We start from the raw sequence: 144179 nt of genomic DNA on the forward strand, positions 1-144179 counted from the left end.
CGATTCTGTACTACGCTCAAAAGCCAGGCTGCCACTTCCGCCGAATTCGTCGTTTGGAATGTTCTTCTCGTCCGCCTTCATCGTTGTGGTCTTGATCTGTAACCCTAGATAAGGGGCTCTTACATGGAGCTATCAGCCAGGCCAGCTAAACACTGGTTTTTGTAGAGGAGTTACTCCTCTTGCGTTCCAATATTTTATAGGAAATATAAAACTTCAAGACAAAATTAAGGGTAAGAACGGACCTGGAAGAAAACAACATTCATGCAGACTACGATATAGAAGATATCGAATATATCAGCCACAGAATCCTGGAAACGACGTTAATATACACAGCAGAAAACTCGATATAAATTTAGTAGTCTTAAAGATGCCATTTCTATTGCAGCTGGGCAAATTTCTATTAAAACTATCATTAATAAAGAACAACCCAAATACTCTTAAAACTAATCATAGACTCTAGAAGACCAGGAAAATTAAAAAGAATTCAAATAAGTAGGTACTTGAATAGTTTTTTCTGATCGGATTATTATGTTAAGTGTGTAATAGTTATTACTTATAGTGGATGGATTAATAATAACATTAATTCACTTAAACGGGATTAAATATAGTTTACAGTAATAAGATAAATTATTAAGGTGGCTTTAAAATTGTTAGTAGGTACTTGAACAAAACTTCAAGGTAATTTCTTCACAAAATAATTCAATCACCTTAATAATAATCACTACACTAAATATATTGTAATGAAAGCAATTATAGAAATTGTGCATGTGGATTTGTGTACATAGGTACAGGTAATACTTGTAGGGCAGTCAATGAGGGTATTTGGCTCCGAATTCCATCCTACTCCATCGATTTACTTGATATTTTCACAGTAAGTAGAGAATAACTCAAGAAACAAAGTCTACCCTATGCCGATGTGCGCTTTTATCTTGGGGATGGTTCCCACCCCTTCTCGGGGGTGAAAAATGTTTTGGTTAAAATAGCCACGAAAGAGGCTAGAGAACCTAATTTTAAGCAAAAACTGTTCTATAATTATTTTTTGAAAACTCTTTTTTTGAGTTATTCGTGGTTGAAAATTGGCCATTTTTATTGAAAAATTACACCTTTTCGGACGGATTTTTGCGAATACCTTAAAAACAATGCATCTAACAAAAAAACTGTATAAAATATTTCTGTAGGTTATAAAAAAAACAAATAGACTTGTTCCTTCATAAATTTTCTAGTTAAAATACAAAGAGGGGTATGGTAGGTAAGAAAAGTTTGTTTTTTTGCTGCATGCTCAAATCGGTTTATTCAACTTGAAATAACAGAGAAACTGTTGATTTTAGGTGTATAATGATCCCAATAACTTTTGTAGGGCTTGAAAAGACCTTTAAAATGAGCAATACTAAATGTAGATCACATTCAATCTAAGTGAAATATTCTGCAAAAAAGTTGATGACTAATGTATTTTAAGAAGAAATGAGTAATATATAGTATTGCAAGTATATGTATTTAACCCCTCATCCATCAGAACTTAAATACATCCTTTTCCTTCTACAATACTTTTTATTATGGTGTTATTTCTATGTTCAAAATGTAAATGCTTGGTTTTCCTTCTGCAATACCTTTTATTATAGTGTTATTCATATAGTGTATGTTCAAAAAGTTGGACTGGTTTAAAATGAATGGTTTTTGAAAAAAAAAAAGGTCAAATTATAGAGCGCATTTTTAAATTTTCTTAAAAATCTTCCTTTTCCTCCATGTAACTCGAAAAAGATAAGAGATACGAACAAAAGATACCACACAAAAATGTAGGGCTTTTTCAGATATAAATTTCCTTTTTATTTTTCATTACTGTATCTCTTATCATTTTCAAGTTACATGGAGAAAAAGGACAGTTTTTAAGAAAATTTAAAAATGAGCTCGATAATTTGATCTTTTTTTTCAAAAACCATTAATTTTAAACCCGTCCAACTTTTTGAACATAGAAATAACACTATAATAAAGGGTATTGTAGAAGATAACGATGCATTTACATTTTGGTGGATGGGGGTTAAAATTACTTCTCATTTCTTCTTAAAATGCATTAGTTATCAATTTTGTTTGTAGCATATCTCGCTTAGTTTTAATGTAATGGACCTCTAATATAGCTCATTTTAAAGGTCTTTTCAACCACTACAAAAGGTATTAGTAGCATTATACACCTAAAGTTGACCGTTTCTCTGTTATTTCAAGTTGAATACACCAATTTGAGAATGTACCAAAAAACAAACTATTTTCACCTACCATATCTCTTTTTGTATTATAACTAGAAGATTCATAAAGGCAAATGTCTCTTTGTTTTTTTATAACCTACAAAAATGTTTTTGAAGTTGTACTTCTTTAGGCGCGATTGAGAGTAAAATTTCATAATACTGCGCTCATGCGCACACAGACAGTATGGCGTTTAGGTGCTAAATCTTTCAAGCTATGTATGTATAAATATATCAGTGCAAGAAAAGTTGTGAAAAGAATATATTAGTGTTTTTAGTAAATATATTTATTATAATTTTTGTGTCTTTGGATTTGTCTTCCTCAGGAGTAAGATGAGTATTATTAAAACATTTTATTGTATATTTATTATACTTCACCTTGTCCGTTTGTTACCGTGAATTGTCATTAGGTACTAGTGATGTAACGAATGTCATTTTTTGAACATTCGCGAATACGAATGCGAATGCGAATATCAGCTACCGACATTCGCGAATGCGAATGCGAATATTCAGTTTTTTTTAATTTGTTTCTATTTTTGTAATGTTTCCTAAATTTTTAATGAAAAGGTAATTGATATTAAGTGTAAATCAATCTGAATCTTAAGCTTTATTACATAATACCAAATAATAAAAAAAGTGAAGGCTGATAATGTGATTAGGATACAAGGTTAAGTTCTATCTATCTATTGCCCTTCATTTGTCCAAAGTTGAACGTAGGCCTCCCCCTTATTTTTCCACTCTTCTTGGTTCAGTGCTAATGCTATCGATCTGGTCCCTGCGTATCTTTTTAGGTCATTCGACCATCTCGTCTGTGGTCTGCCCCTTCCTCTTTTGTAGTCTCAAGGTCTCCAGTGAGTTATCGCTTCATTCCACCTTCCGTCTCTTTGTCTGCTGTTGTGTCCTGCATATTTCCATTTGAGAGTAGCTGCATGTTTGAGGTTAAGTTACCTTTTCTTAATAAAAAAAGATGAGAAGTGAATAGATTTTGATTTTATTAACCTAATATTATCTTAAAAATTTTTTTCTTTCTGGTTTTTATATTCGCAAAACATTCGCACAAATTTCGCGAATGCGGAAGCGAATTCGAATATGCAAAAACGTGCGAATATTCGCGAATGCGAATGCGAATACGAATATTCGTTACATCACTATTAGGTACGTCCTAACCGATACAAGACATAGTCCTCGTAGCGTATTTGGTATAGCATTCGGCCAGAGATCGAGAGGTCTTAAGTTCGAATCCGGAGCAATCCTGTACTTTTTTTTTATTTTTTTGAAAGCGGTAAGCACAAAATTAGTTTGGTGTTTAAAAAAAATTAAAACAAACTGTTTAAAGTATATTTATTTTTAAGAAATCATATAATAGAAGTATAACTTCTTACGTGCGCACAAAGTACATACACATTCTTTTTTTAAATACAGTAGAACCCCGCTAATCCGAACGTTCGGCAAAACCGAACCAACGGAAAGTGAAAAAAATTTAAAAATTCAAGACAAAAACTTAAAAACATGTTTATTATACAGAGTAAAACCAGAAAAATTGAACAATGTAGGATTAATAGAACTTTGGCATTTAAAATTTGTTAAAAATGAAGACGTACTTTAATATGTAGTGCTTATAAAGGTCTTTTATTATTTAGAATTGGCTTTGGCATAAACCAATTAGCCAGACTTACTTATAAAGGTTAAACATAAACTTACTTCGATTCTCTCGTAGTCAACTTGAGTCCAAAAATATTGTCCAGTCTTACGAGAACGTTTTGCGAATCAACGACAATGAAAGCTTTAAATTGCTAGTTAGGCTAACTTTCGGATAATCCGAACTTTTCGGAATGCAAACAGGCTGTCCCCCCAATTAGTTTCTGATTTTCGGGGTTCTACTGTAGATGCATAGTTTTTAAGGTATTCGCAAAAACCGTTCGAAAAGGTACCTATTGTTTCAATGAAAATGGCCAATTTTCAACCACGAATATCTCAAAAAGTATTGAGTTTTCAAAAAAAATTACAGAACAGTTTTTGCTTGGAATTAGGTTCTCTGGCGAATTCCGTGGTAATTTTAACCAAAAATTTTTCTACTCCTAAGAAGGGGTGGGAACCACCCCCAAGATAAAAGCACACATCGGCATAGGGTAGACTTTGAATTAGGAGATAAGTAGAGGCTAGGCCCATAATTTCATTAAAATCCATGCAGTAGGATAGAATTCGGAGGTGATATCCTATTCCTGCTCCCATTGACTGGCGTATTGATCAGATAGACAAAATAGAAAGGAGATTTAAGCCGGAGATACACATGCCTATGTTACTAGCACACTGGCATACCAGTACCTAGCAAGCACACATAGGCGCCCATGCCCATGGGCAGGGGGGCCTTGCCCCCCTAGCTTTTCGGGTGCTTTAAACTATATATTGTTATCCATAGTGTACAAAATGTAATGTGCAAAATCTTCACGTCTGCCCCCCCTGAAAATGTTTATATGGGCGCCCATGAGCACAAGCTACTGTCCCCAAACTGGCAATGGCAATGGACAGCCTAAGTCTGATGTCACAAAATTGGGAGGAGCTTATATTGGCTCCAAACAATTTTGATTGTAACGTTAAATGGTCATAAGGAATTTTTCATTTATGTGCTTCGTGTGGCAAAATAAGACTTCATTTACGTATTTCGTTAAAGAAACGTGTTAATTAAGAGATTTTTATTCGTTTTTGCTCAGGTGGTTTTTATTCCTTAGTGATTGAAAATAAACATAACCTCAACACTGTTTACGTTCTAATCATTGCATTAAATTAACTCACCTGGGCCAAAACGAATAAAAATCTCTTAATTGGCACGTTTCTTTACCTAAATACCTAAATGAAAAGTCTTATTTTGTCACACAAACCACGTAAACAATAAATTAAAAATGCCTTATGAGTGTTTAACATTATAAACAAAGTTGTTTGGAGCCAAATATAAGCTCCTCCCAATTTTGTGACGTCAAGACTTAGGATGTCCATTGTGTACGTTAACGTGACGTTAACTGGCATGCTAGATACTCGCCCCACCCCCTTATCTATGGATACTCGCAAAGAATTTGATCTTTCTTGATTTCCACAGCACACCCCCACATAGCAATGCAAGTTCCGTATAAGGATCCCCCAAACCGACGCGAAAGTTTTGCGACGCGAATTTTCCGTAGCGGAACATTCGCAGGCGGAGCGGTAGCGGACAACGGCCCCCATATTGACGCGAAAGCCGACGCGACTATTCGCCATACAAATGTAAACAAATTATATTTTTAAACCGGCCAACAGGTTTAGGAAATACAAGACATCAAAAATGACCAAATTTTTAAGTGGGCGTAATCTCTATGCAAGCAAATTAATAATAATATATATTATATATATGTATAATGAAAACTTATCATTTTCTCCTAATTCTGACCCTATACTATTCCAGACTTTACCTTTTTTCTTATATTTTTATAATCTTCGTCCGTTAAATCATATATTATAGGATATTGTTTAACAATTTCAATGAATTTTTCTGTAACAACCATTTTAAAACACGCGAAACTACAACGGTAGCGGAAAAAACCGTGCATGCAGCGTTTCATGAAAGGAACGCTGTTCTGCCGCGACCGTTGCGGATTCCGCGCTAAGTGGTGTGAACACGTTCATAATCCGCCGTGTCTATCGATTCGCCGCGATTCCGCGTAGGTTGCGGTTGCGAAAGTTTCGCGTTGGTTTGGGGGATCCTTTAACGTGAGGGGTTCTGCTGTGTTGCTTTAGTAGCGTGCTGTGAGATGCAAGAGGGCGTATGCGTCGGGAGTGTCACTGGCATGTTGAACGCGCGCTACCGCTACGGGCATGCCAGCAGCTAGCAGAGATTTTTAAACTTGTTAATTTAAAAATGTTTCGTTGGGTTGATGAAAAAACTATCAGATTCATTTTTATTTACAGAAAATTAGAGTGTCTTTGGAATTAATATAAAAATAAAATAGCCGTTGGCAATGCTGACACCAAAATTCAAGAGGAATAAATGGGTCGGATTCATTATTATTAAATTTCTAACAATAATTATCCGTGACCATAAGCAAAAGTTGCTTGTTTAATTCACACCGAATACCTTCCATGGATCGAGTTTTGTTGGAAACTCAAAAACTTTTAATACGAAACAAATACTTAACGCATGAAAGTGAAAACCACTCGATTGGTTACTTAATATGTGTAAAAATCTACCATATTTACTATTTTTTCGCCTTGTCAATAAAGGCATGGGAGCTACTGGCATGCTAATTACTCGCAAATGTGTTTTGTGCATGCCAGTCACTGGCTTATGCCAGCTACTGGCATGCTAGCTACTTTCCTCGTTTACAGGCAAGTGTGTAGCCGGCTTAAGGGCCGGTACTTTATCGGGGGTTTAATCGGGACAGAAATAAGTATCGGCCCTAAGAATAACACTAATAACAGATTTGATAAATTCAATTATAAGTCAAAAATGAATAACCATTTTCAATTTCGTTGCAACACGAAACTACAGCCCCATCATTATTCCAGTTCAATCAGAGAGTGCAGCAAGCACCTCCACCGGTTTCGAAACTTATTAGTCTCTCATCAGGAGGCACATATGCTGCTCTCTCTGACCCAACTAGGATAAACCTCGGCGTGCAGTCACGGATTGCAACGAACGAAATGGCAGGGATGCCCTAGCGGCAACTGCTATCAAAAAACTAAGTTTTCAATCTAATAGAACATAAAAACAACATCCAAAAAAGTTATTCTACACCCTACCAGACCGAAAACAATAGCAACCTTCTCTGGTAACACTTCCGAGGCTTCTACAATTTGCAAGCCATAACGGATGCTGAGACTAAGGAAGATATGAGGGAATTTTACAATATATAATTCACGTCCCATCTGCTCAGCGCGGTAAAGTTCCAACGAGAATGGTTCCCTTCGTACTCCAATCGGAGTAAACATGTAAATAAAAAATGAATAACCATTTTCAATTTCGTTGCAACACGAAACTACAGCCGCATCATTATTCCAGTTCAATCAGAGAGTGCAGCAAGCACCTCCACCGGTTTCGAAACTTATTATAGTCTCTCATCAGGAGGCACATATGCTGCTCTCTCTGACCCAACTAGGACAAACCCCGACGTGCAGTCACAGATTGCAACGAACGAAATGGCAGGGACGCCCTAGCGGCAACTGCTATCAAAAAACTAAGTTTTCAATCTAATAGCACATAAAACAACATCCAAAAATGTTATTCTACACCCTACCAGACCGAAAACAATGGGAACCTTCTCTGGTAACACTTCCGAGGTTTCTACAATTTGCAAGCCATAACGGATGCTGAGACTAAGAAAGATGAGGGAATTTTACAATATATATTTCACGTCCCATCTGCTCAGCGCGGTAAAGTTCCAACGAGAATGGTTCCCTTCGTACTCCAATCGGAGTAAACATATAAATCAAAAACGAATAACCATTTTCAATTTCAAAAATGAATAACCATTTCAATGAATAAATTTTTTTTTCAATTATAAATATTACCTATAATTATAATAATAATTCTAATTGCATTTTTAGTGATAGTGATATCTTAAGTTTTTAGAAAATTCGAAATTAAATTATGTATTAATTTTCAATTAGTTATTTTTAATGGAATTCCCCTCGTATCGATGCTTATTTTATGAATTATAAGATAATGAATTTAAAAAATAAAGTTCAGAGTAACTGAATGGTTTTATGGTACAAGTCCGCAATATATTGATGACGTAAACAGCTGTAACAGGAAAACGTCAATACACTGTCAGTTGTCAACAATTATCTGTTATCTTGGGGTGATGAAAGAACCCGTGAACCAGAAAATATTTCGACATTGATAAGCAAGTCTTCGTGCGAGATCATTTTTTGATTTTTTAATTATGTTTATTAGTGCCTCTGAGGCTTTTAGTTTTGATTCAAGTACTGAAAGTAGTGGTAATAGTGACGAAGCAATGCCTGCTATAATGAGTAGTACATCGTAAGTGAAAAGTTTTCCGACATTTTTTTTTACCGAATTTCTAAAATTAACCTTGGGTTTTTGTAAACACTATCGTCACGTTTTTAAGGTGTAGAAAATAGATTATTTTGGAATATATTAACGCGTAGAATAGCTTTATCTTTTTATAGAATTGTTGGCTTTTTTCATATCTAGGGATTTAATAGTCAGGACCAACGGATGTGCAGTTACATTACAACTTTCGTATGTTCATAAAGTATTTGGTCGACTGGATATGCCAATACAAGACGTGGTATTTTTCCATTCACTTTATTAGTTAATATTTGTTTATTCATTATTGAATGGAATAGAACAATGAATAAACTTATCTTTAATTATTCTAGAATATCCTGTTCCTATTACCCACTGTCTCAGTTGATTTCTTTAGGCCTTCTTTTTGATTATAGATAAACCCTTTCAAACATTACATTGCAAAAAAGAGGCTGTGGAAACCCAGCTGTTATTGTACCTAAATATAATTAATAATTGAGCAATTTTTTGTAATAATAGAGGATTCAACCTTCCTACTATATTATCAGGGGTGGCCAAGCTCCATAATAATCAAGCCATTTTTCAAAATCTGAAATTTTTCGCGAGCCGCAATTAAACAATTATTTAAAGTGTAAAAAAGGTATTTAATTTGTCTCATACTGTTTGGACTACAGGAACTTTAAAATGAAATAAAATGGTTCACATCCTTGTTTCAAATCTGCAAATAATTCTACAAGCAGCCTTTACTAATTCAGAATACTTCAATCCTTCATCATCTTTCCATCCTTTTCTGGGACAAACTACTGATCTTCTACTGTCTCTCAAAAAGCACTGTCTTTAAGGGCTCTATTAGTCTAGGTAACTGGTGGCGCAACTAGTGGGCCCACCAAATTGTCAGCACAGGCAACTGGTGGCCGAGAATAGCCACCAGCAAAAATAATAAAATGAATTGGAATTGGAAAGATAATCAAATGCAATTGGAAACTTGTTTGTTATAAATTTTACGAAAAAAAGTTATTCTTCATAAAATGCTCTTAATAGTATAAAATATAAGATGCAACCATCAGATTCAAATTTTGTGAATTTTATACAAGGTATGTCAAAAAAGATGAATTTCGCTCAAGAGTAAAGTATCCTTATATTAAACAATATCGAAAAATGTTTTATAAAAAGTTGTTCGGAATTAAAAGCTATGTTTGAATATGCAATTACATTCTTCTAATTGAAATATTGTGAACTGTAAAGGTACTTTACTCTTGGACGAAATTCATATTTTTTAACATATCTCGTATAGAATTGATAAAAGTTTATATATTATTATGATTGAATCTTAGATTTTAGACCATATAAAGCTTTTTGTAAAAAATAACTTTTTTCGTAAAATTAATAATATACTTTGTTATATAGATAGGGTAAACCATACAGTTATTGGACACTTAAGAAAATTTCAACTTTAAAAATTCGTAATTCACATTGTTCTCTGCAGATTGAATTGAAATTTATACAAAACGTAGTCTAAACAGTTTATTACAATATGGCTAAAAGGATTTAAAGAAAGGGTTAAATCTTTTCTGTCAATATATATTTATTAAAAATAGTTACAAAAATTATAGTTATTGGACAGTTTATTTAGTTACAGGACACTCAAAATTAGTTATTGGACAACTGCTTTAACACAATACAAACCTAAAAATAAATGAAAATTACAAGAAAAACCAAAATTTCTGTGCGGTACCTATTATGTACAGTTGTTGACACAATTAAATTTTATAATTGCTTCTGTGCTTCTTTGTATTGAGTGAAAAGTTCGTCAATATCTTCATCCTCACTGTCTTGGTTACTGTTATTAGCATCGGAATCACTATCCTGCAGATTGAAGCAGTTGTGACATATAAATAGATCACCATCGTTAGGTATATGCTGTCTATGCTTAACAGGAATACAACATTCGTGATAATAAACTTTTTTTGAATTCTTTTTGTTGCTACACTGGTTTTTGGTTAATTTTTCTTCTCTTTTCCGTTTCCTTTCTTGTTTTTGTTTTTCCTGCTCTTCTTTTAACTCCTCCTTTTTTCGTAACATTTCTTGATATCGTGCAGATGTAATAGCAAAAGGAAGTCTTTCCGTGTTACGTTTATTTTTTCTTTCCGGTACAGTAGGAGAAGTTAAAAAATTGCCCAACAATTCGTGTTTAACAATAATTTTACTTGTAGAGGGTAAGTCATAAACATTAGTTTTATATTGTTGAATATGGATATCATTGGTACTATTACTCTCAGAAATATTTACATTTTCAATACCACTTTTTTCTGATGTTTTTATTTCAGTATTTTTAACCGGAGATGTGATAGCTATATTTTGAATAATATTAATGTTTGTGTCTCTATTTTTTAGAACCATTTGGTTATCAGAATGTTTTGGATCATGTTCAAAAAAATTCCAGATTTTGAACAACAAATTCAAATTATCGTCGCTAGGTAGATTATTCTTTGGATTTTCTTTTAAATTCTCTAAGCTATGAACCTTTTCAGGACCTAAGATATTTACGAAAGTATTATAGTCCATCTTGGGTTTCTTTTGATGATCCGAAATGATTAAATTTTTTACTACTTCTTTACCTAAACATTTTGTGTAGTCAATAGCATCTGCTTTAAATGGAAACAATCCGCAAACCTTGAAACCATTTACTACTGTTTCAGTTTTACAACTTTTTTTTGTAGCTTGCTCCAATATAGAAGCAAATACAACCTTATTGACTACCCCTCCTGGATGCTGTTCTTCCCATTCTCTTACTGACTGCCGCCAAGCTTCTTTTAGTGGACGGAAAATAGAGACGTCACATGGTTGTAAAATCCTTGTGGCGTTAGGATAAAGTGCAATTACTTCAATTTGCAGTTCATTACACAATAGACTTAATTGGTAACTTAAGTGACTCTTGTGCCCATCCACAAAAAGAATAACTGGAAGCTTAATATTATTTTCAATTAGGTGGGGGTAAAAAACATTCGCAATATACTGATAGAATGTCTCTGTCGTCATCCAACCATTATCGCTTCTGCCCACACCCCATTTAGGATTAATGCCTTTAGCAACTTTTTCTGGAATACGTTGATAAGGATAAATAACCATAGGCAGGCAAATTTTACCTTCTGCTGAAAACGTAAACATCACAGTGACGTTTTCTTTTGAACAGCTTTTTTCAACATTATAAACATTTTTTGAACCTTTCATAGCAAATACTTTACCAGTAGATGGACATATTTGAAATCCTGACTCATCTCCATTAAAAATTCTTGATGGATCAGTTAGAACTTCTTCTAGATGTTTTTCTTTGACATAGGTTTCAATATTTTTAAACCAGTTTTTGATGTCTCGTTCAGATACACAAGCGCTAGCTGCCGTTACACCTTCACTTGTCCTTTTAGAAACCTCTGGATGTCGCTTCAAAAATCCCTAAAAAAATCAAACGATAAATACCGATTAAAATACATTTTTTTGGCGACTGACTTTTAACCATCCATCTCCAGGTCGATTATCTTTAAAGTTATTGGGGCGAGGATTTTTGGTTAAAAATTTTTGCACGCTGCTTTTTTAATCGTTAGCCTTTTTGGGGAAACCTTTTGAAGCGGTTTCTTGTATCCATCTGGAATATTGAATGTAAAATCAAATAATGCTATGGATTAAGATAAATTTAATGAACGTACCTAACCAGAGTATTCTCCTCCTCGCAAGTTAAAATAGGAGACGGTCCAAGTGTATCTTTATGTTCCGGATGTTTTAATTTAAATTCTATAGTGGACTTCGGAATTCCATATTTTTTTTCAGCTGTTCTATACGATTCAGTGCCATTTTGGACATCCTTAACAGCTTCTATAAGTTTATTCTTATCGTATTTTCTAAGTTTAGGCATTTTACTACAATCCTAAAAAATCAATTTAGTAATTGGACGGTCAAATTTAGTTATTGGACAGCTGTCCAATAACTGTCAAATCGATTACTAAATTAATTTTACTGCTATCTCCAGTTAATTATACATAAACACGTTGAAAATTGTAGAAATATGTGGTAAGTATAGTTATCTAGTGATTGGACAGGTGTCCCATAATAGAATTCAGCAAGTTTTCTAGTTTAGTTATTGGACAGGCGTAATTAAATCCAAATTAAAATCCCTATTACTGTACGCGATCTACCTTAGGGACTATAAGTGTCCTAACTACACGCTTTTAAATAAAAATACAATCTTACCTTAAAAATAACACGTAGTTTTGAAAAAAAAGTCAGAGCAGATGCTTAACACAATGCTTAAATGTCACTTCACTCACATAACCTAAAAATATTTACCGCCAAAATCACAGAACCCGTTAAAGGCAGAACATAGACATAAGAATGTACGTAATATAGAAGCGAGTAGTGCCACCTAGTGAAATATACTCTTGTTAGCACTTGCAGAAATCTTATAATCGTAAGTTAACACTGTAATGTCCAATAACTGTCTCGTGTCCAATAACTGGCGTTTTACCCTATTTGTAATAAAATGATGTTGGGTATTCGAAATTAAAAAAAAAATTGCATTTTTTTTCAATTAGAATGATGTAATAAAATTAATTCGTATCAAAACATAGTTTTTTTAATTCTTAACAACTTTTCATAATAACAATTTTCGATGTTGTGAAATCTAAAGGTACTTTACATATAATTTTTTTGACATGCCTCGTATAACATAGACTGTCATAGACTATGCAGAGCATTTTATAAAGAATATTTTTTTTTTCGTAAAATTGATAAGAAAAAAGTTTCCAAAGAAAAAAATGTGGTTCCAAGTTACGCAGACATACTGTACCTATATATAAAAGCTCAATTTTTTGGAAAAAAGTTTCCAAAGAAAAAATGTGGTTCTAAGTTACGCAGACATACTGTACCTATATATAAAAGCTCAATTTTTTTTAAAATTTTCCAATTAACGTCACATTCGGATTTAGCATAATCAAAAACAAAATAGAAACATTTTTGATCATGGTAAAGTGATGAATTCACCGATATTTCTAAAATATAAAAAGAGCTTTTATTGTTTAAGCAATGAATAAACAATTAACGGCTAAATCTGCGAGAAGAACTTTTTAATATAGCATATTTATAACTCAACAAAAAAGGTTTTAGAAAAATATACGCTTGTTAATAGAAAATATAGAAGTTAATAGAAAAGAAATACGAAGCACTCAATTACAATACAAATGAACTAGTGGTGGCAGACACCAGTTGCTCAGTCTAATAGGGTTCATATAACATAATGCCCCGGCTAGTGGACTGGTTCGGCCACCAGATCGACAACAATTTCCTAATAGGTCTCATTTACTTAAATACCCCGTGACGTCATGAGTCACTGGTGGAGCAACTTGGTGGCGTCACCAGTTGCCTAATATAATAGGGGCCTAACACACTGTCTTCCTCTGATCTTGCCACATGCTCATCTTATCTTAGCTTTTATATCTCTTATGGTGTTTTCAGTATGGTTTCAAGTGGAAATCAGTGGGACTGTGCATTTTATCAATGAAATAAGATATTATGTGTCAGACACTCCAGAAGATAAAATGTTTTAATCATGGCATTAATCATTGTAAATGAGTTGAGGGATATTAGTACAGTGAAAATAATAAGAGGAGAACTGGATGATAATTATTATAAAGAATAAATTTTCTACTTTAATGACAAAAAAAGCAAGCAACCAGAAACCAATTCAAAATTATTTTGCACATCATATGTGAAACATTATTTGGTTGAAAAGTCTCATTTTTGTTGGCACAAAAATATATTAATTTGTCTGGACTAAATTACAGTTCTGTTTATCTTGTTACTATCAACATTCACACAGTGTTGCCAAACTGAATTTTGTTATTTTGGGTGTAAATTTTTTCCAGGGATCTCGGAGGGTACAATACCATACAGAGTCACCAATTCAGCATTGTGTCTCATTCTCCACTCTCCTGTCAACGCATTTCTTCGAAGGCCAAATATCATTCTGAGAACTTTCCTTTCAAACACCAGCAGCTTATTTTTTCCCGCTGATGTAGAGTCTATGTTTCACTCCCATATGTAACAATTGGACAAATAATTGACATACAGTCTTAAGGTACTAGTACACTTAAAAGATCAAAAATAATAATTTTTTTCAAGAATTTTTTTCTCAGAACCTTCACTAAAAATGAACCTAAAACTTTTTACATATCTAACTCTTAGAGAGTACAAAAAATATATCTTTTTTCATTTATGCACGTACACTAATATTGTAGAGGGCGCAAAAGTCGAGGCCTCGAAAAATGATGGCGGACAGTTAATCTCAGGATTGGGATATCTGAAACAAAAAAATCATACTGCGTTTGAAAAAGGAAGGTTTCTTACGTTACAATTTACCTCAATTTGACCAAAAAACAAAAATAAAATATTTTTTAACTATGAAAAACTAAAGTAAAACCGGTGATTTTTTCACAAAAATTTTTCAAATTTCCGTAAAATCTATTTTTTGCAGAATTTTTCACTAACGGTGGTAAATTGTCACGTAAGAAATCTTTCTTTTTCAAATGCCGTATGATTTTTTTGTTTCATAGATCCCAATCCTGAGATTAACTGTCCGCCATCAGAACTACTTTTTTTCGAGGCCTCGACTTTGGCGCCCTCTATAATATTAGTGTACGTGCATAAATAAAAAGATATATTTTTTGTATTCTCTAAGAATTAGATACATTTGAAATACATAGGGGGTTAAGGCAGGGAGATGCGCTGGCGTGTCAACTTTTTAATCTAGCATTAGAAAAAGTCGTACGAGACGCTAATATAGATAGCAGGGGAACAATATTCAATAGATCTGTCCAAATTCTAGCATATGCAGACGACGTGGACGTTATAACAAGAACCAGAGCGAGAACTGCGGAAATCCTAATTGAGCTAGTAGCAACAGCAGAACGAATGGGGTTACATATAAATCAAAATAAAACAAAATTCATGGCGACTAACTCAAACACAAGAGCTGGAAATGTTGACGAAGATCTAATCATCAATGACCAAAACTTCGAAGCCGTCAAAGAGTTCATATATCTAGGGACATCGGTTAACCCCAATAATAACATGTCAGAGGAAATAAAAAGACGAATAATAATTGCAAACAGGTGTTATCATAGTCTATCAAAGTACTTAGCAAACTCGTATACGGCTGTATAGAACATTGATAGTCCCCGTTCTCACATATGGATCAGAGGCATGGACGCTAACTAAAACAGATGAATCCACTCTGTCGATTTTTGAAAGAAAGGTGCTACATAAGATATTCGGAGCGGTCTGTGAGAACGGAATATGGAGGCGTAGATATAACTTTGAACTGCAGAATATCTACAAGCATACGTTTGGTGGAAAAGATATTATCACTATAGTTAAGCGAAACTGCCTGCAGTGGGCAGGACATGTAGCCCGGGCCCCTGAATCGAACATGATAAAAAAGATTCTAACAGCGCAACCCGTGGGAATGAGAAGACAGGGTAGACCAAAGCTGAGGTGGATGGATGGAGTAACACAGGATGCCGAGAAGATCGGAATCGGCAACTGGAAAATGCAAGCAAGGAACAGAACAGAATGGCGTAGAAAACTTGAGAAGGTCGAGGCCCTCTAAGGGCTGTAGCACCAAGATGATGATGATGAAGAATTAGATATTAACATGTAAAAAGTTTTTTGTTCATTTTTAATAAAGGTTCTGAGAAAAAAAATCTTGAAAAAATGCTTATTTTTGGCCTTCTAAAGTGTACTAGTACCTTAATTTAGATGGCCTTTTTAGCATCTTAGATCTTAATAATGATGATCGGGAGATCATTTATTCTTTCTGAGATCTCTTTTTATAATATGTGGTTGTCATCTGTGAAAACTGCCCCTAGATATTTAAACTCTTTTACTACTTCGAAGTTGTGGTCATTAATAGTAATAGTTATGTTCCGCCTAACTCTTGGTCTTGGATTTTTGGTTACTTTCATGTTTTTCGTCTTTTCTTCGTTTATTCAAAGGCCCAGACTACCTGTTCCTTCCACTAGTTGGGAAAACACCTCTCTCACCTCTCTATTGTAGAATGAGCGACTGCACCTAGATCATCAGCAAAGGCCAACAATAGTTTTGATCCTTGATTTGCAAATCCCCCTGTCAGCTTAGATGATATTTTACTTATTACCTTTTCTAAGACCAAATTAAATAGCAACGAAGATAAGGGGTCTCCTAAGTCCAATATTACAGTCTTTTATATTTTTTGTTGTCAATAATTTAAGTCATTTTAAAACACAAAAATTAAAAGTAATTCAGGTACATTTATTGAGAGCCACAAATAATCCTTCAAAGAGCCACAAGTGGCTCGCGAGCCACAGTTTGGCCACCCCTGTACTATATACTAAAGATAAAGATAAGTACTAAACATAAATTTAAATTTCAATAACAGGAGAATTGATTTTTTTGCCTTGCACTGTTATAATAATTTATAGTATCATTGGCGGCAGACAATATTAACTTTCCAGCGGACGGGCGAAATAAAATTACAAGAACACACAAGTGAGGTCTGCGAGGACCAAAATAAAAAAAGTCGAAAAAAAATATTATAAAATTTCTTAAATTGTATGTCCATTGTGTATTTCTATAATAATAGCATTTACTGATTCAATATAATCGCAATATTCAAGATTTGTTAGAAATATAAAATAAAAATTCTCAACATTTTTGGCACTTTGCTTTTATTTTTAGTTTACAATAAAATAAGAAAAGGTAACCAAAAGTAAAAATGCCATTTTAAAGGAAAAATAACATTATGATAATTAACAAACAACAGTATTTAAAAAAAAAGTCCATATTACATATATAGAAAATATTGGTAATCAAATTCCGTCAGCATATTCCCTACAGCATGCTGTTATAATATGTACAATATGCAGCCAAGAATTTACAAAAATATCTAGTTTTCTGCAATATTTGCAATAGCCTCTTTTGTTTGGAGCAGGTGTTAGATCATCTTCCAAAATGATTTTGGCACATTTTGTAGGTGTTTACACACTCGTATACTAACCCACTCAGGAATCTTATGCTCCCTTGGAGCTGGAATTTATTTTGTTGTATGTTTATTACAGTAGCGCCTCATTAATCTGATCGTCCACTAATCAGAAAGCCTGTATAGCAGAGGTTTCCAACCGTTTTTAGCTCGAGGCACACTAACTTAAGAACTGGTTCAACCACGGCACACTGGGGTAAATAATCTCAATAATGATAGTGAGTGTAATCAAATTTCGTGGCACATATACAGGTACTTCAGGACACACCAGTGTGCCGCAGCACACTGGTTGGGAACCTCTGCTCTATAGTCTGAACGACCATTCCCAATGCGATAGTCTGCCAATACTATTACCTGTCATTAGAATATTATGTACTATTGAGTTTATGTCCTCATTCATTTTAGTATAATGGCTTCACAGTCAAGAAAACGAAAGCACATTATGTTATCAATTGGAAAGAAGTGTGCTTGCGCAGCAGTATAATGTTAAAAAGTCCACGATTTTTGAGATTAAAAGCAAAGAAGAGAAAATATGTTTGTTCGTAATTAAAGCAGATAAGGGTCCAGCCAATAGAAAAAATTAAAAGATCCGGAGAATGTCCAACTTGAACAAGCTGTATTTACGTGGTTTCTAGAACCAAGACGAAAAAATGTACTATTTTCAGGTGAGATACTTATTGAAAAGGCCAAATTTTTTCACAAACAACTTGGAGGAGGAGAATTAGTCGCTAGTAGAGGATGGTTAGAAAAATTAAAAAAATACATGTCATATGTTGACTAAAAATCACTGGAAAGAAGATGTCAAATAACTTGAAAGCTGTGGTGTCATTTCAAAATAAATTCATGGATGTTAAACTTTAGATCAAATCTACAATGCTGATGAATCTGGATTATATTGGAAAACCATTCCACACAAAATGTTGGCTTCTGGATCAGAAATGACGGCAGTGGTTTTCAAAGTGTCAAAAGAGAGAATCACCTTTATGCCGTGTGCGAACGCTTGTGGGACACACAAATTGCCTTTGCTGGTTATTGGTAAAGCACAAAAGCCTCGTGCATTTGCATCAGTGGAAAAGTTACCGATCCATTAAGCGGGTCAAAGAAGTGCTTTTGCTCCAAGACAAATTTTATAGAGTTGCTGAGGAGACATTTCGTTTCCGAAGTGAAAAAATTTGTGTTGAGTAAGGATCTACCAGTAAAAGCACTTTTACTTCTTGACAATACACCTGCACATCCAGAAGACCTGTAGTGTATTGACGAGAATTTTACTATTACATGCCGCCCAACTACACAGCTCTTATTCAGCCCATGGACCAAAATGTAATCCAAAACATTAAAGTCAATTACAAGAAAAAACTTCTGTTACAAGTCTTTGGACAACAAGAAGTTGATCCAGAATGTACATTAACAGAAATACTTAAAAGAAACACAATGAAAGATGCAGTGCTCACCCTAGCCCACAGTTGCGATCCCAAGAACCCCTAACAGATGAGGACAGCATACAACATGTAACACATTGTAGCATTAATGATGACGATGAAGGAGAAGTTGTATCTTAACCTGCTACAATATCCCACAATCAAGCTGTGTCTGCTCTAAATATCTGCTTGGAATGGGTAGACGAGGTTGACATCCCAATAGCAGAACATATGTTACTACTAAGAAAACTCAGGAATAAGGCATGTCTTTAGTCTTTGAATACGTCGAAGGCAGAAAACGATTTTGGAATTTTTTAAAATGTAATGAAATACGACAGAGTATGTATATGTGTAAAATATGTACATACATACTATACTTTTGGTTGAGCTAAAAAATTAAAGAGAAACATCCTGTTACATCGGTTTGTAGGGGTCGGTAAGGCAGAAATATTTCAGTCACCCCTAGAGGGCAACGAACTTTAAATAATTTGGCTGTAAAACACAGAATACTTACCCATAGCGATATAACCAATAAATTAGAAGAATCAGAGTGTTCAGTATCAGAGTCCACTGTACGCCGAAATTTGTACAGTATGGGATTCAAATGTCATAGGCCAGTTAAAGAACCAAAACCATCCCCACAAATGCCCAACAAACGTTTAGTTTCGGCCAATTTGCACAAATATTATATGGCAATAGAGTCTTTATGCAAATTGGCCCATACTAAACGTGTTTTGAGCATTTGTGGTGATAGTGTGTTGTTTGCTTGGTTCCTTAACTAACCTATGAGATTTCAATCCCATACTATACAAATTTTGGCGTACAGTGGACTCCGATACTGGAGACTATGATTCTTCCAATTTATTCCGTATATCGCTATGGGTGACTCTTCTGTGTTTTACAGCCAAATTCTTTAAAATTCGTTGCCCTCTGAGGGTGACTGCAACATTTCTGCCTCGTTGCCCTCTGAGGGTGACTGCAACATTTCTGCCGTACCGACCCCTCCTAACCGATGTAACAGGATGTTTCTCTTTAAGTTTTTGACTCAACCTTCGACCTGACGATTAAGATATACCATATTTTTTTGCTATAACATATTTTTATTAATATCAAAATAAATTAAAACAAATTAAAAACAAACATTAATAAAGACTAATATTAAAACTTACTACTGCAAATTTTACGAAAATTTGAACATCAACCACTAATTTAACTAAAAAACTAAAGTTAAAAAAGTCGAGTCATTACACTCTTTTAGCCCATTATATTACCATCTGTCAAGTTTTCACAATTCAATCAAAAAGTCTCACCATCTTTAACTTAATTATGCAGCATGATTATTAAGTAATTGTTGTTTAACCCATTCAGCATTTCCATATGACTTTGAATATACTTTTAAGGTGTTTCAAAGAAAAAAAACTGATACTTCTAGGGTGAGTCTAATAAATTGAGCAGGGACTGTACATACATATATAATTGAAGGGGTCCGCCGAATAACATTGTAAGCGCCACATCACTCGTTTTTAAGAAATTGAAAAAGAAAGTTTTAAAATTATAACAACTGCAAACTTAATTAAACATTTTAAGGGTTAGTAATAAAGTTTGTAAATACAAATTATACGCACCTTTATCTGTAAAGGAGCGCATGTCATATCGATTGGAGCAGTTGCAGAGAGCGCGGAGCAGCGAACCTAATGGATACGCACCTCAAGAGTTAATATCCACAAAAAAGGAATAAAACAATATTTTTTCAAATATATTCATAATCATGAGAGAAATAACTTCATATAGTAAATTTTTCCTTGCTTGGCCTAATAATTTGGCCAGGTACTGTAATAAATAATTTGTTTTATTTCGAAAAATATGTGTTTCAAAATTTACATACTATAATCTGAACGCTCCACTCATCCGAACAGGGGAAACATTTTTGGTGTTCGGATTATCAAGGCTCTACTGTACTATGCTTATGCTTATTATTATGTTTCTAGTTCTTTGTTATTGCATGGTCCTAAAGGGCCTTGTTCTTCTTATCTGTTATTTTTTTGCATTCTTGGTTAAATCAGTTGTTTCTCTCTTGGGTTCAAGATATTGATATCCCCATGCGCTTTCGCTTGCTAATTTCGAAGCCTCCTTGCAGTTGTTCCACATTTCTGTGGTTGACTGGTCGACTCTCCAGGTTTGTTTTAGGGTTTCTTTTATGTGTGATTAAAACTGAGTCTGAGTCAATATTTGTGCTCACTAACTTCTGACATCCATTAGGTTTGTAAAGTGCCTCGTGTCAATTATAACATCATTAATTTGGTTTGTAGTGTTTCCATTAATTTGGTGTCTTTCTATATTCATCCAAGCTTTTCCTTCACCCTTTGTGATCAAATCCTAGATGTTTATAGATTTCTTTGTCCCTTGCATCTGTTGTGAGGGCATACTTATATATCTGAATGATGTTAACTTCAATACAAACATCCATAAAATTCTTCATCTTGGTTCATACAATACGACAATGTAACTTGCTTTGCTATAATCTAAAGTTTTAGTAACTAAAAAACCTTATAATCAATGTTGTTCTGAAGCTATTTCCTTGTGGCATTTTTATGATTAATTATTTATATGGGAAATAAACCACAATTAAAACGAAAAAATAATTTTATTAACGTTTCGACGCCCAAATCGGGTGCCGTTGTCAAAATACAAAATATTACTAAAATAAATAAAAGTGTTGTTGCTAAGCAAAAAAATTCTTCTAATAATTTATTTAATCTCACTCATTTATATTGGCAATTCAGACATATATTATACATTTTAAAGTAGAAGACTTTAAAATGATATTGCCAATATTTAAAATGTATAATATATGTCTGAATTGCCAATATAAATGAGTGAGATTAAATAAATTATTAGAAGAATTTTTTTGCTTAGCAACAACACTTTTATTTATTTTAGTAATATTTTGTATTTTGACAACGGCACCCGATTTGGGCGTCGAAACGTTAATAAAATTATTTTTTCGTTTTAATTGTGGCTTATTTCCCATATAAATAATTAATCTTATAATCAAGTTATATGCCCTTTTTTAACATAAAATATCTGTTTGTATTAATTGTTACAACTTTGTTATTTGTTATAAATAATATTTCGATTATACTTAAGGTTTAATTTTAAAGCTGATAGTTTTTCTTTTATTTTGAGCTATTACGTATAAAGTTATTTTACTCAAAATGTAGCCAAGTTAAAAGTGAAAAATCGCCTAGATGCCGTAATTTTTCATTGTTTTTGCATTAATTTTGCAATATCTCCGGTTCTAATTATTATTGGATCAAGGTTCACCAAACATAGTTTTGTACGATTTTTTTAAAGGAACAAATTTCATTTTGTTAAACTTACTTTTATTATAACTTAACGTGAAGTATAAACTCCCTGGTGTATTTGGTATAAAATTTAATTAAAAATTAAAATTCTAAAAATCCAAAAGGATTACATTCATTGTTCAGAACGAACGTTTTCGGACTTATCAGTCCATCATCAGTGAACTCCGTGTCCTTGCAAAATAGCCACAATGCCAAACACTGGTTGGATTAAATGTTCAAACTGTGTACATTATAAATACAAGAAAATGAAGCGACCTATAGTCGATGACAATGGGTTGTCTCCAGGAACATGTAAATACTCTACTTTAACATAGTTTTTATGTCTGCTTTGGACCACATTAGTCTGCCAATTAGTGGTCCAAAGCAGAAGTAAATAACTATGTAAAATTAGAGTATTCATATGTTCCTGAAGACAATCCATTGTCATCGACTATAAGTCGCTTCGTTTTCTTATATTTATAATGTAGTTTGAACATTTAATCCAACCAGTGTTTGGCATTATGGCTATTTTGCAAGGACAGAGAGTTCACTGATGATGGACTGATAAGTCCAAAAACGTTCGTGGAATGTAATCCTATTGGATGTTGAGAATTTTAATTTTTTAATAAATTTTATACCAACTACACCAGGGAGTTTTTACTTCACGTTATTTAACTAGATTGTATAGAAGTATAGAGCCAACTTTCGGGAACTATCCCGTTTTATTTATTTTTATTAGTTTACGAATTGCAATCATTTGAACAATTAAATCTATTATAACAAATGCCCATCACGTCTGACGTAAAAGCAAGTTTGAAATTGAATCCGACGATACAAAAATCAAACGTGGGGTCCGACAGGGATGCTGTTCATTCAACATATACTCTGAGGAAATCTTTCAAGAAGCACTAGATGATGTTGAAGCCGGAATTCGACTTAACGAGAATGTATCAAAAACGTAAGATATGCTTGATGATGATGAAGCCGGAATTCGACTTAACAGAATGTGTTAAAAACGTAAGATATGCTAGATGGTGATGAAGCTGGAATTCGACTTAACAGAGAATGTATCAAAAACGCAAGAGATGCAGACGATACAGTGGTATTTGCTAGCAGTTCTGAAGCCCTCCCGGAGTTAATGATTAGAATCAGAAGTAAGTCAGTGATATGAACTTTCACTACACATTAAGAAAACAAAATGTATGATGATCTCTAAGAAGGAACAACAATTTGGACGAATCAGTGTGAATCATCAACAAATAGAAAGAATAAAAACATACACCTACCTTGGTACGAACGTCAATAAAAATTGGGACCATTCCCTAGAAATCAAAATGTAGGATACAGAAAGCAAGATCTGCATTTCAAAAAATGGCTGAGCTGTTCAAATGCCATGATTTAATACCTATAAAAATAAGGTTACTACGATGTTTTAATCTTTCCTATACTGTTGTACGAAGTTGAGTCGTAGACTCTCACAGAAGTCACCTACAAGAAAATTGAGGATTTCGTTGATTTAACGTCGAATTCTGAACGTATCATATACTGACCACGTTAATAAAATCAGGGTGTTTTATTAACAATACAAAAAGAACAAGAGCCGTTAACCACAATAAAATCAGCCAAAATCGAATACCTCGGTCACATCATGAGGAACAGCGATAGATGTGGAATTCTGCAACTAATTGTAGAGGGAAAAGTAGGACAAGTACCAGGAAGGCGAAGGATTTCCTGGCTGAAAAATCTGCGTACGTGGTTCAACACAACAACCACAAATCTTTTAGAGCAGCAGTGTGCAAAGTACAGATGCCATGATGGTCGCCAACATCCGAAACGAATAGGCACTACAAAAAGAAGAAATTATCAAACTTTACTATTTGGTAAAGAGTTCTCGCATTTTTTCGTCACGAGGATCTCGCATATTGACGACCTGAAGGCACATATACACTACGTTCGCGCTCCACGCTCCTGCAACTGCTTCACATATGGTCCAAGAGCTGTGAGACATTTTTGAGTAGGTATTTTAGGCAAGCTGAAAATTTTTCAGGTGACTCTTCCATAATAGCCTAATACAAAAATGCCGGTCTGGCTGGAGGGTAGCGGTTATTTTCCCCAAAAATCCCCCCCAAAGTTAAAAAAGGGTAAAAATTGTTATTACAAAAAATATCATTGACGTGACTTTAAAGTAAATTTAAATATTCAAATATTAGGAAAATAAACAAGCCAGGCGATTTGAGGGCGATTTTAGCTCTGCAAGATACTTGCATGGGCGTCCCAGGATTATTTTCAGGGGATGCATATTAACTTCAGAAGATTTTATCTGAATCTGTACATACTATTAACAAGTATAAAATATACAACTATACATGCATAGCTATGTATATTCCTTCTGGACAGGGAGGTACAATTGTTATTTTGACAGGGTATTTTTTAATATTAAAAATAAATATTCTAAAAAAGGCAGCTTTTTGGTGAAATGTTCCAACTGCCATGTGATCAAACAAATTACGGGTTCATATAAATGAAAAGCGCTATAGGTAAGCAGCAGTGTGAGAAAGAGCGTATACCGATAGCTGTTTGCGTCCTCTGTTCTAGCGAAGTGAGTCCGTTCGCTCGAGAAAAATCACGTGACCTGGTGATACCCATGTTGTTGTGCCTCGAAACGTTAGAGTAATTGTTATATATTATAGTTTTTTAAGTAACTTTTCCTTAATTAAAGGAAAATAATACGTACTATACAATAGATTTTGCAAATATGATAGGAAATGACAAATTTATTATTATAAATATATAGGTAGAAAATTATAAAACTATAAACTAAATAAATTCTGTGTCCGAATCTTGTACTTCTTCTTCAAACTCCTCATCTGAGCTTAAATATTCATTCTTTTCTTCTTCGTCAGACTCCCCTCGAGACTCAGATTCTTCTTCTACATGAACTGTAGATAGTTGTAATATGCATTTAGAATTTATTAAAAATTAATTACTGATTAATTAATTGATTTGCTACGTATTCTCTGTCATTTTGTACGGAGTCGAAGCCTGCACAACCACGGGCGCATCTGAAGAAAGACTTGCCATTGTTGAGATGTGGTGTTATCGAATAATGTAAAAAAATAATGTACACAACACGTAACAAACGCGGAAACATTAAGAAAGATGAAAATTAGACAAGAAATACTCAACACTATGAAGGAAAAAAATGAGCTACTTTGGTCATATACTAAGAAATAAAAAACCTGATGTGATTGGTTATATAAGGAAAAGTATTAAGTATTGGTTTTAAAAGAAAGAATACGTAGCAACTCAATTAATTAATCACTAATAATCTTTTAATTAACTCTAAATACATATTATAACTATTTACAGATTAGGTAGAAGACGAATCTGAGTCTTGAGGGGAGTCTAACAAAGAAGAAGAGAATGAATAGTTAAGCTCAGATGAGGAGTTTGAAGAAGAAGTACAAGACACAGAATTAATTTAGTCTATAGTTTAATACTTTTCTACCTATATATTTATAATAATACATTTGTTTTTTTTTCTATCATATTTGCAAAATCTACAGTGATGAGCGCGCTAATAACCGGCAAAACAGCTCAAAAGATGGAAAACATAATACATCTCGAAACAAAAAGAGATGAAACTCTTTTTGTTTCGCAATGTGTTATGTTTTCAACCTTTTGAGCTATTTTGCCGGTTATTAGCTTGCTCATCACTGTATTGTATAGTACGTATTATTTTCCTTTAATTAAGAAAAAGTTACAACAACATGGTTATCGCTAGGTCACGTGATTTTTCTCGAGCGAACGGACTCGCTCAGTTAGAACAGAGGACGCAAACAGCTATCGGTATACGCTCTTTCTCACACTGGTGCTTACCTATAGCGCTTTTCATTTATATGCACCCGTAATTTGTTTGATCACATGGCAGTTGGAAAATTTCACCAAAAAAAACCTGTCTTTTTTAGAATATTTATTTTTAATATTAAAAAATACCCTGTCAAAATAACAATTGCACCTCCCTGCCCGGAAGGAGTGTACATAGCTATGCATGTATAGTTGTATATTTTATACTCGTTAATAGTATGTACAGATTCAGATGAAATCTTGTGAAGTTCAGATGCATCCCCTGAAAATAATCCTGGGACGCCCATGCAAGTATCTTGCAGAGTTAAAATCGCCCTCAAATCGCCTGGTCTGTTTATTTTCTTTATATTTGAATATTTAAATTTACTTTAAAGTCACGTCAATGGTATTTTTTGTAATATCAATTTTTGCCCTTTTTTTAACTTTGGGGGGGATTTTTGGGGAAAATAACCGCTACCCTCCAGCCAGACCGGCATTTTTGTATTAGGCTATCATAGAAAAGTCACCTGAAAAATTTTCAGGTTGCCTAAAATACCTACTCAAAAATGTCTCACAGCTCTTATACTAATAGTAGATACGTTGGCTCTCCCGGACCTTGCAACAGTACGCGCTCCGCCTCAGCGTTCCAATCGGTGCCGGTAGCGGTTTATAAGATGAGCCGTATCCATTGGAGCAGTTGCAGAGAGCGCGAAGCGCAAGAAGTTTGCGAACATAGTGGATACGTGCCTTTAGAGTTCCCGTCTGTGCGATTAGTAAGGTTATTTAATTGCAATTCCAGTACTATGTGGTTTTACCAGGGAATCCAGAGGATATTTAATTATAGTAATTGTTTATCAGAACGATGACGGTAGTTATATGGTATTTAAGCTATATTTCTTAAATACTTATCTATAGTAAATATTGTTTTGAATTCAACAAAAGAATAATAAGATACTTATTACGAGTAAAGGCGCAAATATTTTACGGCTATCCGTACCTTTTCTGCCTTTACACGACAAATTACGTGTAGTAAAATTCTCACTGGTATGGATATGTAAACATTACTTGACAATGTCATGATTAACTTTAAAAAGATTGCTTTTGAATGTTCTTGGATAACTGTTACTTTCTTAAATTATTAATTCAGTTAATTAATATGATAATTTTTTCACTATGTATTCAGTGATTGTAATAATTTATATACTGTACAACAAAAACTAATACTCAACCGAGAAAAGAAGAAAAGTGATAAAGTGATTTTTTAATAATATATTGTTACTGTTGAACGCTTCTAAATTTGAACATATTTAACAACAAATACTTGGATCACAGAATATATCCTGGTGTATTCACGTCTGTTCACGTCTTAAATCAATTATTTATCAAATGCACTATCATTATTATTTAATCAACAACTCAAAATATTCCCGATGCCATGTCAAATATTTAAAATTGTCACTGTCTTGTCACCATATTCTGTTCGCCTCAGTGTGTTGTATGACAAAGATAACGAATGTTCGATTTGGAAAATATCACCACGGACATGGTGTCCACTTTTTTTCGAATCCTGAAAAAAATATTTTTTTCTACAACCGTGTTAAAATAGTTATTTATGAAACAGTTCGTGAAGTATGCTTTTTGCGAACGCACGCGCTGTTTAGAGCACTCGCTCCGTTGTCGCTCGTGCTATACATCGCGTAAGTTCGCAAAAAGTACTTCACGCACAGTTTCATACAATATTTTATCTATGATGAACAAATCAAAAAACTGTAACTCTTCGTCACTGGAATTTATTTCGATTCTACAATTTTTAGAACTTTGACATTTAAAAATTCTAACTTCTTTCAAACCACAAAACTGTCAAAACTTTTGTCGTAATTTATTGCTCATTATGGCATCACCATGACAACGCGAAAGTTAAAGAAAATTGATTATATGAAAGTGTGTTAAAAACAATGTGCGAAAAAGTAAGTCCCATTTAAAATACATTTTTACTTCACGCACACTTTAAACACTTCACGCACTGCTATCTATAATGACAGTTTTCAAAAAATAAAAATGTCATTATGTGTAAGTTTTTAGTTTGTGAAAACTGTCATTATAGATAGCAGTGCGTGATGTGTTTAAAGTGTGCGTGAAGTAACAATGTATTTTAAATGTGACTTACTTTTTCGCACTGTTTGTAACACACTTTCATATAATCAAATATTCTTAACTTTCGCGTTGTCATGGTGATGACATAATGAGCAATAAATTACGACAAAAGTTTTGACAGTTTTGTGGCTTGAAAGAAGTTAGAATTTTTAAACGTCAAAGTTCTAAAAATTGTAAAATAGAAATAAATTCCAGTGACGAAGAGTTACAGTTTTTTTATTTGTTTGTGGTAGAGTAGATAAAATATTGTATGAAACTGTGCGTGAAGTACTTTTTGCGAACTTACGCGATGTATAGCACTTGCTCCGCTGTCGCTCGTGCTCTAAATATCGCGTGCGTTCGCAAAAAGCATACTTCACGAACTGTTTCGTAAATAACTATTTTTGCACTCCATAGGAGCGTTAAAAATGCTACTTTAAGGCACTAGTGCTTTAAAAATTTTAAGGCACTGCAGTTAAAAGTGAATTGTCAAATTGTGAAACGTCAAAATATTTATCTTTCATTTATTAACATTAATATTAATAGTACAACTTTCGCAATTTGAAAAAGGTGGTTTAAAAGGTTTTTTAAAATTTAATTTAAACTGTATTATTGCATTTTTAACAAGTTTGTAGAAAAAAACTATTAAAATTTGTTAGAATATACAACAATAAAAGTAGATGTTATTCTATAGTTGTTATGATTTACAAATTGACAGTATAGGCAGTTTTGATGTAATGTCAAGAAAAATATAAAAATGGAATGTCAGTCAAGTTCAAGTAAAAGTTTTTGTAGGTATTGTCCTGTAATTGAGAATGAATAAATTATAATTGTTGATATACAGGGTGTTTCATTAATAATTGTCCATATAGTAACTGGACAACCTTAAACCTTACCACAAAATACGAAGATTTAACTTAAAACACCTAAATAAAATGTTGTTCCTTATTGAGTTACAGGGTGTTTTATCTAAAATTAAAAAACTATTTTTGCTCAGCATTTTAAAACTATTCGACGTATCCTTTTCATAATTGGCAGGAAGTATAGGTACTGTAGAAACTACTAAATTGTGTTAAACAAACGTTTCTGGCTATTACCAGAGGCGTACGACGGGGGAAAGTAAATGGTTGACCCTTTCCAAATTCTACGCCACTGGCGAAATTGCTATTTTAGTTCAATTTTTGGATTCTCTAACACTTTCTATGAAAATAATATACTCTTCATTCGTAAAGATAAAGTCATTAGTTTTCGAGATCTTTGAAGTTAAAAATGAAAAGACAAGGTTATTTTGATTAATGTATTGTGTCGCTTAATTTTTAATTTCAAATATCTCGAAAACTAATCATTTTATCGTTACGAATGAAGAGTATATTATTTACATAAAAAGTATTGCAAAATCAAAAAATTACACTAAAATAGCAATTTCGTCAGTGGCGTAGAATTTGGGAAGGGTCAACCAGCCACTATCCCCTATCGTACGCCTCTGGTAGTAGCTAGAAACGTTTATTTATCTTAATTTGGTAGAGTGTACAGTACCTACACTTTCTGCCAAGTATGATAAGGATACGCCAAATAGTTTTAAAGTACTGGGTACAAATAAATTTTAAATTTTAATCATATGAATCATATTATAAATTAATCAAAATAATTGTGCCATTTCATATTTAACTTCAAATATCTCGAAAACTAATGACTTTATCGTTACCAATGAAGAGCATATTATTTACGTAGAAAGTATTGGAGAATCAAAAAATGGCCCTAAAATAGTAATTCCTCCAGTGACGTAGAATTTGAGAAGGGTCAACCATTCACCATCCCCTGTCGTACGCCTCTGGTAGTAGCTAGAAACGTTTGTTTATCATAATTTAGTAGGGTGTCTAGTATTCGCACTTTCTGGCAAATATGAAACGGACACCTCGAATAGTTTTAAAATGCTGAGCAAAAATAATTTTTAATATTTTAGATAAAACACCCTGTAACTCAGTAAGGAACCACATTTTATTTAAGTGTTTTAGGTTAAATCTTCGTATTTTGTGCTAAAGTTTCTCCAGTTACTATATGGACAATTATTAATGAAACACCCTGTATAAGACGTTTGTAGAAAAATATTGTATGATATACGTGTTAAAAAGTACATTTTAAGGCACTCATGTGAATTGCAGAATTCGCTTTGCTCATTCTGCAAACTTTCACATGCGTGCCTTAAAATTGTACTTTTAACACTTATATCATAAATAACTATTAAACAATTTGAACGCAGAATGAAAGACTAAATTATTATCGAGGGCCGAAAGTCCCTTAGAGTAGGTAAATAAAAAGTTTCTTTTGAATGAGATATTTGAAATTTAAAATCACACTACATTTTCCCTTAGTTTTTCACCTCTGTAACTTATTAAAATAAACATTATAGAAGTTTTCAGGGACTTTCGGCCCTCGGTAAGAATGTAATCTTTCATTCTGCGTTTAAATTTTTCAAAAATACTTATTAGTTTTCTCAGGATTCGAAAAAATGAATCACATTTAAATAGCCTTGGAGCCGAAACTATGTACCGATCCCCTTAAGGTTTTATACAACAAATTTGCAGTCGCAGAAAAAAAATTGATTATAAACTATTTTCAATGGAAAATAAGCCACAATTTTACCAAAAAAATGATTGTATTAACGTTTCGAAGCCCAAATCGGGTTTCGTTGTCAAAATACAAAATACTACTAAAATAAATAAAAATGTTGTTGCTAAGTAAAAAAATTCTTCTAATAATTTATTTAATCTGACTCATTTATATTGGCAATTCAGACGTATATTATACATTTTAAAGTAGAAGACTTTAAAATGATATCGCCAATATTTATGAGTTGCGTTCCTGGGACGACTTTACTAAAAGATAGTTCATTCATAGAATTTGGTATTAGTTTTTTGAAAGTAAATTAAATGTAAGACCAAATACTTACGATGTCGGGATAGTACCACGAGGTTTTTTCCTGGTTTTCCCTCGTGATTTACTATGGAATCTCTAACGCGAGAATTTTACTGTCATCGTTGCATTTGGTTGTCTTTTTAAAGACAGAAGGGGAGCACGGAAGGAGCCTCCACGCAAGTGATATTATAAGAACAAAATGTCACTGGCGCTCCCTGGAAACGCCCCTCGGGCGGCCAATCCGCTGCGGCCACTGGATCCGCACAAACAAACGAGAATCAACGGCTCTTCTCAGAGCCTACATTGACAATGATGACCATAAACATTGAGGTTATTACTTGTAATAAACAGGAAATTTTGTCTGAACTGTGTCAAATCCACAGATGTGATATATTATGCATACAAGAGACTCACCGTGACATATCAGCACATAGACCTAGCGTTGAGGGAATGCAGCTTATCATTGAACATCCAAGTGCAAAGCACGGAAGCGCCATCTTCGTGAAAAGAGATATTGATGTAACATCAGCTCAAAAAACATGCTACAATGATATTGAAATTCTGACCGTCGAAATAGGAGCCTGCACAGTTACATCTGTGTATAAACCACCCTGGAGAGACTTTGTTTTCTCCCCTCCAAAAAATTTCGCTTCTCAAAAAACCAGATTCATTCTCGGGGATTTTAATAGTCATAATGTTCATTGGGGCTACGCTTCAACTGATAAAAATGGAGATCTTGTGGAATCGTGGGCTGAACAAAACAACCTGGCACTGCTGCATGACCCAAAACTGCCATATTCATTCCAAAGCAAAATATGGAAGAAAGGTTACAACCCTGATATCACCTTCATCAGCATGTCTTTAGAGGACCGTTGCGTCAGAAAGATATATAAGCCTATACCAAAGACACAACATAGGCCCGTGGGAATATCCGTATACAGCGCTATAAAAGCTCCCAAAATCCCTGTTAAACGAAGGTTTAATTTCAAAAAAGCTAACTGGGAAAAATATACTGATGAATTGGAAACACACGTGAAAAATATAGTCCCGATCCCCCAAAACTATGATGCGTTCATCAAACTTGTAAAACGAACCTCATGTAAACACATACCCAGAGGATGTCAACAACATTACATATCTGGTCTGAACGATGAAGCAAAAGACATTATGACAAAGTACACCGAAGAATATAGTAAAGACCCATTTAGCGAAGTTACGGCAGAGATAGGGGAGAGACTGCAGCAAATACTAAGCGCGGTGGAGCGAGACTTTAAGTAAAATGGATATGACGCACAGTAGTAAGCAGGCTTGGAATATGATCAAAAAACTTAATGGTGATCTCACAGAGGTGAAAGAGCCATGTGCAATAACGCCAAATCAGATAGCCCACCAACTGCCTCTGAATGGCAAAACAAACAATCGTTGCAAAACGCCAAAGATTATAAGAACTCAAGACCAGGAAAGAATTCTCTTGCGAAACCCATTTACCATCGAAGAGCTTAAAAATGGTATTGACTGTATGAAAAATGAAAAATCCCCTGGGGTGGACGAAATCCTAACAGAGCAGATAAAACACTTCGGGCAAAAAGCGAGACAATGGGTGCTCGATCTATTTAACATCTGTCGCTCTACCTACCAGATTCCACAAATATGGCGTAAATCAAAAGTAGTAGCCCTTCTGAAACCTGGTAAAGACCCTGAACTACCGAGTAGCTACCGCCCGATATCTCTTCTATGTCATTTATATAAATTGTATGAACGCCTCATTTTGAACCGCATCCAGGAAACATTAGATGCAAAACTAATCCCACAACAAGCAGGCTTCAGACCAGGTAAATCATGCACATACCAAGTGCTGAACCTAACAGAGCACATAGAGGAGGGATTTGAGCAGAGGGAGATAGTGGGAGTAGCCTTGATAGACCTCACAGCGGCATATGATACGATAAACCACAGAACCTTGCTAACTAAGATCTATAACACTGTGCTTGACTATGACCTGGTAAATATCATTAGATCACTGTTGTGTAATAGACGCTTCTACGTTGTGCTAAATGGAAAGAAGAGCAGATTGAGAACCCAAAAAAATGGCCTACCGCAAGGAAGCGTTCTGGCGCCGTCCCTATTTAACATCTACACCAATGACCAACCAATGCACCCTCGGTGTGAGGGTTTTGTGTACGCTGACGACCTTGGTATCGCCGTAAAGGGGAAAACACTCGCACAAGTAGAGTCGTCAATGGAAGAGGCTTTAAACATGATGTCAACTTACTACAAACAAAACTCATTAAAGCCAAACCCTACTAAAACCCAAGTATGTGCATTCCACCTCAACAACCATCTGGCGCATGTAAAACTGAATGTTTCTTGGGAGGGACAACGCTTGGAACATACTGATAGGCCCAAATATCTTGGAGTGATACTAGACCGGTCACTAACGTATAAATTCCACTGTCAGAGCACAAGACAAAAGGTTTCTACGAGAAACAACCTTCTCCGGAAACTTGTAGGGAGCAAGTGGGGTACAAACCCCCAGGTCTTAAAGTCAACAGCTGAGGCCTTATGTTTCTCAACAGGGAAATATGCTTGTCCCGTCTGGGGTAGATCTAGACACGCCCAACAAGTCACCACGGCGTTAAATGAAACATGTAGATAATTACCGGTTGTATGAAGCCTACCCCTCTACCATTACTGTACCGGGCAGCTGGATTCACATCACCAGACGACCGTAGATGCACTTCACAATATGTGGAGAAGTTCAGGCAAACTTTCGATGAAAGGCACCAATTATACGGGTTTGACGAACCGCCAGGAATCAGCCGACTTAAATCAAGGAAAAGGTTTATGAGAAATGTCAGCGTCGAACCACCCGAACTGTTCCCCCCTACATCCAGAACGACCTAATGGAATGAACCTGGACTGGAGAACCTGGCGGACACTCAACCGAATACGCACAGGTGTTGCCCCTGTAAAACAGAACCTTATTAAATGGGGCATCAAGACAGATAACGACGCACTTTGTGAATGTGGGGAAATACAGAGCGTGGAGCATCTGAGAGTATGCAGACTTTGCCCATCACAGTGCACCCTCGATGATTTATGGCTCGCAAATACAAAGCGTGTAGACGTAGCCCGATATTGGGCAAAAAAACTGTAGTCGGATCCAGACACGAAAAAGTAAAGTAAGTTTAAAGACAGATTACATGCTATGATTTTTTTGTGACGGATATTCTTGAGTTGGGATTGATTTCATGTAATCGAATGAACTATCTTTTAGTAAAGTCGTCACAGGAACGCAACTCATAAATATTGGCGATATCATTTTAAAGTCTTCTACTTTAAAATGTATAATATACATCTGAATTGCCAATATAAATGAGTCAGATTAAATAAATTATTAGAAGAATTTTTTTACTTAGCAACAACATTTTTATTTATTTTAGTAGTATTTTGTATTTTGACAACGAAACCCGATTTGGGCTTCGAAACGTTAATAAAATAATTTTTTTTTGGTAAAATTGTGGCTTATTTCCCATTAAAAATAGTTTATTATAAAAATGCCACAAGGAAATAGCTTCAGAACAACATTAAACATTGATTAAACGTGTCAGTTATTCATTCAGGTAACACAGACATCCGGTGTTGATCACGTTTTTGCCCTAAACAATTCAATTATTAGTCAAACAATATCTTTTATTTTTGTTTTCAGATTCATTTACAGACTTTGAAGTTTATCGATTATCACGGAGTTTTTTTTATTTGTATGAATTGTTCTGCTTTCTAATGACAGTTTAGTAAGTTGTTGTAGAACTCCTTTAGCGAATTTACGCTGGTAATACACTTAACAGCAAAAGTTTTGCAGCAACAACAATAATTATTATGCTCATTTTCATAGTTGATTTTCTCGTTAACGGATTAACGGTTTCCGCTATTTTCTTATTTTAGATTTTTTTCTTTGGTATTTACATTGTTGGGCAAAGGTTTTCTGAAAGGGCTATATACCGGCTGGAAGAAAGGAAATGTCTTTCTTATGTTAAGTTTGAGATACCTATAGGGGGAACAAGGTACAAGCAAAGAATATAGACGTGAGTAGAAGGGCACTGCCCTGTAGCGTTTTAGCATAGGATTTTGTGTTCCCACTGAGTAGGTGCATAGACTCATAGACCTGACAACGACTTCGGAGCTTACGGGATCTCACCACCGCCTGCACCGCGGCCGCAACATCCCTCGTCAACAAGCCTGCTTGGAAGTGACGAATAAACGTGACCATCTTTTCCATATAAAATCTTCTTCTAGGAGAGTATATATTCTTTGGTACAAGGGTGGGTATACATCAAAATCGTGTTGTAGTTTCATATTTTGTGAACATTTAGTTTTTTTTTAATTTCTCTATCTTTAGAAACAAACAAACGACTTTGTTCTTTAACATGTTCCTCATTGCAATTAAATGAAATGCCTATTTCCGATGAAATGAAAACTAAAGTAGAGATGGGCAAATCAGAACTGACCCGAGAGAAAGACGCCGAAGAGTCGAATCTCTAGAAAGATCAAACTGATCCGAATTTCAAAATTAAATTTAACGGGTAACGGGTCAGTAACAACGAAACAAAGAAGTTTTTCAGGCATTTTGTGGTCTTGTTCCTTTGAAGGGAATGTGAATCGTGAACTTACTAATAATTATACGCCTCAAATTATAAGTGTAGCTTGCATATTGCATATGCTCTCTGTTGATCCGACTGACTCGTGACTACAAAGTTATACGGTTATCTTAATATTTACGTGAGGTAAACATTCAGACATTAAATTGACCCCCTCGCAGTCCCGATATGAATTATATTGAACATTGATGGGATATTGATGGTAGACAATTAAGACTTCAGCAGCGCATTCCTGCTTCTCTGCAATATATAGAAACTATGGTTATTTATATCTGGAACTGCATAGACCAAAAGCAAGAACCCCCTTAATATCCATCTTGTCTAGGCGATTACCGGGTGTCCCAATGAGAATGGCTCTCGGCTATATCTCAGGAACCGTTTATAGTACAGTTTTGGGAAAAAAATTATAACAAAAGTTGCCTCAGGAAAAGCCTGGAAATTATTTCCATAATTGCAAGTCCACCGCTAGAGGGCGTAATTGAATATCAACAATTAAAAAATCTAAATTTTACAAAATTTATCTAATGAAAGGGCATTTGTAAATCCGATCATCGTATTCGTCATAAAATGCTGCGCATATTTGATTTCACAAGTTTAAAGCCGGATTTATGTTAAGACAAGGACGTGGACGGCACGGAGCACGTTGAAGAATCGTCTGATATGAAAAGCATTGGCTGGTTTATCTTACAACGCAACGGGGCGACACCGGGAAGTGCCGAGGATGTGCGATTTCTATTGTTCTACGCGCCGTGCCGTCCACGTCCCTGTGTAAGATAAATCAGCCTTTAGTCTACCTTTGCAAATAAGAGGAGAGGGTGAGTGGAAACCTTGTTATGAAAAAATGGCTGTAAGTCCGGTTCTGTTGTTTTTTTTTAATATTTTTTAGTGTTATCTTTTATTATTAATTTAGTATTTTTTTCAGTTTAAACACATGCTAAAAAATAATACCGTGTATTTTTTGTGTTTTTAAAGATATCAGGGAAATTAAAGTTTTTAAAGATATGATATATGATATTACAACATGATTTCGATAATGTTGTTCTGAAGCTATTTTCTTGTGGCATTTTTATAATCAAGTATATTCAAATGGGAAATAAGCCACAATTTTACCTAAAAATGATTTTATTAACGTTTCGACGCCCAAGTCGGGTGTCGTTGTCAAAATACAAACTAATACTAAATAAACAAAAATGTTGTTGCTTAGTAAAAAATTCTTCTAATAATTTATTTAATCTGACTCATTTATATCGGCAATTCAGACACGTATTATACATTTTAAAGTAGACGACTTTAAAATGATATTGCCAATATTGATGAGTTGCGTTCCTGGGACGACTTTACTAAAAGATAGTTCATTCGATTACATGAAATCAATCCCAACTCAAGAATTCGGTATTAGTTTTGAGAGTAAACTAAATGTAAACCCAAATACTTACGATGTCGGGATAGTATCACGAGGTTTTTCCTGGTTTTCCCTCGTGATTTACTATGGAATCTCTAACGCGAGAATTTCAATGCCACCGTTGCATTTGGTTGTCTTTTTAAAGACAGATCACATGCTATGATTTTTTGTGGCGGATATTCTTGAGTTGGGATTGATTTCATGTAATCGAATGAACTATCTTTTAGTAAAGTCGTCCCAGGAACGCAACTCATCAATATTGGCAATATCATTTTAAAGTCGTCTACTTTAAAATGTATAATACGTGTCTGAATTGCCGATATAAATGAGTCAGATTAAATAAATTATTAGAAGAATTTTTTACTAAGCAACAACATTTTTGTTTATTTAGTATTATTTTGTATTTTGACAACGACAGCCGACTTGGGCGTCGAAACGTTAATAAAATCATTTTTAGGTAAAATTGTGGCTTATTTCCCATTTGAATATACTTGATGATTTCGATATATCGCCGCCGCCTACGAAAAGTATAACTCCGAAAAATGCCGTTAAGAGTAGAACTTTCAATGAACGCCGCGAAAAATATTACATATTTTCGATTATATGATTGTGAAAATTATAATCCCTAATAAAGTGTTAGCGAAAAAATTTATTTTTTGTGGAGTATCGGCAAAAAAACATCATTTCTGTTTGTGGGTCCACAAAAATTATAATTAGTATAACGTGCTCAGAAATAATTGTTTTCGTCGGCAGAAACAGAAACAGAAAGAGAAATAATTGTTTTCGTCGGCATCTGTTATGAACTAAATCTTTTCAATATAAATATTTTGTGAGTTATAATCTTCGCGGACACGCATATAAAAAAATTGTAATAGCCAATACTTATCAAAGAGTTATTATTTTCACTGGAAATGTATTAGGAATCACATTAATCATAGGTACCAACGATATATCCACCCTTTACCTGGTCCTCCTACAGGGTGTCTCAAACTTATCATAAGAAAAATATTTGATTTCTTCCACCCGGTACAAGCCCCAAAGAGAACCATCTTTGTCCAACAGTGTAAATACCAAAGAAAAAAATATAAAATAAAAAAATGGCGGAATCCGTTAATCCATTCACCAGAAAATCAATTCTAAAAATAAGCATAATTTTTGGTAGCGATAGCAAAACTTTTTAAATATCCGATATACAGGTTACAACTTTATATTGCTGTGATGAAGAAATGAAATAGATTTCAATTTTAAAATAAATACAGGTTTTCCTTTTAAAAACATATGACTTTGACCTGGCACGCCGTTATGGAACGTCCTGGAAAATTGTAGCTAATCCACCCTCTATGTCCAGTTCTGTGTTTTATCTCACTTAAAATAAACGCCGGCTTAAATTAATTTTATCCAAGTGTAAAAGGTCTGATTATAAAAGAATTTTGTTTATTTAAACGTATTGTTTGCAAAATTATTTTATCTAAAGAATCTTAAGCGCACTTGAGATGGAATGAGAATGGGATTTGCATTTTTTTAAAATACCGATAAATAAGTGATAGGATCAAATGAGTTGTGATAGTTTTTTTGTAATTTTTCGGATTGTCTATGAGAAAGAAGGGGGGGGGGTTAGAAAATTAATGGTTTCTTTTAATTCTGACTCTAGATTCAGCGAATCCCAAAGAAAAATTACAGGCCTAGACACACTGAGCTATACAAAAAACCTCATGGGTACCTATGAGCCCTATATGGGTATGGGATGGATGCGCCGATTTTACCTGGTATAATCCAGTCTCGATAAATGGTAGGCAGAAGTGCGCCGGTGACAGTTTTAATCCCCGGGTGTGGGACGAAAGCGCGGTAATAATTATTTACTTACTGGAATTTCTCCTCATCTAGGAAAATATGTAAATTTCGCAAAGAAGGAAGTCTGATTATTGTTATAGGTACTAAGAAGAAAGGTTGGGTAAAAGGTAGGGTGTTTATTAGTACCTAACAGAAATTTAATTTTTCAAAAACATGCCGGTTGTTTAGATTTAGTCATTATTAGCACGATCATTATTAGGTACTGAGATTTGGCTCATCTAGAAAAATATGTAAATTACGTAAAGAAGGAAGTGTGTTTATTAGGGTCCCGGTGAATTCGTAACTATTTTAATCCCCCATCCTAATTACAGGCCAATTGGTAACTCTGGCCTCAGGTAATTTTTCGGTAACCAATCAACTACCGGTGAATTCGTAACTAAATAAAAGTATAATCTTTTAGACTTGAAATAAACATATGGAAAATCTCTTCGCTTTTAAATTATCAGATGGATTTAAATAATTTATCATTGCTGAACATCTAAATATTGAATTTACAATTACTTGATAAAAACCAAGCTCGTGTAGAGCTATACTTGATGGAAATAATATTTATAACACGTGTTAATGAAACACTATAAAATTATTTCAATTATTTTATTAAGATGTTTCCATTTTTTCTATTTTTTATAGGTACATATAATACAAATATAATGTTTTTAAGCAAACCAAGAAACATTCGGTTTAGAATTAGGGTATTAGATTTACTCAATGGTTTCGAATTCACCTGAAGAAAGTTTCGAGTTGGCAGGTGAGGTAATAGAAAAGTTACGAATTGGCCGGTGTACATTTTGATTTGAAAATGTTTGCCATTAAAAGTTACGAGTTGGCGCGTGTCCGTTTATTATTATAGGTAGTAAGAAGAAAGGTTGGGTGAGGAGTAGGGTGTGAATTTGAAATTAAATTTATTTGACGTTTCAATTTCCACTTTAAAAATCGTTATTAAACTACAAAACTTTAATAAATTAAACAAAATTTGTTTTTGTTGCTTGGTAAAAGAATTCTTCCAATAATTTAATTTTATCACAGACATAGGCATATGTCTGCCTAAATTATGCATTTTAAAGTAGATGACTGTAAAATGATATTGCCAATATTTATGAGTTGCGTTCTTGGAACGACTTTATCGGTATTTAGATATGTAGTTCATTCGTTTCTTTGAAATCAACTTTAACTTAAAAATATCCGTTAGAAAAATCATGGCATGTGATCTGTCTTTAACAAGGCAACCACATGCAATGATGACAGTAAAATTATCTTGTTATTGATCAGTTTAACGTACGTCAGGTAAAATAAATGTCTCATCATTCAGCCTCAAAAGTCCACTGCTGAACATAGGCCTCCTCCCCTCGTTTCCAACCCCGTTTATCCTGCGCCGCTCTCATTCAGTTTTTATTTAGCTTTCTTAAGTCGTCAATCCATCTTGTAGGCGGTCGACCGACGCTTCTCTTGTCTTCTCTTGGCCTTCATTCCAATAACCTCTTTGTCCATCGCCCATATGTCATTCTGGCTATATGTCCTGCCCATCTCCACTTCAACCTGACTATCCTTTCGATGACGTCAGTCACCTTTGTTCTTCTCCTGATTTCTTCGTTTTTGATCTTGTCTCGCAGTTATTCCTGACATTGACCGCTCCATTCTTCTCTGCGTGACTCTTAGTTTGGTAGTCGAGGCTTAAGTTAAGGTAAGTGTTTCTGATCCGTACGTCAAGACTGGGAGGACGCACTGGCCAAATACCTTTATCTTTAGGTATGTTTCTCACTTTTAAAAGTTTCTCTCAGTTTTCCAAATACTGCCCATCCAAGACCCAAGACAAAAATAAATGTAGATACATAAGACCAAATATTTACCGTGTCGGTGTAGTATCTTAAGTTTTTTCCTGGTTTTTTCCTCGTGATTTGCTATGGGATCACTAACACGAGAATTTTACTGTCATCATTGAGGAATATTCTTAATGCACGAGGTTTTTTCCTGGTGATTTACTATGGAATCTCTAACACGAGAATTTTACCGTTGCATGTGGTTGTTTTTTAAAGACAGATCACATGCTATGATTTTTTTGTGACGGATATTCTTGAGTTGGGGTTGATTTCATGTAATCGAATGAACTATCTTTAAATAAAGTCGTCCCAGGAACGCAACGTATTGGCAATATCAATAAAGTCATCTACTTTAAAATGTTACTATATGTCTGAATTCTTAATATGAATGAATCAGATAAAATTAAATTTTAGAAGAATTTTTTTACCAAGCAACAAAAACAAAATTTGTTTAATTTAATATTTTTTTTATTGTGATAACGTCAAATAAATTTAGTTTTAAACTTAAATTGTAGCTTATTCCCACCTAAAATAGTAAATAAAAAACAGTTATATAAAAAATAAAAGGTAGACATTAAGATATTACAACATGACGGGTGGCGGCGCAGTCATGCCCAAGGATTAGCGACCCTCTGAGTTTGTTCGGCGCATTCAGGCCCCCAGCTTAACGTAGCTCAGGTAAAATCGGCGTATTGCTCCCCTGCCCAGATATATTTAGAAGGCAACAAATGCAGAACTAAATACACAAATAAAAAACCTAAAGTAGATGAGATTAAAGTAGACACATCAATGTCATCTGCGCTGAAATATAAGAACACGTGGATCGTCTGGAATCTAAAGACAGTTCAATTAAGTAAACTATCTATCTAGAGATAGATACTTTATTGCTGTATTGTTTGATGTTGCCTGAAAAAGGCAACATTATAATTAATCTGAAAAGAATGGGGGAAACAGAAAAATTACTGTAAACGTCTATACTCGGAATATTAAACCTAAGGACAAAATTGAAGAAATCGCAGGATGGGAGAAATAACCAAATATACTCAGAAGCGAAGTAGTATAGCTGCCAGAAAAAACTGAAACTAGAAAAATCAGGCGGTGAAGATCAAATAACAGCTAAAACAATAAAAGGCATGGGGGAAACGGAATCAACGCTGTGCTTCGAAGTATTCTATTCTATGCGCATCTCCCTGACACAGTCCTGTGTTAGTTTTGAATAGTTCAGGGGTCGTATTTTCGAATTCAATAGAATATTTTCGCATACGTGTTAACTCGAATGAAAAATTTCGTATACGAACGTGAATGTGTATTTTTGAACGTCCTTCGAAATGTTATACGTATACGAGCAGAACTTGCACCGACAACACTGCAAATTCGAATAACATTGAACTTATTTGTCATCTGAAGAGTCACAATGTTGCCATATTTGTTTCGTCTATTTCTTGTATAACAATACTGTCTTAACTGGAGTATAATGTATAAGAATAAGATTGTATAAGAACGTTTAATGTATAAATATAACGACTTATAGTCTGAACAAATTATAAAAAAGGGCTATTTTTGGGAGAAAAGTTGTTTAGAAGTTATTTTAAGTGTAATCGAATATTAATATTGCATAGGTATTGTTATGATCTGCTTCTTATTAATTTTATATTAATTATTATTTATTTGATTAATTATTTAATTGTCGCAAATCATACATAAAAAATGAATAAAATTGAAAACACAATAGTATATTAGTAATATCAATTTGCAAAGTCCGCAGAAAGTGTGCCATTTTGTTTAATATTATTTTTATATCCAGTATTTACACTGATACTTTACTATTTACTTTTCAAAACTTTACTTCAAAGCGATTTTTTAAATGCACCTTTATGTAATGTGATAGTATGAAAAAATTGAGGATATGGCAACGGTGTCATATGTCAAGTTTGGAGCTAAGATCCAATGCTAAAATGCGTACATAAAGTTAGGTTAGGTTATATTTTCAAGGCATAATCGTACAACATGTCCTTTCTTTCTATTAAAGAATTATTTAAACCAGCCATTGAAAATAAATTTCAATGTAAAAATATTGTAGACAAAAACACAATTAACACTATCAGCTAAAACTATCATGACAGCTGAAATGACCTTGAAATGAAACAATAATTCGTATACGAGCATCACGATTCGAATGGTTCATACCCATTCGAGTCGCCGTATACGAAAAAATTCGTACACGAAGTATTCGAAAATACAAGACACTTGATTTCAAGCGAAATTCTTCTAATTTCGTATGCGAAATATGCTCAAATGAATTCGAAAATAGGACCCCTGATGGTTTCCCTCATGTTCGCACTGTAAATTCAACTATTGTCATTGTTATTCATTGTTAGTCATTGTCTTCTTCTTTTTCATGTGCCATCTCCTCTAAGAAAGTTGGCAACCATCACGGAAATTCGCACTTTCGATACCGCTGCTCTAAAGAGATCAGCAGAAGTGCAATTAAACCAGGGGTGGGCAAAAGCCGGCCCGCGGGCCGGATGCGGCCCTTTTGCTTACTTTACCCGGCCCGTTGAGAAATCCCGCAAGCAATTTTTTAAGAGCATAGGCGCAATGCTTTTTAAAAGCATTCATTTTTTTCGAATCCTGAGATAAGTATTTTTGAAAAATTTAAACGCTGAATGAAATATTACATTATTGCCGAGGGCCGAAAGTCCCTGAAAACATCTATGTATATTTTAATAAGTCACAGGGGTGAAAAAAAGAGGAAATTTTATGTGTTTTTTAATTTCAAATATTTCATTCAAAAGAAACTGTTTGATTATTCTAAGGGATTTTCGGCCCTCGGCAATAATGTAATCTTTCATTCTGTGTTTAAATTTTTCAAAAATATTTTTTAGTTTTCTCAGGATTTGAAAAAAGGAATGCATTGGTCCGAAATTTTGCGCCTACGCTCTTCATCTCTTTTATGCGATTTTGTTGAAATAAACAGTATTAGTATTCGTAGTGTTCAATGAAATGAATCTCTATCTTCTGCTTTTCTTAAAAGCATCTATGTTGAACCCGGTGCAGGCACGAATATTTTTCGGCCAGGGTGTTTGTCGTCTACCAGGACCGTTTTCTTTTGATTTTACCCTTCATAATCAGCTGCTGCAACAACTTACAACAACGTACTTATCATTTCTAAGTATGTGTCCTTTCTCCTTGCTGTCTTTCTCCTTTTAATGATTTCTCACCATTTCGTTCGTAATATGATCGGTCCATGGTATTTTCAAAATTTTCCTAAAAAGACACATCTCAAAAGCTTCCAGCTTTCTCATTAAGTCAGCAGTAACAATCCAATAAACGAGAATAGAGTGGACATACCCTTTTTATTATTATCCCGGTTTTTTATAGGGTTCTCTGGCTTCCGGTTCCCAGTTTCCAGCTTCGTTCGTCCGTCGTTGCGTTCGCCAGGGTGAAGGTTTCTTTTTGACATTACCTTTTGAATGCCACAGAGCTAGGATTGTTTCGGCCATCGGCCCTCCTCTCTTCTTTCCCTTGGCGTCAATTTTAAAATTTGTTTTGGCAGCTTGTCGTCGTCCATTCTTTCTGCATGACCATACCAGATCAGTTGTCTCCTTTGAATGTCGTCAATGATGCTTGACTTGACATAACGTTTTACCATTCGATATCAGATTTGCAGATTGAATCTTTGGTTACTCAGAAATTTCCTTATCTTCATTAAGGCTGTTCTTGAATTTCTAAATTTCATTTTTTATCTGGATCCTTGCTATGGCTTAATATAATGGACCACGTTAAAAATTTCGTAATTTTACTGGGAACAAATGGTTCGCATGTACACCCACACCCAACTATGACAATTTATTTTCAGTATTATATATTATTAACAGTCAAATGTCTTTGTCCAAATTCTTTAAAATGATTCTTACAGTATTGTTGTCAAAAAAATTTCTTGGGCAGAGAAAAACATCCACCAAAAACATTAGCGTGTGCGCAGCGTACATACTGGGTATGGTATAGGTCTCCGGCCCGGGAGACATTTTGAAAATTCCATTTTGGCCCGCGCTTAAAAGTATTTGCCCACCCCTGAATTAAACCAAGCTCTCAAATTGTTTAACCAGGAGATGCGTCTTCTTCCGCGACTCCTTTTACCCTGTATTCTTCCTTGTATTATTAATTGTTATAACGCTTGCCCCTCATAACATGTCCCAGATATTGCAGTTTTCTGACTTTAATTGTATTTAAAATCTCTTTATCTTTTCCCATTCTTCTCAACACCTCGATATTCGTGACTCTACCCACCCAACTTATTCTTTTTATTTATTTTTTTATTTATTTATATATATTTACGAGCAAAGCTCATTACAATAAAACATTACAGAAGATATGAAGAACTAACAAAATATTACAAATATACGTGAAATACAATAAGATACAATAAACACTACGACAATAAAGCAAGTCAAAAAGTAAAAATAACAGGTAAAGATATATAATCTCAAGTTTAAAATATTCAAGAACATAACACTAGAGGGTGCAACCCTTTAGCGTTTTTAAAAATCGCGAACTATCCGCAAAGAAATCCACACAATTGGAGCAAGCATTTGCCTGTCTAGAAACCCTCGAGATGAAAGAATTTGCAGTGAAGTTCTTATTATTCTTAATATTCTTCTGTAGGCCCATAACTCGAAGGCTTCTAATCTGTCCGAAACATCCTTCTTTAATGTCCAAGCCTCCAACCCATAGAATAATACGGAGAACACGTAGCATCTCAGAAGTCGTATCTTTAAAGAAATTGTAATGTCCCTGCTACAGAGTACTTTTTTCAGTTTGTTAAAAGCATTTCTTGCCTGTCCTATTCTTGCTTTAATCTCTTCTGTGTACTCATTAGTTTCATTAATTATTGTACCCAAATATTTATATTTTTCAACCTCTTTAAGTTGTTCTCCATGTATTGTTATGCTTTCTTGGCGCTGTTGAGCTTTTGCGATTACCATAAATTGTGTCTTTTTTGTGTTTAGGGACAGTCCGTTTTCTTGGCTGACTTCTACCACTCTGTCAACCATTTGTTGTAAATCCTCAAGACATTCGGCTAATAAAATAGTGTCGTCGGCAAACCGTATATTATTGATTGGTCGGTCATTTACTTTTATTCCCGTGGTTAGGTCTTCAGGTGCTTCCTGGATTATTTCGTCTGAATACAAATTGAACAAAGTAGGAGACAGGGCATAGCCCTGTCTGACGCCCCTCTCAATCTGTATTTCATTTGAAAAGGCGTTGTTCTCTTTTACCACAGCGATCTGATTATAATAGATAGCACTAATGATCCTGATGTACCTCATATCCAAGTTTTTCTTTTCAAGTAATTCGATAAGGCGGTTATGTCTGACCTTATCGAAGGCTTTGTTGTAATCCAAGAAACACATATATACTGGCTGATTAACATCCATGCACCTTTGCACAAGTACCTTTACAGCGAACAGGGCTTCCCTCGTTCCCATTGCATTTCTAAATCCAAATTGCGTGTCGCTTATGTCCTGCTCAAGTTTGTTATGTATTCTCCGGTGTATAATTTTTAAAAATATTTTAAGTGTATGACTCATTAAACTTATTATCCGGTGGTCTTGGTATTCTTTTGCATTTGGTTTTTTTGGCAGTGTTATGAACGTTGACAGCAGCCAATATCTGGGAATGATTCCTGTACTGTATATTGTATTAAATAAGTCGACCAATATTCCAATTTGCTGTTCTTCTATTGACCGTATTATGTCTACAGGTATTTGCTCAGGACCTGTTGCCTTGTTGTTCTTTGTTCGCTTTATCGCCTCTAATACCTAATCTTCTGTTATGTCTGGGCCGTTGTCGAACTTTTTCTGCTCTAGTACTATCTCAGTCCGTTCGTCTTTAAATAGCTCTTGAATATATTCCTGCCATCTTTTAAGCCTTTCACCGACGTCTATAACCATTTTGCCGTTTTTATCCAGCAGTATGTTTGATTTTTTCTTAATATTAGTGCCTGTTATTTCTCTAATTTTCTTATGAAGGTTTAAGTTTTCATGTTTCTCTACCAACTGTTCAATCCCTGCGCATCTGTCACTATACCATCTTTCCTTTGCCTCTCTGATCTTTCTCCTGCAAGTCTAGAAAAATGTTAAATTCAGACCTTTTCTGATATTCATTTCTCGTCATTTTTGGATAATGTTGGGTACTACAAATTTTTTTTATTTTTGTTTCAGGAATTCGTTGTTAAGTAGTAAACGTTCCGCCAGTAGCGCGTCCGAGGCCGATTGCTACAACATGTCTCTGGGAGCCGGGCCTCTGTGGTGGTCCTGATGCCCCTGGGGAAACCAGGGGCAATTCGCCGCCCCCGCTGCGGCTGACTTTCCGCACCGCCCGCCATCCCTGGGAGGCAGTACTTAAGGGACGCACGCTCTACGTCGCCCTTCCCCCGCAAGTACTTCCCGAGGGATCTCGCGAGGCGTTCGTCGCGCTGCTCGAGGCCGCCGAGGAGCAACTTAAATGCGAGCATGTCGTTGTGGTAAGTTCAAAAGTTTTTTTTTAAAGAATATACTATACTCTGACAAGAAATTTAGGGGGAGTTTGGTTTAAAAATTTTGACATTTTCGATTTTTTTATTATTTGAAAAGAAGGTGCATAACTTCAAAAATATTCTCTGAAATTTTCAGATTGATCGAAGCAAAATTAGCGGAGATAATTACTGCATGTTAAATAATCCTAACTTGACTCGCTGTGCAGCGGCTTAGCGCCAGCGCGTTTGAGCGTAGTGAGAAACGTTCAACAGCTGTTCCCCTTCTCTGATTTATGTAGATTACTCCGCGATTCAAAAACATATTCCGGTGTGCATCACTTTTAAAAGTGAGTTTCCAGATCCCTTTCAGGGTTAGATTAATTTTGGATCTTTGTTTTTTTTTCGAGTTTCTATTTTTGTGTTTTATCATCTCATTAGCGTCCAAATTTATCCCATAAAGAATCCAGGTTTTCAGAGGCAATTATTATCCCGTTGTGAGTCCAAATTTTTTCCCGTTAGAGGTCCAAGTTTATTCCATCGTAATCTCAGTTCCTCATCATTTCAAGGTGGTATTTATCTTTATATGAAGGTCACTCGTAATCGTAGTATAGAGCCCCCTTTTGTGTCCCATTTCGAACAGAGGCATCCTTTTATTCGTCTGGTGCATGGTGATGTATCGGTATCGGTCCGAAATGGCCAAAACCCGTTTTTGTTACCCCTGTCCCCCACTTTCAAAAATTTAAAAACAAATAGCGTTGATTTATGAGCTTTCATATTCCGCAAATTAAAAATTTTGAGCTCGTTACACTGAGCAGGAATTTAATATTTTAGTGGGATATAAAAACTACCCACTATGTACTTAAAAATAGGGATATTGAATCGATTTTTGGGCCAGAATTACGAGCTATTTATGAGCTCTTGAAATGATATAGTTTCGATTTTTGAGCTCATCCCCTTCACCCCCAAACAACCCTTTAATTGATTTAACTAAATAGAAACGTACTGAGAAAAATTAAAATATATCGTATCGCGGATATAATTCCTATAGCTTATATATTCTAATAATAAACTCTTAAATCACGCGCATTTCGATTTATTGAGCTACAACCCCTTCGCAAGAAAACCGCTCCATCTTCCCGGCTTAAGAGAGAGTTGTACTTAAAATGCATTAAATTAATTATTTGGCAACTATGTACATATCGTTTAATAATTTATGAGCTCCAAAATGCGCGCATTTAGATCATTAAATTGCAATTTCTTTTATATAGTGCAGTCACTGTAGGTAAAAATCAACTATTACCTTCAATTTTGGTGAACCTTCATCGATTTTCACGAACATTGATGAGTGATTAGAGGATACCTCAAGAAACAAACGAGATATGGTGTCACCTTGCGCCTTTACCCTGAGGGTGAATACCGCCCCTTCTCTGGAGTGAAAATTATTTTATTAAAAATAACTCCACAAATTGATAGAAGGACAACTTATAAGCAAAATTTGTTATATAAAGTTATTAAAATAAATCAATACTTTTTGAGTTAGTAAAGATCAAAGATTTTATTTATTCGTGAAAATAATAAATGTTTTAAAGCGGTTTTTCATAAATCACTTAAAAATTGTAAGTTTTTACATAAAATATATCATTACCAAAAATGAAGCTTTAAAAAACCTTTTATTATTAATTCAAACTGAGTTATAGTTAATTAAATGTATTTTTTTTTCGGCGGGTACTTAAATCTAATTATTCAAGCCTAATTAACAGGAAAACGATGCATTTTATAAAATATGCTTAATATAGTTAATATACATTTGTCAAAGTACTCAGAAATACCTATTAAATGAGGACCGAAAGAAGTTGATATCATCAAAATTAAGCAAGTGAACATGAAAATAATAGGCTTCTTTCGAATTTTTTAGTAAAAAGTGAAAAGTAAAACGAACATTTCCACAAAAATTAAAATCTTTAGTAATCCCTATAAGACTTACTTTACTCTAGCATAAGTAATGACCTTAAACATTTTGAGCGATTTAGAATATATATTTTATAAAAATATATATTTTATATGATTTAAAAAAATCAAATTTTTCAAATTCTCGTAAATTATTTGCTTTTGATAATAATTCAAACAATACTCGATACACGTAAAAAATGATAGATAACGAAATTTGAGTTTTTTTATTAGCAAATATTTTACTTGTCTTTTGATTTCTGTATGAATCAAAATATCCAAGATAGAAACGTTTAATGTAACTGGAGCCCTTTAACCTATTGTCCTAAAAAAATAAAGTATTTGACAGATTAAGGGCCGGTACTTTATGTCCCGGTTAAACCTCGGTTAGCTAACCGGGGTTTAATCGGGACAGAAAAGTACCTCATAGGGCCTCTTGCGTTGTAATAAAAGCAATTATAATTATTATTATAATTATTTATTAATATAATAATAAGTATAATTGCGTTTATGTCTATGTTATGCATATATTTCTGTCCCGATTAAACCCCGGTTAACTAACCGGCTGTTAACGGAGACATAAAGTACCGGGCCTAAATGTAATACAGTTTTATAGCTCTTGAAATTACCTTTTAAATAGTTGGATGTGCCTGATATCATAAAAATGAACAAAGTTATTAAAAAAAATATATAATTTTTTTGGAAAAATTTTGTAGTATAAATTTTAATGCTCTCAACTTCTGGAGCTCATTTGATAGGTATTTTCTAAGAACGTTGACAAGTATTTAGTAAGTGTTATAAAATGCATCATTTTTCCGTTATTTAAGCTTGGATCCTTAGATTTGAATACTCACAGAAAAAAAAATATACATTCAATTACCTATAACTTACTTTAAATTAACATTAAATGATATTTCAAGTAAGGAGTTTATTATATTTTTTATTAGCTTCAATTTTAGGGATGAAAACTTTTTTGTAACAACTTACATTTTTGAGTTATTTATGAAAAATGCTTTAAAGCATGCATTCCTTTTTTTTCCCAAAAATAAAATATTTGATCTTTAATATCTCAAAAAGTATTGATTTGTTTTAATAACATTATATAACAAATTTTGCTTAGAATTTGTCCCTCTATCGATTTGTGGGGTAATTTTTAATAAAGTAATTTTCTCCCCCGAGAAGGGGTGACATCTACCCCAGGCTAAAACCGCAAGTTGGTACCATGTTACTTTTGTTTCTTGAGGTGTCCTCTATCCACTCGCCAATTTTCGTGAAAATGAATGGAGGTTCACCGAAATCGAAGGTCATAGCTGATTTTTACCTTCAGTGACTGCACTATAGAAAGAAAATTGCAATTCAATAATTGAATTGCGTATATTTTGCGAGCTCATAAATTATTAAACGCTATGTAGTCGCCAAATAATTAATTTAATTCATTTTAAGTAAGTACAACTCTTTCTTAAGCCAGAAAGATGGGGTGGTTTTCTTGCGAAGGGGTTGTAGCTCAATAATCGAAATGCGTGCGAATTATATAGCTCAATAATTCGTATAAGCTATACGAATTAAACTACTATTAACTTTTTTGTAAAAACTTACAGTTTTGCAGTGATTTACGAAAAACCGCTTTAAAACATTCATTATTTTCATGAATAAATAAAATTTTTGATCTTTAATAACTCAAAAAGTATTGACTTATTTTAACAACTTTATATAACAAATTTTGCTTATAATTTGTCCTTCATCTATCGATTTGTTGAGTTATTTTTAATAAAATAATTTTCACCCCCGAGAAGGGGCGGTATGCACCCTCAGGGTAAAGGCGCAAGATGGCACCATGTCTCCTTTGTTTCTTGAGGTATCCTCTAACCACCCATCAATTTTCGTGAAAATCGATGAAGGTTCACCGAAATTGAAGGTAATAGTTGATTTTTACCTTCAGTGACTGCACTATATAAAAGAAATTGCAATTTAATGATCTAAATGCGCGTATTTTGGAGCTCATAAATTATTAAATGATATGTATTCGACAAATAATTAATTTAATGCATTTTAAGTACAACTCTCTCTTAAGCCAGGTTTTCTTGCGAAGGGGTTGTAGCTCAATAATCGAAATGCGCGTGATTTAAGAGTTTATTCTTAGAATATATAAGGTATAGGAATTATATCCGCGATACGATTTTAATTTTTTTCAGCACGTTTCTCTTAAGGTAGATCCATTTGGGGGTGAAGGGGATGAGCTCAAAAATCGAAACTATATAATTTCAAGAGCTCATAAATAGCTCGTAATTCTGGCGTAAAAATCGATTCAATATCCCTATTTTTAAGTAGTGGGGGGACTGGCTCAGCCCCCCACTAAAATATTAAATTCCTGCTCAGTGTAACGAGCTCAAAATTTTTAATTTGCGGAATGTGAAAGCTCATAAATCAGCGCTATTTGTTTTTTAATTTTTGCAAGAGGGCGGGGGGGGGGGGGGGCAGCTCAACACGGGTGTTTTTGTTTATTATGAAAACAAAATAAGTAAGTAAATAGTACCTACATACAATTTTGAATAAATCACAATATTTATCTTGTTCGTTTTATTTAGAAATCCAGAAACTTCCAAAATATCACATTGTGTAAATACTTGAATTTCTATCAATATTAGATAGTCTTTTAAGATTAAAAATTATTATCTACGCATTTATAATGTTAAATTTATATCTCGTTTACTAAATACGCGAAATGATTTTAATTTTATAACATCAATCATAATTTTAAATTGATTATATACAATATACAGGATTGCATGCTTTTATAAAAGCCTCATTTATTTGAATAAGGCTACATGCTACATGAACAAACACGAACTGGGTTATTGATTTAAATTTTGTTTTTTTATGTAAAATAATGGAAGTCCGCATGCCTGATACTTATGTAGTTTGTCTTATATATTATTATAATATTAAAATAATTACGTTATAAAATAATCCCCACACGATGCTAAAATAGTTTAAATCTTTTGTTTTAGATATTTTTAAGCTTTACCTTCAGCTTTTTAACCCTTAAGTACTAATACTTAAATCAATGACGTTAACACTAACTAACCGCCTGACAGACAGGTTTAACATTTTAGTGGTAATTTTTGTTTTTGTTAATATTTTAATGCAAAAAAATATCTCGATGACTTACTGAAAGTATTGATTATCTAAAAAACACAGTAATTAATCTAGTTTATCTGTATTTATTAAAATAAAAAACATTATAACAAGAATGGAAGGACTGTTTGTGTACCTTTTTACTCTTGAAAAAAAGTGTGATAAAAATGAAACAAATTAAAGAATCTTATTAAAAATTTATAATCGAGTTAAACAAAGAGTAAGAAAAAAGAAAATAAAAAGGTTTTTAAAAAATATTAAAACAAAAAAAAACTGACAGGTACTATAATTAGTACAGTGTAGCAATGGTAGTCAGTGGCAACATTTTCATCACAAATTGATTCCACTTCGCTTATGTCGTCTTCTATCATCTTCTACCTCATCAAACCATTTCAAAAGAGTTTCGTCAGGGTCTTTATTCCCTTATTTGATGTTTTTTGACGAACTGGGGCACATTATTGTGTAATGACGAACTGGACACAAACACTAACACCCCGTCTATTATACGGAAATCACACTTTGAGCCTAAATATCTTTCGAATAACAACCTGCCGCATATTGCCGAATTCAATACATACTATTAAAGAACAACCCAACTTGAAAAGTCATAAACGGGTGATCTTCAAAATTTTTTAATATCCCACTGTCGACAAGCGATGCCGTCTGAGAGACGGCAGTACTTAAGGGTTAAGTAAGTTAGTACTTAAGGGTTAAGAATATTAATTGAGGCTCTCAGCGCAAAAGTGGCCTAAGCCACAATTTGGGCATTTTAGATTAATATATCAATAAAAGCAGCAACATTAAATCTTCGGATTAACAGGGGTCTACACAACCTACCTCTATATTTGTCTAAATGGCGCTACAGAATTTGTAGTGTCATCCCAGGAACATAATGGAAATACGAATGCAAAGATTGCATTTATCTCAAAACTTAGTTTTTAGGCTTAGGCCACTGTTGCTCTGATAGCCTCAATTTATCCGTCTACAAAGACATATTCAAGATGTACACATCATATTTCTAGTTTAATTGTAAAGGAAACAATCTTTAGTCAGGAATAGTGTCTAATATTATTTATTTGCAACTGATTATATCATAAAAATACCGGAAGTGACAGCTGATAATTTTTTTAATTTATCAGTGTCACTAGGTCAGTCACATTCAATAGACTAAAATTTGATATCAAAACAATAATAAAAGAGCCACACAAACACACAACAATAATGCAGTCAAAGACCCTCAGCAAAAATAACACCATGATTGTAGTGATATACTAATCACCTGCTATTAATAAAAATGTAATAAAAGCTGTCCAGCGTGGCGTTTATTTCTGCTTGATTATTTTATAATTAGCAAATGACGATGTTCATTAGGTTCTGTAAATTAGTCCAGAGAAATAAGATTTCTGTCGGGACACTTGGCAAGCCAGGTTGCAAATAGGTTTTTTGGGTACTATATACCTACCTAATACGTTATAAATACAAAAATGCCCGTCACAGTTCGGACGGCGGAGTTCCGTTCGGATAAAAATGGCAGTTTTTTCGTTTAAATCGCTACAAGTAAAAATAGGGTAACTAAATATCTTATTTAGAGGATTCATCTCTTAGTAGATGAGCGAAGGTTTAAAATGGTAGTTTTTGAATTTCGGTGCGATCATTTGTTGCTTCGGAAATTGCAAAATAAAACTAATATTTTGAAAATCAAGAATTTGCTATACCTTTTGCGAAAATGAACTAAGACTTTGATATTGTATGAAAAGTAGAGCCAAACAGTTCATATAATAGACAAAAAATTTTAAGACGATTCATCAATTAGTTTAAATTTTATTCAATTTTTTTCCCACATAGTTTTTTTTGCGATGATATTGCTCTGAAAATAATAATGATACAGTAATTCTGTGGAAACCACATAAAAGAAGAATACTTATATTTTCAACGTATTTAAAAATTCAATAAAAAGTAATTTTTACCATTCCGAAAACATTTTACTAGTGTGATCTTTGCTTTATAAATAATAATTTGAATACCTTTGTTAATAATGACTGTAGACTAAATCTACTTTGGGATTTAAAAAGCTGGTATTTTTACACGAATTTTCAAAAAAAATTGCCTAAGCTAATTACAGCCAAAGTTAGTCACTTTTTTTTATTTAGTTCTCAGGTACTTCCTTATTATAAAATTTTCCTGTAACAGTGTTAGTTACCATACTCCTCTGAAACGGCTGTACCTATTTTTATGAAATTTTACACGTATATCCTGTAGGACTGAGAATAGATTGTAATCTATTTTTCATACCTATAAATTATGAGAGGGGTTGCACCCCTAGCATTTTTTTGGACAAAATTTTCTACCTTAATTTTTATATGATGTGGTATTAAAAAATACATACCACCCTTAATTTTCACTCTTCTATCACCAACCCCTAGTTTTTAATAGCCATCTATATATTTACATCTATGCAATTCTCCTGTCACAGTGTTAGTTGCCATACTCCTCCGAGACGACTTGACCGATTTTTATGAAAATTTATATATATGTATGTATATTTGGTAGGTCTGAGAATCGGTCGTAGCCTATTTTTCATATCCCCGAATGATAATGGGGCTTCCCCCTTAACATTTTGTAATTTTAGGTGGGGATGTGTGTATATAACGTACTCCACAAGACTACAAGTACATACAAATTAAAAAAATAATGATCAAAATCCATCAACAAGCTCCCGAGATATTAATCGCAGCATATGTTTGAAGAATCACTTTAATTTTTTGAGTGTACGGATTTAAATAATAATTACTCTCCACCGATCCCGAGCCGATTTCGTTAGGACGACATTTTTAAAGCTTTATGAACCGCTCTGTTGAAGTTCAAAGTTTGCTCAAACTTTAAACTATATACTTTGAACTTCAAAATGGCGCTAGTTAGGTTGCTTAATTGTTATGAACAATTATATCATTCTTTATTTCAATAAGCATGGTTGTGAAGATGAGCGTTTTCAATAAATTTTCGTTTGTTCTAACATTTAGTTGTTAGGGGTCGTACAGCCTACTTACAGTAAGTACTATTAGTTTCTCGTTTCCCGTCGTATTTATTGAACTGTTTAGAAAAAGAATACAAGATGAACGTCAGAAATAAATAGTACAATGAACTGTTGGACTAGATAATAGTATAAATTAAATTAACACATTGACAACAACAATTTAACAAGATGAAATATTCCATTCAACGATCAACTTATCTTATTCCTCGAACACTCTCGTGACTTTCTACAACGCTGCACAAAATTTTGTTTGTGTTTTTATGACCTCTACTACCTTATCAAGGATACTTGAGACATAAACATCGAATATAAAATTTATATAATGAAAAATATACGTAAAATAGCAGTTATCTTATAATAACTACAAATATACCTAAAATAACTAAAAGTGTTTAGCAGTATTCGACAAATAGATTCCAGGTACCTATTTGAATGTTCTATGATAGCACTGCAGAGTAACCTGTATGCTATGGTATACTATTATAGCTTAAGAGAGTCTATGCCCTATGCAATAGCGGAGTAAAATTTGTGCCACTTTGTCTGGGCTTAAGATAATACACTTGTCTGCAACCAAATCCTCCTTCCAAATTCTATTATTCAGAAATATGAAGGGTCCATGTTTTCAGCGAGATAAAAAATACTTGTTAAAATATTCCTACTTGTAAAAGATTATAAAGCTTTTTGTAGAATTCTAAGCTCTAAACATTGTAAAACATTCAAAAATGCATAACGTTTTCAATGTAAAAAGACTGATATTAATTTTATTAAGAATAATAATAATATTTACTGGTAATTAATATTCACAAAAAATTATTAATTTTATTTATCATAATTGAGGAGGTAGGTGCAATAAGGGCTTATATGCATACATAATCCGTATCCCGAATAAAGTACGTGCCTCCTAGTGGCGGGATACGGGTAACAATACATTGGCTTATAGGGCAGTCCTTACAGTAGGGATCCTGGTCTATACAGAAAAATGCAGGCGGGTGTGGGGTAATACTGCACTTTGGTTGCATTGGTGGTGTATTGGCTAAACGGGCAGGGCAGGGTATGGTGCTGATAGAAAAGGCATTCAGGCATCAAATATCCAAAAATCTTTTCAGGCCATAATAATGAAAGACCTTCTCCAAACGCAATAAAAACTTATACTGAAATGATGGCATCTCCTGAGGTAAAATGTTCCGGAAGTAAAATGAGCCTTCGTTCGGATCTCCGGGTGAGGACTATCTCAGGGGGAACACCATTGCAGGTTAGAAAAATCAGGATAGGGTCTTGGAATCTTGGTAGTCTTACAGGTAAGAGTCTGTAGTTAGTGGATGCGCTCAAACGAAGAAGAGTTCAAATTGCTTGTATTCAAGAAACTAGGTGGAAAGGACAAAGGGGGAAAGAACTAGGTGATGGATATAAATTGTGGTATGTAGGGAGTAGTAATACTAGAAATGGAGTTGGTATAATTGCTGATAGTGAAATGAAAGATAACGTAGTAGAAGTTGTAAGAACGAGTGATAAAATGATGTCAGTGAAATTTGTAATTGATAAAGAGGTATTGAATGTTGTGTGTGTGTATGCTCCTCAAACAGGTCTGGGTGAGAATGAAAGAAGAGCTTTCTATGACCAATTAGGAGACGTACTGAGTGATATTCCAGCAGAGAAGAAAGTTATAATAGGAGGTGATTTCAATGCACATGTGGGCCAAGCCAAGACAGGATATGAAACAATACATGGGGGATTAGGCTTTGGAACTAGAAATGAAGCTGGAGATGATATGCTAGAATTAGCAACAGCATTGAATATGGCGATTGTTAACACATTCTTTAAAAAGAGAGAAACTCAACTTATTACCTACAAAAGTGGACAACATCAATCCCAAATAGACTGCTTCATGATAAGGAAAGAAGACATACGTGAATGCAAGGACTGCAAGGTAATAGTTAGTGAGACAGTAAGCCAACCAACGTCAATCCCAAATAGACTGCTTCATGATAAGGAAAGAAGACATACGTGAATGCAAGGACTGCAAGGTAATAGTTAGTGAGACAGTAAGCCAACAACATAAGCTGCTTGTTCTGGACATCGAAGTAAAAAGCGAAACTAAACAAAAATATCGGAGAGGACCACAAAAAATCAAGTGGTGGATGCTAAAAGATGAGAAGGAAAGTCTATTCAGGGAAAGAATAGTAGAAAAAACATGTTGGAACATGAAAAGAAGCCCTAACACAATTTGGAGAAAAATGGCCAATATTATTAGAGAGACGGCTATTGAAATACTTGGGAAAACGTCAGGAAAGAAGTTTGAGGATAAAGAGACTTGCTGGTGGTCAAATGAAGTACAAGGAAAAATAAAAGAGAAGAGAAAATTATATAAAAAGTGGCAAGAAACCAGATCGGACATAGATCTTCAAAACTATATGGTCGCCAAAAAGGAAGCGAAAGTAGCAGTAGCAAAAGCTAAAGCAGAAGCGTATTCAAACCTATACGATCAACTTGATACCAGGGAAGGCGAAGCAAAGATATATAAAATAGCCAAACAGAGAGCAAAGGCAAGAGATTTTAATCAGATTAGATGTATCCGAGATGAAAATAATAAAATACTAATTCACGAAAAGGATGTCAAAAAGAGATGGAGAAATTATTTTGACAGTTTATTAAATGAAGAATTTGACAGACAGCCTGTGGAGTTAACGGAGACAGTAACAGCAATGGTTACCAGAATAACAAACGAGGAAGTGGCTCAAGCGCTTCAAAAAATAAAGAAAGGAAAAGCAGTCGGACCAGATGATATTCCTGGGGAAGTATGGAGAGCATTGGGAGAGACAGGAATAAGTTGGCTAGCAGGTCTATTTAATAGAATTATGGAAGTTGGACAAATGCCAGACGAATGGAGAAGCAGTATATTAGTACCTGTCTACAAAAACAAGAGAGACATACAACAATGCACAAACTACAGGGCTATAAAACTACTAAGCCACACCATGAAAATATGAGAGAGAGTAATTGATAGACGGATACGTGAAGAAACCGATATATCCGATAATCAATTTGGCTTTATGCAGGGCAGATCAACAACAGATGCAATTTTCATTGTAAGGCAACTAATGGAAAAATACAGGAATAAAGAGACCAACGCTCATATGGTATTCATTGATCTTGAGAAAGCATATGATAGAGTTCCTCGAGAGATTCTGTGGTGGGCACTCAATAAGAAAGGAGTCCCTAAAGAAAAGATTGTGGGAGAGACTGATAAATTTCAGGTGAAAATAGGATTGCACCAATGCTCGGTGCTTAGTCCTTATTTATTCTCATTAGTTTTGGACCAGATAACAGCGAAACTGCAGGGTAATATTCCATGGTGCCTAATGTATGCTGATGATGTAATGTTAATGGGAAATAGTTAAAGAGACTTAGAACAAAAACTGGAACAGTGGAGACAAGCTCTGGAGGAAAAAGGTTTAAAACTTAGTAGGACAAAAACAGTATTTGGAATGTTCATTTAAAGATGGAGTTACTACAAATAAAATGGTATCTTTGGATGGCGAAATGATTGTGAAAAGCAATAGTTTTAAGTACCTAGCATCGGTATTACAGAGTAATGGAGAAATAGATGGAGATGCATGCAGTAGAATTAGGGCTGGATGGATGAAGTGGAAAGAAGCGAGTGGTGTGTTGTGTGACAGAAAAATTCCAATGAAGCTGAAGGGAAAATTCTATAAAACAGCCATAAGACCGGCTATGATGCACGGAACTGAATGTTGGGCAGTGAAAAAGAAAGAGGAACAACGAATGCATGTGGCGGAAATGAGAATGCTTAGATGGATGAGTGGAGTGACAAAGAAGGATAAAATTAGAAATGAGTATATTAGGGGAAGTCTAGGTGTGGCACCAATTGATGCCAAAATGAGAGAGCATAGGTTAAGATGGTTTGGTCATGTTCAACGTCGAGACGTTAATCACCCAATACGAAGAATAGCTGAAGTACAGATTCCTGGAAGGAGTAGGAGAGGAAGACTAAAGAAGACCTGGGGGGAGACGATAAGGCAGGACATGTTGGTAAAGGGATTAACATTGATATGACCCAAGATAGAATTGTGTGTTGAAATGCAATTAGGGAAGCCGGCTCCGCATAGGGATAAGGCAAAGAGAATGATGATGATGCATACATAATCCATGGTTTGAGAAATAGCCCTCTCAAGTTTTCTTCCTATTACACTTTCTTATTTACTCAGTAAACATAACTTAATACCCTACGATACATAAAATTATACTCCAGGGAAGCAAGAAATAGACCATGTTTGGGACACTGAAATATCCAGGTAATGACAACTTTTTTAGTTATAGTCGGAGAGATAGAAGCGGATTTTGCTCGTGATAAGTAATATGGACAAACTATACGGGATATGTTGAATTAGTTGTGTACACGACTTTACCCAACGGGCGGAAACCAGAGTGGGGGACTAGGGTGTTATAAGGGGTCAAAGTCGCGGTTTTTATTATTTTTTTTTTGTGACGCTCATGATCGAGATCGTGCACCAAAATTTGGGAATAAGTAGGTCATGACGCAACTAAGTAACATCTCCAGGGGCGGAACGCTGCGTGGCCGAACGCTGCGTGGCCGACAAAGGGGTGGGGTCAGGCAGGGCCGCCGTTACCATGTGTGCAAAGTGTGCATCGCACACGGGCGACCGATTATAGGGGCGGCCAAAAGCAGTCCACTGATGATAATTTTTTTTAAAAGAAAATAAATTCAAAAAACAAATAGTAATGATTCAGATATTTCTATAATCTCTAATATTCCAAACAATCTAAACAAAAATGCCAGAAAATAGTATGTATTATATGAACTGCCCTTTTGCAGTTGTAGTCATAAAGTAGTTCCGGGAATGCTTTTTAATTCAAAGTGGCTGGCGGTTTTCGGACTTTAAGGATATTTTTATCTACTTGGTCCATATGCGAATTTTTCAAATTCTGAACATTTATGATTTGTTAAGAGAGTACGACACCACAATAGGACACTTTCCGAGAATTTAGATAAGTACTTGTTAAGTTGCTCTCATTGAGTAATAGAAAAAGTCTTTTTTATTACCCGATGGTGTAAAAAATCTTTTTTATTACTCGATGGTTGCTCTGTATAATATTGTTCCTTTATGCTTATGTATGGTTATAGATGGGTTATAGTTCAGTCTAAGTTGAGAATTTGATGATTTTAGTCACGCTTTTAAATAGGCCTTGATCCCGCGTGCCAAAAAAAATTTGGTTAATAGCAAGCTGAAAATTTGTTAATAGCTTAACGGTGTCTAGTCGTGCAAACTTTGATGTACGGGAACACTGGAACAGGGGAAGTTTTAATTGTGGAACAGTTTAAAAATTTGGAACGTCAGGACAGAACATCCAATTGATTTGTTACCCTTTCATTAAACTCTCATGCAAAAATCAGACTGATATTACTAACCAACATGATCCCTGTCATTTGACATGTTCTTCGTGTTTCACTCATTAAAATGCCCAGTTGGTCATAGACACCAGTCTGATTTTTGCATGAGAGTTTAATGAAATGGTAACAAATCAATGGAAGTTATGTCCGACAAAATACATGGAACGTTTTTGTAGTCTGACGTTCCAAATTTTTAACCTGTTCCACAATTAAAACTTCCCCTGTTCCAGTGTTCCCATACATCAAAGTTTGTCCGACTAGACACCGTTAAGCTATTAACAAATTTTCAGCTTGCTATTAATCAACTTTTTTTTTGGTACGCGGGATCCAGGTCTAAAAGTAACGTCGGGATCAGAGCAATTATTTTTCATATACCCGTTACGGTTACGATGTATCTCCTGCACATTTCTTTAAATACGAGTACCTATGTTGAAACGACTAAAGTGTTAAAAGGGGGGCGGCCAATATTAAGTTGCACACGGGCGGCCAACACTTTAGCGGCGGCCCTGGGGTCAGGGGTGAATATAAAAATTATAAGGGGTTTTTGTGACGTTCGGGATCGAGATAGTGCACCAAAATTTGGGAATAAGTAGGCCATGACATAACTAAGTAAAATCTCCAGAGGCGGAAACGAGAGCGGCGGACGAGGGTAGTTATAAGGGGTCAAAGTCGCGGTTTTTATTTATTTATTTTTTTTTTTGACGCTGATGATCGAGATAGTGTACCAAAATTTGAGAATAGGCAAGTCATGATGTAGCCAAGCAAAATCTCCATGGGCGGAACGCTGCGTAGGGAACAAAGGGGTGTGGCCAGGGGTGAATATATAAATTATAAGGGGTTTTTGTGACGTTCGTGATCGAGATAGTGCAGCAAACTTTGGGAACAAGTAGAACATGACATAAGTAAGTGAAATCTCCAGGGGCGGAAACCAGAGCGAGGGACGAGGGTAGTTATAAGGGGTCAAAGTCGCGGTTTTTATTATTTCTTTTGTGACGCCCATGATCGAGATAATGATGCACCAAAATTTGGGAATAGGTAGGTCATGACGTAACTAAGCAAAATCTCTAGGGGCGGAACGCTGCTTGGGGGACAAATGGTTGGGGGCAGGGGTGAATATAAAATTTATAAGGTATTTTTTGTGACCTTAGCGATCGAGATAGTGCAGCAAAATTTGGGAACAAGTAGAACATGACATAATTAAGTAAAATCTCCAGGGGCGGAAACCAGATCGAGGGACGAGGGTAGTTATAAGGGGTCAAAGTCGCGGTTTTTTATTATTTCTTTTGTGACGCTCATGATCGAGATAATGATGCACCAAAATTTGGGAATAAGAAGATCATGACGTAACTGAGCAAAATCTCCAGCAAAATCTAATGGTATATTAAGTTTTATATATTTTAAAAGAGGATAAATTTCTCTATAATTTAATGAAAAGAATTATTTATTATCTACCTTTTTTTGAACCGTTGATATTGACCAAAATATAATTTTATTACATTAAAAAATGGCACGCCACTGTTTTTTATCAAAATAAAAATCAGTTTTGTAATCTCTTATTAGTTGCTAACAAAAAGAACCTCTTGACTTTTTTTCGTTAGACAAACGGTTTTGGATCGCGTTTTTTGCACTAAATTTTTAATAATTAAAAAACGGCTCCGAACTCGAGACAGGAAACAGGTACCTAGGTTTTCTTCCTATAGGTCTACAATAACTAAAAAAGTTTTCAGCTACTTGGATATTTCAGTGTCCTGAGAAAAAACTTATTTCCCTGGACTACTATGTCCTTCCAAGAATACAATTAAAAATATTATGTCTTATGAATATTAGTTTTTTTATTTAATGACTTATTTATTAAAAAGTATTATATCCCCTTCTTGGAAAGAATTGTTAACATAATATGGTTTAATTCTTTTTTAAAATTAGCCCTGTTGTATTGTGCTGTATATTTTTGCCAATTCTCCATGCCACCTTTTTTGTCTCTTCTTGAACTCCTTTCAACTCTTATGTATACATATATCGCTTCATATTCTAGTTTTTTATCCACTATTTCTTCCACATTTTCGGCATACAAGATATCTTTTTTAGCTCTTTCCTTGATAAGATTTCAAGTTCATCTGATATCCATTATTTTCTTACTTTTTCTTCCAATTTTTTCTTGGATATCTGATATCTCTGTCAAAACATCTGCCAAAACCTCCCAGCTAATTATGTTGCGTTATGTTGTAAGTTAAAGTTCCTCCATAAAAAGTATCTTGCTGTGGGCGTTTTTAAGTTTTTATGGGAAAGAGCAGTTACACAGTGGTTTATATGTTACCGGCCAAACCTGATTTCAGGACAAACTAGTTTGTCCTGAACGCGTTAGGATAAACTAGTTTGGCCTAGGCCAAACTAGTTTGTCCTAGGATAAACTAGTACGGAGTAGTATAAACATTATAATATACCTAAAAAGTAAAAATAAATAGATAAACTGAATAAAATATGTAAGTAGAAAATAATAATTTTTATTAAAACGGTAATGATTCGTCGTAGAAACTAATTGACAAACAACCATAGTATAAAAAATGTTTTTTTTATAAAAGAAATAATTAGACCTCAATTATAAAAATTAATATTTATTTTTCCATGGAGTGCTTTGGTGACGCTTAGAATTGCGGTGTATCATTGCCTTCTTGCACTTGTATCTGTTTGTGGAACAATTTTTGTTACAGCTACATTGGGCAAAACGTTGTCCTGATCCAACTGACTCTCGCGTAGCTGCAACCCTTAACGGTATATTAGAGCCTTAGTTTATATCTGCTACCTCTAAAAAAGTTTAATCAATCGACATTTGCCATTCAATTTTTTAGGTAGCAGATGTAAACCAAGGCTCTTAAATATCGTTAAGAGTTGCAGCAATGACAGATTCAGTTGGATCAGGACAAGGTTTTGTCAAATGCAGCTGCAACAAAAACTGTTCCACAAGCAGATCCAAGTGTGAGAAGGCAATGATACTTAGCAATAATTCCAAGTGTCACCAAAGCATTCAATGGAAAAAAAATAATATTTTTTATAATATGATTGTTTGTATTACCAATTGTCTATTAGTTTTAACGAAGAATCATTATCGTTTTAATAAAAATTATTATTTTCAAATTACGAGTATTTTATTCAATTTATTTATTTTGACTTATTAGGTATATTATAATTGTTATACTAGGCTGTACTAGTTTATCCTGCAGTGTCCGTATTAATATCAGGATAAACTAGTTCGGCCTAGGCTAAACTAGTTTATCCTATCGCTTTTAGGACAAACTAGTTTGGCCTAGGCAGTTTGTCCTGAAATCGGATTTAGCCGGTAACATAAACAACATGTGGTGACTGCTCAAAAACTTATATCGGTCAAACTGGTAGAACCTTTAACAAACGTATACCAGAACATAAACGGGGTTTTAATAATAGGAAAACATATTTTACGTACGCACTTCACCTTCTAGATCAGCGTTTCTCAAACTTATTTTTCCGTGGCCCGGTTATTTTTGTGTTTATCCTCCGTGACCCACTAATTTTTTTTGCATACCCTGGTGTGTGTGTACAAGAAAACATATTTAAATATTTATTGCAGTTATATTTTAATAAAGAATCATTAGCTCAAACAATGTGTGTTTTGTATTTTATTGGCACTGGTTTTTCACAACCAACTGGCCAGTTTAGCTCAAACAAAAATATAATAAAAAAAAAAATAAAATCAAATACTTTATTAATGAGAAATATCGTTTTTGGTTAAAAACTTCATTTTTGGAGGAAAAAATGATAATTTTATTCTCAGCTCTGCTCCGGTTCGACTTCCCAACGATTCCTATACTTATTTTTGAGGAAAGCCAGTGTTGAAAACCCTTCTTCTTCTACGGCACTACAGCCCAAATTGAGCCTTAGCCTGCTCTTCTCCACACACGGACTCCTAAACGGGCTTGTCCGTCGCTGTTTACTGTGTCTTCCCAGCGCTTTCTTGGCTTTCCAACCGGCCTCTTTCCCTGTATTCTAGCATTTAGTGCTCTTTTTGGTAGCCTATCCTCTCCCATTCTTATCACATGTCCGGCCCATTGCAATCTTTGCATTCTAATGAAGTCTGACAGGGGTGCTTACTTATACAGATGATAAATTTCGTTGTTGTATCGACTTCTGAAGATTCCGTTTTCCCTCACACTCACAGGTCCTAGTATTCTCCTCAGTACTTTCCTTTCGAATGTGTCGAGTTTGTTTTTGGATGTTTCTTTCAGGACCCAGGCTTCCCTGTCATAGCATGTTATTGGTCGAATTATAGTTTTATAGATTCTCATCTTTGTATTTCGGTGAACACTTTTAGACCGTAATATATGGGAGAGGGCAAAATAAGCTCTGTGTGCCAGCGTTATTCTCTTCCGTATTTCTCCATCTTCTGATCCGTCGGCATATATTTCTACTCCCAGGTATGTAAACTTTCCAACCGGTTCAATGGCATCTTCGTTGAAAACCCTGCCTAACACTTATAGGTCGTAACAAAAGAAATTAGAAACTATCGCTTTTTCTGCTAAAACTTGGTACTCCTGGTGGCAAGACAGCCAAAAATCTATCAGTGGTATTTTGTCAAGTATGTCTTTAAGTGCCCTGTCACACGATAGTTCAGTTATACTGACTCAATATCTATATCCAGAAGTCTTGTCTCGGATTCTACGTCCATTGTAAATGATTCCCTATCCATGCTTTGTTGCTGTGGATGGGGGGAAAATATTCCTTCAGATTTGCCCCAGTCCTAGCAGGTGTTCCTTGAAATCTCATCCGGCAATGATTCACATTATACTCTTTTTGTAGTTCTTTTAGCTTTGTAATTTCCTGCTTCCGCGCGACGTGTCCACAAATTAAGTTTTTGTTGCAGCTTCCACCTTCTCTGGTACTACATTGCTACCTTGTAATGGCATATTTAAATTGTTCAAGAAGTCAAAAATATACCAAACAGAGGCTACCTTGATTAACCAATTGACATCATGAAAACTGTCTTTAAATTTAAATATTGCATCCCTAGCCGTTGGTGGATGTTGTAAGAATATTGAAATTTCTTCCTTCGATTCAATTAAAGTTTTTTAAAGCATTCCATTTGGATAGCCAACGCACTTCGCAGTGTAAAAGAAGATGTTCATGTGAAACGGCGAGGCGAGGCGACCCGGCGCTTTGCTTTCATGGCCCGGTACCGGGTCGCAACCCACCATTTGGGAAACGCTGTTCTAGATCATAATCATTCTTTTAATGACCAATTTCAAATTCTCCATATTCAAAATTATTAGAATATATGGAAATTGATGAATTAAAAAATACTCAAACGTAAATAACGCCATGTAACATAGTTCTATGTAAAAAGGGCACATTAGACCACATAGAAAAATCAACTGTACCAACGTAACAAATCAGTATATCGTAATATTTGGTATAATACATGTAGACACCAAAAATTATTCTCCCCAAGAAGGCACAATGGTCTATAGTCTATAGTCTATAGCCCCTTATTGCACCTACCTACCTACCTCCTCAATTTCAACGCAATTTAAGAAGTTTTCAGTTTTGTCGGCACCCCTCGAGTGCAATTTTTTTTCCATTACTGGCGTATATTATGTGGACCAAAAGCGTTTAATATCGTTATTTTACTTTCAGGTATTCGCCGCCGATCGACCGGACAGAGCCGTATTAGTCCGAACTTTTATGTTCTTGGGCTTTGCGGTATTGTCTCCCACGTCTCCGTTGGTGCCGCCATCTATGGCCAACGGCAACGTATGCATGCTCTACAACATCGAATGAAAAGCTCCAAAACGAAAGCCTCGGACGTCGCAAGTTTTGTTCACGTTTTTAACCTATTTCGAGTAGAAATTCGCAAGTTAGATGGCGCTGTACAATAATTCCAATATTTATTTTAAAGTCTAGCAAGCTATCTAAAGACGGGATCCCATGGAGTATGGCGTGGCACACTTCACCGGTTTGCGTCGGCAAAGAGAAATAGAAAATACATAATAGTGAAAAGAAAAGAGACCACGTTACTGTGAAATTAATAAATATTTACTTTTTGAAAAAATCGATTGCACCATCTTGTCCCCTAGAGTCTAGAGTATCAAGGTACACCACCAGTGTTGGCGGTAGATATTTTAGTAGGTTGGTTAATTCAAACAATGAGAAAAATTACAACACACCATCGTTAGACCACAAAATTATCAACTTTGAACTGTGCTCATTTACCGACAAACGACCGGACAAGTCACCCCCCTCCGCTCAGGCCATAAATAAAGAATTTGGTCTTTGTTCAAGTTCAAGGATAGTAAATCACACGTTCTGAGAGAAATAACGCTATTTCACGTTGCGCTGTTACCGTATTTAGTTTTATCTTTTTCTATTACATATTTTTTGTTTCGCAAGGCGTGCCACGGCACGTTCTGTTGGATCCCAGCTTAAGCGACTCGTTAATATTTCATAAAACAAGACCATTTCATAAAACAGGTAAATCCCTTGTTTATGGAATTTCACACCTAGAACAACAGCATCCCACTCAGCTGAATATGAATGAGTCTCTTAGATAGCGTGTTAGACTATACAACGACTAAAGAATACGCTGCATTCGTTTTTAAACTTAAACTTCAAATTTGTTTTTCTCTAGCTGTAGATTTTAAGTATTTCTGTAACAGTAAAATTTGAGTAATTTCAAATGATACATTAAACGATCTAAATATTTACCTATATAATCTGTAATGAAATTGTACACCACCATTGCTTCTCCTTTTATGCTACATTTTTTGAAGGAGTTATAGTGCTTCAACTACATATTTTGAAGAGATTCATTTGGGTTTACTTTGTTTTAACCCGTTTCGTCATAATTTTTATATTTTTTTGCATTTCCCTTATGCTTCCTTCAGAAATTCGCTCTTTTAACGTTATTGTAGTTGCAGTAGAACAAAATAATTTAAAAATGTTTAACAACATCAAAAGGACGGTCGGTACTGAAGAACTATTTTAGGTTAGAGAAGATTACCCTTGAAGAAAATGTAGCAGACAATGGTTTTAACTTGTTTTGTAGCTTTTGTGATGTTTCTCTTTAAATTTAAAACGTAAACACAGTATCTAGATTCGACATAAATCAAAACTTTTATACTTTGTGTTGTGAAAATTTAAAATTGTTCAATTTAATGTTTGTGTTCCACTGGGTTGTTTTATTTTATTACTTATTTTTGTAAATTTTTAACCGAATCGGTACTGTGTGGTACATTCAAAGCTTAGGTTAAGTGTTAAGTATAGTATATGCTTATGTAGATATCCAACGAATGTGAACAAAACAAGACGAAAAATACTAGATTTAGTGCGGAAAGTTTATTAAGCCCCTTCAACAAAAATGCGTAAAATAAAAAAAAATGTCTAAAATGTCGAAAATAACAAAAAAAAATATGTATTACGGTTAATTATTATTTTTAAGTATATGATATCACTTTGTTTATAAATATTCATACCAATATCTGTATCGTTAAGAGTGGAGATTAGAATTAGGTAGTTCTTGTGAGTTATACTTTATTTTCAGTGTAATACTATTTCTTACGTAATAAATTAGTTAATATTAACTTAGATTGTGGTTTTATTAAGCTGTGTTAATTGAAAAGGTTATTCTGATAAAGTTAGATAAATATGTTCCATTAAAATTTTGGATTCATTTTACAATATGGAAGAAGCATGTAAGGAAAACGTGACCTCAAGTCACGTTAAATAGATATCACAGATAAGCAAGAATTAATCAATTAGGATTATAACGCTGGCGCACAGTGGTTCCAAATGCCGAAAACGTGGTCATGAACCTTTAAAAGCGTATATTGTTTATGGGTCATTCCATTTCAAATCACTCAATTGGGGAGCAAAAAAAAATTTTGGACCTCCGATTTGTCTGAAAATTAGTATATAGCTTCTGCGGGACGTAAAAATAAGATATTTAAGGTCAAAAAATCTTCTTCTTCTTTTTTCTCAAAATGTTATTTTATGCGATTTTACAGTGATTTGGTGTTTATTTATAAAAATTTGCATTTTCTATCGTAAATTATTAATAGAAAACATAATATTTTAATAGAAGGGACTCAAAAATGTCATTATATGGCATTATAACAAGTTACTTTGATTCAAAACAAGCTTTTGATCAAATTTTATAGTGTAGAAAACGTTAAAATACTGTTTTTTACATTTTTCTCCATTCTCAAAATACATCATAATCGATTTGGCTGAAAATTTGCCCACAGATAGACAAAACATAGGACTTTAAGTGGTGAGAAGGATTTGAATTATATTACAATACCAAAAAAGTTACATGCAATATTATAGTCAAAAATATAGGAGTCTACTGTAAGTAAAATTAACTCGAAAATATCGACCTCACGACGAAAATTGTTAAAAAGAAATTGTAATAATTGTAAATACGATTTATTTGGAACAATTTCAGTTCCTACCATTTTTGTCGAAAAGTTAAAAATGGCGGAGATATTGAGCAAAACAGGTTCTCCTTTAAAATCAAGATGGCGGCTAACGTAACGGAGGAATTCATTCGTGATTTTAACTTTAGGCTACTGTTGACTTCCCTAAAGATCAGAAAAATAAAATTTTGGGCAGCTCGGCATTCAAGGTCAAATGCTATCCCGACTGGACTAATATATACTTTTGAGTCTGATATTACTGCATGTAACTTTTTTGGTATTATAATATAATTGAAATCCTTCTATCCACTTAAAGTCCTATCTTTTGGTTATCTGTGGGCAAATTTTCAGCCAAATTGATGATGATGTATTTTGGGAATGGAGGAAAATGTAAAAAACGGTATTTTAACGTTTTTTACACTATAAAATTTGATCAAAAACTTGTTTTGATTCAAAATAATTTGTTATAATGCCATATGATGACATTTTTGAGTCCTCTCTATTAAAATATTATGTTTTTCATTGATACTTTACGACAGAAAATGCATATTTGTTTAAATACACCAAATCACTGTAAAATCGCATAAAATAACATTTTGAGAAAAAAAGAAGAAGATTTTTTGACCTTAAATATCTTATTTTTACGTCCCGCAGAAGCTATATACCAATTTTCAGACAAATCGGAGATCCAAAATTTTTTGCCTGAGTGATTTGACATGGAATGTACCTTATACATTTTGGAATTACTTTCGTTCTTAAGAGTTTTTGGCATCGCTGATTACGAATCTGGCATTATTTTTTCTGAAAAACAAAATGGCGGATCCAACATGGCGGAAATAAATTGAAAATATCACTCAAAAAGGAAAATTTTTTGTAAAATTTGGTAGGTTAAGGTAGCTGATTACAAATCTGATTACTTTTTTTTTTAAACAAAATGGCGGATCCAATATGGACGAAAGAAGTTCGAAAATTTTATTTGAGCCGCATTTTTGTTTAAAATGTTATACTATAAGGGACTTTTGAAGCTGCTGATTACCAATACATTTTCTTTATGAAGTACAATATTCAGAACCTATTACTTATGTACAAGCCCATACATACTCAACAATCGCCAGAATCATGTAATATGCGTCATTTCCCACTTTTGTATTCAAACAACTGCCAGCAATGCATAGGCAGCTAAACCAAAGTGATTCTGTACCTCCTTACTATATATTTTAAGATTAATAAACATTAGTCGCAGAATTTTGTACTTTTGGAATGCATCTTTACAAATTTTTAATTATTTCAAGTATATTTTTACTATTTATGCATTAACAAATTTAAGGCATTTATTATTAATAAATGTTGATTTAAGTTACATCTTACATTACTACATGCTTAAAAAGAAGAATCTGCTTTACAGCGATAAAATTGATAAACTACAAAACGTTTTACAGCGTTTTCAATATACGAGTTCTTTTTCACTTTCCCTGCCGGCCAAAATAACGCCGGACATGGCCCACTTGTTCCTGAGTTGTGAACTAGAATACATCCAGTCTGATCCTCATACCTGCATATTAGGACTCTACGATAGTATGAAAAAACAACTGTAAACATGAAAATCCCTAAATAGGGACTCCTTTTTTCGCCTCATGACCACGTTTTCAGCATTTGGAACCACTGTGTGGTGTAGAAAAGTAAAATGCAACATCGAGATTGTTAAGTTTGCATACGATTGCAGTTCGCTTTGTTTATATTGAATAATTTATGTCGGCCATAAATATTTATGGAAGTCAATGGTGCAACAATTTTTTTAAAACAATCAGACTGCTTCATTTTTTGATAAAGTGCCACTGCAGTTCCCCGTGTTTTGCTTATTTTTTAAATGTAATCTTTGATCTTTGTAATAGCTTGATCAAGGGCGAAGATCATGAGTGTTTTTTTAAATACATGTTTTGCCTGAGAAAACGTCGATAATGAGCTTGAAACTACTATTAGTACGGGATCCGAATAGGAGGTCAAAATGTACCCATCTGCTTGCCGGATGAAACATTTTTTTATTAAATTTGTTGTACCTAATGAATTGCAGTATATAAAATTATACATAGTCTGTAACTTATTCCACCTTCCGAAAATATTTGGATCAGAATATAAAATTGTTAATCCATTTTCTTATTTGATTAAAAAATGATGGATAATTTTTAATGAACTTGTCTAATAGATATTTTGAAAATTCTTTGGCGTAACTTTTAAATTTTGAATAGTCAAAGAGGTCAATGACTTATAACAGTTAGTAAATAATAGTTTGGCCTGGTGCAATTGTTTTAACTTTTGTCCGGAGACCATACAATTCACTGGACATCAAGACAGCCCCGTCATAAATTTGCCTTACCAATTTATTTTTGATATCAAAAAATTTTAATCTGACCTTTAAATTAAAACACCAAAAATATATTCTGTCTTATGGCTTCTACTCACGTCTGAAAACCTAACAACCTCTCATAAATATTAGACGTAACGCGTATCGAAGAACAATTATTGATACTTGTGAATGACATGTTACCTCTATCAGTAGTTTCGTCAACTTCTACCGAAAAGGATCAAAATGTAACTACTAATTGATTCTTTCATTATGTGCTGTTTTAGGTACGCAGCTATATTCTTCGAGTCAGAAAATAAATTAGAAAATTCCAGATCGTATTTGTTAAACAATTTTATTTGTTCTCTATAATTAACTTGATTTAACGAATGCTCAATGCTCCGATACATCCTGTCCCCTAAATGGTAATTCCGAACAACTTAAAAGAATTACAATATCAATAATAATTAAACGACGTAAAACTACTTACCTATTTCATAATTTTATCCCCGGCGCGCTAGCAAGGCAATACGTGGCTACGTACGTGCCTTTCTGCCGTTTGCAGATCACCGCTCGTCAGAGGTACCCGCTGCCGTACTTGCCATTCAAATAAATACGGGGAATGTATAATTGGTTGCCTATCGGCTAATATTCCATAGCTTCTTATTATAAGCAAATCTTCGATCTGGGGACGGCATGCCGAGCCGGGCTTTATAATAAGAATTCACGCAATCGGGTGCGGGTGCATGGCTATAGGATCATTAATTTGAAAAGTCTCTTACGCACAGAGCATAGGGATCACTTAACTAACGTATCGGGATCGAATTCTTTTAAAAACAATGAATAAAATTTAGTCTGTATTATCTCACAGATATATTAATTATTTCACAGAAACGAATATCATCAACTCCGATTAAATTAAATATTTAAAAAATCTATAATGTATCCATAAATGTGTGGGTCGGCACTGCCGACCCTGCTGACCCTGACGAGCCGCCACTGATGGATAAAATAGTACAGGCACAAAGAGCGATGGAAAGATTAATGCTCAGAGTGAGGCTTATAGACAAAGAAACAAATAAATGTATTAGAAGCAAAACCAAATTAAAAGATGCAGGGGAACATGCTGTCAAATTAAAATGGAGCTTCGCAGAACACAATCCCCGAATGAAGGGTAAAATATGGAATCGCGAAATACCAACAATGGAGTCCATGGTGGGGAAGGAGAAGCAGAGGAAGGCCACAAATGAGATGGGCTGACATTAAGAAGATTGGAGGACACAACTGGAAACAAGTGACGCAGAATAGAAAACACTGGATTGAATTGGGGGAGGCCTTTGTCCAAAGTTGGATTACTTTGGGATTTACAAAGTTTGGATTTCTGAGTGATACCAAAAAGTCAAAAATCGTTATAACTAAAAAAAACTCCACAGAGGTATCTCGATAAACATAATATGTTATAAGCTAATAAAATCTTTTCGAATTTTTTGTTTATCCAATGATAAGTTCGGATGTCCACCGCAAAATCCATTTTTTTAGGATGTCTTTAAAAATTTGCCACCGTTGGGTTATTTTTCAATAGTGTTCCTTGAATTTTTCTTGAGTATTCTTTGAATTTTCTCCTTGAATCTCATAGAGAGAGTGTCATTCAGAGCGAAGTGACGACACCATCTTTTTTATTTGGCTTAGTGCTGTTTCACTCTTACGCATAGTAAAGCTGCGACAGTAGTCCCTCTTCAGTGCCTATACTCACACTTCATGTCATATTAGTTTCTCGATACAATGTGTTAGAAAGAGATGCCGCAAACCAGCCAATGAGATCTTGTCGTCAGGAAGCGCGGAAGGTAGGCTCACTCTATGTTAATATATGTTATTTAATATAAAAATAAAATAATTTTATCACCAACTGTCACTAAAGTCATTCATTATTGTACTTGTTTGCCCTTATTTGCGACAGTAAAGTAACACTTTATTGTACTGAAAGAAGAATTTTACTTTACCTGCCGCGATTAATCGAGATTGAATGTAAGTGGTCGATGGCAGTAATCGATTATTTATTTGAGTTAACTTACAATTTATGTACTTTAATTATTAAAAATATTGTACAAAATTTACGACATTGTTAATTAAATTTAAGCAAAAAAGTGAAATTCTGTAGTATTTTGAATTTATATTCATATAAAATAAATCGAAACTTGACCGATTTAGTAATTATTCAATATTGATATCTATCGATTGAAAATCGAAAGCGGCCATCATGCAAAAGTCATCTGTCATCACTCTCATAAAATTTTTATTACGTCTAAAATTTAAAAAATTCTTAAATTTTAAATTGTAAGTAAGTGTTAACCGATATCAAATTGTTGGCGATAAAATTTTGTATGCACCACGTCAGTAAAGACTGTTTATCGGACTCGTCTGTTATTCGCCTCGCTCGCTCGGCTCATAATATCAGACTCGTTCGATAAAGAGTAACTTTACTGACTTTGTACATAAATATGTAACTATTATCATACTTTAAAAAAAAATTCACAAAAATGTGCTTGAAATGTTGACTTCAACCCCTACGGTCCCCCCTTATAAGGATAACTATGACACGATTTTGATAGGCAACCCATGCTGGTCGTGTTTGTCTATGTATGAAATTTAATAAAAAAAAGAATGTGTGTGTACTTTGTACGCACGTAAGAAGATATTCTTCTATTATATAATAGGTAATTTAAACGAAGTAAATATACTTAAAAGGTTATTTGTACTTATTTTATTTAAATATCAAACTAACTTTCTTATCTACCACTTTCAAAAAAGAAGAATATCTTCAAAAATTATATAATAATATACTTACAATCATAAAATCTATAAAAAAATAAAATAATAACTTGCTTGGGGCTTGAACCCACTTCACGTCTACCGCGCCGTACGAAAGTTGACGCCATTTCAAACTGCACCAAACTCTCGTATACGTCATGTGGGAATATACACAAACTAAACGTTTACACCATAAATTTATATGAATTTAATAAAATTATTAGTTTGATTTTTGTCGAAATAAAATACAACAAAATATAGAGTAAGAAAACGATATATGAGATGAAGATTTGTAGAAAGTTTGTTCGTAATCAGATTATGTAAATTAAAGCATTGCCTACTAATAGGTAACTACATTATTTTGTTTACATTTTCCAAATAGATAGGTATTGAAACTATTAGGTATTTCCAACTGAAACATTTAGAATTACGTACCTGCGGCTTTTCAAAACTATTTAAAAAGTCACTATAATTATAAATATGATTTTATTTCTGTCCACACATCAATAAAAACTAATATTATACAATATTTTTGTTTACCGATAACCTCCATATTGAACAATTATTGACAGATCATTTCAAAATTTCAACACCCAATCAGAGCCCGTATAACAACTAATACCATACTGTCGGTGTGCGCATGCGCGCGGATCAATCAAATTTTACCCTCAGTCGATTCGCCGCTAAAGAAGAATATCTTCAAAAAATGTTTCATCCGGCAAGCAGATGGGTACATTTCGACCTCCTATTCGGATCTTAGAGTATATTGAATATGCGTCTTAAAACGAAGTCGGCTAAGGGAATAAACGCTGACAGAAAATTCTGCTCCTCGAGGTTGTGGGTTAGCACCCTCTTCCCGTAGAAAACCTTCTGTTACGAAAACTTGAGCAGTCATCCGGACGGTCTTTTTGCCCTTCTATATATTTGTGAACTATATTTGCTTAAAATGTTCGTACGCTTTATAGCCCAGGAATGCTAAGTATTTCTAAAACACTAGATAAAAATACTCGGCAGACATAATACTTCAAGAAACCAGGTGGATAGGTCAATCAAGACACGTTGTTTTATCCCCATTTAGGCCTAGGCCTCTTCAGGGTAGGTGGATAAAGTCCTTTTCATGAGCATTTTTCTGTGCGTCACAAATGATAGAGAAAAAGGTAAGTCCGTGATAATACACATTTATGACATTTATTCTAACATGACATTTTAGTTAAATCTGACAGTTGTCATATTTTATTTGCAATTTGGCATAAAAACAAATCAATTGTGTTTATTGCATTTATAAAATGGTATTTTCCTTATAAATTGTACAGATTAGATTCGTACATATATTATATAATTCGTAAATAATTTTTTTCGATTATAGCGCCATCTATCGACAACTAGAATAAATGTCTGTAATCACAGACGTGCCTTTTTTCTGTGACATACAATTTAATGCGTTAGAAAGAAATCGAAAAACTGTGACGCACTGAAAAATGCTCACGAAAAGGACTCTAGGTAGTGGCAGCCTGGAAAAAAGGACTACACTTTATGCTATAGCAGAGATAAAAGCAATCATATTTTTGGTGTGGGATTCATACTGAAAATCAATTGCCATAGCAAGTCAAAGGATATGTAGAATCTGAACAAGGGACAGATTCTTTAACTACGCAGTATCATCAATATCCATGCTCCCACTAAAGATAGATTCAATGAGGTGGCTTTTGGTATATTCCACTGCCAGCTTTTCAGATCTATTGTGGTCCAGTGCCCACTGAAGTTACTTATAGGCAATATCAGAACAACGAGACAAAAATTATTATTGGCGATCCTAACGCTAAAATCAAAAGGCTACCGGCCAACTATCAAAGAGCATAGTCTTTACTTGTTTCCCCCATAAAAATATCCAACAAGTCACGTAGCAATTGGCAATCACCAGACGGTCAGACAAAAAACCCAATTGACACATGTTCTTCTTCAACCTTAAGTAATCCAACTTTGGACAAAGGCCTCCCCCAATTCAATCCAGTGTTTTCTATTCTGCGTCACTTGTTTCCAGTTATGTCCTCCAATCTTCTTAATGTCAGCCCATCTCATTTGTGGCCTTCCTCTGCTTCTCCTTCCCCACCATGGACTCCATTGTTGTATTTCGTGATTCCATATTTTATCCTTCATTCGGGGATTGTGTTCTGCGAAGCTCCATTTTAATTTGACAGCATGTTCCCCTGCATCTTTTAATTTGGTTTTGCTTATAATCCATTTATTTGTTTCTTTGTCTATAAGCCTCACTCTGAGCATTAATCTTTCCATCGCTCTTTGTGCCTGTACTATTTTATCCATCAGTGGCGGCTCGTCAGGGTCAGCAGGGTCGGCAGTGCCGACCCACACATTTATGGACACATTATAGATTTTTTAAATATTTAATTTAATCGGAGTTGATGATATTCGTTTCTGTGAAATAATTAATATATCTGTGAGATAATAGACTAAATTTTATTCATTGTTCTTAAAAGAATTCGATCCCGATACGTTAGTTAAGTGATTCCTATGCTCTGTGCGTAAGAGACTTTTCAAATTAATGATCCTATAGCCATGCACCCGCACCCGATTGCGTGAATTCTTATTATAAAGCCCGGCTCGGCATGCCGTCCCCAGATCGAAGATTTGCTTATAATAAGAAGCTATGGAATATTAGCCGATAGGCAACCAATCATACATTCCCCTTTATTTGAATGGCAAGTACGGCAGCGGGTACCTCTGCCGAGCGGTGATCTGCAAACGGCAGAAAGGCACGTATGTATTTACGTAGCCACGTATTGCCTTGCTAGCGCGCCCGGGATAAAATTATGAAATAGGTAAGAAGTTTTACGTCGTTTAATTATTATTGATATTGTAATTCTTTTAAGTTGTTAGGAATTACCATTTAGGGGACAGGATGTATCGGAGCATTGAGCATTCGTAAATCAAGTTAATTATAGAGAACAAATAAAATTGTTTAACAAATACGATCTGTAATTTTCTAATTTATTTTCTGACTCGAAGAATATAGCTGCGTACCTAAAACAGCACAGAATGAAGGAATCAATTAGTAGTTACATTTTGATCCTTTTCGGTAGAAGTAGACGAAACTACTGATAGAGGTAACATGTCATTCACAAGTATCAATAATTGTTCTTCGATACGCGTTACGTCTAATATTTATGAGAGGTTGTTAGGTTTTCAGACGTGAGTAGAAGCCATAAGACAGAATATATTTTTGGTGTTTTAATTTAAAGGACAGATTAAAATTTTTTGATATCAAAAATAAATTGGTAAGGCAAATTTATGACGGGGCTGTCTTGATGTCCAGTGAATTGTATGGTCTCCGGACAAAAGTTAAAACAATTGCACCAGGCAAAACTATTATTTACTCACTGTTATAAGTCATTGACCTCTTTGACTATTCAAAATTTAAAAGTTACGCCAAAGAATTTTCAAAATATCTATTAGACAAGTTCATTAAAAATTATCCATCATTTTTTAATCAAATAAAATAAGAAAATGGATTAACAATTTTATATTCTGATCCAAATATTTTCGGAAGGTGGGATAAGTTACAGACTATGTACAGTAGGAAAAATGAAAGAATACCCATGAACGAACATATAAAACACGCTGTATTTTCCTGTCACCGTGTCACACAAAAAATTGGCCAGCTAATAATAATTATTACATGTACTTGCGCTGGGCAATTTTCTTTGTGACACGGTGACAGGTAAATACAGCGTGTTTTATATGTTCGTTCATGGGTATTCTTTCATTTTTCCGACTGTATAATTTTATATACTGCAATTCATTAGGTACAACAAACTGTTCCCGAACTTAATAAATTATTGTGCTCAAATGTGGGCAAATTCTGTCTCAAATGAACGGGATTTCTCTTTTCTCAAAAGAGTCAAAACGTATTGTCGAAACACCATGAAACAGGAGAGAATGTCAAACTTGTCTCAAATGTCGATAGAAAAAAACTTTTAAAATCCCTCCAAAACAATAATAAATTTTACAATTACGTTTTTCTATGGATGCTATACAATGTGCAACTTCTCTCATTACTTACATATATTCAAAACGAACAATTTCTCAGGCAGCGAGAAAAGTCAGCCATTGCAGTGAGAAATATTTTTTCTCACGGGTTCACTGTCACAACAGTTGTTCTCACAACACAATTATTTTTGTCAAACAAAATGTGTTCAAACTTGTCAAAACTTATAAAAAATTACCTTTTAAGACTGTCCAACTGTGAATTATAATTTTAAATAAATAAAGTATATAAATATTAAGAATATTAAATACCTATGTGTATATATGTATTTTATTTAAATTTAGGCATATAATATACCTAAAAGCACCTAAATTATTTAATTTTGAAGTTTGAACTCTTGACAAAAACGCATCCATAGAAAAAGTTCAGTGTACAACACGAGAGAACATGACATATTTCTCTCTCGCTTGATTTGCGGCACTCGCCTCGTGCCAAACTTCTGCGCTCGTGAGAAATATGTCTTTTTTCTCTCTTGTACAATATAATATACTATATAACCCATTTTGCTACTTCGAAACAACATAGACTAGAGTTAATTTATAAACAGGTATAGTTTCAAAAATTATAGGAAAAAAACAAAAAAAAATAAAAAAAAACAAAAACCAAAGGTCTCCTATGAAATTGAAGCCTTTGGAGACAAAACCTTACCGACCCTGTCCCTAAAGCCACGAGCCGCCACTGGTGGCATTAAACTTTTACAATTAGACTATTTTTAAAATAGTATGATATTCCATCTATGTATTTGTAAATAGATACCTCGCATATCAAAATAAATACAGATTTGAAGTTTTGCAGTCCATACATAATGAAGCTTCAAATTTTTTAAGATACTCAACTGAATTTTTTTAATTCTAAATGCGGCCTACTGCGAATTCAAAAACACCATAAATTACCGATATTTTGCTTTGAGTTAGAGATATCGGAAAAGTTATTTGAGCAAGTTGTTCCAAATATTATTATAACCCCACATACCAAATTTCATAACAAAATTCGCACTTTTAGATTTTTCATTATTTTTAGTCAGGACCCTAAAATTCGTTGTCCCGAGACGCACGCAAAAACGCAACGGAGCCGAGAAGCTATTCTGCCTCCCTTGGTATATCTCCGGGCAGCGTGTGATGGCACCGTAGATGCCACTGTTAGACCGGGTCTCCTTAATCGCCTGCTGCGCTGCACGGAGCATTAGCAACGGAGACTGCTGGGCTTCTCGGCTCCGTGCTCCGTTCATGCATCTCGGGATAACCCAGGGTCCTGCCTACAATAATATGTAATAAAACTGAGACGCGATCATGCGTTCTAATGCTAATGCTCCGTACGTATGGATAATTAGTGATAATATGGAATTTACACGTTGTATAATAGTGAGAGTGATTGTTGTTTTCGCGATTCATGATAAACAAAACACTGTAGAGTGTGTAAAAAATTTATGGGGAGGCTGTGCCTCCTCTGACGAGCCGCCACTGAAATAGAACAATATTTGAAAACCAGAGTTTACGATCAGTGTATCCTCCCTATACTTACCTATGGCTATGGTTCACAGACGTGGACACTCACCAAGGCCAATAGGCCAGGGTAATAAGACAAAAATATACCCTGTTCGTGACACTCGAGCAGCCAGGGTAATGAAGCGTTTTTTCGACAAGTAATACCTACAGGAACAAATTGTAACTATTTCCTGCGTAGGATCTGGCGGCCATTTTTATTTATAAACAATTAACTGTCAAAAAATGGTATTTCTCCCTTTTTTTTCAAATCAATGGAAAACAGTGAAACTTATGATTTTTTTAGTACAAATATCTTTAAGATTATGGAAAAAGCTTTAAAATGATATATCACAAAGTTTGATATACTCATTTATTGTTAATATAATTGCGAAAAAAGGTCGGAATTGCAAAAAAATATATTTTCGCAATAACTGTTGTAAAAATTAGTGTACAAGTTTGAAGTTTTTGTCAAATGAGGGTTCTTTGTGCTTAATATGTGATAAAAATTTCAAAGCGATTCACTGAATTGTTTAAATGTTATTCGAATTGTTTATCTCAGAGAGCATTTTTTTTGCAATAACATAAGTCAGAAAACAATGACGTTAGAACCATTCCACAGGTGTCAAATGGAAGAGCGTGAGCTATGTTTTCAACTTGGTTTAAAAAAACCGAATAAAAAATGCATTTATTAGTAATAAATAATTATGCAAAAGTATCGTAAATCTTTCCTTATAAACTTTTTGGATAACTTTTTCCAAAAAAATTAACTTTTTTACCCTGTTTTAAGTGCACAACTACCAAGTAATGTTATTTATATCATAATTGATAAAAAATTGTAATAAATATATATAATTTCTTATATAACAAAATAAAAAGTTTATAAGGAAAGCTTTACGGTACTTTTGCATAATTATTTATTACTAATAAATGCATTTTTTATTCACTTTTTTTAAACCAAGTTGAAAATATAGTTCATGCTCTTTCATGTGACACCTGTGGAATGATTCTAGCGTTATTTTTTTCTGACTTATGTTATTGCAAAATAAATGCTCTCTGGGATAAACAATTTGAATAAAATTTAAACAATTGAATGAATCGCTTTGAAATTTTTATCACATATTAAGCACTAAAGAACCCTTATGTGAAAAAAATTTCAAAGCTGTACACTAATTTTTACAATAGATATTGCAAAATTAATTTTTTTTGCAATTCCGACCTTTTTTCGCAATTATATTAACAATAAATGAGTATATCAAACTTTGTAATACGTCATTTTAAAGCTTTTTCCATAATCTCAAAGATATTTGTACTGAAAAAACCATAAGTTTCACTGTTTTCCATTGATTTGAAAAAAAAGGGAAAAATGCCATTTTTTGACCCTTAATTGTTTATAAATAAAAATGGCCGCCAGATCCTACGCAGGAAATAGTTACAATTTGCTCTTATAGGTATTACCTGTCGAAAAAACGCTTCAGTATCCTGGCTGCTCGAGTGTCATGGGAAAAACCTTATTACCCTGGACTACAATATGGATATCTATTTTAGTGTTTTTCAAGATTCAAATCCTGCCCACGCTAACCTTATTCATCTGGTAATTTCGGCAGTTCGATTTTCTTTGTTAACTTTCATTTTATCTGTCCCTGGGCTCTGATTCTAATTCAAATTTCGACTTAAAGCAAGTCGCAATCAATATGGCGACGTTGAAATGCGACTGTGCGAGCCTTGGGGATTTTAGTTGAACTAACGAAATGATGTCACAAAATAGCGACTCCAAAAAAGTGGTTGATATAAGGTTTGTTCTAGCATCAGTTTCAAACGGTTTGAAACCATCAGCGAATAGTGGACCAGCGCGAGTAGAGGGGATAGCACTGGTGACTGTATTTTGTTCTCTCACTGACCAACTGTTTGCTGACGGTTTCTGACTAGTTTGACTGTTTGCTAGAACAAACCTATTATAATGTCGAGTCGAAATTATTGTGACACGGACATGAATGAATATGAATGGCCGAAAGCGAGGTTAGGTTTAGTTTAGGAGATGCGTTTTGTTTGTTTCTTGCCAAGGAAAACTAAAGCAAAAAGTATTAATATGGCTGAGTTTTATGGAAATTTGCTGGTTTTGGAGGAATTAGATAGAATAGTAATAAATTAGAAATATAATAATTGAGAATTTCCACAACGTGAATTATCAACACAATGAAAGATGTAAGATAATAATCTGGGAAAATTAGTGTAAAACAAGGAAAATTATGTACCAGCTATTTTATTGCTGGACATGCTGGAATCAAATCTTAAGATTTCATATATGTATTAGTAATATAGCTACGCAAAGTCCTCAGAAAGTGTGCTATTTGGTCTATAAACAAATTAGCGCTCCGAAATCTTTTTTTCAATTATTGCTCTATAACTCAGAAGATTTTAACGTTAAACCAAAAACACTCACATAAAATTTCACTGTAATTTAATTCTGCACATAGATATTTTTTTCCGATTTTCCTTCGGCAGAAATTTTCCTCTACAAATTCGGGTTTTCCAAACAAAATCTACTTATAATTTTCAACTCAAATTTTAGGGAAGTAAATTTATCAATAATTAAATAACTTGGTGACATAAATCTTTTTTGTTATGAGTGTCTTGAAGGTATGAAAATTTGTATGTACTAAGAGGACCGGAATAAAAAGGTAATGGTCCAAAGATTGAAATCCTGTTGTTTATATCTCTGTCGCAAATGCTGGTCAAATTCGACCGGTTATACCTGTAATCAATCTTCGCAATTCAATTTTTTTTTCTTCGAAAAGGGCACAGAAGCTGTGCCCTTATCAACAGCGTTAACTTAATTTAATTTAATCTAATATTTTCTGAGGCGTTCTATTTGTTTATAAGCCAAAAAATTATTTCTTTGTAACATTCCTGAGACCGCTCAAATAGTCCAATTTCAATTCTGCTAAGTACGTTGAAAAGGTATAGTGATTTTTTATACGAAAACCATAGTTATTCTGGTGTATCATAATCTTTCTGGTTATTATTTCGACCGAAATTTTTTAATTAACATTTTAATTATTGCTAAACTATTGGTTAGATTGTTGCCGGCCTCCTGATATATAATCTACTATAAAAAATCTTTCATGTCATCAATTTATTTAATTATTGATAAATAATTACTTCCGTAAAATTTTAATTGAGAATTGCAGATTTTTTGGGAAAACTCGGATTTTCGAGTAAAATTTTTGTTGAAGGAAATCGGAAAAAAAAATAACTTTGTGCAGAACAGAATCTTAGGAGTTACAGAGCACTAATTAAAAAAATAAAGAAGATTTAGGAGTGCTAATTTGTTTATAAATAAAATAACACACTTTCTGTGGACTTATCATACCCCATATGACTAATATATGCAATCTTAAGATTCGATTTTAGCAATATATTTCTTTCTTTGTAATTACAGCTTCAATTTACCGTACACTTATCTCGTAGACTCTGCCGATAAGGTAGAGTCGTGTTGGGGAAAAGTCTCGGGCCTAAATCCAATAAACCGGAGCGCCAACCAGAGACATGTAAAATAGACTTGGCTAGGGATATGCCACTCAATGCATCGAGGTGTAACGCCGACATAGGATTGAGTGGTCTAGCCATCTTTGTCAGTCACATGTCAAAAGTCGCTTGGTTAAAAGAGATAGATAGACCACCGATCGACTGTTTACATGCTGTTTCCGTCAATGGCGCCAACCCAAATTTTGAGCAGTGTCAAAATGATAACGTTAATATCCCCCGTTGTAACTAATATCGAAGGCGATGATAATAATGGCGGTACAGAAGCCCAATTTGAAAAATATATTAATATGTGGAAATTACTCTGTAATTAAATACAATATTAAAAAAACTAGCCTGTACCGCCATTAAGAAAAACAAAAAAATACTGTAGCGTGATTAGTGTAATTACTTCTAATTACAATAAAACTAGCGGTTCGTAATTTATTTACGACTTTATTATTTATTTATACAAGTTTACTTTACAAACTTTAGCTTAAGACTAACTCTATTTACAATTATGTCCTATTTATATATGCGATACAGATATTCCAGAAATATCTATATATCTCCAGCTATGTCCATGTGACTCGACCGCTTGGACGTCATCGGCGCTGCATCGGCGTATCTCGAAACATCGATAGTGTTCTGTCTGTGCGGAGACGGGAGCTGGTATACGAGGGTAGGTCAATAATTATTTTGTTACACTGCTCCCCTCTTAAGATCTGAGCGTCCCGATCAGCAACTCTACATGAAGGCCCAGGATGGCGGAATCTACACGACTCTCCAGCTCTGCATACACCCTTCAAGAAGAAATAACAGTCTACTGTCTTTGAAGGGTATGACATCTTTGGGTTCATGCAACACACAGTAATCCGTACGCCAGTTTCTCTGAAGATCACTTCCAGCATGCTTCTCACAATCTTCCAATCCAGATTTTCTACTGCATGGCCAATTTTTGGTAAAGCCAAATCTTTGATGTCATAATTACAGACCATTTTCTTCAAATTAGTTAGAGCACGCCATATGTTCTCGTAGCTTGGCGTGTCCGTATAAGACTTCCTGGTCACTATATACAGCAAAGATCGAGGACCATCTTCCAATCGCAATACTCTTCCAATTTTAGGTTGTTGATTTCTTAACTCGTCCAGGCGGCCGAACTTTCTATTGAATACGGACGAGATTCCTTTAGTCATCTCGAGGTCTTGGGCAACACAGTGGGCTAGAGAGACGTTTTCTGGAACACCAAACAGATCTTGCTGAACTTCTGTGGTCACGCCGAATCTAGCACTCTTTCTTTCTGCGTAATTTGACATAAATTCCTTAAAACTTGGCTGTGGTGCATCTTTCATCTCCTGTTGGAGGACTCGGGCTTCCTCTGTTTCATTTGAGCCAGCATATGGTGCAAGACGATTTATGTGAATAACTTTTGGTTTACCGTTTGGCAACTTCTTAATTCTATATATTACGTCATTTATTTTCTTCTTAACTTCATATGGACCTTCCCATTGTCTTTGCAGTTTAGGACATAAGCCTCGACGACGTTGCGGATTATAAAGCCAGACAAGATCACCTACTTCGAAGCTTTCATTCTTGCATCGAGAATCATATTGATCTTTCATTCTGTCACTGGCTATCTGGATGTGTTGTCGGGCAAGTTCATGAATGTTGTTCATTCGTAATTTCAGGCGGTCAACGTAGTCTTCGCCTGCAACATGTTCCTCGGAAGGTCCGCAGCCAAACTCTAGGTCGCAGGGCAACCGAACTTCACGACCCAACATCAGGCAGGTTGGTGTTTGACCTGTAGTTTCATTTACGGCCGAGCGGTAGGCCATCAGGAATAAATGAATGTGTTGGTCCCAATCTCGCTGATGTTCAGATACAACTTTGGACAAGTGTTTACCCATCGTTCGGTTCATCCTCTCAACCATCCCATCTGATTGAGGATGCAGGGGTGTTGTTCTGGTCTTATTGGCACCAATCAATTTACAAACGTTTTGGAAAAGAGCTGACTCAAAGTTTCGCCCTTGGTCGGAGTGGATCTCCAAGGGAACACCAAATCGGCTGAAGAATTCTTTAACAAGTACCTCTGCAACGGTAACAGCTTCTTGATTTGGTAAAGCATAGGCCTCGGTCCATTTCGTAAAATAATCCATGGCTACCAGGATGTATTTATTTCCAGCAGCAGTTTCTGGAAATGGACCTGCAATGTCGATTGCTACTCTTTCCATAGGACTGCCAACATTATACTGTCTCATGGGTGCTCTCTTTTTACCAACTGGACCATTACCGGATGCACACAGTTCACATTTCTGGCACCATCTTCTTACATCATCTTTACAGTTCACCCAATAGAACCGTTCTCGAACCTTTTGCAGAGTCTTCGTAATACCAAAGTGTCCACCTGATGTACCGTCATGCAACTGACGCAATACTTCTGACACTTTACTTTTAGGTACAATCAACTGAAGCTTAGATTCTGTACCATCATCGTTCTCAAAGGTTCTGTACAGAAGATCATCTTTTAGTATCAGGCAATTCCATTGGCTCCAGTAGGCCTTGACTTCCGGACTACATGCACTAATGTTTTGCCAACTAGGTCTCTCACCTCGACGCATCCAATCCAATACTCTTTTTATACATGGATCGTCTTCTTGGGCTTCTTGTAACTGTTGTGGCTGCCATTGCTCATTAACGACGGTAGTTCGTCTCACAGGGCAAAGCTGTTCATCTACTTTAAGCCGGTGATTACAACTTTCACTGCATGGCCGTATCGAGGAAGCATCTGTATTTGAACCAACTCTTCCAGCCCTCTTCATGCGTCTCTTCGGCATCGTGTCACGAATCACCCTCCGTACCATTTCCACCAAACGTTCATCTTTTCTCTTATCGCCTTTTTCCACGGTTATTACTCGATTGTTTCGTGAAGCTTGGCTAGCTGCTTCGTGTTCCAAGGCAATAGCAAGTGCTTCATCTAAAACTTTCGGCCTTGCTAGTCGTAAAGCTTTCTGTAGTTCATTATCTTTCAGCCCATTGACGAAGGTATCTACTGCAATTTCTTCTAAAACGCTGTCTGGCACCTCTGGATAAGCCAACCGCACCACACGAGCCACATCTGCTTCAAATTCTTGCAGATTCTCACTTGCTCGTTGACTTCTACTTCGCAGTTGTGCTTTGTATACTTGTTGTAGATGGGCATCTCCATAGCGTTTTTCTAGACGAGTGAACAAGGTCTGGTAACAATTTTCTTGACCCTTAGGAATTGATCTTAATATATCTGCAGCATCACCTCGCAAAGCAGCAGTCAAGGAAACAGCCTTTTCCTGTTCGGTCCAATGATTGGCGGTCGCAATAGCTTCAAATTGTCTAAGATATATGGACCAAGAGGACTTTCCATCGAATGGTGGTAATTTGAATCTCATATTATGCGACGTTTCGTCTCTCGGTAGTTCATCTTTCACTACCGGATCTAACGCTGCTGCATTAACTGATGGTTGTACTTTTGTATCGGTTATCATGCTCTCTAGTTGTTTGATCTTTTCTTCTACGGTCTCTACACTTTTCTGCATCTTATCGAATGTTCTAGAAACTTCTTCAAATTTGTCATTGTTCTGTTTACAAACTTCTTCTAGTTTTTCGTTGTTTTGCCTACAGACCTCTTTAATTATTTGAGAAGTCTCATCGAATCTTTTAGCAACATTTTCAAATTTCTCGTCGCTTTTTCTACTAACTTCTTCAAGTTTCTCGTCGCTTCTTCTACTAACTTCTTCAAGTTTCTCGTCGCTTTTTCTACTAACTTCTTCAAGTTTCTCGTCGCTTCTTCTACTAACTTCTTCAAGTTTCTCGTCGCTTCTTCTAGAAGTTTCATCGATCGTTTCAGAAACAGTTTTTAATTTCGATAAGATTACTTGTTCTGCTGACTGGAAGTGGAACGTCTTTGGGTCTTCTCCGTTCTTCGTGAGGACATCCTCGAGTCGTGCTTGTAGGACTATCTTGAGCCCACTGCTGTCCAGATCCCGTTCCTCGAGCTGTTCACGGAGCTGTTTTACTGTAAGTTCTTGTAGCAACATCTTTGGTCGGCACACACGTACTTTCCAAAATGTCTTTTAACAGTCTTTCCGAATACCGAACAATCAACGCACTTTAACTATTCCCGACGAATAAAGTCCAAAAGTATTTTAAAGTCTTTCCGAATACCGAACAATTAACGCACTCCGGTTATTCCCGACGAATAAAGTTCAAAAGTCTTTTAAAGTCTCTCTGTAATTCACTTATTTATATCGCACTAAGTTAACCGAACACCGACACCAACTGTAGCGTGATTAGTGTAATTACTTCTAATTACAATAAAACTAGCGGTTCGTAATTTATTTACGACTTTATTATTTATTTATACAAGTTTACTTTACAAACTTTAGCTTAAGACTAACTCTATTTACAAATATGTCCTATTTATATATGCGATACAGATATTCCAGAAATATCTATATATCTCCAGCTATGTCCATGTGACTCGACCGCTTGGACGTCATCGGCGCTGCATCGGCGTATCTCGAAACATCGATAGTGTTCTGTCTGTGCGGAGACGGGAGCTGGTATACGAGGGTAGGTCAATAATTATTTTGTTACAATACACTTTCTTCAAATAAACTTTTTTATCCGATGCCTAGATTTTGTGTCATTTTGGAACTACTAATGAAATAAAAAATTTTAGTAGTTCCAAAATGACACAAAATCTAGACATCGGATAAAAAAGTTTATTTGAAGAAAGTGTATTTTTTTGTTCTTCTTAATGGCGGTACAGGCTCGTTTTTTTAATATTGTATTTAATTACAGAGTAATTTCCACATATTAATATATTTTCAAAATTGGGCTCTGTACCGCTATTCTTTATTATATTACGAATACGTGTGCCAAATATCTGTGAAATGTGAAAAAATCTTCAAAATTACAGCCGCAATCTTGGAACGCGTTTTCGCTACCTGTTGATCGCTACTGTTTCCTCTTAACAATAATTAACTATTTATATGAGAAATAAGCCACAATTAAATTGAAAAAATAATTGTGGCTTATTTTTATATTTTATTATAATATTATAAAAATTAATTTATTAACAATAAATGAGCATATCAAACTTTGTAATACGCCATTTTAAAGCTTTTTCCATGCTCTCGAAGATGTTTATATGCATTAGAAAAACCATATTTTCTATTGATTTGAAAAAAAGGAAAACGTTTCTTCCAACGTCCAAACGAAAAAATCATATTTTTTTCAAAAATATTCATTCTAAACCCGTCAAAATATTTGAGGTTCTTACTAATGCTAAAGTAAAAAAAGTCTTATAGGAATAACTATAAATTTAAATTTTTGTGGAAATAACGATGTTTTATTTTTCACTTGTTTCTAAAAAATTTGAATGTGTCCTCTTATTTTCACTATAACTTGCTTAATTTTGATGTTATTATTAAATCTATTAACTCATTCATTTCATAGGTATACCTGATTACTTTGACAAGTGTTTAATAAGTATATTTTTTATAAAATACATCCTGTTGCCGATATTTAAGCTTGAATATGTACCTATAATCCGTTTGAAAATTATTGATTGTGCAGTTTTTACGACGCTGGTCATTTGTACCTATTTATGGACAATAGATTTAAGTACCTACTTGCAAGAAAAAAATAGACTTTCAATTAACTATAACTTACTTTGAATTAATATTATTATTTAAAAGGTTTTTAATTAAGAAATTTATATTGTATTTGTTATTAGCTTCAATTTTGATAATAATAACTTTAAAACCGATTTAAAATATGTATTTTTTTCACAAAAAATTAAAATCTGTGATCTTTTTCCAAATAACTTTAAAAAAATGCTTTTTTTTAAATAACTTAAACAATTATTAGAGATACCAAAAATCTCAAACTATAAAAAAAGTAACTTTTTCTTAAGGGGCCTCATAGCTTGGTTGCCTAGGGGCCTCAAGATTCTTAATCCGGCACTGCATATTACCGACGATTTGTCAAAGGATTTGCCAATACATATCTCCAAGCCCATAACAAAGTTGACGGAGGAGAGCAAAGAATATACATGGAGTGAAGAGTGCCAAAAAGCTTTCGAGCAACTACAAATGGCTCTGATCAGTGCACCGATATTAAGCTACCCGGGACAGGCAGGAAAATTTGTTTTGGATACCAATGCTAGCAACAGTGCCATAGGAGCTGTTCTCCCACAAATCCAGGATGGACACGAAAAAGTCATCGCTTATTTCAGCAAAGTCCTGTCGAAACCAGAAAGAAACTATTGCGTTACCAGAAGAGAACTAACTGCTGGGCGTAGTGAAGGCTTGCGAACATTTCCATAAATACTTGTATGGCAAAAAGCAGAAAGTTCCTTCTTCGAACATATCACGCTGCTCTAAAATGGCTAAAGTAGCTACATACACATAACAGCTAAAATGGCATAGTAGGTTTTGTAGTAAGTTTTTAAGTAGAACATTGTTTTTGTTGCAAAAAATACAACACAATACTGTTTGCGTTTATAAACACTTCTCAACCCTTTTATAAAAAATCATTACAGGCTTTGATCCAAACCACTTAAGTAGGTAATTACTTATTTATTTTTACCTGACTGAACAACAGGTAAATAACAGGTAGAACAAAAAGGTATCAAATATTTAATCAAAGAAAACGGAAAGTGTAAGAAAAAAGGGAGGCCGACCGGATGTCGGAGCAGGCTAGTCGTGTGACATATGTCTAATATACATACAGCGTTTGCAGTGTTGTCAAGAGAATATAAATAGACTAACATATCCTAAATATTTATTAAAAAATTACTGTAAAAACTAAAGTTAAAAAAAGAAAAGCTAGAAAAACTAAAATAGCTAAAACAAACCCTTTCGGACTACATTATAGAACGTTTTCGGAATAACAGTTCCATCTACAGTAGGCACTTTAAGATATCTTTAGGATTAGATGATGAAGCCATAAAGCCTCATTTCGAAAGACTCAATTTTCTTGCATGTAATACCTAGCGTCTGTGAGACTCCGTACAACAGCAATGGGAAGATATAACATTGTTTTTTTTTTATGGACATTGATAAATCATGGCATTTGAATAGGTTAGCCATTTTTTAAAATGCAAATTTTGCTTCCTCTATCCTACTTTTGATGTTCGTACGGTAGGTGTATTTTTACTCTTTATATTCGTTGACCGTTCACATTGATTCGTCCAAATTGCTTTTTCTTCTTAGACATCATCATACGGTTTGTTTTCTTAATGTTTAGTGAAAGTTCATACTTACTTTTGTGATCCTATTCTCCTATTAATTAACTCCTGGAGGTTTTTATAAATGTCAGCGTCAGCCGTGTATCGTTCGCGTATCTGATGCTATTAATACATTCTCCGTTGATTCAAATTCCGACCCGTGTTGAGCTGCCCCCCCCCCACTTGCAAAAATTAAAAAACAAATAGCCCTGATTTATGAGCTATTTATGAGCTTTCATATTCCGCAAACTAAAAATTTTGAGCTCGTTCCACTGAGCAGGAATTTAATACTTTAGTGGGGGGGGCTGAGTCAGCCCCCCCACTACTTAAAAATAGGAATATTGAATCGGTTTTTGCGGCAGAATTACGAGCTATTTATGAGCTCTTGAAATTATATAGTTTCGATTTTTGAGCTCATCCCCTTCACCCCCAAACAACCCTTTAATTGATTTAACTTAAGAGAAAAATGCTGAGAAAACTTCAAATATATCGTATTGCGGATATAATTCCTATAGCGTATATACTCTAAGAATAAACTATTAAATCACGTGCATTTCGATTTTTGAGCTACAACCCCTTCGCAAGAAAACCACCCTATCTTCCCGGCTTAAGAGAAAGTTGTACTTAAAATGCATTAAATTAATTATTTGGCGACTAGATATCATTTAATAATTTATAAGGTTCCAAATTACGCTCATTTAAATCAGTAAATTGCAATTTATTTTGTATAGTGCAGTCACTGAAAGTAAAAATCAACGATTACCTTCAATTTCGGTGAACCTTCATCGATTTTCACGAAAATTGGTCAGTGGTTAGAGGATACGTCAAGAAACAAAGGTGACATGGTACCACCTGGCGCCTTTACCCTGAGGGTGGATACCGCCCCTTCTCGGGGGTGGAAATTATTTTATAAAAAATAACTGCACAAGTCTATAAAAGAACAAATTATTAGCAAAATTTATTATATAAAGTTATTAAGATAAGTCAATACTTTTTAAGTTATTAAAGATCAAAAATTTTAATTATTCGTGAAAAAATGCATGTTTTGAAGCGGTTTTTCGTAAATCACTGAAAAACTGTAAGTTTTTACAAAAAAGTTAATAGTACTTTTATTCGTATAGCTTATATTCTAAGAATAAACTCTTAAATCACGCGTCTTTCGATTATTGAGCTACAACCCCTTTGCAAGAAAACCATCCCATATTCCCGGTTTAAGAGAGAGTTGTACTTAAAATAATTTAAATAAATTATTTGGCGACTAGATATCGTTTAATAATTTATGATCTCGCAAAATATACGCATCTAAATTATTGAATTGCCATTTTATTTCTATAGTGCAGTCACTGAAGGTAAAAATCAACGATGACCTTCGATTTCGGTAAATCTCCATTCATTTTCACGAAAATTGGTGAGCGGATTTTGATGCTATCAACTATTTCCGGAGCTCATTTTTGATAGTTATTTCTAAGTACTTTGACAAGTATTTAGTACCTAAGTGTTATAAAACGCATCTCTTTCCCGTTATTTAAGCTTGAATCCTTAGATTTGAATAGTCGCAGAAAAAATATACATTTAATTACCAATACCTTACTTTAAATTAACATTAAAGGGTTTTTCAAGTAAGCAATTTATTATATTTTTTATTAGCTTCAATTTTAGTAATGAACACTTTTTTGTAAAAACTTACAGTTTTTGAGTTGTTTATGAAAAATCGCTTTAAAGCATGCATTTTCTTTCACAAAAATTAAAATATTTGATCTTTAATAACTCAAAAAGTGTTGATTTATTTTAATCACATTATATAACAAATTTTGCTTACAATTTGTCCCTCTCTCGATTTGTGGGGTTATTTTTAATAAAGTAATTTTCACCCCCGAGAAGGAGTGACATGTACCCCATGTTAAAATCCCAAGTTGTTATTGTTAATTCTTGAAAATGAATGGAGATTTACCGAAATCGAAGGTCATAGTTGATTTTTACCTTCAGTGACTGCACTATAGAAAGAAAATGGCAATTAAATAATTGAGATGCGTATATTTTGCAAGCTCATAAATTATTAAACGATATGTAGTCGCCAAATAATTAATTTAAATTATTTTAAGTACAACTCTCTCTTAAGCCGGTAATATGGGATGGTTTTCTTACGAAGGGGTTGTAGCTCTATAATCGAAAGGCGCGTGATTTAAGAGTTTATTCTTAGAATATAAGCTATACGAATTAAACTACTATTAACTTTTTTGTAAAAACATACAGTTTTTCAGTGATTTACGAAAAACCGCTTCATAACATGCATTTTTTTTCACGAATAATTAAAATCTTTGATCTTTAATAACTTAAAAAGTATTGAGTTATTTTATTAACTTTATATAATAAATTTTGCTTTTAATTTGTTCTTTTATTGATTTGTGCAGTTATTTTTAATAAAATAATTTTCACCCCCGAGAAGGGGCGGTATCCACCTCAGGGTAAAGGCGCAAGGTGGTACCATGTCACCTTTGTTTCTTGACGTATCCTCTAACCACTGACCAATTTTCGTGAAAATCGATGAAGGTTCACCGAAATTGAAGGTAATCGTTGATTTTTACCTTCAGTGACTGCACTATACAAAATAAATTGCAATTTACTGATCTAAATGCGCGTAATTTGGAAGCTTATAAATTATTAAATGATATGTAGTCGCCAAATAATTAGTTTAATGCATTTTAAGTACAACTTTCTCTTAAGCCGGGAAGATAGGGTGGTTTTCTTGCGAAGGGGTTGTAGCTCAATAATCGAAATGCACGTGATTTAATAGTTTATTCTTAGAGTATATAAGCTATAGGAATTATATCCGCAATACGATATATTTTAAGTTTTCTCAGCATTTTTCTCTTAAGTTAAATCAATTAATGTTGTTTGGGGGTGAAGGGATGAGCTCAAAAATCGAAACTATTTAATATCAAGAGCTCATAAATAGCTCGTAAATCTGCCGCAAAAACCGATTCAATATTCCTATTTTTAAGTAGTGGGGGGGGGGGCTGACTCACTAAGGTATCAAATTCCTGCTCAGTGGAACGAGCTCAAAATTTTTAGTTTGCGGAATATGAGAGCTCATAAATAGCTCATAAATCAGGGCTATTTGTTTTTTGATTTTTGCAAGTGGGGGGGGGGCAGCTCAACACGGGTCAAATTCCGGCTTCAACATCCTCTACTGGTTCTTGAAAGATTTCCTCAGAATATACGTTGAGCAGCACAAGTGAGAGTATACATCCCTGTCGGACCCCACATTTGATTTTGATATCATCTGATTCCCATGCCTCTGTACGGATAGACGATGCTTGATTCCAGTAAAGACTGCTAATAACTCTTAGATCACAGGAAATTTGGTAAAGCAATAAACGTCGACTTCAGCCATGTTCTTGGTTTTGCTACGCTTTTCCATCTTTTAGGTGTTGTAATATTGCTTTTTCTATTTCATCTGATGTGATTGGTAAGTGGTCATTAGGTTACATGTAGGATGGAGGTTATTCGGGCCTATTATCATCAAAGAGTTCTTGTATTGTATGTATTTGGTCCATATGCAAATTTCTTGATTTTTATCTGTGATGATGTTCCCCTTTTGATCTTGCAGTTTACTAGCTGTGTTGGATTTCTGAAGACCAGTTGTTTGTCTATCTTTTTCCCTTCTCTTTCTTTCCTCTCCTCTTTCTTTTCTATTAGATGTTCTTCTCTGATCTTGATAAAGGTTTCTTCTGCATTATATGTTTGCTCCATGTTAGCTTCACTGAAATAATTCGTACGACTGTCTTTTTGTTTCCTTTATCTTTTAGTCATCTCATATCGCAGTTTTGTTACTAGGTATTCTTTTTTGTAACCTTCTTAAATCTAAACCTGTTTACCAACAACAACAGGAACATGATCTGACGAATATGTTAGCACCAGGGTAACTTTTAACTGATAGGCATCCATTACGATATCTCTTGTTCACCATTATGTAATCAATTTGATTCGGTATTATGTTTTCTGGTTGATCTTGCACGGAGACCCATGTATACAAGCGTTCTCTTCCCTATACCAAAATCACCAATGAATTCACCGCTTTTCCCTTTACCAATTTTCTCATTTAAGTCCCCCATACTAATAGTTACACCTTAACTAATATAACTTATGTTATGTTATTAAGAATAAGTAGTATATCAAAAACATCAAAAATATTTTCTCCTCAAAATTTATATTTACATATTCTTTTCTCCGCTATTGGCAACGTCGGCACACACACATTGCGATAGTTCCGATTGGACTTCCGATACGTATCTAGACTAGGGGTAGAGTACCGTTGGTTTCATCGTTTCTCACTGGCCACTTTTTATTTTGTGAGAACTTGTCAGTATTTTTGTTCTCATGGTGAGGGGTTTAGGGTGGAACCCATGCTGGATAAACGGCAATTTTTCCTTCTGACATGTATTTGTGCAATATAATTTTGTGGAATTGCAGTTTTAACTAGGGAAATTGAAATTTAAAAATGAAGCATTCGCTAAAATAAATAGAACTGCAAATAAAATAATCATTTAAACAACAAGTATATTCCAATAGTATTGTTAGAAATTGTAGAAAATTACAAAGGAAAATCAATCAAAGTAAACGATGAAGTTCGATTCTTTTAAAGCAGGGGCGTCATTTGATAGGGTCAGGGGGCACTTGCCCCCCACTGACCCTGAAAATGACTGAAATTTACAAAAAATACATCAATTTTTATCATTACATCATACATAATGTATTGTACATATATACAGTGATGAGCGCGCTAATAACCGGCAAAATAGCGCAAAAGATGGAAAACCAGTGGCGTAACAAACTCCGTCGCCCCTCCCCCGCAGAATTGTAAATGCGAAGGGAAAAAATTACTAAATGCGACATGTGTAACAAATACCTATATGTGTTACAGCTCATGGTCCAAGAGCTGTGAGACATTTTTGAGTAGGTATTTTAGGCAAGCTGAAAATTTTTCAGGTGACTCTTCCATAATAGCCTAATACAAAAATGCCGGTCTGGCTGGAGGGTAGCGGTTATTTTCCCCAAAAATCCCCCCCAAAGTTAAAAAAAGGGTAAAAATTGTTATTACAAAAAATATCATTGACGTGACTTTAAAGTAAATTTAAATATTCAAATATTAGGAAAATAAACAAGCCAGGCGATTTGAGGGCGATTTTAGCTCTGCAAGATACTTGCATGGGCGTCCCAGGATTATTTTCAGGGGATGCATATTAACTTCAGAAGATTTTATCTGAATCTGTACATACTATTAACAAGTATAAAATATACAACTATACATGCATAGCTATGTATATTCCTTCTGGACAGGGAGGTACAATTGTTATTTTGACAGGGTATTTTTTAATATTAAAAATAAATATTCTAAAAAAGGCAGCTTTTTGGTGAAATTTTCCAACTGCCATGTGATCAAACAAATTACGGGTTCATATAAATGAAAAGCGCTATAGGTAAGCAGCAGTGTGAGAAAGAGCGTATACCGATAGCTGTTTGCGTCCTCTGTTCTAGCGAAGTGAGTCCGTTCGCTCGAGAAAAATCACGTGACCTGGTGATACCCATGTTGTTGTGCCTCGAAACGTTAGAGTAATTGTTATATATTATAGTTTTTTAAGTAACTTTTCCTTAATTAAAGGAAAATAATACGTACTATACAATAGATTTTGCAAATATGATAGGAAATGACAAATTTATTATTATAAATATATAGGTAGAAAATTATAAAACTATAAACTAAATAAATTCTGTGTCCGAATCTTGTACTTCTTCTTCAAACTCCTCATCTGAGCTTAAATATTCATTCTTTTCTTCTTCGTCAGACTCCCCTCGAGACTCAGATTCTTCTTCTACATGAACTGTAGATAGTTGTAATATGCATTTAGAATTTATTAAAAATTAATTACTGATTAATTAATTGATTTGCTACGTATTCTCTGTCATTTTGTACGGAGTCGAAGCCTGCACAACCACGGGCGTATCTGAAGAAAGACTTGCCATTGTTGAGATGTGGTGTTATCGAATAATGTAAAAAAATAATGTACACAACACGTAACAAACGCGGAAACATTAAGAAAGATGAAAATTAGACAAGAAATACTCAACACTATGAAGGAAAAAAATGAGCTACTTTGGTCATATACTAAGAAATAAAAAACCTGATGTGATTGGTTATATAAGGAAAAGTATTAAGTATTGGTTTTAAAAGAAAGAATACGTAGCAACTCAATTAATTAATCACTAATAATCTTTTAATTAACTCTAAATACATATTATAACTATTTACAGATTAGGTAGAAGACGAATCTGAGTCTTGAGGGGAGTCTAACAAAGAAAAAGAGAATGAATATTTAAGCTCAGATGAGGAGTTTGAAGAAGAAGTACAAGACACAGAATTAATTTAGTCTATAGTTTAATACTTTTCTACCTATATATTTATAATAATACATTTGTTTTTTTTTCTATCATATTTGCAAAATCTACAGTGATGAGCGCGCTAATAACCGGCAAAACAGCTCAAAAGATGGAAAACATAATACATCTCGAAACAAAAAGAGATGAAACTCTTTTTGTTTCGCAATGTGTTATGTTTTCAACCTTTTAAGCTATTTTGCCGGTTATTAGCTTGCTCATCACTGTATTGTATAGTACGTATTATTTTCCTTTAATTAAGAAAAAGTTACAACAACATGGTTATCGCTAGGTCACGTGATTTTTCTCGAGCGAACGGACTCGCTCAGTTAGAACAGAGGACGCAAACAGCTATCGGTATACGCTCTTTCTCACACTGGTGCTTACCTATAGCGCTTTTCATTTATATGCACCCGTAATTTGTTTGATCACATGGCAGTTGGAAAATTTCACCAAAAAAAAACCTGTCTTTTTTAGAATATTTATTTTTAATATTAAAAAATACCCTGTCAAAATAACAATTGCACCTCCCTGCCCGGAAGGAGTGTACATAGCTATGCATGTATAGTTGTATATTTTATACTCGTTAATAGTATGTACAGATTCAGATGAAATCTTGTGAAGTTCAGATGCATCCCCTGAAAATAATCCTGGGACGCCCATGCAAGTATCTTGCAGAGTTAAAATCGCCCTCAAATCGCCTGGTCTGTTTATTTTCTTTATATTTGAATATTTAAATTTACTTTAAAGTCACGTCAATGGTATTTTTTGTAATATCAATTTTTGCCCTTTTTTTAACTTTGGGGGGGATTTTTGGGGAAAATAACCGCTACCCTCCAGCCAGACCGGCATTTTTGTATTAGGCTATCATAGAAAAGTCACCTGAAAAATTTTCAGGTTGCCTAAAATACCTACTCAAAAATGTCTCACAGCTCTTATACTATCAGTAAATGAACGTAAACTCAACTCAACTCAAGACTTTTCGAGTGATTTATGAGTAAAAATGTTTATTGCTCAACAAAAAAAAAATACGTTTTTCGGCGATATTTCTCAAATAGTTCAAAGAGTAAGTATTTGATCGAAAAGAAAATTGTTAGCAAAAATGTAATATAAAAAAATTAAACAAAAATAAAGTCTATCGACCCAGTAAAAGAAATATTGTAGCTCATGAAAAGTTTTTCTTATGCGTCGAATTCCAAATCGAATATTTCAACGTGAAATAACTAAAAAATTAAATATTTCTCGAGGAAAACTCATTTGAGCTTTTTAAAGTGTTTAAAAAAAGCTTTATTTTTATTTTTTACAAAAGTTTCTAGCATCAAAACTAAGCCAGTTACGCTCAAAATACAGTTAATCCCATTTTTTGGCAAAATGTGAAAATCTCCCCTTATTTAGCACCCCAAATGAAACTAACATTATCGCTTTACAAATTACTTAAGTTTTTTATATGACCTGTAAGTTTCACCGGTTCAAAGTGCTTATTTTTGAAAGGGTTCTAGTTGAAAGGGCTTGAACGAGTCACTAATCACGAGTAGGTATATGCAAATTTTAAACAGCCATAATTTAACCAATTTTTGTCTTACATAAAAACAAAATAAAGCCAAATTAACAGCAAAACCTACATTTCTTTACTCTTTGAGATTTTTGGTATCACTAATACTTTTTAAGTTATTTTGAAAAAAGGCATTTTTCCAAAATAAAAAAACCTTTTTTACTATGAAACCAAATTATTTCAAAAATAAGAACTTCGAACCGGTCAAACTTATAAATCATATAAACAATAAATATTTAAAGTAAATGGTAAAGCGCTAACGATAAATTATATTTGGGGTGGGAATTAGGGGGAGATTTTCAGGATTTTTTCTTACCAAATAAGGGGCCAACTTTATTTTGAGCGTAACTTGTATAGTTTTGGTGCTAGAAACTTTTATAAAAAATAAAAATAAAGCTTTTTTTTGAAACATCTAAAAAAAGTTTTATTGAGTTTTTCCCAAAAAGTGCTTTATTTTTTGGTTATTTCAGGTTGAGATATTGGAATTGGACAAATCTGCTTTTACTGTGTCGATAAACTTCATGAATAAGTACATCATTTTTTTTTGTATTTTATAAGCTACATTTTTGCTACAAATAATAATTCGATAAAATACTTATTTTTGAGTTATTTGCGAAAAACCCTTCTGAAAACGTGGTTTTTTTGTTGACAAATAAACATTTTCACTCGCAAGTGACTTGAAAAGTATTAACATAAACTTACGTGCATAGAAATCGGCCCACTTAAAAATTTGGTGATTTTTGATGTCTCATATTTCCTAAACCTGGACCTGGTTGGCCGATTTAAGTGATTTTTTGAATATGTTATAGCCTGATTTTCTAACAATACCATTGTAATAATATTGTTGCTAAACAGGTAAATTTTCATTGTGTACCGGGTGTACCAATCAGACTGTGTTTTTTTCTCAAAGTTCGCATCACCCTGTGGAATATTCTAGCATTTATAAAATACTGAAATTAAAACCCAACTATAGAATCAGGTTTTGTTAATATCCTGTTTTTTGATTAATGCATTTATGTTGAATAATAAAAAAGTTAGGTACTTTAACAACTAGACATGTTCTTCATCAATACATGGTGTTTCTAAATAAATGCGACAAACTTTAAGGGGCAATTCTGCATGAAAAAATAAGGACATCTGGCTTGATAAATGTATATCCGCAAATGTTTCGTTTCCGAGATACGGGATGTTGAATTTTTTCTTACAAACGGACGATTTATTTATTGCTTTAAAACCAGTTGAGATATGCAAATGAAATTTGGTGGGTTTTAAGAGATAGTTATTGCGGATGTTTTGACATAAAATTAAGAATTTTATATTCACCATTAGCGTACATACGGGTAATATGATCGGTCTTATTACACGTATGCGCGCTAATTGTGAATATTAAATTCTTAATTGTATGTCAAAAAATATGCAATAACTACGTCTTAAAACCCACCAAATTTCATTGGCATATCGAAACATTTGCGGACATACATTTATAAAGCCAACTGTCATTATTTTTTCATGCAGAATTACCCCTTAAAGTTTGTCTCACTTATTTAGAAACACCGTTCTTGATAAAAAACATGTCTAGTTGTTAAAGTACCTAACTTTGTTATTATTAAACATAAACGAATGAATAAAAAAAGGAATGTTTAGAAAACCTGAGGCTATAGTTAGGTTTTAATTTCAGTATTTTTTAAATGCTAGAATATTCCACAAGTGATGCGAACTTTGAGAAAAAAACACAGTTTGATTGGTACACCCGGTATACAATGAAAATCTACCTGTTTAGCAACAATATTATTACAGTGGTATTGTTAAAGAATCAGGCTATAACATGTTCAAAAAATCATTTAAATCGGCCAACAACTTAGGAAATATGAGACATCAAAAATGACAAAATTTTTAAGTGGGCCGATTTCTATGCACGTAAGTTTAGATAAAGAAACTCTATAGAACAAAAGTTCCTATTATTAGTCAATTTATACATTTCTGAACTTATTTTAAACGTATGTTTTTCACCCCAAGATGAGGTGTCACCCCCCGAAGTAAAAGCAACCAACGGCATAAGTCCAACTTTGAAGTTGACTGTAACTAGAACCTAAATCCAAATTGTCAAGCAAATATGTCCGTCGTGACGCTGATAATTTCACTCCAAAACTGTCATTTACTGAGCTATTAGTGTATTCAGGCATTGTTTATGACGACTTACATTTTTCATCTTTATTTGTATAGAATAAAATAGAACAAAAATTACGAAATGATTAGTACATAGTATTATTCTATGAGATGAACAACTTTCTTCGTGCACTACTATCAGCGAATATAAATACATATCTACAATTTTATTAAATCGGATGGGCAACTTCAATTTCAATACTGCACTGCTTAAAAACGTATCGAACAACATAACAACACATTTTTACATATACATATTAGGCGACAAGATGGGGCCCCTAACATATTGCCCCCCCCCGTAAGTTTCATGCTGCGGGGGCCTCTGGGTAATTGTATCCAAATACTAAACGTAGGTAAAGATTAAAGAGAAAACCCATTTCTAGATTTAGAAATATTGTTCTAAAATTCGACAAATTACAATTCTCAAATCGTTCAATAGTCACGTAGAAAGCATTACAGTTTATTGTCGTCACCATAAAAGTTCGGGTGACCGGAAAACATTAAGTTTCTAAATATGAGATGATTCACTTGCCGAATACGCCTTTTTAGAAATTTACGTATTTAAATTTAAACACATAACGTAAATAATATAACAATAACAGATTTTTACTTAATATCAGACGACAAGATGGGGCCCCTGATCGATTGGGTCCCCCCCGCAAGCTTCATGCTGCGGGGGCCTCTGTTACGCCCCTGTGGAAAACATAACACATTGCGAAACAAAAAGAGATGAAACTAGTGGAGATGGAAATGATCGTTATAAACTTATAAATTAACATTACATTACATAGTTTCCCACCTTTAGCCGTATCAGAGGAGTATGACAACTGTCACTCTGACAGTAGAATTTTATAAAATACTACTCTCACAGAGGTCTAAAGGTGGGAAACTATGTAATGTAATGTTAATTTATACGTTTATAACGATCATTTCCACCTCCACTAGTTTTATCTCTTTCTGTTTCACAATGTATTATGTTTTCCATCTTTTGCGCTATTTTGCCGGTTATTAGCGCGCTCATCACTGTATAAGGCTTGCCCCCCTCCCAATCAAAATTTCAAATGACGTCCCTGTTTTAAAGCGTCTTCTTCCTTCTTGTATGTAGGTTTTAAAGCCTGTTTCTTCTTCAATATTAGCCTCCTAAATTGTTTAAACCATCTTTTTCTTGGTCTGCCAATACTTCTTCGTCCATTTGGTGACTTATCTCGTGCTGTTCGTACTATCCTATCCTCTGCCATTCTACTAATGTTTCCGTTTTGTCACCCATCCATTTATATCTTCTACATTGCATGATCTTCTTATGTTGTCACTTCTCTCCCTATTCAACAGACTTTTCCCTGATATTCGTCGAAGTATGTTCATCTCTGTTATTTCTAGTAGTCGTCTCGTTTTAGATGTGTCAGGTCTTGTCTCCGCCGTGTATGTCAATAAAGGTATAATTGCTGCTTTATAAATTCTTGCTTTTGTTTTTTGTCTTAGGTGTTTGTTCTTCCAGCTGGTGTCATTAAGAGATCCCGCCGCTTTACTTGCTTTTAAGCTTTGTTGTCGTACTTCCAACATCTCTGTAACTGATTCCGCTATGGAATCCAAAGCTATTCGCTTAGGAGCCAAGTACTTATACAGAGGTGCAGGGATGTCAACTGTGACGTATATATTTGTTTTATCGACAACAATATTTATTTTATAGAGTAAAACATGATAAGTTCATAATCGTCTTGAAAAAGGGGGCTTAGATGATAGAGACTTGAGAATCAAACGTAATTTATATTACAACCCAACTTCCAACATTAAAGTAGATGACCAGTTGACAGAGGCGGTCTCCATAGATAGAGGAGTGAGACAAGGATGTATTCTTACCCGGTGTTATTTAATTTTTACTCTGAACATATCTTAGAGCAAGCACTGGAACTACAGGAAGACGTTTTAATCAACGGAGTGCGTCTCTACAATATTGGATATGCCGACAACGCAGTAGTTTGTGCAGATAGGTTAGTTAGATGGTTTGCAAAGAATAATGTCGCTCACATCAGATAGAAATAGTGAACATGGAATTGATCTCAATACGAAAAAAAACAAAGTACATGATGGTAGTCAGTAAATGCGAAATATTAAATAGATGGCTTTTGGTTAACATACAACCAATTGATGGGTTGGACACCTACACATACCTTGGTACCAACATAAACAGCCAATGGAACCTCTCTCTGAAATAAAACAACGCATAGGAAAATCAAGATCAGCGTTCGTAACGATGAAGCCCCTTTTCAAAAGTTACGACTTTTATCTACCGCTTTTTACCAAAATCTCTATTATCATATGTTGTGTATATGAACTGTCCGAAATCTTCACAGTCGAAAAAGTAGTTAGACAGGGTTGCATACTGTCACCAGCATTATTTAACATATACTCTGAAAACATCTTTAGAGACACCTTGGACGAATCAGAAGAAGGTATTGCAGTAAATGGACCAACTTATAAATAATATTAGATATACAGACGATACAGTATTGCTGGCAGATAGTGCGCAGGGGCTCCAAAGGATCATGGATAATGTTGTAGAAGCATGTAACAAATACGGCCTAAAACTAAACTGTAAGAAGACAAAAATAATGATCATTAGTAAAAAAACCAACATAAACGCCCAAATTACCGTAAACAATACACCCCTAGAGAGTACAGAAAATATGCTATCTCGGCTGCAACATTAAGGATACTTGGGTGGGATCATAGCTAGGAAATAAGAACTCGTATTGAAAAGCCAGAAGCTCTTTTAACAGTCTTAGGAAAATTCTGTGCAACTTGTTTTTAAGTATCAATATACGCATAAGAATTCTTAGATGTTACGTCTTTAGTGTCCTCCTCTACGGAGTTGAAAGCTGGAGCCTGACAGAAGATGCCATAAAACGATTAGAGGCGTTTGAAATGTGGTGCTACCGACGTATGTTGAGGGTCTCATATATACACCACACAACTAATATAACTATTCTCCAGTGGCTAAGAAAAGACAAAGAAATAATTAACACCGTAAAGAACAGAAAATTGGCTTACTTCGGTCACATTATGCGTAATGAAAAATACCGACTGCTGCAGTTGATTCTACAAGGCAAGATTGAGGGCAGGAGAGGCCGTGGACGTAGACGTATATCCTGGCTGGCCAATCTTAGAAAGTGGACTGGTCTAACGTCAACTGATCTATTTCGAGCTGCCGTAAATAGAATAAGATGTATCAATGTGGTCACCAACATCTCCAGATGATAGGCACCTTTAGAAGAAGAAGAAGAAGAGATCTAGACACTTTCTAAAGCTTTTTTTAGAAAACTCGAGGCCTTTGAGATGTGGTGTTACAGAGGTATTTTTAGAATTTCATGGGTTGATCGTGTGACTAATGTTGAGGTCCTACGTAGAAAAAGCGCCATTTGGAATATCTTGGCCATGTTATGAGGAATGAACAGAGATAAATATGGCTTATTGCAACTCATTCTTCATGGCAAGGTATTTGGAAAGAGAGGAGCAGGGAGGACAAGAGAAAGGAGAGGGAGAAGAAGAGTATCTTGGCTTCAAAACCTGAGAAAGTGGTTAGTTAAATGTAAATCGTTCGATTTTTAATAGCAGGAAGCATTCGGAGCCATGCTGATCGCCAACATTCGGAACTGATAGACACCGCAAGAAGAAGAAGTTGAGGTCAATTTGAATCGTCTTTTTTCCGTCGTTCTTTTATTTAACATTACATCTCTACCTTCAAGAACTATCCCGATACACTGTGTGTTGAACTACGAAACATATCCGCATACCCAGTCCTTTACCTAGTTATCCTGCTAGCATAATCTGGACTTGAAATTATGTTACTGATGACCTTACAAATCATCCCTTGCAACAGCATGTATGTAGATCAAATTTTAACAAATATTCATAAACCTCATGCATTTACATGCGTATGCGGGCTTATGACCTTATGAGTAGGTACGTGTTTGCTCATGGGTGTGCATGCGTATGCACTTGTTTTTTGTTCTAAAATGTCAACATTTACATACTTTTCAAAATTTTGGCTTTCTATTAGCATCTTTTAGTACAACCAGACACTGTTCTAACTCTGGCTTTCTTCAATTGTAGCATTTAATCACTTGTAACGCTGACTTGAAGATGATCTGTATATTGTAGAGATCGAAACCGGTCGTCGTAGTGATAATAAATGATTGTGAGTATTTTTTTCATAATATTACTGACTTTCTTTACTTCATTTAAAATGAACTCACATATACAACCCATTCAACATTTCAATTTGAATCGTTTATGGCAAAATCGGGTTTAACTCATCTTCAACATCTGTATAATTTTTTTTCTTTAATGTTGGACCGTGTGGGGGAGCTTTCCCTTACCCCCCCCCCCCTACGTAATAGAACGGCCGCTGTTCGGTAGCTTTGTGTGCTATTCTATACATATACACTGGTATTGGATAAGTGAGAAGCATTCGTGAAAACATAATAATGTCGCTCTAGCAGTATATTTTCTACCGTTCTTCTTCAGTTTTCTGGAATTTTGGAAGATTTTCTGAAGACCAAAATATGATCACGGATTCACCTATTTTTGATCACGGATTCATAAGCAGCACGCAAATATGCGTTAAGAAAATTAGTCACTGTTCTTTCAATAATAAATATTTTCGTTTACTTGACTGTGAATAAGTGCACTTGACGTACACTGAACACCTGAATCCAATAATTTCAGAAAGCTGTAATGCATGGACCTTTTTAGTGTTAATCTACATACTGAAAACTATCATTGACCGAACTTTCGTTAAATTTGACCGGGGCCACTTTTCCATAAGGAATGTTGCGGGGTCCTTTTAATTGTGTTTACCACAGGAAAAAATGAAACGGAATATAATTCTAGCAAGCAGGTGCTAGTTTGAGCTAATAAGCGAAATAAGGTCGGACACATATATTCAAGACTATCTTCTTCTTCTTGGTGTGCCTATTCGTGACGAATGTTGGCAATCATCATGGCAATCTTGATCTTGTCTGCAGTAGTGCGGAGAAGCTGCACATATGTTGTGTTGAACCAGGTTCTGAGGTTCTTTAACCAGGATGTTCCTGTTCTTCCTATACCTACTTCGCTTTCATTTTTTTATCATTTTATTAGGTGCAAATTTACAATCTACTCTAATTACAACACAGAGTATTTAGCAAATACTAGCAAACATTCTTGAATCCTGGAATGCTTTGGGCACCATCCATCGATGGTATACAATACACCTAATCAGTTAGGTCCTCTGGCCATATCCTTTTCAGTCTTCTTCCCACAAGTGGCGGGGTAGAGTTGTTGAATAGTTTTACTTTCATGGGCGAAATTTCTTTCTTGGGCTTTGTTTGCGTATAGTTTAATAACGTCTTCGATGAACGGTATCCCAAGGTCATTAAGGATAGTTATATTGGAAACGTACCATGGTGCATTCGCTATCAAGCGCAGCGTCTTTGATTGGAAAGTTTGCAGTATTTTAGTGTTACTCGGTTTGCTGCAGCCCTATAACTCTATACCATAACTCCATATCGGCTTTAGTATAATTTTGTATAGTAATACTTTATTTTCTAATGATAACTGGGATCTTTTACCTAGCAACCAATACATTTGTCTGACTTTTAAGTTTAGTTGTGCTTCCTTGGTTTTGATATGGTTCTTTCATGTCAGCTTTCGGTCCAAATGGAGTCCCAGGTACTTGACATCTGATTTTAAGGGGATAGGAATGTTATTAATATGAACCTGTGGGCAGTCGATCCTTCTTGTTGTGAACGTAATTTGTGAAGACTTTTCACCATTTACTTTAATCTTCCATTTTGTTAACCAAGTTTGAAGTGAATTTAAATAGTTTTGCAATTTGTTAGAAGCTCTATCTGGGTTTTCGTCTGATGTAAGGATTCCTGTATCGTCGGCAAATATGGCCATAGTAATGTCATCATCAGCAGGTATGTCAGCAGTGTAAAGGAGATAAAGGAATGGACCGAGGACACTACCTTGAGGTACTCCGGATTGTATAGGATGATATTTGGAAAGTGAGGTATTTACTTTGATTTGGAAAAATCGCTCGCTCTCTCGCTCAGATATGATTTTAATATCAGGTATATTTCATTAGGCATATTCTTTTTCACTTTATACAACAGGCTTTTATGCCACACCTTATCAAATGCCTTTTCCACATCAAGGAATACTGCTGCACACATTTTCTTTTCTTCTAAAGTTTCTTTTATATAATTTACAATCCGATGGCACTGCTGTATTGTTAAGTAGTTCTGTCCAAAGCCAAATTGATGGTCAGGTATTATGCTATTTATGTTTATTCTTTCGAAATACTTCGCTTTCCAAATATTTTTTCTTGCAGAATGGATTGTAGGTAGGAGGTCATATCTGAATGATTTTCCCATAATGTGTTCGAAGTACCTACTGTAACTTTCGAGATTTGATGGTGGTCGTGATCAGTACGTCTCGGGTGTTCTTCAATTATCTGAGGACCTTCTCATTTGTGATTCGGTCAGTCCACGGGATCTTGAGTATTCTCCGATATAGCCACATCTCAAATACTTCTAATCTTCTGCACATATCTTCGTTTAAAGCTTACAATTCAATACCATAAAAAAGGACAGAGGAGACGTTATATCGCAGCATTCTTACTTCTATACCAAGAGAAAGGTTATGGCTCTTGAAGAACATCCTCATTCGGCTGAAGGTATATTGTTATGCTCTACCTTTTCTATTTATTTAGATTAATTAGCAAATTCTTAATTTGATTGATTGTCCAATTATTTTATTTATTGCCCATGTAAAGACATAACTAAATTCCAATTAAATTTTCCAATCAATTTTATTATCAGGGCTAATTTTGTATTTGATACAATACCTGTAATCTGTGGCTTCTAGTATTTCTAGTTGCTTACTTCTTCCAGGGTAGAAACAGGGAAATTGACAACACTCAAATTGATATAAATGTAATCTATTGTTTTTATTAAATGCCGTGTACATATGATTCAAAAATATTAAAATTTAACTTTGTTGCAACAATCTCTAACTTAATAAATTAAAACTCTAACTCTGATATCTCCTTGTTTTGACAAAATTATTTATTTAATTAATTTCTTATTTACTCATACTAAATTGAATGAATTTTACTTTTCTTCTTTTGAATTGATTTCTCAAATTTGAAATGACTAACTGTGTTACAAAAATATTGTTCAATAAACAAGTAAACAAATATGGTCTTGATATAAATAACTTTTCTCCATTCAGACAAATGATTTGACTAACCTTTTATTCTTCACTCCCTCGTTTTCTGGATTGCGCTGTCCTTGATTCTCTCAACACGTACTCTCTGGTTGTTGCGAAAAAATCCCCCTCGTCAAAACTGCTTCCAAGAAAAACACACAGGACTTGCTCGAATATCTAGTGCACAAACGGATAATAATCTGCTACTCGTTCTAGACAAAACAAAGGAATCTCCCTTGGACCAGGAAATTAGCTCTTCAACCGGTCGACGATTTGGTTTCAACTTGATTCTGCTCGCAAAGGCTGATCACACCAACTCTACACTGATTCTACACTTTTAAAAAACTCGGCTGCCTTCTCTCGATGTTCATTACACACTGACTTTATTTTTCTCTCAAATCCATACTCTCACATCCATTATCCCTTCTCCCGATATTTTTCGTCCAATAAACAAACACCCTCTCTCAAACCATTTATTTCTTAAGAAACCCAATATTCTTCCACATAACTTTTTCCAATTTGTCAAATTTCAAGGAAAATCATAATTAGTTATTTTCTACTTTCTACTTTTTACAACTAAAATAATACCGTTTGTATACCACATTAAAATACCTTCCCGGAAGGATCTTAAAAACGTTATTGTCCCGTCAACGCTCTCTCCACTTTCTAATCACCGAAATGTTTTGTTAATGTCCCGACCATTTCGTCGAATAATTAACACTAATCGTTTTAATTTTTCCGAAACACTTGTTTAAAAGCAAAATTAAATTCTAAACAAATTTGGCCATATACAGGGTGATTAAAAACTGTCATTTCATGGTCGTTGATATAAATTTAATTTTTTTGAATTTCCTTAAAAAAACAATTCCACAACAAAATCCCCGCCTTTTGAATTCGATAAAATTCTTTGCATCTGCAAACGATTTTCTCGAGGCAAAACAATTTTCCGGTATACCTACTTCATTATACTAATTTATTTCCTATTTTGTAATTCTTTGTTGATTTTCATTTGTTGGATTTTTCCCCAGAAATAGTTTAAAAATTTTTGTTCAAACTGTTGCCAACTGTCAATTTCTTCTTCTTTGCTGTCAAACCACAGACCTGCCTCATACTTAAGATGGTTTCTGATCATTTCTTTAGCCGTTTCAAAATTTCCAATGTGTTGTACTTTCTTTTTCAGGCTATTTATGAAAGGCACTGGGTGTAATCTTCTTACATCCCCGCCAAACCGTATTTTCACGTCATCTGTACTATGTATAACCATTTCTCTTCTTTCTCCAAAATTTTGTTGAGTCTTGCTTCGGTGACTTGCTTTTCTATTTCTGTGATTCTTTTTTCCACTTCTTCTCTGTCTACTTGAATCGCGTTTTCCAACTTGTTTTCCAAATCTTCTAGTTCCTTTTTCTGGCCATTCTTTATCTCCTTCATTTTTATTTTTATTTCTTTAATCTCTATCTCCTGTTTCTCGCTCTTTTCTACAATCTCTTCGATTTTGTTCACCATTTCCTTCTTGATACTCTCTATGTTTCTGTTATTTTCCTCTATTGCTTGTTTTGTTTCCTGTTGATTGTCATCCATTTTTTGTTGTGTTTCTTCCATGACTCGTTTTGCTTCTTCCTGATTTTTATCCATTTTATCCATTTTCTTAGATGTTTCTTCCTGATTTTTATCCATTGTCCTTTTTGCTTCATCCATTTTTTGTTGTGTTTCTTCCATGACTCGTTTTGCTTCTTCCTGATTTTTATCCATTTTATCCATTTTTTGTGATTGTATTTGCATAAGTTGTAATAATTTTTCTAAATCTGATAATTCCTTTTTTCCTGTTTCCATGATTGTTGTGTCTAAACTGTCTTCTTGATCTGAATGTTCTTCTTGTTCCAAATGTTCTTCTTATTTTTTGTTTTCTTTGCTTTTGCTTCTGGTGATCGACATGTAGTTAAAATTTATCCCCGCCTGATACGAAATTCGAAAATACCCTATCTGTTGCAGACACGAAAATTTTCTCTTACCCAATGTAATACGAATATTTCAAAAAATTCATCAAATCCAAATATCAAATAAATAAAATCAATCATTAAAATTGTACCTAAAGGAAATTTATATGTCGTAATTCAAATATATCAATTTTGACCACTCAATATAGATATTCAATCACCTGCTTTTCCTCTGCCTTCCCTTTCAAAGTTGCAACCAGAAATACTCTCTTAATGCACCATCAGTTGGGACGCCATTTGTTATGCTCTACCTTTTCTATTTATTTACATTAATTAGCAAATTCTTAATTTGATTGATTATCCAATTATTTTATTTATTGCCCATGTAAAGACATAACTAAATTCCAATTAAATTTTCCAATCAATTTTATTATCAGGGCTAATTTTGTATTTGATACAATACCTGTAATCTGTGGCTTCTAGTATTTCTAGTTGCTTACTTTTTCCAGAGTAGAAACAGGGAATTGACAACACTCAAATTCATATAAATGTAATCTATTGTTTTTATTAAATGCCGTGTACATATGATTCAAAAATATTAAAATTTAACTTTGTTGCAACAATCTCTAACTTAATAAATTAAAACTCTAACTCTGATTAATTTCTTATTTACTCATATTAAATTGAATGAATTTTACTTTTCTTCTTTTGAATTGATTTCTCAAATTTGAAATGACTAACTGTGTTACAAAAATATTGTTCAATAAACAAGTAAACAAATATGGTCTTGATATAAATAACTTTTCTCCATTCAGACAAATGATTTGACTAACCTTTTATTCTTCACTCCCTCGTTTTCTGGATTGCGCTGTCCTTGATTCTCTCAACACGTACTCTCTGGTTGTTGCGAAAAAATCCCCCTCGTCAAAACTGCTTCCAAGAAAAACACACAGGACTTGCTCGAATATCTAGTGCACAAACGGATAATAATCAGCTACTCGTTCTAGACAAAACAAAGGAATCTCCCTCGGACCAGGAAATTAGCTCTTCAACCGGTCGACGATTTGGTTTCAAATTGATTCTGCTCGCAAAGGCTGATCACACCAACTCTACACTGATTCTACACTTTTAAAAAACTCGGCTGCCTTCTCTCGATGTTCATTACACACTGACTTTATTTTCCTCTCAAATCCATACTCTCACATCCATTATCCCTTCTCCCGATATTTTTCGTCCAATAAACAAACACCCTCTTTCAAACCATTAATTTCTGAAGAAACCCAATATTCTTCCTCATAACTTTTTCCAATTTGTCAAATTTCAAGGAAAATCATAATCAGTTATTTTCTACTTTCTACTTTTTGCAACTAAAATAATACCGTTTGTATACCACATTAAAATACCTTCCAGGAAGGATCTTAAAAACGTTATTGTCCCGTCAACGCTCTCTCCACTTTCTAATCACCGAAATGTTTTGTTAATGTCCCGACCATTTCGTCGAATAATTATCACTAATCGTTTTAACTTTTTCCGAAACACTTGTTTAAAAGCAAAATTAAATTCTAAACAAATTTGGCCATATACAGGGTGATGAAAAACTATCATTTCATGGTCGTTGATATAAATTTAATTTTTTTGAATTTCCTTAAAAACAACAATTCCACAACAATATATATTATATCGGTTTTATAGCGTTCTACGCCTTTCCGTTCCTAATCGCCACTCCTTTCTATTGTGGCAGTCTTCCTCTCTTAGATTTCTTTCAGACATCGCCTTGGAGATGCCCTTTATCCATGTAGTTGCTGGTCTTCCTCGTTTTCGTTTTTCTGTGGGGGTCCATTCTAACACTTTTTTGTTCTTTCTATTTCCATTTGTTGTCTAATGTCGTCGTTTCTTATGTGTTCTAGGCTAGATCTTCTTGCTGACCAAAAATCCATCTCAGTGGCTAGTAATTTATCTTTGTACTTGTTGGTTAATTGCCAGACTTCAGCTCCATAAGTTAACACTGGTTTTAATATTGTGTTGTAAATTCGTTTTTTATTTTCTGTTCTTATATTTTTTTGCCACAGTACCGAATTCAGGGCTCCTATCACATGTTTTCCCTTTACTATCCTTTCCTTAATATTTTCTTCGTTTCGTCCTGTACTAGTTAGTTTTATTCCCAGATATATGTATTCATTGCAGCTTGTAATTGTCTCCTGTTTCAGGTTCAGGTTCTCCGTTTCTTCCCGTCCTACGCATAGATATTGTGTTTTTTTGGTATTCATCTCCAGGCCCCATTTTCTATATTCCTCTATTAGTTTCCTTGCCATATATTCCAGATCTTCCTTGTCCTGTGCAATTACAATTTGGTCATCTGCATAGTGCAGCGTGTAGAGTATCGCATCTCCTATCGGTAGTCCCATTCCATTGCACTTCTTCTTCCATTGTCTAAGGTCTTCATCAATATATATATATTGAATAATACTGGCGATATACAGCATCCTTGCCTTAGACCTTTAGTGGCCAGGAAACTTTTTGATATTTTATTTCCGCTTTTAATTTTGGATGTCGAGTTTCTATATAGTTCTTTGAGTGTCTGTATAATAGATACATTTTTGCTGGTCTTTTCTAGTACTTCCCAAAGTCTATTAATGGGGACCGTATCATATGCCTTCGTTAGATCTACCATGAGTAAATGCAACTCTTGGCCTCTTGACATCCTTTTTTCTATTACTTGAGTTATAGAGAAAATGTTGTCTATTGTGGATCTACCTGCCCTAAAGCCGCTTTGTTCCTCTGATTCGTATGGATGGCACTCTTCACATATTAGATCTTTTAGAATTCTTCCGTACAATCGACTTAGTGTACTAGTTACGGTAATACCTCTGTATTTATTTGGATCTTGTTTACTACCTTTTATGTATAGATGTTATCCATCCTTCTTTCAATGTCTGTGGTACCGGTTCTCCATTTAAAAATCTATTCATTAATGTTGTTATTATTTTAGCTAATTTGTCAGTACCATTTTTAAGTAGTTCTGCAGGTATTCCTTCCGGCCCTGGGGCGCGGCCGTTTTTTAATAAGGATATTGCTTTTTTGGTCTGTTCTTCGTTTATATGAATTCGCTGTCCTGTGACCTCGACTACATTGTGTGATGTGGTCCTGTATTCTGGTCTGTTTTCTACCAATAGTGATTTGTAATGTTCTTCCCATTTCGTTGTTGTTATAGGGCTTATCACAGTTTCTTCTATTTTGTTGTTTCTTACTTTCCTTATAAATCTCCAGGCTTCTCTAGATTTTCTCTCTCCGATGTATGTGTCCAACTCCTGACATTTGTCTTCCCATTTTTGATTTTTGGCGTTTATGACTTCGGTTTTGAATTTGTCACGTGCTTGCCGATATTCACTTTTTTTATTCTCGTTTTCTCTGTCATTTAGCCATTTATGGTATACTTCCTGTTTATGTTTTTTCATTTCTTCTAGCTGATCATTCCACCGGCTGAAGGTGGATCTAGCTTTTTCTATGCGCGCTTTTATCCTGATTGTTAGCCCATGCTTAATTTATTATGGTGTCGAGGTAGTTTTAGTGCGTCACTCTTTCTACTTGGGTTATTGTACTTGGGTTTGGTTGACGTAGAGTTAACCTTTTCTTCTTTTTCTTGCTAATTATCATAAACTTATCTTATCTACGTTTATATTGAGTCCATATTGTTGGCTGTAATACGTGATTCTGTTTATAAGGACTTGTAGATCTCCTAGATTGCAAAAATAGTAGTTCCAGGTATCAGTAGCAAAAGGTAAAGCAACCGTATACAAATCTATCAAATCTATACGATCACCTTGATACCAGGGAGGATAAAACGAAGATATATCAAATTGCCAAATATAGAGCAAAGAAAGCAACAACAAAATAATACACGAGGAAGTCATACAAGCACTTCAAAAAATAAAGAGAGGTAACGAAATGTATCCAATAATATCACTGAAGAAGTTTGGACAGCTTTAGTAGAGACAACTTTCCTACAAAACGAAATACCCCAAGATTAAACTGGATTTACCAAAGGTAGAGGTACTCGAGGACACCTTGTGAACATAAGATAAAAATGATAGAAAAATCTAGGAAATTCAATATCCCATTATACATTTGTTTTATAGATTATCGCAAAGCGTTCACTTAAGCGGAACACTTAAAGCCGAGACTAAAAGAGGCAGGCGTACCACAACACTTAATTTCACTTATAACTGGACTACACAAAGACACTATTGGAACAGTTAAAATGCTTGACATACTCAAACGAATTCCATACACAACAAGGTGTTAGGCAAGGATGTATACTGTCTCCACAATTATTTAACATAAATGGGGAGCATATTATGAGAACAGCGCTTGAAGGATGGGAAACGGGCATCTCAATATACATGAACGAAAAATAAACAACCTACGTTTTGCTGATGACACAGTCCTTGCAAATAGTCAAAAAGAGTTAATTGATCTCATATGACTCGTTGAAAACGAAAGTCAAATAGTTGGTCTACAGTTAGACATATCAAAGAAAAAAATCATGATAGTGGATAGACCACATAACAACCATCCACACATAACCACGATTGACCGGTTTGTGGTTGTGAGCTCATACTTATATGGTATCATTGATCACAAACACATGATCACTATAGAAAGAAATAAAACGTAGATGTGATCTAGAAAAAGTCTCCGCAGGCGCAGGAAAGATGGCCATTATATGGAAGGACTCACATTTGACGAACTCCGTTACTCCGTTACTCCGTTAATTTATTACAATCTTGAAATAATTCTAAATATCTTGAAAATTCTCGTTCCAATGGTTTGGAAAAATGCTTGGTAGTCGCCAGAGAGCTAACTGAATTAGTAGCTACTCACGGGCGTCATTTGATAGAGGGCAGGGGGCATTTGCCCCCCCCTAACCCTGAAAATTACTGATTTTTACAAAAAATAGATCAATTCTGTATTATGTTTGCATATAAATGTATTGTATATACAGGGTGTAACAAAAATACAGGTCATAAATTAAGTCACATATTCTGGGACCAAAAATAGTTCGAATGAACCTAACTTACCTTAGTACAAATATGCACATAAAAAAAGTTATAGCCCTTTGAAGTTACAAAATGAAAATCGATTTTTTCGAATATATATCGAAAACTATTAGAGATTTTTTATTGAAAATGGATATGTGGCATTTTTATGGCAGGAGCATCTTAAAGAGAAATTATAGTGAAATTTGTGCACCCCATAAAAATTTTATGGGGGTTTTGTTCCATTAAACCCCCCAAACTTTTGTTTACGTCTCAATTAAATTATTATTGTGGTACCATTAGTTAAATTTAATATTCTTAAAACTTTTTTGCCTCTTAGTATTTTTTTGATAAGGCAGTTTTTATCGAGTTGAGGCTTATTTTTTAATATGTTTACATAAAAATTTTATGGGGGTTTTGTTCTTTTAAACCCCCCAAATGTTTGTGTACGTTCCAATTTAAATATTTCTGCAGTACCATTAGTTAAACACAGTGTTTTTAAAACTTTTTTGCCCCTTTGTATTTTTTAGAGAAGCCACCTTTTATCGAGATATGGCTTCTTTTTTAATACGGTTCAAAATATACCTAAAAATGTAAATCATACATAAATTTTCATATTATTACCAAGTCTCCATAATCGTACTTAACCATATACAAATATGTGGTGGATTTGACAAATATTCAAAATATCTCGATAAAAACTGACTTTTCGAAAAAGTACTAAGAGCCAAAAAAGTTTTAAAAATAATGTGTTTAAGTGATGGTACTTCAATAATAATTTAATTGAAACGTATACAAAAGTTTGGGGGGTTTAAAGGAACTAAACCCCCATAAAATTTTTATAGGGTGTCCAAATTTCACTATAATTTTTTCTTAAGATCGCTACTGTCATAAGAATGCCATATGTCCATTTTCAATAAAAAGTCTTTTTTAGTTTTCGATATATTGGAAAAAATCGATTTTCATTTTGTAACTTCAAAGGGTTGTAACTTTTTTTATATGCACATTTGTACTAAGGTAAGTTAGGTTCAATCAAACTATTTTTGGTCCCAGAATATGTGATTAAATTTATGACCTGTATTTTCGTTACACCCTGTATAATGCTTGCCCCCCCCCCTATCAAAATTTCAAATGACGCTCCTGTAGATACTCAACCGATCTTTATACAAAAACGTATCCGACTTACATACAGCATGATTAGTGTGACCAACTCCAATTGAGTCGAATCCGGGACAAGGCTGAAAAAAATACCTAAAATCCGGGACACTTCAATGAAAATCGGGCCATTTTTTTTTCAGAAGGCAATTAAAATACAGAAACGAAAAAAGTCCACCGTTTTAGTTTTCGTAGAACTATAATACCACGATGTAAAACGCATGAGTTTTGGATGTGGTATTAGTATTACACTCTAGAGATTGTCGATTTTTTTCTCGTCCTGCCAATTCAGTTTGATGTGAATTCTTAGAAGAATAACGTACTCAAAATTTCAAAATAGAATTTTACCAAAATGTTGAAAATTCGGATGGCCCGGAAGCCTTGTCCGGGACGCCGGGACATGACTTCGTAATTCGGGCCATGTCCCGGATTTTTCGGGCTAGTTGGTCACACTAAGCATGATTATGAAGCTACTGATGATGTTGACGCGAAAGAACATTTCAAAATAAATCTATTCATCATATTAGTAGATCAAATTAAGTCTTCATTGGTAGAACATTTTGAACAAACCAATGATTTTTTGAATAATTGAGGATTTTTGTGTAACTTACAAAAGATCCTAAATAATGATGAATTACGTTGGTAGATGTTGCATGAATTTATATTTGCTTTTAAAAAACTAACAAAAATCCGATATTGATGGTACTGAATTAACGAATGAGATTGTAACTTTCAAAAATCTAATTCTTGAAAATGTTAACAATTCTTTAGAGATTCTCAATTTTATAAAAAATAACGACCTATATACCATTAAGCCAAATTTGCGAATATTTCTGTAACTGTTGCAGCTTGTCAACGTGGTTTCAGAAAATAAAAACCTATTACATATTTTTAAGATCAACGATAACAAATAATAGTATATTATGCAACGAGCATTTAATGATCGTCATTATGAAACGAGTATGAGGGTTACAAAACGAGCCGTATGCGGCGAGTTTCGTATAGAGTACGAGCTTCATAATGATAATTAAATGCAAGTTGTATACACTATTTTTTCTATGATCATTCACAACAAAAAATATATTCAAATTTATTAATTTTGTAACACAAATAAATGCAGTAGTTTGTCAGTTTGACGGTTTGTTTACATATTGAGAACTGTCAAAGCGTATGTATTTGACTCGCCATTGGTCACTGCGCGTGTACCACCTTTATTGCGAATGCCATATCGCGATTCTATTGGTTAAAAATCTGTATCTTAATGAAAATCTGTATCATAATGAAGTTCATTATGATACAGGTAGTGACATCATAATTGATAATATATTACATAGGTCTGGATCCCGCGTATGAAAAAAAAGTTGAATAATAGCACGCTGAAAATTTGTTAATAGCTTAAGGGTGTCTAGGCGGATAAACTTTGATATATGGGAACACTGGAACAGGGGCAGTTTTAATTGCCGAACCGGTTAAAAATTTGGAAAGGTCAGACCACGAAAACGGCACATTTATTTTGTCCGACAGAATAGACTTAAACTCTCCGAAAAGAGATTAAACTCTCATGCAAAAATCAGACTGCTATTTATCACCTGTCATAATTCCTGTCATTTGACATATTCGACATGTTCCATTCATTAAAACGCCCATTTGGTGATAAATAGCAGTCTGACTTTTGCATGAGAATTTAATCTCTGTCGGAGAGTTTAAGTCTGTTCTGTCGGACAAAATACTTGTGCCGTTTTCGTGGTCTGACCGTTCCAAATTTTTAACCTGTTCCACAATTAAAACTTGCCCTGTTCCAGTGTTCCCATATATCAAAGTTTGTCCGACTAGACACCCTTAAGCTACTAACAAATTTTCAGCTTGCTATTAATCAACTTTTTTTCATACTCGGGATCCAGACCTAATAGTATGAGAATAGAAAAAAGATTAAATAGCTTGGCAATTTTGTTCAAAATGAAGTTCAAAATAAAGTGGAAACATACGAAAGTTGGTAGAAAAATATTTGACAAAAATAGTTTTAAATTATTTTTATAAAACATATTTACTATATTTGTCATACATTTTATTTCTTCGAGCGCATTCAAACTTCGTGCTTCTTCGTCACTCGAAGTTCAAATCCGCTCGTTATGCTATTCCATATGTTGCATCTTCTTCTTCTTTAACACATTGCGTGTTACGCCGCTCATATATGAGAGACACAGATATTTTGCTAGGTACTCTGGGCTAATTAGCAAAATTCATGGAAAAGTTATTTACCAGCAATTTTATTGCTGAAATCGAATTATAAGATCCTATATATTAATAATATAGGTATGCAAAGTCCGCAGATAGTGTGCTACTTTTTTTATAAACAAAATGGCGTTGACAAATCGTATTTTTTTCAATTATTGCTCTATAACTCCGAAGATTTTAACTTTACAACAAAAACACCCAAATAAAAATTCACCTCTCACGATTTGCTCCGACGAAAATATTCCTCGGAAAATGCGGGTTTTCCTAAAAAAAACTCTAAAATTTTCAAATAAAGTTTTAGGTAAGTAATTATTAATCAATAATTAAATAACTTAGTGACATCAAAGCTTTCTTGGTATAGATTGTAATTCCAGAAGCCGGTGAAAATTAAACGAATATTTTAGCAACAATTCAATTGTTAATTAACAATTTATGATCGCAATAATAACCAAAATAATCATGATACATTGATCAAACTTATAAAGATTATAAAGATGAGATGCTTATTTAATATTTTATCGACAAAATATAAATTTTTCTTTTTTTTTTGCATAATCTTTAAATTGTGAAAAAAAAATAGTTATAATACGCTGGTCTAATTAGTAAAGTACAAAGAAAGGTTATTTACCAGCATTTTTATTGCTGGAATCGAATTATAGGGCTTTCCATTCACAGTCATTTGTTTCGAGCTTCTGTCATGTGTCACATAATATTAATATATCTACGTCATACGTTATTGGTATATAACAATGATACAAACAAAAGACGTATGGCGTAGATATATTAAAATTATGTGACACATGACAGAAGCTCGAAACAAATGACAATCGATGAAAAGCCCTATAAGATCATATATATTATTAATATAGGTATGCAAAGTCCGCAGATAGTGTGCTACTTTTTTTATAAACAAAATGGCGCCGACAAATCGTATTTTTTTCAATTATTGCTCTATAACTCCGAAGATTTTAACTTTACACCAAAAACACTCAAATAAAAATTCACCCCAATTTAATTCTACATAGAGGTATGTTTTTCCCGATTTGCTCCGACAAAAATTTTCCTCGGGAAATGTGGGTTTTCCCAACAAAATCTCGAATTTTCAAATAATTTTTTTGAGCCAGTAATTATTTATCAATAATTATATAGCTTGGTGAAATAAAAGCTTTCTTGGTATAGATTATAAATTCAGAAGCCGGTGAAAATGAAACGAATACTTTAGCAACAATTCAATTGTTAATTAACAATTTACAGTCGCAATAACAACCAAAATAATCATGAGACATTGATCAAACTTAGAAAGATTATAAAGGTGTGATGCCTATTTAATATTTTGTCGACAAAATATAAATTTTTCATTTTTTTGCATAATCTTTAAATGTTTAAAAAAAATTGTTATAAACAAATTAACATTTCTCAGAAATTTTTTATTATATTCTAATTTTAAAAATACTTAAAATGCGTATTTCATAGGTCTTGAAAATGAATGCTTTAAAAAATTTTTCCAACCATTTGCAAAAAAGTTATGAAACAGCAAAGTAAATATACGATTGCTCCGTTGTTTATAATTTGTTTTAATTGTTTCAAAGCTTAAAAGTGAGTCTATGGTACAATCTAATTACTCACAAAGAGTGTCAAAAATTAGTGCAATGGTTATATTTTAATCAAAGAAATAAAAATTAAAATTTTTTTTGTAATTTTTAGCGCAAAAGTAGGCCTGATACAGAGTCGGAGCTAAAATGTTCACTCGAAGCGACTGACACGCAGCATACATTATTTATTAAAAGTGTACGTCGCGCGGCCGCCGGTCGTCGCTCCGAGTGAAAATTTTAGTTACAGTACTGTATTATTCTACTTTCGCGCGTGTAAACTACAAAAAAATATATTTATAATCTTTAATTAAAATATAACCATTAAACTTATAATTGATATTTTTTTGTAAATAATTAGCTTGTACTTTAAACTCACTTCTACGCTTTGAAAGAATTAAAAAAAATTATAAACACCGTAGTAATCGTATGTTTACTTTGCTGTTTCATAACTTTTTGCAAATGGTTGCAAAAGAGTTTTAAAGCATTCATTTTCAAGATATTTGAAATGCGCATTTTAGCTATATTTTAAAATTATAATATTAATAAAAACTTTCTGAGAAACGTTAATTTGTTTATAACTATTTTTTTTAAAACGTTTAAAGATTATGCAAAAAAATAAAAAATTTATATTTTGTCGACAAAATGTTAATAGGCATCTCATCTTTATAAGATTTCAAAGTTTAATCAGTGTATCATAATTATTTTGGTTATTATTGCGACTATAAATTATTAATTAACAATTGAATTGTGGCTAAAATATTCGTTTAATTTTCACCAGCTTCTGGAACTATAATCTAAACCAAGAAGGCTTTTAAGTCACTAAATTATTTAATTATTGGTACAACAAAAACACGACTCTATGCATAATTTAATCACGGTGAATTTTTATTTGAGTGTTTTTGTTGTAAAGTTAAAATCTTCGGAGTTATAGAGCAGCGGTTCTCAATCTTTTTTGGCGACGGAACCCTTTTGGAAAGCAAAATACTTGACGGAACCCTACAATAAAACAATAGTTTTTAAAAGTGTATTTTTTATTAATAAGCATAATCAAATTCCAATGTAACAGTTACTTATTACTTACTTACATATATGTAACAAGTATAATAATATAATATAATATTAAAATAAAAAAATCTAACTAATGGGAGGTATGAAACTGTTTTTGTTATTTTTCATCAATTGGTTGATATCAGGTTTAATAGATGACATTTAAAGTCTCATATTAGGTTCGGCGTCCAGTTTATTGCGGTATTTTGTTTTCGTGGCTGCATATGTTGAGAATCTTGTTTCGCACAAATATGTTGTTGGGAACGGTAGAAGAATATTCAGAGCCATTTTGGCAAGCATTGGATATTCATCACGGATTCTGCACCAAAAATCTTTCGAGAGGCGTCGTTTTAAACAATGACTCCATAAATGTGTCTGATGACACTTCTAAAAGAGATTCGTATATCTCGTTTGACATATTTTCGGGCTTTTGTAAGTTGGGTTTATGAATCGATGAATTCAGTTTCATTTTTGTGTTCTGTTCTTCGGGAAAATACTTCTCAAAAGATGCACGCATGGAAGTGAGATATTTGACCAATTCTTCAAATACATCATCTCGGAACATTTCTGAGTCCGTATCTCTAACAAACTGAGTGATGTAAAGCTTTCTATTTCTCTCTTTCTGACGCAAATAATTAAAAAATCTAATTTTCTTTTGAAGGCAGTTATTTTGTTACAGACCTGGAACACTTTTGTCTGTTTAGCTTGCAATAATAAATTTAAATCGTTCAGTTTTTGAAAGATATCCGCCATAAAAGACATTCGGAACAACCAAGTTTTATCATACAAACGGTCTTTCAAATTGAAATAACTATCTGAAAGAAACATTTGTAACTCGGCTTTAAGTTCAAATAGCCTTGTTAAAGTTTTACTCCGAGACAGCCATCGCACTTCTGTATGGAGCAGCAGTTATATTTGCTGCCATAATCTTCACACAAAAATGAAAACAATCGGGATTGTAGTGGTCGTGATTTGATAAAATTAATTATTTTTACTGCTTCATCCATAACTAATTTTAGATTTGACGGTATTTGCTTCATCGCAAGTGCTTGTCTATGCAGGATACTATGGCTAGAGCTATAATTAGGAGCTTTATTTTTTATTCGTGACACTAGTCCTGCTGTATTACTTGTCATTGCCTTGGCCCCATCTGTACAAATGTCTGTACATTGCCCCCGTTCCAACTGAGATTATTTTCCTCAACAAACATAATTATTTTATTAAAAATTTCCTCTCCGGTTGTGTTTGTGGGCAGCGGTGAACACATAAGCATGTCTTCATCAAAAGAACTCTTTCATATGGATATCTCACGATAACCAGCAAGGTAGCCAGACCAGCGATACCAGTAGACTCATCTATTTGCAAGGCGAATCGTGTTTTTTGTAGTAGGTTGTTCTTGTTTGACGTAGCTGGACAGATCATGAATACGCAGTGAAACAGTATCGTTCGATAGCGGTATTTACTGTAGAAAGATGCTTTGCAGATTTTTCATCGAGCATACATTTTGTTATGTCTAACACACATGGTTTTATTAAATTCTCAGCGATATTGTGCGCTTCACCTGCTTGTACAATGTACCTGCTTCACCTCTGTGGCCTTTTCATTGAAAGTTTGGGTTACATGCATCATAGTTTTTTGACTTTCCAATAACTGTTCTTTTTTACGTATAAAAAATTATTTATTCTTGTTTTTAGAATCGGGGTGTACAGTTTCTAAATGTCGGCGCAACTTGGCAGGTGCCATGGATCTATTATCATCATATTTTCTCTTTTTCGCCTTTGAAACCGTGGAACTTGACGTCGTTGCATAATCGTCTTGACCGGTAATTGCAGTATACTCCGCGCGTACTGCTTTCGAACATTCGGCTTCGGTAGAAGATGTTGTTGCATCACGTTTAACGCCTTTAAGCCAACGTTCCATTCTTCTTTATTAAAAACCACAAAATAACGTACGATCACAAACAACAAAAATACAAAATTGATACAATCAGAATACAGCAGTAGAAAAATAAACACTTTTTTCTAGCAGGTCGCTCCGAACCCTAATTGTCGACTGACTACTGAATAAGGACTAAGTCACACCAAAGAATGCCCCAACCAACCAAGTTGGTTGGGGTATTCTTTGGTCACACTAAGTCATGTATCGGCGGTGACAGGCTAGTAAAATTGTATGAGGCAACAGGAGGCAACTAAGTTCGACCTGTGGTTCGACTACGCCTCGTGAATCGTGCTAAGCCGCGTCAGAAAAGTCGACCAGAGAGAGGTGTTTTGATTTTTTTTTTCTAAATTCTCGCGGAACCCCTACAGGGGTATCGCGGAACCCTAGGGTTCCGCGGAACACACTTTGAGTATCGCTGTTATAGAGCAATAATTGAAAAAAAAACACGATTTTCGTACGCCATTTTGTTTATAAAAAAAATAGCACACTATCTGAGGACTTTGCATACCTATATTATTAATATATAGGATCTTATAATTCGATTCCAGCAATAAAATTGCTGGTAAATAACTTTTCCCAAAAATGGCCTATTCTCCGATAATCAGCCCAGACTAAGGGGCCACGTCGCTCATTTTTGATATACCTACACGTATGACTAACTTTCATGGCCGTGGATATCAATGGCCCCTGAGAATAGTATCCCGATTAAAGCGTGGCACGCAATGTGTTAAGGGCCGTCTCCCAATCGGAGGTTGGATATCATCAGCACTATATTTACTCTATCTACCGCTGCTCTGAAGAGTTCTATTATATACCTAACTGAATTTAAACCAGTCCCTTAAATTCTTCAACCAGGACACTATCCTTCTTCCTATTCTATACTCCTTCTTCCTCTTATCTTTCCCTGTATTATCAGTCTTAGCTGTTGCATCACTTGTAAGTAAAAAACTATTGTATAATTTTTTAAATAAATTAATTTTTACACAGTTCTTTATTGTGTAATTTTGATTTTTTGCTTTTTTACTGACTTTTTTTATTTGTATATTCTTGTATGAAAGAGCCCCAAATTATGTTTTGACCAGGGCGCTCAAAACCCTAGAACCGGCCCTGGGTTGAAGCAATATAAATTTATCAGTCGATCTTCTGTATTTTACATTTTACCTCCTACAGCGGCGAGTCCCATCCTGCACATTTAAAAAGAAGGGTTCGAAGGCTACACCTGTTGTACCATGGTGGATTATGGGGTCTATGGGAATTTCCGATTTGGATTGTCACACGCACACTTCCACACGCGTTCCCGTACCTATTATAACCATTTTGTGCAAGGTTGATTATTTTATAACGGAAGGGAGAATCGCATTTATGGGAATGTTTTTGATGATACTGCATAGGGGACTTTTGAACGGGGGGTGATAAATACGGTATCATAAATACATTTCAAATACTGTTAGTTTATACATTTTATTACACATTGCTTAAATCGGAAGTTTATGGTTTGATTTATTTTCTTGAAGTAATTGTCTCTTTTATATTCCGTTTTTGATGAAGATGATAATACTGGGTGATTTTAAAGCTCGAATTAGCAACCAAGTATGTAATACCTGGAAAAACATCGAGATTGTTGAAGACTGAAGACGTAAATGAAGAACTCATGATAAACTTCTGCACAAATAACGAACTTAGAATAAACAACACATTTTTTGACAACAAAGACCAACACAAATAAATTCAATAACCCCTGTGGATAAAGATCTATGCTAGATGATAGATTATAGGTAATATTATAAATTATAACCAACAGATATGTACAAAAAAATAATCGACGTAAGATGCCTCAAGTCAGTAGATGTAGATAGCGACCATAGCCTATTATATACAATTGATTGATAAGTATACAGATTGATAAATATAGTCGCACCAATACAAACAAAAAATCAGAGTCGAAGGACTAAATACAGAATCCACGAAATACTTATACAGAAAAAGAATATTAGAGAAGATTGCTTAGTTGCTGGAAGCGAAGATAAAATAAAATTGGAAAAAAATCCTTTGTAAAAGGTATAAATTTTTTATTAAAATCCCCTTTAAGGGCTACATCACAGAACGTTTTCGATTTTATTAAAAATCATCATCAGAGTTAAACAGATTGGATGCCAGCTGAGCCACCAAAGATGTACTAGGGTAAAAACCCTTTAAATATTATATAGTTGCATTAAAGGTGCATAGTTAATTAAAACTCCATAGGATGGATATAGATGAAACATCTAGTTTGAGTTTTAATTAAGTATACACCTTTAATGCAACTATATAATATTTAAAGGGTTTTTACCCGAGTATTTCTTTGGTGGCTCAGCTGGCACCCAACCTGCTTTAACACTGATGATTAACTTACCTTTTGTTTCTCGCACCAATTTTTTGTGATCGAATACTCGCGCACGGCGCAGAAAACCGGGTCCAAAAATATGGGTCAGCAATATTTAATTTTTTTTTTGCAAAATTGTGTACAATTATATTATTTAATGAATAGATGATCATATAATTTTGTAGATATGCGTTTGTGTCAACATTATATTACTTTAATAAAAAGTTACTTTGTCCATCATCATCTTCATACGTTTCCTCGTCAGTCGATACTTCCTCAAATAATTTTAATATTCTTTGCTTCTCCTTCTCTTAATTCATATCTAAATACAAATAAACAAATATATAAACATTGAAAATAAGAAAAAGATCTTAAATTACCTTACTAATTAAAACTATCGACGTCTGATTTAAACAAAAAAATTGTGCACAAATACTCACACGCGGTGTACCGCACCGTGTTGCCTAATAATAAAAGTACAATACTCGTTTTTACACTGCACGTGGACTTCACCCACAGTTGACTGATGATTGAAGAGGCATATGCAGCAGCAATTCAAAATCTCCATTACAATCAGAGTTATAGGAAGTTATTTTAGAGGGCCGGTCTCATATACCGTGTGCGAGTAACGGAGGGTTAAAGGGATTTTTAATAAAAATTTTATACCTTTTACAAAGGATTTTTTTCCAATTTTTGTGATTGATGGTATACAGCCAACTACTGGAAAAAATTTTTCTAATTTTTTCTTTGCCTTGTGGATTTCGAAGATAAAATGTGAAGAAAAGAAGAATACCTTAAGAAACTAATACTTTAGTTAGACAGATAAGAAGACAGAGCTTCTCAAACAGATGGAAGACGACTTCTATGGAATACAAAAATAAATATGGTGAATGATCAGAGAACAAAGAAAAGAGATGAACGAACTAATAAAAATATGGAAAGATAAAAAACGTAAAAACGAAGGAAACATGGGCAGACTACTTTCGATCCCTATTTGCTAAAGGTGACGATCATGAATTACCAACGCCAGAAGCAGTGGCGGTTATCCCTTTAGGTCAATTGGTCAATGACCTCCCTGTAATAATTGTACAATCAAACGATTATAATGTAATTATTTCCTTAAAAAAAGAAAATTTTCTGTATTAAAAATGTTTGGAATACAATAGTATCGTTCAAAGTTAAATTTTGCTTTTATTGTATTGACTTTTCAGTCATTTTGTTGTTGTAAAATATAGCGACAAAGATGCCGCCAAAAGATTACCGATAAATAAACATGAAATACGAGCTGTTTGACAGTACCGAAAAGCCAAATTTATCTTTTACTGAAACTACCGCAATATTACTCTTAAACAGCTAAATACGAACATTCACGATGGTCAAGAAATTTATTTGACCTCACTGTGAGAATACAGCACTGGGATTCCGAACGTTCACGAAAATACGCTCTTATATGCAAGTTGGTACCATCGTGGTCATTGACCGTAGACCGTAGATCTACGGTTGAGACGTGAGAATTTACAAAGTTAACTTAAGTGCATTCGTGAGATTAATATTATTTTATTATAGATTTTTATAAAATGTCGGTATAAATGAACTCCAACGCCAAATGAAATTAAATTGAAGAATAATCGATTTACTTTTTAAATCAGCATAAAAATGTAAGTTTTTATTTATTTTAGGTTTTGAGTTTAAGTAGTTTGTTGATATTCTGGCTGTTATAATTACATATTATATCATACTATTTATCTGATTTATTTGACAATTAGTAATGAAGACTTGTTCCTTTTACTTATTTCATATTTACTTGTCAAATAAAGATCCGCTTAAATTTAAACAACATATTGCAAAATAAGTTATAAGAAACCAATACAGATGATGGAATAAGAAATTATTTAAAATGGAATTTGTAGGTCTTGTTTTTCCAAAAAAATCTTGAACCACCGGATATGACCTCCCCGTTCACTGACAGACCAGCCGCCACTGGCCAGAAGTGACGACAAACGAAGAAATAAACATTAAGGAAATAAAAAAAATTGAAAATTACCTGGAGATGACAGAATACCGAATGAACTCCTAAAGTACCTACGTAGGACCAGAGCTGACCAAACAAAAACTATTAAAGCTAATCCAAACAGAATATCACAAAAATGGATATCGAGCATCCTCATCCTAATAATACCTCTGTTCAAAAAGTGAGTTTAAATATCTAGGCATCACACTATCTAGCTACGGAAAGCTCGAAACAGAAGTGAAAGATCAAGTGAATAGAGCAAACAGAGCCGCAGATTGCCTCAATAAAAAAATTTAGAGAAATAAAAATATCAAATACTGGAAAAATGAATTTCATACCGACATACCACTTTTTCATATATTTTAAATTTTATCAGCCTATGATAGTGTGCTTAGGCACATCTCCATCTCCACTAATAGATACTTGTTGGAGATACAATGCGTAAAGTTGTTCGGAAAGTAGAAATACAGGGCGAACAATCAATAGTATATATTGTATAACAAGTAAGAAAAAAGACATATTTCTCACGAGCGCAGAAGTTTGCAAATCAAGCGAGGGAGAAATATGTAATTTTGTCACGTGTTGTACACTGTACTTTTTCTATGGATGCGTTTTTGTCAATATTTCAAACTTCAAAATTAAATAATTTAGGTGCTTTTAGGTATATTATATGCCTAAATTGAAATACAATACATATACACATATTATGTAGGTATTTAATATTCTTAATATTTATATACTTTATTTATTTAAAATTATAATTTACAGTTATATTTGAACAGTTTAAAAAGGTAAGTTTTGCTTTTTTTTTGTTTGACAAAAATAATTGTGTTTGTATTGTGCATGTGCATGTTACCATGGAAAACCGGCAATGGTCGACTTTTCTCACTGCAATGGCCGACTTTTCTCACTGCGTGAGCAATGTTTCGATTTGAATGTATGTAAGTAGTGAGAGAAGCGACACATTGTATAGCATCCATAAAAAAAGCATTTCTTCTTTTCAATCATAATCATTAGCTCTTTTTAGTCCACTGATAAATATAGGCCTCCCGTAAATAAGTCCACTACATTTGATCTTGAGCACCTTGAATCCAGTTGTGCTGATATTATGTTGGAATTAACAATAGTAATAGTAGATAGTAAACTAAGGACTGCAAGTTTATGGCCAGTGAGATTGTTAACTAAAAACAAAAGTTTAACTTGTTACGATTTTCATTGAGATTTAATTATAAATTTTGAAATACCCTGTATACCCAGAGATGCATTAACTCAAACTAGTTTGATTTTACTTAACAAACTTGACTTAACTTGAAAACCAAACTTTTTTTTGTAAAAAAGTGTCACTTGTCTTGATTTCGATATCTTAGGTTTGAATTGAAATCAAACTTCTTCAAACAGTTTGAAGTTTGAATATCATATTGCGCAACGTGTTTAAAGTTTATCCCAAACTCTTTTTTCAGTGCGTCATTAATTTTGGCGTCATAAAAAATTTTAAGAATAAGAATGTCGGGAATCGTTGGATGACATTTTAGTTAAATCTGAGAGTTGTCAGAATATTTAAAATATTTTAAAGAAAAAATAAATAAATATAGAATACAATTTCACTAAACAGTGTCCGAATATACCAATGCCATAAAATATTTATATTTACGTCGTTAAAATTTCTAACCTAGAATTACAATAATTGTCATTTTATCCGTTAACATTGTGAAACTACTGTCACGATAGATTACTTTTGTTTCAAATTATCTTTATTCGCATCATGGATTGGTTATCCATTTAGACTTCGAGTATTGTAATTGTCAACCAATTATACATGTATAAATATAAGTCACTTTAATATGGAAATACCCTTAAACAAACAAAAAAATATAAATATTGTACATTATCAGTATCTTATTGAAAGTTAACAAATCTTAAAATATTTTTATTGAGTATCAAATTTCTTTCTTTTCTTTTTTTTATAGTACGTTGAAAGAACGTGAAAAAATTGAAATGATGAAATAAATCAATTGAGGCTTTTACCTCGTGAAACACGTTTTTTTCTCTTTACCTTTCGTTCACGTCGCTTTTGCCGACAAAAAAGGATAAAAAGAGTCCGAGAAGTCCATAAAACATAGTCCTTTAATACTAACAATACCCCCTGTAATCTCTATTTTGTAAAAAAGATTAGTTTCCAAAATTCTTTTGACATTTTTAGTAATTATCTCACAAAATCATCTACAAAATTATAGTAAACTTTCTCTAAACCCTTATCAAGTTGCCGCCACCTGTTTCCATCCCTCAAAAGAAGATCAATCTTCGGCATACCACTTTCAAGGTCTAGTTCAAGGGTTCATTAGGGCGTGTAACGGTAATCTTCAAAGGAAATGGTCCGAATTAGCTTTCGCCCTCTTGAGGGTTTCTTCACAATGGGACGCTGACGTCTTAAAGACCTACTTCTCTCGCCCTTTTAAGTTTTTATTGTCAAACACGCGGATAATAGTTTGGTCTTCAAGGGCGCTTGTCGAGAAAGAATTGTGGGTGAAATATTTTATGAATAATAAAACACAAATATATTAATATGTTCGTTAAAGCTTGAAATCTGACAGATAAAAGTGTTACATGTGTTCTTGTGAACACACATACCTATAACAACGCTTTCTGAATATTTTTAAGCAGTTAAGAGGATAAGAAAAAGAACCCCATGTAATAATATAAAATTTTATTGGATTTCACTTAAAGTATGGATTTTTACCACCTAAAATTTGCTGATGACATGGTTTTAATATCTGGTAGAGTTGATAAAGCTACAAAAATGCTGGAAACGCTAGGATAAATCAGGGTGATATGCAGGGGCGGCTCGTGATAGTGCAAGATGGTGAGGCACACTACACTTGAGGAATATTACAGTAGACTCTCTCTATAACGAACACAGGTATTACGAGGTTTCGCTTATAACGAGGTATGCCCAACATCTGTGTGCTTACCGAGGCCAGTGCTGTAATAATTCCACCGCCTGTCACTTCCTTCCTATTTATCTGTCGACTGATATTGAATATCGTAGGAAATTTACAATTTGCGATGGCCAAAACTTAGTTTCATTGTTGAAGTCGATCATCGACACCTGATAAACTATGTAGGAGGCATCAAAACATTTCAGTAGTGGTGGTATGCACAATATTGTTGTCTGATATAATGAGATCCGCTTATAACGAGTTAATTAGTACGCCATTTCAGTTCTCGTTATAGAGAGAGTTTACTGTATTATTATGGTTAGCTTTTCTTTAATAGCCGGAAGGTCGATTTTGTGACGTCATAATGTCACAATACGGCACCGTATTTATTTTAAGGCTTGCAAACGATATTAGATAACAATTTTATTCGCAAAAGAATAGCCACGAAAGTTCCAAGTCTCTAACATGGTTCATACTCTTGGTATAGTCGGTTCGCTAAACTCTGGCTAGTGATTTTAGTCTGTATTTTTTTTTGTTTTTTGCCAATTTTGCCAAATTTTATCAAATTGGCAAAACTACTTAGTAGAATCACTAGCCAGTCTTACTTTAGCGAACCGACTATAGCTGGATTTTTAGCTAAAAATAATTAATATGATATCACATATCAAAATAGTAACCAGGGGTATTTTGGGGGTTATAAGCGCCCCATACGCTTAACATCCTCCTTAATTCCATACCCCCAGAGACCCACCCATTGTAGCCCCCCCCCCTTAGGATCATGCTGGTTATGCCGTTGACTGATTCTTTAATTATTAATCACTTGCCAAAATGAAATTATTGTACGCAAACAATATATCTTCAAACACGTGATAATTTAATTTTAGAACCAATCTTATATTGTAAATTTATTGAATATAGGGAAATAAAAACAAGCAAGTAAGCAAATTACTGTTTATTATAAGATTGATTTTTTATGTTAAATTAACTAAGGGTTAAATTTTATTTTTTTGGTTTTTTATTTTACTTATAAACAGCGTGCTTAAAAGTAAATGAATTATTATGAAAGAAATCATAATTTCTAATTTATTTAATTGACATTTGGCCAATGGCATACAGCTAGTCACAGCATGATAACATATTCTAAAACATCTAATTATACTAATAGTAAGTAACTACCTAAAACTGCAAAACCACGCTAGAGGCATATTGTTGCTTGCCTCTGAAAGGATACTTAATCCCGGTTCCAAAAATTATTCTGTTTAAATTTTATTGCTGCCGGCCGATCTCCGTCAGCTTCGTAATATGCTAGACAAGGACCCACCTGAGGCACGCTTCTACGGTGCCTCTGCTATATAATTTGAGAAAGTGAGAATGAGACACATATATACTCCCCCGTAGAGTAGGTACCGGTATTATAAATAGTAGATAATAAAAGGTACAAATAATACTAAACAAACTATTTATTTTATAACCGAACCGTATTATAATAATATACAAACAAAGAAATTAAGATGTGTCTTCTACAACGTATACTTCGAGACTACTGTAAAAATATCAAAAACAAAACTACTAAAATCGCTTTCACATCCATATGTCTTGTAACACGATACTTTCATGTAATCAATCCTATGTAAGAGTTTTCGACCTAAAAGGTTCGGGGAATTAGCCCGCCCACTTTGACTGCTATGTCCATTTTAACACTAATAAGAATACCATAATTTATAGTTGAATATATTCTAACATCCCCTCGCAACTAAAATTATTTTTGAATTAGTCAAACAGACCCCCTTTACTACTTAAGTACTCTAACTTAACCCTATTCAGCGGCTTAGTCAACATATCAGCTATCATATCCTCGGTAGGACAATACTTAAAGTTAACAACCCCTTTTTCATGCAATTCTTTTACGAAATGGTACTTTGTATCGATATGTTTTGTCCGATTACTGAATTTGTGATTTCCTAAAAGTTTTAGACAGCTTTGATTGTCTTCGTATATAACTATTTCCGGCTCTAAACCCACAAATTCCTTTATAACCTGTTTTAACCAAATTGCTTCCTGACAGCCTTCAGCCAATGCTATGTACTCTGCTTCAGTTGATGATAGAGACACGCAATTCTGTTTTCTACATCCCCAATTTATAGGCGAACCCCGTAATAAAAATATATACCCGCTATTGGATTTTCTGTTCCCCTTGTCTTCTGCCCAGTCAGCGTCTGCATAGCCGTATAATGCATTATCTGTTCCTTCTTGTCCTAAAATAAGCTTTTTATATTTAGTTTTCTTTAAATATCTTAACACCCTCTTTGCTTCGTTCCAATCTACTTCTTTTGGATTTTTATTCTCTTGACTTAGTATGTCCGGTCTAGTATTTACCGCAATATATAATAAACCACCAATCAGTTGTTGGTATATTTCACTGTTTTTCATCGGCTTCTCTCTGCTAAGCTTATAGTATCCAACATCCAGCGGTATATTGGACTCTTTTGCATCTTTCATCTTAAACTTGTTCAGCAATTTGTCAATATAACTGGCTTGATTAAAACTATATATCCCTTGATCGCACCTTTCAATCTTCATACCTAGATAATTTTGTAATAATCCCAAACTCGTTATTTCAAAATTACATTTTAGATTCTCTTCAAATGTATCAATTACCTGTGTATCCTTTGCTGCTATTAAAATGTCATCCACGTATATAAGTACGTAAACCCTTTCATTATTTATTAACTTGATATATAAACATGTATCAATATTGCTTTTACAAAAATTCTCTTTAGATAAAACTTCATCAAGCTTTTTGTTCCAAGTTCTGGCAGATTGTTTCAAACCATATAAACTTTTATTTAATTTGCAAACACAACTTGTATCCTTTTCTTCAAATCCCTCAGGCTGTTTCATAAAAATTTCTTCTGACAGTTCTCCATTTAGAAAGGCTGTTTTTGCATCTATAGGCCTTACTATGAGATTTTTTCTCCATGCCTCTGTCAATAAAATTCGAAGAGTAGCTTGCCGCGCAACCGGAGCGAACACTTCATCGTAGTCTACGCCGAATTTTTGGCTAAAACCCCTTGCTACCAGCCATGCTTTGTACTTCTTCGAGCTTTGATCTTCGCCTGTTTTTAACTTGAATACCCATTTACATGAGACTATATTCTTTCCCTTTGGTGCTTGTATTAAATCCCAAGTTTTATTTTTCCTTAATGACGTGATTTCCTCTTCCATAGCTTGCTTCCATTTTTCACTATCACTTCTTTTAAGCGCTTCTTTAAAGTTTCTAGGTTCTACTTTCCCGTTCCATCATGGACCCAATGGATATTTCCTCACTTTTTGCCTCCTTTTTCTCGACGCATATATTTCTCTTGGAAAACACCACACTACGGCTAATTGTAATACGTTCTGTATCTACATTTAACAATCTATACGCTTTTGATTCATCAGAGTAACCTACAAATATCAGTGACTCACCTTTTGGATCAAATTTATCCTTCATTTTTTCTTTGGGAATGTGGCTATAAACCGTAGACCCAAATATTTGCAAATTCGACACATTCGGTGTTACTTTATGCCACAATTCATAGGGCGTTTTTTCTTTCGACTTAGTAGGTAATCGATTTTGCAAATAATTGGCTGTCACTATCGCTTCCCCCCAAAATTTATTTGCTAAACCCGCATCGATTAACATGCACCTAGCCATTTCAACTAGAGATCGATTCTTTCTCTCTGCAACCCCGTTTTGTTCTGGAGAGTACCCCGCTGTATATTGAATTTTTATACCTTTACCCTTTAAAAATTCCCTTAAATTATTATTTACTTACTCGCCACCCCTATCCGACCTAATTACTTTTGGAACCCTACCTAACTGATTACTCGCAAATTCTATAAACTCTTTTATACATTTTACCGCTTCATTTTTATGATTTAATAAATATATAGCTGTATATCTAGAAAAATCATCAATTAAAGTCAAAATATAACGTTTACCCCCTGGAGTAACAGTCTTCATGGGCCCGCAAATATCCGAATGTAATAAGTCAAGAATATTAAATGTATTGCTATGAGAAAATTTTGGAAAACTCTTACGTAAAATTTTACCTTTCATACAGCATTCACAAGTTTCCCTAATCCTACAGTCTGTCATATCAATCCCGACTGCCATTTTCTTTTCCATTAAGTGTTTGACTGCATCCATGTCCCTGTGTCCAAACCGTCTATGCCATGCATGTTGACAGTTGCTGGAGTGCTCCACAGCACTCAATCCATGGTCCACAGTTGAAAGTTTGTATAAGTCCGGTGAAGGCACCGCACTCGCGACGACTTTTCCGTGTAAAGCGATTTTACACTCGTTTTTATCGAATTGCACATTATGTCCCGCACTTGTTAGCTTTTTCACCGAAAGCAGATTTGAGTCTAATCGCGGCACATACAACACTTCGTCGATTTTTAAATTTTCCACTCCCGATCCAGTCACGCACTCAATAAGTCCTGTTCCTATACCCTGAACCTCGGAGTATTGCCCTTTCTCCGCCAAACTTACAACGCCTTTTCTGCTACCGTCAAATTGGGTATAGAATCCTTTGTAATTAACCATGTGGCTCGAAGCTCCTGAGTCCACATACCACGAAGCAGAATCCCTTTTTCCGTCCCTTGAGCTATAATTGACCATAAAACATGCATCATCAGTACCTTCAGTGACTTTATTGGCCTTTTCCTTCTTAAACGCTTTGTACTTAAAGCAATCTCGTTTAAAATGGCCCTTCCGGTTACAAAAATAACACTGCCTTGCTTCTGCCCTTGCAGTACCATTATTTTTGTTACCCTCGTATACTGACTTCATCACCGACTCCTCCTGATTTCTTCCCAAAGCTCCCTGACGTCTCCTGTACTCATCTATTAATTTACTCGTAACAAATTCTAGAGTAAATTCACTCGATGGCCTACTTTCCAGCGCTGTAATCAAAAAACTGTATGAGTCTGGAAGACTTCCCAGCAAAATTCCTGCTGAGAACCTGTCCTTAATTTCCTCCCCTAAGGCGGCCAGTTTATTCAACGATTCTAGGAATAAACTAATGTGTGCTTCCATATCACCATTCTCCTCTAGCGATAGTCTACAGATTTGCTTTAACAAAAACACCATACTAGACAAACTTGATTTCTGATGATACTCCCTTAGCGCTACCCACGCATCTCGCGCGAATTCCCTGTTCCGGATATGCACTAATTGATTAACGTCAACAAGTAAGGCTATAGTTGACAAAGCCTTATCATTTTGTTTTTTCCAAGAACTGCTTCGATCTGCTTCTAATGGTAACTCACTCGAAACTATTTCCCATAGATCAGCATTGATGAGTAACATTTTCACTAAATAACTCCAGGATTGATAGTTCTTGCCGTTCAACTTTTCGACGTTATATTTCGCACTCTCCGCCATTATGTATTCGGTTAACACGAAAATTTCGCGACTGTACACTTTTAATTATTATCTTAATACAGGTGAGCTAACAACGTAACTGAGCCCAGAACCTATTAATGTATTTATGAAGAACGCTTAACTACAAAGATAAGGGGTCAGGGCCGTACCTATTTTTGTTTTTATCATAAAAATAAAGTTATTAAGTTTTATAATAAAAATTAAGTTATTTAGCAAATTTCAAAAAGTTAAATTGTATTTAAAGAATTGATGATGAAATATAACGTAAAGAGTCGATTGATATAACGATGAGGTACTGCCTCACCTGCCTCATAGGACCAGCCGCCACTGGTGATATGGTGAACAAAAAAGTTAAGCCGTGTAGAAGACAAGAAATTGTTTATTTAAGCGAAATAAAAATACACTTCTGTCACAAAACATATTGGCAACAACTTAACAGTGTCATAGTTTCTTTAAGACATTACAAACATTTAAAAAACAATATTTATTTTTATTAAATTCACCATTTCACCCATGGATAAGTGTGAAATGGCGAAGGCACTTGGGGTGAAATTGTGAACTTACTTCTCCTGCTTTTTACGACATATATCACACATGGAGTCATATTTTGAACAGTCTTCGTGCAGCCAAAGTTGGCAGCTAATACATTTGATCCAATCCACGTCCTTTTTAGTGTAACCGTACAGTTCACCACACCCTACACTCTACACCCTACACAAAAACAATCTTTATCGACCACGTCGTTATCGTCATCTTGCAAGTACAGTTTTTTTAAATCGGACCAAACCAATAAAAAAAATGGACTTGGCCGAATTTGAAACAACGGCTCTAGAAATAGGACCATATTGCCCTTGCCCGAGTTCACCATTTCTCCCATTTGCCATGGGTGAAATGGTGAATAGCACGGCAAGAAGTTCACAATGTTAGAGGCAGCGATTTCTAGCTTATGTTGTATACATATAAACAGTCTAAGGGTAAGAACAGGACAAGTGGGTCGAGGTGGAGGTGTAGGTCGCGGTGGATGCTACTAGTTAAGTCGCGGTCGATGTCGATAGCACATAGCAAGGAGGTCACCTGCGCTGTAAGTCGAGCTAGAACCACTATCAAGTGAAGTAGTTTAATGAAATTTGAAGAAATTCAAAAATAAACTGAATACAAAAAAGGGATTATATAAAAAGTATCAACTCAGATAGCGCAGGTAATGACAACTTGGCTTCGAACGGACTAATCACAGGGAAGCATCCTTGTAAGCCGCTCAGTAGACATCCATGTAAAACAAACTCATTTTATTTTCAAAAGCATCGATGTAAACCTCTTGGATGGCATCGCGCTAAACCTCCACCGCGACTTACCTGCTCTGTTCTCTTCCATTCACTACAATGTGTTTGTTTTACATGGATATCGACATCGACCGCGACCTCCACCTCCACCTCCACCGCGACCTACTTGTTCTGTTCTTACTTATTTATTTATTTATTTTTTATTTATTTATTTAGTACCCAAATAACAGTACTGGACCAATTACAATCTGGGTTAGTGTATTAAGCGTATTAGTAAATTTACCGTTTACAGATCATAAACATAACAACAAAACAGTATAAAATACATAGACTACATAAACGCCGTTTATATGTAAGTGTGTGAAAAAACTCAAAATGAGAAAAACACACTCACATACGAACAACGACGAACAAAAACTTATAAAGTAATTAAAGAAAAACAGAAAATACATAGTATGTAAAACAATTAAATACAAAAATACAGAATAAATATATAATATAACAGCAAGATGTTAAAAAGTGACTGGTTGCAACCTAATATCGTTAGCAGTATTCTTAATGATGCGTAAATTAGAATTGAAGATGTCAAAGAGATCAGAGTTCGCATTGTAGTGAGCTTGCATTTGTACTAGAGGTGACTGCACCAAAATATTTGATCTGGCTCTGTTAAAAGGTTTGTGAAGTACGAGAAGCAACACGTGGTACGTGGAGATTAAGAAGTTGCAATAACTCAGGAGTATTTACTTGATTGTTAATAATTTTAAATAAAAAGCATAAAGATTGAGTTATTCTACGACGCTGAAGACTTTGCATCTTAAATTTATCGAGAAGTAGCTCTTCAGAAAATCCCCTAGCAGGATAAATGCCAGTGGATTTAAAGTGCATACTTTTTAAAAACCGCCTCTGTACTGATTCCAAAACAGTTGTGTGATTTTGATAAATTGGAGACCAAACTATCGATGCATAATCGAGTTTGGGGAGAGCAAGAGATGAATATAAAAATTTGCAAGTGTCAATATCGGTAAGTTCTTTCGCATTTCGTAAAATGAAACCTAGAGTACTAAACGCACCCGCAACGATATTAGTGATGTGTGGAACAAATGATAGTCTGCAGTCAAATATGACCCCCAGGTCCTTAACAGAGCTGGGGCGACAAATGGAAGTATTATGTATATGATAATCATAGTGTGTTGGAGAAGGGCTTCTAGAAAAAGACATAACATTACATTTAGACGCATTTAGCTGCAAACAATTAGTGTCACACCATATACTGATTTTATTTAAATTTTCTTGAAGTCTAATGCAATCGGAGGGTGACTTAATTTCAAAAAATTATTTTAAATCGTCCGCATAAATTAGTGAATGAACATCTAGGTCATCAACAATATCATTAACGAATATCACAAACAATAGCGGCCCTACAATTGAACCTTGAGGTACTCCGGATAACTGAGGAAAAGGGGTTGATTTAAAACCTCTAATTTGTGTATATTGCCATCGATCTGTAAAATAAGAGTTAAATAATTGTAACAGCGTAGGTGTGATTGAAATAGAACTGAGCTTATTCAGTAGAATTTTATGACTTAAGCGGTCAAAAGCTTTGGAAAAGTCAGTGTATATGACGTCGACTTGAGCATTTCTGTCTAATGCTTCAGACAGGAATTGAGTGATATTAACAAGATTTGTTAAAGTAGATTTACCACTGATAAATCCGTGCTGTTGGGGAACTATGAATGGTGAAATGTGGGTGTAAAGGTGTTTATTTATACATATCTCGAAAATTTTACTAAAGTTGGATATGATAGCAATAGGCCTATAGTTTTGGATAGAAGTTCGATTTTCTTTCTTAAACACAGGGACAATTTTAGAAACTTTCCATTGTGTGGGAAAGACCGAACTGGATAATATGCAGTTAAATAAAGTACACAGAGGAGTTGAAAATACGTGGGCACAATCTTTTATGAGAAATGCAGGAATATTATCTGGTCCCATCGTCATGTTCGGCTTAATCTTCCTTATGGCCTGTTCAATTTCAGTTTTTGTAAAAGCGGGAATGTGCAATTGTTCGGCAATATATGTATTTAATTTGGGAGTGATATGGTCGGGAGGAGAAATATCGGTGTATGACTTTGAGAAGAAATCGGCAAATGATGAGGCAATATCCTGTGAAGTCTCTAGCTTTATATTATTATACGACATAGTTTCAGGAATAGAACAATTTGTTTTCTTGGAGTTTATGAACGACCAAAAGCTACGAGGATCTTGTTTAAGATTGAGTTCTAGTTGAGACACATAACGCTTGTATATTATTTGATTAAAGTATTTGAATTCTGAACGAATTCTCTTGAATTCAGTGTAATTTTGAATATTACGAGATTTTTTGTACGCGTTCCAAGCTCTATTTTTAGTATTCAGAAGATTAATCAGATCACCATTGAACCAAATCGGATAACGTTTAGTTTGCTTCTTTTTAAGAGGAATATGTTTAGAGAAGATGCTGTGAATATACTGATAAAAGGCATTTAGGTTGCTGTTGATATCAAGATCAGTGGAAAGAAAAGACCAGTCAGATAAATAGAGTTCATTATAAAGTTCTATAAAGTTGGCTCTCTTAAAGTTAAAATTCTGCTTACTGTCAATTTTGATTTCATTAAATTCTTTTTTAATACTAAAATCAATGATGAGCGCTGGATGATGGTTATCCATGGGAACAACATAGTCAATTGCCTGATATACGTTACAAAATATATTAGAAAATACCAAATCTAGGATTCGTTCATTATGATTAACTACATGATTATATTGCGATAGATTAAAGAAATTTGCAACATTCTGCACGGCCACTGATTTACCGGTAGTAATGCCTTGAGTATATTCCGGTATATTAAAATCACCCAAGACTAATACTGTTTCGTTAAAAAGACATTCAACTGTTTCTAAACACTCTAGGAATAATTCTAGTTCAGCTAGAGGTGTTTGCGGAGGTATATATACTAACACGAGATAAAAAACTATTTTCTTTGATACAACTTTGCTTATGACTATGACTACATCAATTAATTTGACTTCAGCAATATAATGACTTACCCAAAGAAGGCAGAATATATCGAAAAATACCTCGCGGACTAAGCTACCTGAAGTATCGTCTACAAATGCATGCATTGTATAAAAATTATTGAGCACCGGAAACAGTTTTGAACAAATTACTTACGGTTTTTAAAACGGGGCTGGTTTTCACAAAGTGCTCGCTGTATAAATGATAATAAACCGTCGGCATGTAGATTTACTGATACATCTGTGTACCGGGAAAAGAAATAGAGCATTTCACCATTTCACCCGATTCACCATATCACCCTGAATTACCCTATATGAAGCGTCAAAAACAATTGGTCTTAAAAATTAACACCTCAAAGACAAAATTTATGACCAACCTTGTAGTTACCGATAAAATTCAAATTGAAAGCCACAGCATCGACCAAGTAATAGCTTAAAATATCTAGTAGGGCATATGAGATTCGTTTAGGCCGAGATAATCAGACAATTAAAATACAAAGAAAGGTAGGTTTTACACGAGCTATCTTTGGCAGATTGAACAACATTAATTTTCAAGTCTAATATTTCAGTTTGTTTAAAAAGAAAGGACTTTAACCAATGTGTTTTACCGGTTCTTACATATCGCACCTCCGCTCAAACAGTGTCATAAGTCAAAAAAGCAAAGTATGTATCGAGAAAACGACGCCGACGTTTAAAATTTGTTCTAAAACTTTTCCAGGTTTAATTCAAAACAACTATTTTAGTCAGTTCCAAAGGTTTTTGAAGCTCTACAAGATAGTGTAATAGTTCTGCTAAAAATATTTAAAAAAAATAATTTTTTTTTGAGTTGTGACACTATACATATAAAATAACGAAAAATTTACGAAATATTATTTATCAAAAGTGACTCTTGCAGTACAGAATATAATATCATTATTATTATTTGGTTAACAGACTTATACTTTTTAATGATGTAACTTTAATATAAATACAAATAACAATATTAAACACAAAATACTGCAAAAAGAGAGATAAATAACTTTTCTTGAGCACATACACAGATGGTTTTGAATAAAGTAATGACATATACTGTCTTAACTCGACAAACGACGCTTATTATACACATCTTAGATGGACATGGACAAACGGTTTGCATAAGTCGATATGTGACACTATTTATGTTCGGTGCACAGTTGATTTTGGTTAATCATATACATGTTTGGTAAATAATGGGCCATAGCTTAACCTTAGAGGTTAAAATAGGTTAAAATAGGTCGATTTAATCTAACTTACCTTAGTACAAAAGTTGATAATAACCGAAATACAGGGTGTCAAAGTTAAACTTTTCCACAGACGTTTACCAGAATCAGACGTTTCTGGCTATTACCAGAGGCGTACGACGGGGGAATGTGACTTCCTTAGTCTCAGCATCCGTATGGCTTGCAAGTTGTAGAAGCCTCGGAGGTGTAACCAGAGAAGGTTCCCATTGTTTTCAGTCTGTGGGATGTAGAGTAACATTATGTTATTCTATATGCCATTATAGTGAAAACTTAGTCTTTTGCTAGCAGTTGCCGCTAGGGCACCTATGCCATGTCGTTCGTTGCAATCCGGCACTGCACGCCGGGGTTTGTTTTGGTTGGATCAGAGAGAGCAGATGTGCCTCCTGATGAGAGACTAATAAGTTTCGAAACCGGTAGAGGTGCTTGCTGCACTCTCTGATTGGACTAGAATATGGTGCGGCTGTATTTTCGTTTTGCAACGAAATTGAAAATGGTTATTCATTTTTGGTTTTATTATGTTATTGTTGATTAATTGGCAAAACCACATAGTATCAAATTATCTCTCTCTCCTGTCGTTTCCCCATTACTGAGGATTGTGATTTCTTCCAATATTCCTAACAATGTTTCTCCATTGGTCTCTATCTTCAGCTGCTCTAAGAGCTTCGCAGAATGAGTTTCCAGCTGAATGCTTTATTTGGTCAGACCATCTAGTTGGTGATTGGTGATCGTCCTCTTGATCTTCTCCCCGGAACGTTTCCAGAAACAATTAATCTCTCCAAACTGTCGTCACCTCTGCGAACCACGTGACCAAAGAATTGCAGAATTCGTTGCAGACAAATTTGTGGACATCAAATTATAAGCATTATCAAATAAATGGTATCCATTTAATTGGATATTATGTAAATAAATTCTAATTCGGTAAGATTCTCCTAAATTGATGCAATCCAACTCCAATTCCGATAAATCGCTGTACCGTTTAGACACGACGATAAATTGAAACAACTCGATCGTTACAATAAATTGATGCAATCCGATGCACCGTTTACACACAACGATAAATTGCAACAAATCGATTGATATCGATAAATTGCTTGATTTATCGCTGTGTCTAAACGCCGCTTTAGACTTAATGAGGACACTATGATTTTTCTTATAGAAATAAACGTTTGGCAAGGAGACAAAATTTGAGATACAAAAATTGTTAATACTTATACTAGGGGAGGAAAGTTATGCTAAATTTGCAGTTACTCGAGCGTTATGGGGACCGATTGGGTTGTAAAGAGTAGGTCCTAAAACCAAAAAAACTTAAGTTAAGTTTTCCATTAAAGGGGGGACTTTCCATTTTTAAATTTAATTTTCCATTTCCAACAATCGTTTTTTCCTATTATAGCGCCATCTATCCATAATTCGAAAAAATGTCTCGAATAAAAGTTGCTTATTTTTACGTAAAGAATCCAAATCTACAATAAAAATTGGGGGCTCCTATTTAAGATTTTAAAGTAACCCCACCTCCGTGTGGTGCCATTACAAATATCTAGGAGCAATATTCAATAAAGAATGAACAAATGACCAAGAAATTAGGCGGATGTAAACATGGGTCTTGGGAGGGGAAATTTGCCTTAGGGGGGACTAATAAAGCACCAACCAAAAGACATAAAAAAAGATAAACACAAACTACATAAAAGACATAAATAATAACATATTATTAATTAAGTTCCTTTAATTTTCCTAACTAGCTAGTTTACTGGGTTGAATTTGTCTTTCTGTGGTTTAAGTTTCATGTCAGCTAATATATTTTTATGTTTTCAACAATTTTTTTTCTTTCATTTTGGTTCTTTTTAGGGGCGAGGGGGGGGGGAATTTTCCCATTTTTCCTCACCGTAGATCCACCACTGAGAATAATATAAGTCAGAAAAGCTATAGAATGACTTATTTATATTAACGGAAATCTCTTGAACAAGAATATAATTGTCTCCCTGTGAAATTTTATTAAGTAAATTTTACAGGGAGGTAATAAGAATAAAATTGTATAAAAATTTATATTGAAAAAATTTAAAAAATAATAATAATATGTACCTATACAAAAAATTAAAAACAAACAAGAAATAAGAAAACAAAAAAAAAATAACAAAAAATATTAAAAAACAAAAAAAAAACAAAAAAAAAAAACAAAAAAAAAAAATAAATAAAAAAGTATAATAAATTATAAAATAAAAAAGAGAAAGAGATTAAAAACACAAAGAAGGTCTAAACCTCCGCGGTGTCGAACCGGGTTGAAGCCTTAGGGCGGGTTTAAAAAAGCATATATTTATTAGTATTAAGTATTAGCATTTAGTTTTTTTGTCAATTTCATTATTTGTAAATTAATTTAAGTTGGTTAGGGCCATGAATCAAGGGTATACCTGCCGGTCAATTTAATGTTTCCACCCTCTTTTTTGGTTTTTTTGCTTTTTATTGATTTCAGTATCTACCTATGTATGTATGTGCGTGCATAAGTATTATATGTACGTAATCTCATTATATTTGGAATATTGTAGCAAACAGTAATTTAGTATCTATCGTGGCTGAATGAATCAAGTAATTCAAAGCCAATAAGAAAAAAAAAAGAATATAACAAAGAAGGGAGAGTTTAATATCTATGAAACTCTGGTAAAAGTATGCTTGACAATTAACAGAGAGAAAACAAAGAAAGATCGCATCCACCAACGCTAAAAATTTCGCGAAGGAAGAGGATAAGGAAGAAGAAATCAGACAACGCATGAAAATATAAGCTACAATAATGGATGCCATATGACGAAAGCAGCTTATACGATACG

General features: G+C 34.2%; 1 protein-coding gene across 1 annotated transcript; it reads left to right on the forward strand.

The window, feature by feature from the left end:
* Positions 1 to 8031: 8031 nt before the first annotated feature.
* LOC126883072 (ornithine decarboxylase antizyme 1) lies at positions 8032 to 68374 on the forward strand. Its single transcript, XM_050648290.1, is given in 4 exon segments — positions 8032 to 8244; positions 46927 to 47020; positions 47022 to 47228; positions 66428 to 68374. Coding segments are annotated over 4 exon segments (543 nt in total). The 5' UTR covers positions 8032 to 8146; the 3' UTR covers positions 66572 to 68374.
* The last annotated feature ends 75805 nt before the right edge of the window (positions 68375 to 144179 follow it).

Source organism: Diabrotica virgifera, chromosome 4 (assembly GCF_917563875.1).
Source record: "Diabrotica virgifera virgifera chromosome 4, PGI_DIABVI_V3a".
In the NCBI taxonomy this organism is placed as follows: Eukaryota; Metazoa; Arthropoda; class Insecta; order Coleoptera; family Chrysomelidae; genus Diabrotica; species Diabrotica virgifera.